We start from the raw sequence: 141,786 nt of genomic DNA on the forward strand, positions 1-141,786 counted from the left end.
GAACCACTCTTCATCGCGGTGCACAGGCCTCTCACTATCGCGGCCTCTCTTTTTGCGGAGCACAGGCTCCAGACGCACAGGCTCAGTAGTTGTGGCTCACAGGCCCAGTTGCTCCATGGCATGTGGGATCTTCCCAGATCAGGGCTCAAGCCCATGTCCCCTGCATTGGCAGGCAGATTCTCAACCGCTGAGCCACCAGGGAAGCCCCAGATTTGCATTTTAAAACAAGCACCTCTGCAGCTCTCTCCTAATTCTTCTCCCTTCACACTATATCACTTCCCTCCAAAGAACAGTGCAAAGTTCCCAGGAATCTGGAGGGATGGAATTCTGTGCACAAAAGGAGTCCTTGGATAGGAGGGAAGGAAGGGAGGAGAAGGCAGCTGTGTGATAGCTTCTATTTTCTCTGTCAAGTAGAACATTAGGTCATCTGCTGAGCATGAGCAGGGTAGAAGGGAAGACAGAAGTCTGAGAACAGTGTATCTAAACAACAAAACATAATAGAAGTGTTTAGCAGCCTTGAGGCTGGTGACAATGAATTTACAGTGTCACTTATATGGCCAGTTGTTTGTGTTCTTCAGCAGTGCTGAGCAGCCTGGATGCAGGCACAAAGGAGATGGGCAGTTAGGTTCATCTAGAGTTTGGAGTTTTGTTAGGTAAGTGCTGAGGGCAATTGTGCTCAGGATGTTTGCAGGAAGTGATTAAAACAATAGAACGTGATTCCAAAAAAAACAATGGAACGTGAAACTTAAGTTGGGTAAAGAGCAAAATAAAAGGCAGATAAGAGTTGATGGATAGGGAGAAATTGGAAGGTTCAGTGGACTGGATATCTTTTTTTTTTTTAATTTTTTGGGGGTTGCTTTTTTGTTTAAAGTTTGTTTATTTATTTATTTATTTTTGGCTGGGTTGGGTCTTCATTGCTGCACACAGGCTTTCTCTAGTTGCGGCGACCGGGAGCTACTTTTCGTTGCGGTGCGCAGGCTTCTCATCACTGTGGCTTCTCTTGTTGCGAAGCACGGGCTAGGTGCACAGGCTTCAGTAGTTGTGGTACATGGGCTTCAGTAGTTGTGGCACACGGCCTCAGTAGTTGTGGCTTGTGGGCTCTAGAGCACAGGCTCAGTAGTTGTGGTGCACGGGTTTAGTTGTTCTGCGGCATATGGGATCTTCCTGGACCAGGGCTCGAACCTGTATCCCCTGCATTGGTAGACAGATTCCCAACCACTGTGCCACCAAGGAAGTCCCAAAAGATACCATTTAAACCATTTTTAGGTGTACGGTTCAGTGGCATTAAGTGTATTCATAATGTTTTCCAACCATCACTGCCAACCATCTCCAGAACTTTTTCAGCATCCCACAGTGAAACTCCATACCCATTAAAAAAATAACTCCTGGGACTTCCCTGGTGGCACAGTGGTTAAGAATCCGCCTGCCAATGCAGGGGACACGGGTTCGAGCCCTGGCCCAGGAAGACCCCACATGCCGCGGAGAAACTAAACCCATGTACCACAACGACTGAGCCTGTGCTCTAGAGCCCACGAGCCACAACTACTGAGCCTGCGAGCCACAACTACTGAAGCCCACGCACCTAGAGCCCGTGCTCAGCAACAAGAGAAGCCACCGTGATGAGAAGCCCACACACTGCAACAAAGAGTAGCCCCTGCTCGCTGCAACTAGAGAAAGACTGTGTGCAGCAACAAAGACCCAAGGCAGCCAAAAATAAATAAATAAATAAATAAATTAGTTAATTAACTTAAAAAAAAACAGAAAAACTCCCCTCTCCCCCACCTCCTGGAAACCACTATTTTACTTTCTGTCTCTATGAGTTTGACTACTCTAGATATCTCATATAAGTGGAATCATAATATCTGTCCTTTTGTGCCTAGCTTTAATTAAGCATAAGGTCTTCAAGGTTTGTCCATGTTGTAGCATGTGTCAGAATTTCCTTCCCACACAAGAGGGAAGAGATATGGGAATGTATGTATATGTATAACTGATTCACTTTGTTATAAAGCAGAAACTAACACACCATTGTAAAGCAATTATAATCCAATAAAGATGTAAAAAAAATAATGTAAACATTACTATTAAAAATAATAATGTTTACATTATCGTTATTATAATGTAATATAATACATTACACTATAATAATACTGTCTCTGTCTCAACAGAGACACCCTGACAAGATTCAAAGTTTTCAAACATCATACAACTTAAACACGTGTATCTCATTGACAGACCACACCATCTATAGTATACTGTCAGTTAATGTATTTATCTTACTATATTTTCACTTTTTCCTTTTATAATTTTGAGACTAAACTATAGAAATGCTATAAACTGACCATTAAATTATTTTTGTTATACTTAAAAAAAAAAAGAATTTCCTTCCCTTTAAAGGCTGAATAATAGTCTATTGTATGTATACTCCACAGTTTGTCTATTCATCTGTTGATGGGCATTTGAATTGTTTCCACATTTTGGTTACTGTGAATAACGTGAACATTGGTGTACAAATATTTATTCAACTCACGACTTTCGAGTTTTGGGATATATATCCAGTAGTGAAACTCCTGGATCATATGGTATTTCTATGTTTAGTTTTTTGAGAAACTTCCTTACTGTCTTCTGCATTGGCTGCACCATTTAACATTCTTGCTGGCGATACACAAGGGTTCCAATTTCTCCACATCCTCACCAACAGTTGTTATTTTCTGTTTTTTTGATAATAGCCATTCTAATGGATGTAAAGTGGTATCTCATTGTGGTTTTGATTTTCATTTCCCTAATGATTAGTAATGTTGAACATCTTCTCATGTGCTTATTGGCCATCTATACATCTTCTTTGGAAAAATGTCTATTTAAGTCCCTTGCCCATTTCTAAATTGGTTGTTTGTTTTATTGTTGCTGAGTTTTAGGAGTTCTTTATTATTCTGGATATTAATTCCTTGTCAGATATATGATTTGCAAATATTTTTTTACATTCTGTGGGTTGCCTTTTATCCCTTTACTCTATTGATAGTGTCCTTTGATGCACAAAAGTTTTAAATTTTGTTAATGTCCAAAAGTCCAATTGATCTATTTTTTCTTTTGTTGTCTGTGGGTTTGTTGTCATCTTGATAACTTGCTGCACAGCTTGCGGGATCTTAGTTCCCCAAGCAGGGATGGAACCCGGGCCACTGCAGTGAAAGCTCCGAGTCCTATCCACTGGACCGCCAGGGAATTCCCATCATCTTGATAACTTTTAACTGCATTTCTAACCATTCTAACCTCCAATATGGAGGTCCCTCTCTATATAGGATTCAATCAATATTCCCCTTCAGTTGGGCTATTCATAAAAAAGAGATCCCCTGAATTGGGAAGGTTTGTGTGCTTTTCTCAGGCAGCCCAAGTTGATGGAGGTCCTGCTGTTTTCAGGCCAGTTTATGGACACTTTGCTGGCCGTGGTCAACTGGTTGTACAAGGTGGAGCCGAAGCTGGCTTGAGGACCAGCCTGTGCACGGGGATCTCAACCTCATCATGAACCTCACAGATGCCCATAAGGTGAGGGATGAGATCTGGGCTGCGTGGAGGGCAAAGCTGTTGGGTCCTCCCCCTGTATGTGCCTTCGGCTCAGGGTACCCTCCTAGGGGAGAAAGGAAGTCTCAAAATATCTGTATCTCTGCTTGTCAGAGAGGCAGCTCCCTGCTCTGTGTGTTTAAACAAACTGTTGCCAGGGTTCTGCATCAGCCACAAAGAATTTACCGAAATTGGTTTGATTCAGATTTGGCGATATGTAAACATCACTTCGAGAGGTTTCCCCCACCTCCACCCCCATCCCCAATCCAATCATCCATTGGTGTCATTTGGGTCACAAAATGGATTTAATTTCAGGTGGAAAGACACCCATTTCCACTGACTCCCAAAATAAACGTGAGGACTTTTTAACCACTTTGGAACCACACTCATCAATATTTAGTGTAGCCTGAGCCTGTCATGTTCAGGTGCATAATACCCTCCTGTTTCATTAGGATGGATTCTGATAAAGTGACACTTTTATCATTATTTCTGCTAACATTCTTTATCTTGAAGTCTAGTGTCTACTTGATATTAACACAGTCCCTCTAGCCTTCTTACTTTTTTATTTGCATGATATATTTCTTCCATCCACTTACTTCCAACCCGTGTTTTGTATTTACAGTGCATCTTTCATAGACAGCTTATCATCTGTTCTTGCTTTTTTTTTCTCCCTTAACTCATCTGACAATCTCTGACTTTTAATTGGAGCATTTAGTCCATTAACGGGAGGTGACCTTACCCACTGGCTGGAGATTCCCCATGAAGACAAGACTGTCTCGTTATGTCTATATGTTTATTCTTGCCATGTAATCACACCTTCGGAGCATGATGGACTGGATTTTCCCAGCATCCTGGATGCAGTCAGGAAGGTGAGTGACACACCTCTGAAGCCTCTCATTGGCCATTTAATGAGGCATTATAGTGCGCCTACACCAAGGCAGCCTGTGGGTCTGACATGATCACGAGATAGGAGCTCAGGACAGGATCCTGTGATCGTATTCGTATCTGTGATAGGTCCTCAGATCACAAAGTGCAAAGATTACATGTATTGGTGGTAACATCGGATAATCTCCACTCCTGTAGTATCTCTTATGGGAAACTTGTCCCTGCTCTTTTATTATTTATTTATTTAGGTTGCCTGGTGCAGCTTGCGGGATCTCAGTTCTCTGACCAGGGATTGAACCCAGGCCATGGCAGTGAAAGCCAGGAATCCTAATCACTAGGCCACCAAGCTACTCCCTGTGCTTTTTTTTTTTTTTAATTTAATTAATTAATTTATTTTTGGCTCCGTCGGGTCTTCGTTGCTGTGCGCCGGCTTTCTCTAGTTGCGGCGAGCAGGGGCTACTCTTCATTGGGCTGCGTGGGCTTCTCATCGCGGTGGTTTCTCTTGTTGCGAGTGCGGGCTCTAGGTGCACGGGCTTCTGTAGTTGTGACACATGGGCTCAGTAGTTGTGGCTCACGGGCTCTAGAGCACAGGCTCAGTAGTTGCGGCGCCCGGGCTTAGTTGCTCCGTGGCATGTGGGATCTTCTTGGGCCAGGGCTCGAACCCGTGTCCCCTGCATTGGCAGGTGATTCTTAACCACTGCGCCACCAGGAAAGCCCCTCCGTCTGCTCTTTTAAATTGCTGTCTCTTTTTCATATTCTATATAGAGTAGGTCTTGGCGATCATGAATTTAACCTTGTGGTTTCAGTAATGAAAGTTCATGGATTTGCATTTGTGGTTGGCGTGCAAGAAAGCCAGGCACACAGCAAGAGAGGAAGGCTTACTGGACACCGACACCCACATTCCAACAGAGCTTTGTTCTGTTCATTGCTCCCACGCAATAGTGAGCAAGTCTTAGTGGAAGGATTCATGAAGGTTGGAGGCTACTCTTTTGTCAGAGACTAGTAAATTCACAGATATTTATTGAAATCTTAAATATGAGCCTGGGACTTCCCTGGTGGCGCAGTGGTTAAGAATCCGCCTGCCAGTGCAGGAGACACTGGTTCGAGCCCTGGTCCCGGAGGATCCCACATGCCACGGAGCAACTAATCACGTGCGCCACAACTACTGAACCTGCGCTCTAGAGCCCACGAGCCACAACTACTGAGCCCGTGTGCCACATCTACTCAGCCTGCACTCTAGAGCCCACAAGCCACAGCTACTGAGCCCACGTGCCACAACCACTGAAGCCCGCACACCCAGAGCCCGTGCTCTGCAACAAGAGAAGCCACTGCAATGAGAAGCCCGCGCACCGCAATGAACAGTAGACCCCGCTCACCACAACTAGAGAAAGCCCACGCGCAGCAACGAAGACCCAATGCAGCCAAAAATAAAATAAATAAATAAGTTTGAAAAAAAGAAGAAGTAGGTAGGACGGAGTAGTCGGGAGAAAGGGGAGAGGCAGGAGAGCGGGGGTCCTGGAAGCCGAGGGAGGAGAGTGTTTCAAGAAGAAAACAGTCAGTAATTCCCCTACGTGCAAATGACAGCGGTAGAGAGGTGTTTTTACCTGCCAAATTGGCAGAGACTTATTTATTTACATATTTAACAATAACACCTAGTGTCGCCAAGGGTGAAAGAAAATGGGCACCCTCGTACTATTTGGGCAGCAGATAATACGTAGCAAAAACCTTAAAAACTGTGTATGCTCTTTGACCCAAATATTCCATTTCTAGAAATTTATCCTAAAGAAATCACCATGGGTGAGCACAGATTATTTAAGATTGTAACAGCAATGTGCATAATATTAAAAAAACATATTATTCAATCATGTATACTTGGTTAAATGTTATGAGTCATATGATGAAAAAATACCATGAAGCCAAAAAAAAAAAACACATGAGAAATAATCAACGGCATGGTGAAATATTGCAATATATTGTAAGTCAGTAGAGCAAGTGTGATCCTGTTTTTTTTTTTTGCATAAAAATGTACAGATGGGGCTTCCCTGGTGGCGCAGTGGTTGAGAGTCCGCCTGCCGATGCAGGGGACACGGGTTCGTGCCCCGGTCCGGGAAGATCCCACATGCCGCGGAGCGGCTGGGCCCGTGAGCCATGGCCGCTGAGCCTGCATGTCCGGAGCCTGTGCTCTGCCACGGGAGAGGTCACAACGGTGAGAGGCCCGCGTACCGCAAAACAAACAAACAAACAAACAAACAAAATGTACAGATGTGTTTAAGAAAAATACACCAAATATTACCAGTGATTATCTCTTGAACATGGGTTTGGTGATTTTTGTTATTTTTTTAATCTTTCTGTATTTTCAAAAGTTTCTGCAATAAGCAACCTGTTTTCGTAATCAGGAAAAAAAGTTTTTTTAGTGCTTTGAATAGTGTAATAATAATACGTTAATAATAGTGGCAATAACAATAGCTAACATGTATTGAGTGCTTCCCGTGTGCCAGTCACTGTGCTAAGTGCTCTGTGTACATTCTCATGTAATTCCCATCACAGTCCTACAATCATGAGCCTCGCTGGTAGGTGAGAGACAACCTGAGAGAGGTTCAGTAACTTGCCCAAGGTCACAGAGTTGCCAGGTGGCCCTTGTTTGACACTACTTTCTCCAAGAAACCTTCCTCATTTCAGTTCCCCTCCAGTTCAGGAGTTCCAGGATCACCTGTCCCCACTTCCTCTGTCTTTCCAGGCACTTTGCCGGCCCCTCTGTCAGAGCGCATTCTGCTTTTGGAAGATTGTATGTTCACCTGATGGCCACCCCTGTTAGAGTGGGGGCCTCTTGGGGGCGGGGAGCTGATCCGCTTCATCTCTGGCTTGGAGCACAGCACAGAGCGCCCCTGTGGTTGTTGCTAAACTGAATTGTGGGGTGATGCCCTTTGGACTGGCTATAACCTGCTGTTTAGGTTTATGGGAATGTGAGCCTGTTGTTTAAAGATCACAGTTATTTCCACTCATCTGAAATTGAGATAAATGATCTCAGCTATTACAAGAATACTGGTACTGGGCTGCTTGCAGTCTTGCTGGGAGGCCAGCATTGTACAGTACACAACCAGAGAATTACAGGCTCGATCTGAGACCCCCCAGTGATGTGGTGTGGACTCAAAGGGGAATGCAGAGGGATGCCCAGGGACATAGACAGGGACAGTGAAAGGGGCAGGAGATTCAGAGACCCTGACAAAGTGTGACAAGGGGACACCCCTTTGACTTGGCCCCCTGCCTCTGCATGCAGTCACCAAGCCCTGTGGATTCAGCCTCCTAAACAGCCTTCTCCTCTGCCTTCCACCCATTGCTACTGTCTTCCTTCCTGCCCTCCTATTACTGTACCTGCCCTGGGTCCTGACTCCAGTCTCCCTCCTTCCTACCTGGAGTCCCTTCTGCATCCAGGCTCTGGTCTTGTCTTGGGCACTTTCTATTTTTTTTTTTTGCGTTACGCGGGCCTCTCACTGTTGTGGCCTCTCCCGTTGCAGAGCACAGGCTCCGGACGCGCAGGCTCAGGGGCCATGGCTCACGGGCCCAGCCGCTCCGCGGCACATGGGATCTTCCAGGACCGGGGCACGAACCCGCGTCCCCTGCATTGGCAAGCGGACTCTCAACCATTGCGCCACCAGGGAAGCCCTTGGGCACTTTCAATGGCTTATCTCCATTATCCTTATGATAAAGTTAAGCATTCTTATCTCGCCTTACACGTGGTGTGGAAATCTATCTGTTGGGTAAGACAGACTAGGCGTTGTTGCTAAGGCAACAGCAGATGATTATTTAAGGATTTATTTGATACTTAAATTTTTAAGTGATCTTGGAAAAACGTGAATTTTATTGGACATAATTTTAAAGTTTAATCTTGAATTTACATTAGGGCACCATCATGGTCAGGGGCCAAGAGCCCGCTTCTAGCCTTCCAAGGCCCTTTGTAGTCTGTCCCTTGTCAGTGCCTCCAGCCTCACCCTCACCTGGCCATTTGCCCCCCAGGCTCTCCAGCCTCCACTGAACAGCTCACCTGCATGTGCCCACCTGCTGCAGCCCAGCTCCAGTGTTGTGTGACCTGAGGGAAGTCCCTTAACCCTTGTGTGCCTCAGTCACCTCGTCTGTTAAATGAGGTGGGGGAGGGGCGGTTAGGTATCCACCCTATGACAACGTGTGAGCACGAAGAAATGGTACAGAACACGGCTGGCACATGGACAGTTCTCACTGTCACCTGCCACTGTTACGCTCCTTGGAGTCTCGGCCTTCGCACAAGCTATTTCCTCTGCCTGGAACATTCTCCTCCCACTGACCTTTCCTTCAACCCAACCAATTCCTTCCGGCCTTCAGAGCTCAGTCCAAGTGTCTCTTCCTCTCAGCGCGGCGCCTTAACCATAAACGAATAAATGCGGTGAGAAGGCGCCTAGGGAAGAGCAGGGTGTGCAGAACGGGGCTAGTCAATGGAGGAGTTTCCGTGAGGAGCCTTCTCTCGCAAGCCGCTGAGGGCCGTGACAATTCAGATGCGCAAAGGCTCAGGAAGGGCACCAGAGCTCCTTGACCGGCGGGAGGCGGGAAGCGGGTGCGCGTATCCCGCGCGCACCGGGGTCCGAAGGGCGCCCAGCCAGACCTAGTGGTGGCAGTGCGGCTGCTGGAGCTGCCGGGGCGGCCCGCCGGGAGCGCGCGGAAACCAGGCGGGTGGGCGCGCCAGGAGCAGTGACGGAGCCGGCGTCAGGTGTCCGGGAAAGAGCTCCCAAAGGCGCACGCAAGGGGACTGCGGAGAAGGCACCAAGAGCCCGGCGAGGAGCTGCGGTAGCTGGGAACCCGGGCCCGGCTGCTGGCAGAGGGATGCGCCCCACTCTCGGGCCTGCCTGTCACCCACCTGAGGCGTTTCGGGTCCTGGGGCGACACTCCGCGCACCAGGTGAGGCTGCAATGTCACTCTGCGGGCGGGACGGAGAGTTGGGATCCAGCTCTGGAAGGGCGATCAAGGACACGCCCCGCTGGAGCGCAGGGTCTGGTCTCCCCGAACCGCACCGCTACCCTGGGTCCCCCGGCCGAGTCCCCGCGGCCGCCCGACAGCGTGGCCAGCGGCGGGAAGGGAGCCCAGGACGACCGCGAGGCCCCCGACGGCGGGGCTGCGGACTCCTCGCCAGTCCCGCCCGCCACCCACAAGTGGGTAGTATCTCGGGGGCATCAGCGCCCGCCCCCCAGCGCCCCTTCCTGGGGCTTATGTTCCCCGGGCTTGGCCCCGCCCCTGTACCCCATTGGTCGGGTCCGGAGGGGGCGGGACCCGACGGCTGCAAGTTGGACTGAGAGAGGCCACATCGGCCCGAGACTCGCTGCACAGACGAAGGGTCCGCGCCTCCCAGAGCCCGGCGGGAGCTCGCCCTCCGCCTCCGAGCTGAGCTGCCTCGGCAGCAGCCGGACTGTCTGGCGCGGCGGCACAGACAGACTAGCCGACGGTCCCCGGTCCCCGGAGGAGCCCTTGCCTGAGGAGGTGCTGCCGCATCCGACTACTCGGAGCCGCGACAGGCGCCGCGGGCCGGGCGCTCTAGGGACCGCGTTGCGTTCGCGGGCGACGCCCGCCCCGTCCCGCCGGCCCCAAGCCCGCCCGCCGCTCGCCGTCGGGGCGGCCCCAGCCCCGAGCCCGGCCGGGAGCGGATGCGCGCGCGGTGAGGCCGCCCGGGTCCCGCCATGGCCGCGCGCCCCGGGCCGCTCTGGCTGCTGGGCCTGGCGCTGTGCGCGCTGAGCGGCGGCGGCGCCTCTGGCCCGCGCCCCTCGCCCGGCTGCCTGCAACGGCGCCTGGGCCCGCGCGAGCGCCGCTACCTGCAGCGCGAGATCCTGGCGGTGCTCGGGCTGCCCGGGCGGCCCCGGCACCGCGCGCCGCCCGCCGCCGCCCGGCTGCCCGCGTCCGCGCCGCTCTTCATGCTGGACATGTATCGCGCCATGGCCAGTGACGACGACGAGGACGGCGGGACCCCCGAGCGGCGCCTGGGCCGCGCCGACCTGGTCATGAGCTTCGTCAACATGGGTGAGAGCGGGCCCGGGGTGGGCGGCGGCGACCCCGCGAGAAGGCACGTGGGGGACGGCGGGCCGAGGGGCCCCTCGGGGGCTGAGCGCGGGCTGCAGGGGCGTGTGCGCCACCTCGGGCAGGGCGAGCGCCCTGCTGGGAGCGGGGAATCCCCTTGTCGTGGACAAGGAAAGGCGGGAGGGAAAACCGCCCGAGTCAGGGCAGCGAAGTCTCAGGGGGTTGGGGGTCGGTGAGCTGCCGATCCGTCAGGGACAGATGAGGGATGTGAGTCCCAGAGGCGTACATTCACCCGCAGCCAAACACATCTGATGGTAAGATTCATGTAGTGTCGAGTGGACGCGGGCAGTGCCAGGAAGACAGTCTGGTCCTGGGAAGGGAGGCAGATGAGTAAACAGAGGCTGTGATGCTGTCACGTTGATAAGGGCGGTACTGAAGAGAGGGACAAAGTTCAGCGTGGAAAAGCCTGGTCACATCATCAAAGCACCAGAGTAGAGGTGAGGACCCAGATGTTCTGAGTCCACAGCAGCCTCTTCCCTGGGCCACGTGGGGGTGGGGTGCTGCTGCGGGGTGGGACGGTGGAGAAGGAGTAGACTCTGAGCTCAGCGGGGCAGGGACTGTGGTCTTGTCACCCTGGGCTCACACCCGGGACTTGGCTTGTCATGGAATGAGTGTCCAGGCCATTGAATGACCTGATGGGCAGCTTGGACCCTCTTTGTTCTCCCACGTAAAGCCCAGCTTTTCCTCTCTGCAGAAATTATACTCCAAATCGTGGAGCCATTTACCCTTAAAGTTCTCAAAGATAAGTTTTCCATTACTAAACTCTCTTTAATCTACATTCATGAACATATGTCCCCCACCTGCTTTGCCTCCTGTCTGTGGCCAGTGAGGGGCAGGAGTCTGAGCTGAGGCAGACACTAGGCTGGACCTGGGGACCCAAGGACTACAGCTCAGCCCCAGGTGGGGAGAGCTGTGGGACCCAGAGCAGGGAGAGGACCCTTGCCATGGTCACCAGCCTCCCTTCACCTACAGCACCGCTCTTAACCCTCCCAACAACCCTGTTAGCGACATGATATTCATCCCCATCTCCCAGATGAGGACAGTGAGGTTCAGAGAGGCAGTGTCTTGCTCAGGACAATGTGGCCTCTATGTGGCCAAGCCAGGACAGGCCCAGGTTGTTTGGCCCTCCATCCAGTGCTCAAGGAGGTGACGTTTCTGTGTCAGGAGGGCAGGCTTTCAAGGTGGAGAGAGCTTTCAGAGGGATTTCGGCAGAGGAACCCAGGGGTCAGAGTAACAGTAAGTTTTGTGGGTCTTCAGCCATTTGCCTCAAGGAGGCCCGTCCCCCCCAAACCAGAGCTCGTGATGGGCTCAGGTGGGGGAGCGAGCAGCAGGAGGCAGCCGTTAACCTCTGCGGAGAGCCCAGTGCCAGGCACAGGACTTGGGCTGGCGGGTTCTAGATGCCACCTTCCTGGTTAGAGGGCAGGGGTGGGGACTTGGGACAGAGGCGACCACATGTGGAATTGAGGCTGGAGCTCCGTGCTGGGGGCAAGCTGACCCCGGGCTCAGGACCAAGAAGAGCTGTGGATGCAGTCACCCTGAGAATGCCTCCAGGGGAGCAGTCCATCTGATTGAGTCACCGCCTAGCCCATGTCCCTCTTCCCCCAGCATCCCCTGGGGCAAGGGGTGCACAGCCCTGGTGGGAGCTGCTGCTGTGAGTCGTGCAGCACCCCGAGCTCAGGAGGAGCTGGTTGCCCTCCTGCTTCTGCTCTGTGATCTTAGGGAAGTCCCTTGCCCTCTCTGAGCCTCAGATCTCTGCTTGTAAAATGGAGCTCCTAGTGATCCATCCTCAGAGTTGTTGTGTGATAGGTTGATAGAGGGGGAGGGGCAGAAAGTCAGCCCCCTTTTTAGGGTGAACCTGGCCCTGGTCAGTGCTGATACCAGACCCTCCCAGCTGCCGCTCAGCCTTGGTGTGGATGTGATGGAAATGTCCCCACATGTCTTATAGACATGTGAAACCCAGAAACAGATTTTTAAAGTCAGCCAAAGGTGTTTCTATCTGTTTTTGAATAAAAACTAGCATTTGAAGTTCCATAGTCCTATAAATACTCATTTCACCCATGCAGCAACTTGGGAAGCTGTTTTACCAGCTTCATTTCATGGGCTCAGAGAGGTTAAATAACCAACCCAGGGTCACACAGCACGTCCATGGCATCATCCAGGCTGTGGATTCCAAATCCCAGTTTCTTCCCACACCACCTCTGGGTGTTTCATGAAGATCTAAGGCCTCTGACGCTGTGGATTAACAAGCAGATCTTTGTTCAGTGGAAGCCTGGCCTGTGGGCAGTCCAGCCAGCTGTCTGAGGGCCTTCTTTATTCTCATGTACTAATCGCACTAGTAAAACTTCAGTTTGAGTAGTTTTAACTGGTAATTACCTAGGCTGATGTGGGGGATTAGAACCTACCAGGATTGTTTCCTCCTTTGGAGGCCCCGGCTCCAGGCCCCTGAAGGTCAGCGGCCCCTGAACCACTGTGGAGTCTAACAGCAGTTGCTGTGGCATCAGCGCCCACGCCGAGGCTCCCACACCTGTTGGCTCCAGCTCCACCTCTGCATTGGCCTCATCAACTCCTGAGAAGCCAGCCGGGCCTGGTGCTTGCCGGGCCCCTGACCATCAGTGGCACCTGTAGGACCCAGAGGCCTGGGCCTGCCGTCCAGGGGTCAGGCCTCTGCTTTTGAGCAGTTGCTTTAGGAGCCGTGTCGTGACTGACAGGGCCTGTGTTGGGGGCCAGGGCTGCGGTCAGAGCTGGGCCCTGCCTGTCGAGCTCCGCCTGTGGACTCTTGGCTCCCCTTGGCCAGGACACAGTGACGGGGCCAGTGCCCTCGAGGAGCAGACGGAACCTGTCCCTGGTGCCGCCTGAGCTCAGGGGAGGAGGCCCTGATCTGGGAGGCAGCGCCCAGGTTCTTGTCCCTCCTGGGCCTGCCATGGACTCCTGCACGTCCCGAGCCACATCCCTTCCCTTCTCTGGGCCTCTGCTTTCCTGTCCAGTCCACAGCGATGGTGTCAGAAAAACGAGGTGCCTCCCAGCTCCGGCCCTGTGGCTCCTCGGAGGCAGCTTCTCACACCACCACCCATCCCTCCGCCCAGCTTGGTGTGACTGGCTGGACCCCCGAGGGCCTCAGCCGGCCCAGCCAGCCCTGAGGGAGGAATGAGGCAGCAGAGACCACCTCTGCATGTTCCTGCTGAGCCCTTCTCCGCCTCCTCTCCTTGGAGCTCCAGGTGCCCATACTCTAGAGTGAGAAACTGAGGCACAAAGAGCACTGCAGGCAGAAGTGTAGGCAGAACTGGATGGGCCGTCTTCACTTTGGTCCTGACCCTTCCCTGGACTGGACTGATTCACTCTCGTGATCCTGGGTGGCTGAGGACAAGGGTGGGGATGAGCTGAGGCTGTTGGATTCGGGAGACGCAGGGCTCAGTGCGAGCGAGGGACCTGGCCCGGGTCCTGCTCAGCCCCCTGACCTTCCCCTCCGTGAGCCCCAGGGTCGCTTTCTTTGGTTCTTTAGTAGGCAATTCTTGCATATTTTCCTGAATTCACTCCACAAATTGTCATGTAGTACCTGCTCTGTGCCAGGCTCCCTTCTAGTTCCTGGAATATAACAGGGAATGAAACTAAGTCCCCCCTTGTGGAGCTGACCTTCCAGTGGGAGAGAGAGACAGATAACAGTACATCAGCCACAAGGTGATTGTCACGTGGTCTAGACAGTGACGCCTCTCTCTGGAAACCGGGAGCGGATGGACAGTGGGAGGGCAGGCAGGACTGGGCTGGGGGTTCTGGGCTGGGGGTTCTGGCCTGGGACTCAACAGAATTTGCATCTTGACTCCACCCACTACTCTCAGTGTGATCTGGATTTTCAGTCCACCTCTAGGAACCTCAGTCTTCTCCTCTGTAAAATGGAGATACTCATGGTACCCACCCTAGGGGCTGTTCAGGGATTGTGTGAGATGACACCCAGTGATGACCACATGCCCAGAACCTCCATGTCTGTCCTTTCATTTCATCTCACATTTACTGTCACATCTTTCTTTAAAAAGAGGACAGTGAGGGGACTTCCCTGGTGGCGCAGTGGTTGAGAGTCCGCCTGCCAATGCAGGGGACGCAGGTTCATGCCCCGGTCCGGGAAGATCCCACATGCCGCAGAGCTGCTGGGTCCGTGAGCCATGGCCGCTGGGCCTGCGCGTCCGGAGCCTGTGCTCTGCAACGGGAGAGGCCACAGCAGTGAGAGGCCCGCGTACCGCAAAAAAAAATAAAAATAAAAATAAAAAGAGGACAGTGAGGTTCAGGGTAGTTTGGTGGTTTTCCCAAGGTACACAGCAGGTTGTCTCCCTGCCTGCACATCCTTTCCTCTTGTCCTACACAGAAGCTGCCTCTCCCCCTGGCCCAGGGCCCATCATTAGGTGCAGTACGTGCTGCTGAATTGGACTGTATTAAATGTGAGCATGTGTTGTAAACTAGGAACGTGATTATCTTTGTTTTGGGATTTATAGAACTGATGCATATTCATTGTAGAAAATTCATACCGTATAGATTCATTATAGAATTTCATGATAGAAAATTCAGACCATATGTCTAGAAACATATAATATGGAAGCTCCTAGTAATCCTCTGTCTACCTCAGGGAGAACCAATGTTTAGTCCTTTAGCTTAGCCTTTCCCCAGCAACCAGCCCTGATATTTTATCAATTTGTGTTATTCTTTTTTACAAAGTGGAATCTAAATGCCCACTGTTTTGCCATTTTGTCTTTCACTTAACAATAAATCCTTTATCCGTCTTGAAAGTGACTATTAAGTGACCACATTATTTTTCTTTTTATCTATCTACCTTTTATTCATTTATTTTTATTTCAACTTTATTGAAGTATAATTGACATATAAAATTGTAAGTTATTTAAAGTGTACATCAGGATGATTTACTATACATATACATATAACATTCCCCCCATCTAGTTAATTAACACATTCATCACTTCACATATGTATTCTTTTTTGTGTGTGAAAACATTTAATTTCTACTCTTTTAGCAAATTTCAAAATGATATAATAGTGTTATCAACTATAGTCGCCACGTTTTACATTAGCTCCTCAGACCTTATTCAACTTACGGCTGAAAGTTTGTACCCTGTTACCAACCTCTCCCTATTTCCCCTACCCCCAGCTCCTGGCAACCACTTTTCTACTCTTCTGACTTTTTAACTTTTTAAAATCCACATATAAGTGATATCATGAAGTATTTGTCTTTCTCTGGCTTACTTCACTTAGCGTAATACCTGCAAGTTTCATCCACGTTGTCGTAAATGGAAGGATTTCCTTCTTTCTCATAGTTGAATAGCATTCCCTTGTGTGTGTGTGTGTGTGTATGTGTGTGCGCGCGTGCGCACGCGCCTTATCTTCTTTATCTATTCATCTGTAGATGGACACTGAGGTTATTTCCACGTCTCAGCTGTTGTGAACAACGCTGCAATGAACATGGGAGTGCAGATATCTTTTTTTAAATTAACATATAATTGACATATAATATTATATCAGTTTCAGGTGTGCAACATAATGATTCAATACTTGTACATATTGCAAAGTGACCACTACCATACCTACACTTTTTTCTCTTTGATATCCTGTTTTTATTTCCTTTGGATATATATCCAGAAGTGGGATTGCCGGATCATATGGTGGTTCTATTTTTAATTTTTTGAGGAACCTCCATATTATTTTCCATAGTGGCTGCACCAATTTACATTTCCACTAACAGTGCACAAGAGTTCCCGTTTTCCCACATTCTCACAAATACTTGTTATCACTTGTCTTTTTTTTTTTTTTTTTTTGCAGTACGCGGGCCTCTCACTGTTGTGGCCTCTCCCGTTGCGGAGCACAGGCTCCGGATGCGCAGGCCCAGCGGCCATGGTTCACAGGCCCAGCCGCTCCGCGGCATGTGGGATCTTCCCGGACCGGGGCACGAACCCGCGTCCCCCACATCGGCAGGCGGACTCTCAACCACTGCACCACCAGGGAAGCCCCGCTTGTCTTTTTGATAATAGCCATTCTAACAAGTGTGAGGTGATAGCTCATTGTGGTTTTGGTTTGCATTTCCCTGATGATTAGTGATGTTGAGCACCTTTTCACGTACCTGTTGGACATTTGTATGTCTTCTTTGGAAAAATGTCTATTCAGTTCCTCTGCTCATTTAAAAAATTGGATTGTTTGTTTTTTTGCTATTGAGTTGTGTGTGTTCTTTATATATTTTGGATATTAACCCCTTATCAGAAATGTGGTTTGCAAATATTTTCTCCCATTCAGTAGGTTGCCTTTTCATTTTGTTGATGGTTTCCAAAGGTATTTCTCTGTCCAAGAGTTGAAGGTGGGTCTCTTTTCTCCAAAACTCTGTTTGGCCACCAGAATGGTGTGCCCTGTGAATCCCTGATGCCTGGCTACTCCTCCCCGCCCCCATCTTCTCAGTCTTTTCTCACCCTTCTGAGATAAATGACTACTATTGCCCCTAGGTGACAGAGGAGAAGTCTAGTCTCAAAGAGTATAAGTGACTGGCCCAAGGTCCTAGGTGCCCAGATCCAAAGGAGCAGATATGAAAACTGGGTCACAGCAGTGAGGAAGGTTGGCCTTGGAGGTGGGAGAGCACAGTGGGGAAGACCAGGTTTTAATTCAGGGTCTGCTACTTGAGATCTGTGAGATTTTGTACAGGTTACTTGAAGTCTCAGCATCTCAGTTTCCTCATCTTTAAAATCAGGATAATAATACCTGTACCATAGTGCAATGGTTATACAGGTTAAGGCATTGAAAAACTTAGCAAGTGCCTGGCACCGCTCAGCAAACAGTAGCCAGAATTATGCGGAAGAGCCTGCTGTGTTTGTCTACCCTCCCGCCCCCATCATTTACTTGGGGACCTGGAGCCGAGTGGTAAGAACACGGTTCCAGGATCAGATCCCCATTCTGCCACTCGTTTTTAGTGGATGCTGCGGTGCTCCCCAGATATTCTCTTTGGAACTGCGTCACTTGTTGCACCAGCTGCTTGGAGGGTGGGCTGCTGACGGCTGGGTCCTTCTCTCGACATCAGTCCACCAGCTTCTTGCTCAAGGTTGGGCACCCTCCTTGAGGGCACCCCACATCCTGGCTTATTGGGGTATAAATGCCCAGCCCCCTTGCCTCAAGGAGGGACAACTGTGAAGGGCCATCAGCCCAGAGCTCCCCGTGCAGATGGGCTGGGCTGGCCCTTTTGTGATCGCGTCAGCTGTTCAACTGTGCCCACTCCTGCTTGTTCCCTGCAAGAACACTCTCCACTAAACCTACCCACTCAGCCTGTTGCCCAGGAAGTCTGACCTAAGATATATTTATATGACTTTTGTGTAAGTTATTTACTGCTGTGTGCCTCAGGTTCCTCATCTGTAAAATGGGAGCGATAATAGTTCCTGCCTCCTAGGATGGCTATGAGCATTAAATGACTTACTCTATGTAAAGGGCTCAAACAGTGCCTGGTAAATGCTCAGTAAATGTTAGCCTGGTTTGATTGATTGTTTGTTTTTAGCCCAAGTCCAGCTGGTCAGTGACAAGACCAGAAGTAAAACCCAGTTATTTCCTTTAACTGCTGGCTCTGCCCCCTGAGCCGCGGCCGTTCCTTCAGAACAGTCTAGGGCTCTGAATACAGGAAGGGTTCTGGGGAAGCCAAAGGCTGCAAGACCCAGGTATGGAGAAGGTTGGATCCTTCAGTCTGAGGTCATTGCTTCACAAACACTCCTGGGAACCTACTGTGTGCTGTTGCCCTCCCTGGTTATCTTGGTGCCCACTCCAAAGCACGAGCCCCAGCCCAAGATCCGCTCATTACAGTGGGAAAGATAGGCCCACAGACAACTCAATGTAAATGATTGCAAAGTGGGAGAAATGGCCATTCCCCCACTCAGATACGAGCATGAAGGTTCAGTGCTGCAGAAGACAGACCAGGTCCCGCTCTCATTTGTGGGGGATGGACAAGGCCAGAAGAGGGGGAGGAATGAACGGCCTCCTAGCTGGGGGACAGAGAAGGCTTTGAAGGAGGTGGCATTGTGCTGGACCTTGAAAGAAGGGTAGAACTTAGTCAGAAGCGGGTGAAAGGAGAAGGTGTCCAGGCAGAGGGGAGGCATGGAGGTGAAAAAGCTCTCAGCCTGTTCTTGGAACTCCAGTTCCTCAAGTGAAAATCCACTCATGGCTTCTCCTGCTTGGGCTCCTTCTGCGTGTTCCTTCTTGCCAGCCTGGCACTCGGCGTTTGACATTCTAGTCCAGCAGGACCCTGCGGTGTTCCCTTGACATGTCCCCAACCTGATGAGGCTGTGGATGGGGAGAAAGAATGTAGACTTTGGAGACAGACACACCTAGACTCTCATCCCACCTTGGGGGCTTCTGGGTGTGGTCTTGTGCAAATCAGTTAACTTCCTTGGTCTTCGGTGTTCTCAGCTATAAAATGGGGTGAAGAATGCCTCTTTCACAGGGTTGCTGTGGTTGCCAGCCTCCAGTATGGTTCTCAATGATCCCTGCCTCCTGGTTTTCACACCCTTATGTCCTCCCACACTGGGCCAGCGCTGGTCTCTGTGACCAATAGGATGTGACAATAGGGATGCTGTGTCACTTCCAAGATTAGGTTATAAAAACACTGCAGCTTCCGTCTTGGGCTCTACCTGCCACCCCCAAGATGACTCGTTCTGAGGAAAGGTCATGTCGTGAGAGGTCCACATGAGGAGTCACCTACCCTCAGCCACAAGTGTGAGCTTAGAAGTGGGTCTGTTCATCCCAGTCAAGTCTCCAGAGACCACAGCCCCACCTGACAGCTTGACTGTCACCTCATGAGAGACCCTGAGGCAGAGCCACCCAGCTAAGCACCTGGATTCCTGACCCTCAGAAACCATGTGAAATAGTAAGTGTTGGTTGTTTTCAGCTGCTATATTTGGGGTAATTTGTTACCCAGCAATAGATAACTAACACAGTTAGGTAAACATTAACAAAAATGGCCTGTGTGACGTGCCCAGGGTGGTGCCTGGCATACAGTTCAGTGCTCAGAAAATGGGAGCTGACACATCATTTCCCACCTCCGTGCTTTGCCTCGGTTACTTTACTCCATTTCTGCTTGTCAGAATTCTTCCACCACTCTCAACTATGTTTCCTAGAAAAGTGTTCTCTGACCACTCCTCCCCAAGGCACCTCCACGAGCGCCCTCCACCTCGATCATCTGTATTTCTCTTAGGAATGGAGTTGCTTTCTGCCTGTCTGATTCGGGGGCACGTCTAGTCCCTTTTTCTCCTACCCACCCCCCGGCCCTACTAAGAAACTATGAACAACCTCAGAACGGCGACCAAATCTGACTCTGGGCCTGGACGGGTGGCACATAAGCAGGGCCAGCCTCCCATCTTTTTTTTTTATTATTGCTTTTTTTTTTATAATTTGGCCATGCCACACGGCATGTGGGATCTTAGTTCCCTGACCAGGGATGGAACCGACGCCCTCTGCATTGGAAGCACAGAGTCTTAACCACTGGGCCGCCAGGGAGGTCCCTCCAGCCTCCCCGTCTTTGCAGATCACCCTGTCCCTCCCCTGGGACCCGAGTCCCTGCAGGGCCCTGCCTGGAGAACAGTGGCCTCAGCAGGCCACCTCTCAGGCACCTGTTGATGGAAGAATCTTGTGGAGAGGTGATTCCCCCATACCAGTATCGCCACCCAGAAAGTCCAGGGCCACTCATTTTATATGGGCTCCAAGTCTGCAAGTCCACGTGAAGGGCCCCTAACCTGACACGTGACCCCAGCAAGTCTCTGCCCCTCTGGGCCTCAGTTTCCCATCTATGCAGGGTTGCCACGAAGGCCTTTCCAGCTCCCACAAAAGAATGTGTCCCCCACCCTCCCTGCCCACTGATGGGGCTCCTCCAGGGCTGAGGCACAGGGCGGGAGGACACCCGCCACTCCTCACGGGCACCCATTCCCCACGGGAGAGAGGGGATGTGTCACCGTGACCACGTCTTTCTGGAAAGCCCCACAGTTCAGGTCTCTCCTGGGTTTGAACTGGAGGAACCGCATTCTTCTTGCTCACATCTCCTTGGATCTATGTTTGGCCTTGGCAGGCTTGATGTGGTTCAGTGGGCAGGTTGTTCCCTTTTAATTTGGGCTCTGAAGCCAGCCGAGGCCTGGACCAGTAATTATAAGCACAGAGCCATTTATGGAAACAGCTCTTGAAAAAGTCAGTAATGAGAACTGACTAAAAATACCCCCAGAAGTGAAGCGGGGGGCCTGCTCTGGGCAGCGCTGAGATTCCTGGGCGGGAGGAAGCCCTGAAGGGGCAGAACCGGGGGGTGATGGATTCTGCAGCTCACTCGGGACCCGCACGGGCCGCGGAGACCCGGGTGTTTCCTTAGGTCTGAGGGGCCCCTCGGCCTTGTTACCGGCAGGACCAGCCCGACGGGCCCAGCCCATCCGCCTTCGGGGCCCCGAGGGAGCCTGTCCTCCACCTCGGGGGCCGGGCCGTGAATGGAGGCGAGTCCCACAGTAAAGTGAGAACATGGGTGGCTTGGGTTGGAAACCCTCGGTGACGTGGAAGCCACTCCCAGACCAGCAGGACGCCCCAGCCCAGGGCTGCGCTGCTGGACGCTGAGCCGCTGTCCTGGGGACCAGGAGCCCTTGGGATGAGGGGCCAGGCGTCCCCTCTCTGGGCCCCCGGGACACGAGGGGCTGGACGAGCAGACTGCTGAGGCCTCCTGTTTCCACCCCACGTTGTTCAGTCTGTGTCCTCAAAGTGGTCACCGTCCAGAGGGCAGATGAACCAGGGACGGGGACCCCCGGGACGGGGACAGGGAGAGCCCGGCAGGCTGATGTGTGTGGTCTCAGAGGCGGGCAAGGGGGCTTTCACAGCTGGACCGAGAAGAAAATAGCCTTTATACTTGGCGGGATGGGGCAACCCCGGAGAGAGCGGCTTCGGGGAGGGACTCCAGGGGGAGGGTGTTTGCACCAGAAGGCCCAGGAGGCCGTGAGGATGGGCAGGGCCAGCCTGTGTGGGTGAGGGGCGGAGGCTGGACAGCAGAGCCCAGCGTAAGACCCTCCCATGGGCCCTGAGGGGCTGGGGAAGGGTTTGAGGGCAGGAAGGACTGTCAGGTCAGAAGATGCCATTCTCTTAATAGCCACACTGGACTGGAGGAAGGGGGTGTCTTTTGAAGTCTTACTTTCTGGTCAGGAACAAGACAGATTTAGGTTGTCCGGGTGACTCTGCATTTTGTCGAGGCACAAAAATAGCCAAAGCCGTTGAGGGTGTTGGGCGGGTGGCATCTGGAGCCTGAGCTGTGGGTGCAGGGCCTCAGACATGGTGGTGGAGGCCGCCTCCTCCTGTGGGCCCTCCCCTCATCCGCGGGGTCTGGAGCTGGTTTATCGGGCTGGAGGCGAAGGCCGAGGGTCCAGTGAGCACTCACTGGTGAATCGTGACTGTTTATTGTTCTGGGGGCTGCATTAAGGCGATCCAGAAAGTAAATTAATTTGCTGCTGCTTCTCCAGACAGAAAAGCTGGTTCAGTGATTGAACACTTTGGGCAGCTTTTTATAATTTTGTGGAAAATAAACATGGCAAGGTGCCTATGGAGCCAGACATACCTTTGTCTGCTCCCTGTGCCCAATGAAGTGCATTGTGCCTGTCTTTTCATATCTTTGCCAGTGTGTCTTTGGGAATCTTGGGTCAAAGGATAAATTCATAGGTAATTTTGCCAGGGTATTGCAAAAGGATGTTGCCAAATTCCTCTCCATGGTATCCCTACCAGCACCATGTGAGAATACGCACATCTGCGCTTACCTAGTTCCTTCTCGCAGGCCATACTGAGCACCCAAGGACAAGCCCCCTACCCCTTCCAATTCTCTTGAAACCATAATGCTCTGTATTTTACTTACAATAGAAATGGCATCCCCTATTTTATTTGTCTTGTTTGTTTCTCTTCTGTCTCCCCCGTTAGACTGTAAACACTGTGAATGCGCTGTCTTGTTCTGTCTGTTCACTGCTGTGCTCCCAGTCAGAACAGACGCTTACATACCGTAAGAACCTGATAAATTCGTTTATAAATTGAACTTGATAAATTAATGAATGAATAAATGAATGATGAGTACACTCATTTAGAAAACAATCACTCAAAATCTCCCCTTCCCCTCCACCCCATGGCCTTGCAGTTGCTGACATGGCCTTCGAGGGTATCTCATCTTGGCTCAAAGTTGGGAGATTGCAAGTCAGGCTCATCCCAAACTCCTGTTGAACAGCCATCCCTCCCAGTCCATTGCCTGACTATTTACAAAGTCCTTTCATGGACTTGTGAGGAAAGCTGGGTGTCTCCTCATTCCCAGTTCACACAGGAGAAGACCAGGCCCAGAGGGGATTTCCGTACCTGGTTAGTTCAGGGACAGGCCTGCAGTGAGGCCCTGACCACTGGCCAGAACCCTCCAGGATGCCCTAAGCTGCCTCTCTGGCTAAAACAGGCTCGGTCTGCACAGTTAACAAGGGGGAAATAGAGGTGCCAGAAAATGCTTTCCCAGAACACCAGCTTTTGGGAACTCTCTCTCCTAACTCAAAGCCACAGGCACTGAAAAACCTGCAACTCCACAGGGGGCCTCGCCCTCCCCTCCCCACTGACTGTCAGATAAAGGAGTCACTCTCTTTACTCAGTTCCACACTCAGCAATTTCACCAATTTCTGATGAAAATCATTTTCCTAAAACTGTCCCGCCTCTAGTGCTTGCCTGGACCTGCTGGGGTGGGCAGTTTCCTGTGCTGGATCTGTTGCGGGGGTGAGGGGGTGGTGGGCTTCGATTTCACAAACCCACCGGATGGAAGTTTGGAACTGGGGTCAACCCAGGTGAACAGGGCTCTCTTGACCCAGCACACGCGGGCCCCCAGCTCAGCAAGGGAGGGAGGCTACAGAGTCTGGTGCCCGCGGGAGCTGGCAGGTTTGTGGTTGTTCCCTCAGTCCTGGATACAACATGAATGAGTCAGTGTCAGGCCTGCAGACAGAGGTTCCCAGTGACCCACCAAGGGTCACCCACTGTGCCTTAGGGGCAGATATATAAGAATGCTTTGAGAGGGGTCAGGTTCAGGGCATGGCTGAGTGACCCCTCCTTATTCTCAGGGCCAACAGCCTGGACCTATTTCATCCTGCAGATCAGGGATGCTTACACAGTCACGTAACCGAGGTGGTCTCTGCAGTTACCGAATCCACAGAAATTGTCCCCAAAGCTCTGTGTGGGAGTGTGTAGGGAGGAGGGGACTCGTGTGGTGATATTCATGGCGAGCATCACTCGGCAAAGGTCCAGAACACTGCCCTCCGTGCCCTGCCTGTATGGGAGGACCCGGATCCTCCTATGACACGCTGCCCCTGGAACAGCCTGGCTCGTGGCTGGGCATTTACTGTGGGCCCAGCACCCTGTCAGACAATGGAGGTTCTATTTCCTCTCCTCCCTGGTCAGGGGATGAAACGCCCATCTCCTGCCCAAACATGTGTCCACTGGCCCCGCCCAGCACAGCTGTTTGGCCATCCATCACCGGACCAGGTCTCCACCGCAAGGGCAGGAAGTGCTCCCACATCCGCCTCTGCCACCAGCCTGGTGACTTGTGGTCTCTGAGTCCAGTAGCCAGAGAGAGAATTTTTAAAAAGACTCACAGACATGTAATTAAAATCTCAGTGTTGGTTTTGGGGGAAGGCTCTGGGAGGCTCCCGCCCCTGCTTTGCGGAAACACAGATTTTTAGTGTTTGAAAGTGACAGGAGGCTAAAGTGAGACGCTCTAAATATACTGTCCTGGGCATTTCCGGGCAGCTGGGGAAATATGGGGTTTATTCTGCTCCTGCGGTCTCTTGCCCAGACTGTTAGAGCAGCCCTGCCGCTGGCCTGCCTCGGGTCCCCTCCAGCCTGGGCTTTACCCTCGCCTCCACACATAGCTTCCACTCTACCCTTAAACCACACTCCCTTGCTGCCCAGAGCCCTGAGGCCCCATTGGCCAGAGCACAGCCCACGCTCCGAGGCCAGAATTCCAGCTCTCCGCAGTCAGGCCACAGCCAGACTTATGCCCTGAGCCGCACATTGCGGGATGGTGGGCGGCCCCAGCACCTCACACCTGTGCAGGACCTCTGCCTGGAATGTCTTCTCCCCCACCTTATCCACCTACCAAGAGTCAGTCCCATCCTTCAAGGCCAGTTCAGGTGTCACCTCCTCCGGGAAGCCTGCTCAGATCATGCCATGGGACCCTCCAGCTTCCCCAGCACTTGACCCAGCATCTCCAGGAGCTGTCATCCTACCTCGCCTCTTCCTGGTTCTTTCCGTGTCTCCCTCCGGCCCCACTTTCTGCTTCCCCTTGATCCAAAGAGGGTCCTGCCGTCCTTCCACCCTTTGCTGGGCTTTATGGCTGTTGTTTTCCCTGCCGGTGCTGTCGTTCCGCGGCTCTAGGCCTTTGCTCAGGCTGGACCCTGCCTCTGCAGCGTCCTTCTCCCTTGACATCGTGGCAAATTCACTCTCACCCCTCAAGGCCCAGCTCCAAAGCCCTCTCTCCCCTCAACTCCCATCCACATACCGGCTGACTCCGGGAGCTCCGTCCTGCCCAAGTGCACTCAGCTATGTCCCTGCTGCCACCGTGGCCCTTTTCTGCCTTGGGTCTGATGTCCATCTCCCCAGAGGAGGGACCTGCCCTGTGCCCATCTGTGGGTCCCAGAGCCAGCAGGGTGCTGAGCGGGGCAGGCTGGGTTTGGGGCTTGCGGACCAGACATGGACACTGCCCTTGTGGCACCGCCGTGTGCCAGGTGCCGTGCCAGGCGCCTCACGACACAGCTCCCCGAGCCCTCTCGGCACCCAGGAGGCAGAGCTGGGACAAGCCTGTTCTCGAGCAGGGAGCGGTCCCACCCAGACTGCCCAGGCCCCCAGATCCCACCCGGCCCTGCCCACCCCGGAGCCCAAGCTGGAACCACAAGTGACCGCCAGTCCCACTTTGTCTTGCAGTGGAACGGGACCACACCCTGGGCCACCAGGAGCCCCAGTGGAAGGAGTTCCGCTTTGACCTGACCCAGATCCCGGCGGGGGAGGCCGTCACGGCCGCGGAGTTCCGGATTTACAAGCTGCCCAGTACCCACCTGCTCAATTGGACTCTCCACGTCAGCATGTTCGAGGTGGTCCTGGAGCAGTCCAACAGGTGCCTGCCCTGCGCCCCGCGGGCCCGCTCAAGCCTCTGTCGGAGGGTCCAGCCCAACCCTGGGTGCCGGGGGGAACATTTCCCAGAGGACAGAAGGGGAGCTTCCTGGGCAGCCCACCCTCAAAGGACAAAGATGGTTGGCCCGAGGCCTCGTGTCACCGTGGGGAGAGGCCCAGCATCAGTCCTGGATTCAAGTCCCCATCCTACTGTCCTAGCTGTGGGACATGGGCAGGTCACTGAGCACCTGAGCCTCAGTTTCCGCATCTGTTCCTGGGCACAGTAACACCTTTGTACGGTAGACGCAGTGAGAAAAGGCATGTAAGGCACCCAGGTCAGAGCCAGGCGGGGTAGATGCCCCACTAACGGTCCCCCAGGAGGGCACTGGAAACACAAAGGCAGCTGTGCCGGCCCTCGGTTAATTGTTCTTTCGTGTCCACAGGGAGTCTGACTTGTTCTTTTTGGATCTTCAGACGCTCCGATCTGGGGACGAGGGCTGGCTGGTGTTGGACGTGACAGCAGCCAGTGACCGCTGGCTCTTGAACCGTAACAAGGACCTGGGACTCCGCCTCTATGTGGAAACAGATGATGGTAAGACTCAGGTCAGCAGCGAACCTTCCCCTGGGGGCTCCTCCGAGGAAGCTGCTGGCGGCAGGCGCAGCTGGAGCCCCTCATGTGGCCCTGGAGGCCTGGAGAGGTATCCACCCCTCCGCGGGGGCTCAGTGGGTAGAGAGTGAGGTTCCCGCAGTGCAGGACAGCAGGAGACCCCCTACCCGCCGAGAGTCCCTCCTCTCCTTCTGCAGGACCAACAGCTGTGTTGCTCAGAGTGAGTCCACGTTTTCCCTCCCCAAGAAATGGGAGATTCTTTCTACTCTACGGAGCTGCCTTCTGCACCAGGAGTTTCCGTCCTGGGCTGGGCGAGGGGAAGCGCTCACACCCTCAGGCTCCGAGGCAGAGGCCTGGGTGTGAATCTCGGCTCTGCAGCCTTCTAACTCGGTGACCTTGGCAGGTTACTTACCTTCCTAAGCCTCGGTTTCCTCATCTGTAGAATGAGGATTCACACCTTCATTCATTTCGCAGGTGTTTGGGGGAGAGCCTTCTGGTGGGCCCAGGGTTGGTGTGTCTGTGGTACAGCGGGGGCCACAGGGGGCTGGGCAACGGCTGTGAGGAGGCTGAGAGAAGTGGGCAAAACAGTAACTCTGAAATAAATGTCATCTTATTTAATAGCAGTGGAGGGGGACAGGATCTGATTCAGCGTTCTATAAAACAACCCTCTGAGACACTCCCCCTCAAGGGGGTGTAGCATCTCTCCCCCTCCTTCAGTGTGGGCTGCACTTACACACTTGCTTCCCAAAGTATGCCGGGGGCTGGGGCAGTACCTTTGCAGGGGCAACCTGAGCTGCACCCCTCAGCCGGGTGCTCAGGCTCCCATGAACACGTCATGTAGCTCCCAGACACCCTTGATCTGACAGAGTGGGAACAGCACTTCACCTCCATGGTCTTCGTCCCCAAAACCCAGAACCCCAGTCTCACCATGAGAAAAACATCAGACAACCTGAAACTGAAGGACGTTCTACAGAACACCTGCCTGACCAGTACTTCTCAAAACTGTCAAGGTCATCAGAAAACACGGGAGGTCTGAGAAATTGTAACAGCCCAGAGGTGCCTAAGGAGTTGTGATGACTATGCCAATGTGAGACCCTGGGTGGGATCCTGGAAAAAAGACACTGGAAAACTAATGAAATCTGAGTAGATCGTGATGTTTAGTAAATAATAAGATACCAGTATTGGTTGATTAGTTGTGACAAATGTGGTTCCAGGACAGTACGTGCTGGGGACACAGGTGTGGGAACCGCTGACGTGCAGGTGGATCTGGGGGCGGGGGAACGGGAGTAGCGCGCTGGGGAGGAAGGGTGACGATGGAGAGGAAGGAGACGGCGCCCAGGCTTCCCCGGAGGGACGTCGCCTCGGGGCCTGCGTGCGCCAGTCCCCGGATCCCTCCAGTCCCGCCTGACGGTCCGGACCGGTCCCACCTCCCGCCTTCGCGGCCCGGGAATCTCGGCGCCTCGGGCCCTCGGAGCGCGGAGACGGAGCGGGGCGGCGGGGAGCCAGCCGGGCGGCCGCATCACCGCCGGGGGCCCCCTGCCCTGTGACGCGCGGGCGGGGCGCGCACGGCCGCCGCCTGTCCCCGCTGGGCCCGGGGCCGGAGCCCCAGCCGGAGCGGAGCGGACGATGGCAGCCCTGCGGCTCCTGGAGTCTGCGCTCGGGCGCCGGGTCCCCGCCGGCCGCTCGGTGCCCGCGCTGGCGACGGGCGGTGTGTGCGGCTTCGCCAGCAGCGCCCGCGCGCGTGCCAAGTCCTACGCGGACCCCGTGGAGGCCGTGAGAGACATCCCGGACGGCGCGAGGATCATGGTCCGGGTCTTCGGCCTCTGCGCGATCCCGGAGAACCTGATAGGGGCGCTGCTCAAGACCCGCGTGAAGGACTTGACCGTGGTCAGCAGCAATGTGGGGGAGGAGAACTTCGGGCTCGGCCTTTTCCTGGGGACCAAGCAGATCACCCACATCGTCTGCTCGTACTTGGTGGAGAACTCGCTCTGCGAGCACCGGTACCTGGCGGGCGAGCTGGAGCTGGAGATCACACCCCAGGGCACCCTGGCCGAGCGCATCCGCGCGGGGGGCGCCGGCGTGCCCGCCTTCCACACCCCCACGGCCTGCGGGACCCTGGCCCAGGAGGGAGGCGCACCCAGCAAGTGCTTAGAGGACGGCCACATCGCCATCCTGAGTCAGCCCAAGGAGGTGAGGGAGTTCCACGGACAGCACTACCTTCTGGAGCACGACGTCACGGCCGATTTTGCTTTGGTGAAAGGGTGGAAGGCCGACCGGGCAGGAAACGTCATCTTCAGGGCCAGCGCCAGGAACTTCAACGTGCCCATGTGCAAAGCTGCGAGAACCTCAGTGGTGGAGATTGAAGAAATTGTGGACCTGGGGCCGTTTGCCCCAGAGGACATCCATGTTCCTAACATTTACTTAGGGGACATCCATGTTCCTAACATTTACTTAGATCGAGGAATACAGGGGGGAAAATATGAGAAAAGAAATGAGCGTTTAACGATGCGGAAAGAGGATGATGAAATATGCAAGTCTGCAGATAGTATAAGGACACGGATCCTCAAGCAGGCAGCTCTTGACTTTGAGGACGGCCTGTGTGCCAGTTTGGGCATAGGAATCCCTCTTCTGGCCACCAGCTACATCAGCCCCAGTATAACCGTTCATCTTCACAGTGAAAATGGAATCTTGGGCTTGGGTCCGTTCCCACTGAAAGAGGAGGTGGACGCAGATCTCAACAACGCGGGCAAGCACACAGTGATCCTTCTTCCTGGGGGCTGTTTTTTCTCCAACGATGACTCATTTGCCATGATTTGAGGGGGACACATCGACCTAACCTTGCTGGGAGCCATGCAGGTTTCCAAATATGGTGACCTGGCTAACTGGATGATACCTGGCAAGAAGGTGAAAGGAATGGGGGGTGCGATGTCTGGTGTCCAGTACCAAGACCAGAGTGATGGTCACCACGGAGCACTCCACCAAGGCCAGTGAACCCAAAATTTTGGAGAAATGTACCATGCCGCTGAATGGAAAGCGGTGTGTGGACTGAATCATCACCGAGAAGGCCGTGTTTGACATGCCTGGAGGACTGGGCTTCCCTGGTGGCGCAGTGGTTGAGAATGCACCTGCCAATGCAGGGGACACGGGTTTGAGCCCTGGTCCGGGAAGGTCCCACTCGCAACAGAGCAACGCAGCACGTCTAAACCTAGCTGGAAAGTGAACCTTGGTCCCAGAGCGTGTGCTTCTCCCTTTAACCTCCTGGATTGCATCCTGAGAAAGCCTCAGTCACATTTCTGCATTTCACCAGCATCTGGCCGGCTTTCTCCTGCCATCCCAGACCGGCTGCCACTGGATAGGCTTTGTTCTCTCAAGAGGGACATGCCTTTAATTAAAAACAAAAGGAAAACAGAGGCACTGACCTTATATGTCCTGTGAGTTCTGAGAAAGCTCTGCTCCAATCACCCTGCTCCCTGTCTGTGATATTTACATTAAATTCTATACAGCTTGAGATGATCCCATGGGAAAGGTTTCACTGAAGTTCTTGCTCTTGTGAATGAATCATGAAACGTAGGGAAAAGTGATGGGGGAGGAACAACTCCACCCAGAGTCTGTGGAAGGCACCGTTTTAGTGTACTGGAACTATGAAAACATACACACATAAATGTGAATTCGTAACCAGGAGAAACGCTGTCTAAATGAAAGATTTTTTCCTCTGGCCCTATTGACTTTCCTTCTGGGGACTTTCATTTTGTCACTAAGTTTTGTTTCCTTGTAGCCTCACCTCCTCTGCCTCTCACATTTCTCCTCCTCGTAGCTAAATAGATGTCTCTAGAAGGGAAGCAAGACCGTCTAGGCGGCCAGTAAACTGGTAATAGGGGCAACTGAAGGGGGAGAGACTGTTTGGTGCCGACATTCCACCAGGAAGTCTCCTCTGTGAATAAACGGCTCGCCTGTGTGTGGCCAAAGGCTGCGGCTTAGGATGGGAGGAGTTCTACAAACCCGGGCGTGGACTTAGATGGGTTTTCTCTTCTTAAATCATAGTGTTCCTGTGTCGTCCAGATCAGACACTTAGACCCTTCCTCTCTGTTACGGAGCCTAAACCAGGCTCTTGTCCCTTGAAACCCATGAGGGGCAGTGACGTACTTCATCCTGAATCCACAGTCTCACACACTAGACAGAAAAAAATGAGTTTCCGTTTGCGTGCGTGTGTGCGTGCGTGTGTGGGGTTCAAACCCAGGCCTGCCATGGAGGCTGCGCTTTCTCAGTGCGGCTCTAGGGCTGCACAAAATGGATGGGAGCCCGTGGGTAAGAACAGGAAGCTCCAGCTGGTCAAGGAAGGCCTTTCAGAGAGGCTCCCTGCGGCCTCACCCTGACGGGAGGCCCGGATCCTGGAGTGGAGAGACAGTGCCCCTGAGGGGACAGCCACAGAGTGTCAGGGGACTGTGACCAGTTGGGCAGTGGATGGACGTCACTGAGTGGACTGTGCAGCACCTTCTGGGGAGGAGGATTGATCTGCCCTGCGTGGTGGGAGACGTCTTCCAGCATCAGCCTGGGACAGGCAGAGGTTCTAGGAGCAGACGAGTTACAGGTCTGTTAAACAGTAGCAAGAAGGAAAAGCATTGAGTTCCTAGTTCTCATGCGGTGAGGAAATAAATAACCTGTGGGACAAAAGCACACCTGGTCACAGCTGGATCCCCTCCAAGGGTTTCAGCCAGGCGTCCTGATTGTCCTTCAACGTGGCACTAGGGTCACATCCATGACCGCAGGCTGAGGCGGGGCAGGGGCTGCAGGGAAGGGGCAGGTGGCACCCAGAGGAGAAAGAGGCCTTGGGGAGAGATGGGAGCAATCTTGGCCTGGCCCAGGGGAGGGGGCATGAATCCCCAGGGCTGTGATAGGGCAGGGGAGCTGCCAAGACATCCGGGCCCTAACGGGGTAGACTCAGAAATGGGGGGAGGCTGGAGGTGTCAGGGGCCTTCCTGGCCCAGAGGAGCAGCATCTTCATCTGGGTCTGCGTGCTGGGGGAGGCCACAGTGTGGCCCCCATCTCGAGGTGTGGCCACACATCCCACATCTCTCACAAAGGGGACAGCATGCCTACCAGCACCCTCACAGTTCAGGTCTAGAGGCAGGGACCCTGGGCCTCAGAGGTTCCTGAAGTTCCTGCCTCTGCTTTCTGGAAAGGGTCCCGCCAGAGCCAGGCAGCCTGGGGGCCACCACCTGGACAGCCGGGGCCTGCCCTGTGACCCAATCTCTCTGCGCCCAGGAGACCCCAATACGATCCTTGACCAGACAGTCGCACAAGAAAAGCCTACAGTGAGCACAGCCTCGGGAGCACCGAAGGTCTCCCTGGCCTCTCAGTGGACAGGGCTCTCCAGGGACTCACAGGACAGGGCGGCTGCACACACAGGCCTGGAGGGCTGCCGGGCCAAGGCCGCCGCATGTGTCCACCAGGTGTGGAGCTCCGCTCCAGTGCCGCGTGGACGACAGCCGCCCGCCTGCCCCCGTCGCTCCACGGCCGCCTCCTGGTGCCCTCACGGGCCTTCCCTCTGTGGAAAGGCTGCTGTGTGTCTTGTGGCTCTGCATCCTCACGGGCCTGCTGTTCTTCCTCGTGACCCTAACCTGCCATGACCCAAACTCCCCGAATGGCTTCTCCCTGGGCCCCTTCCAGTGTCAGCTCCTGTCTCAGCAGGGTCATCCCTGAGTGGCACCTCTGATGGGCCCAGTGCATGTTTGTGGCAGGTGATGTCATAGGTCAAAGGTTAGTCTCTGGTCGATTAGTTGTTTAGTCAACTCTGGCCCATGGACTCAGGGCTAAAGCACAGCTGTGTAAGGGCCGGTGATGTCCCTGACCTGTAATGTGCAGTGGAGGATCATGAGACCCACTAAAAGAACACACATGTTTATGTATGTGCACATGTGTACACTAGCTGTATAAATGCACATGTGTGTGTACACATACATATATGGGCATGTGTGTCTATGCCTGTGCATCACTGCTGCAACACTGGGGTGAAATGTACCTGGAAGTGGGATGTTCGGCCCTGGGTTTTAAGAAACATTAACAGTGAGCTTGTAGTCATGCCCTGTTGTTTAGTGTGAGAAAATTCCACAGGGAAAGGACATGAAGAGGTTCTATCACATTCTCATCTTTATGATGAAAGCCAGGAAATAACTTAAATGTCTAAAGATGAACTAATATCTAAATATTCAAATGTATCTACTCAAAGGAATTTTATACATTTGAAATGTTCATAGTTGAGACTTAACAACCAAGAAAATGTTTACGTGGAAAAATTGGGAAAAATACAGACTTCTTTCTTACGCTCACAATTTAAATTAACATATGAAAATATCCCAGAAAAATGAAAATGATGCGTTGTAGCAGGGGAGGGGTTTATGGGAGATATTTTTTCTAAGGTTCTTTACAGCTGTTGTTATAATCACTTTGACAATTAAAACACAAGAGGCCATTGGAACTGCAAAGAGGTACAGGAAGATAGCTTTACTGGTGGAGGTGGCTTTGCCGGGGATGAGCAGTGTGTTTCTCCGGCCTCCTCAGGCTTTAGCAGCTGCGGGTAAAACCCCAGCTTTACCAGCATCACTGCTCCTAGGCTGAGGCCCCATCATGTCTCTGCCCACAGCCTTTTCTCTCTTTCTTCCTTTTCAAAGCACAAACCCGCTGGTTGAGAACTTAAATGGATAAAAAGGGCTCTGGAATTAGATGCACGTGTCTGAACGTGGACTTGGGGTAAATGTCTCTGCCCGCGGAGCCTGGGGTCTCGTTTGGGGGCGTCGGTGAGTGGCCTGCTCTTGGGCGGTGCTCAGCAGAGCAAGCACTGAGTCCTGGCAGCCGCTCCCGCCAGCCGGGTGTTGTGAATCCTACACTGATCCCCAGAAAGGATGGGGTGGAAGGTAGAACTCGGGCCTCGGGGCCCCGAGATGGATGGGAACCCTGGTTCTGAGAGTCCCCGGTAGTGGTGCTCTGAGCCGTCACCGAGGGGCTCTGATGCTTCTCAGGGAAATGATGGGTCTGGCGTCACCATGAAGACTGGCTGAGATCATCACGTGAACTGACTGAAAGCTGTAAAGCGCTGTCACAACGGGCGGTGCCCTGGACCATCACTAATCCCGAACCTGTGCTCCCGAGGACCCTCCCCCGCTCCTGCAGACCTGCCCGCTGGGGGCTGGGGCTGGACTTGGGACTCGGGTCTTCAGAGGAGGAAACCGAGGCCCAGTGGGTCCCCTGCAGCCTCAGGCTCCATGCTCCTGGCCGCCCACAGAGAGGTCCCTGCTGTGTCCCCGTGCAGGGCCCCACCCTCGAGTGACCGCCCTCTCTGCTCTTTCCGTCTCAGGGCGCAGTGTGGATCCTGGCCTGGCCGGTCTGCTGGGGCAACAGGCACCGCGCTCCCAACAGCCTTTCGTGGTCACCTTTTTCAGGGCGAGCCCCGGCCCCGTCCGAGCCCCTCGGGCGGTGAGGCCCCTGAGGAGGAGGCTGCCGAAAAGAACCAACGAGCTGCCGCCCCCAAACAAACTGCCGGGGATCTTCGGTGAGGTTGGGGACCAGGTGGTGGGGACAGAACCCTCCTGGCTTCAGTGGGGTCAGGCTCATGGTCAGTCACCCAGCCACCTTTCCTGACACCACTTTGCCCCTGCACCCTGGGGACCAGCCACTGCACGGTCTCCAGGGCTCTGAGCATCTGCCCTCACCGCCCCTGCTGCCCTGAAGTCCCTTCCTGCCCTCCCTGGCTCACCAGGCCCCCCCCACCCCCCCGTCAAAATCAGGTGCCCCTGGTGGCCCTCGGTGCTGCCCCGGGCGCCCTGCAGGATCCAAGCGTTTCTGTGAAGGTGTCCCTACCGGGCCAAGCCCCTTGGGATCAGAGCCCCCTGGTGCCCTCCTTTCCTTCACGGGGAGCCAGGCTTTGCTTGGCCTCAGTGGGAACCACTTGTCCTGTGGAATGGGCGTGGCTGGAGAGGCGGATGAGGTCAGGGGTGTCTCCGGAGGAAAGGAGGAGGGGCTGCTGGGCGGCAGAGGGTCCCCGGGCTGCTGAGTGGACCATGGGGAGTCACAGGCTGAAAGTCAGGGGAGGCTGGGCTGAGCGTGGGGTGACTGTAACCACGGGGAATCATCTGGAGCCGTCGAAGGTTCTTGACCAGGGTCACGGCGCCAGCAGAGCTGCAGAGATGGGCTTTATGAGACCAAATGGGTTAGTTTCCCATCATTCATTTACTCAACAAATGAGCCCATCAGGGCATCCCCCACCTCAGGAGCTCCCCGTGGTAGGTGCACAAAGCAGGAACCTCAGCAAAGACCTCGCCCCTTCTGTCCCCCGCAGACGACGTCCATGGCTCCCACGGCCGACAGGTGTGCCGTCGGCATGAGCTCTATGTCAGCTTCCAGGACCTTGGCTGGCTGGTAATTCCTGACTCTCCTTCTTTCCTAAATGACAGTCCCCACCTTGAAGATGGCAAGTGTATGTCCAAGAGGAGGTAGAAACATGGGGGATTTGCATTTTCTTATTTTCCTCTGTGTTTTTCCAAGTTCTCTAAAGGGAGAATGTGTTGCTTCTGTAGTGAAAAGTGCTTTTTTTGTGAAAACCATGAAAATGGAGACTGTCTGAATCCTTAGCCATAAAATGTCAGAGCTGCAGCAGGAAAACTGAGGCCAGGGTGGGCAGTGCCACTGGCCTTTGCTGTGACTGGGGGTGGGCTGGGAGGACGAAGCTGAGCGCTGATGGCGCATGAAGGGGACGGAGATCGTGCCCAGCCCTGTCTGCTGAGGGTCTTCTGGTGGATGTCAGACCTCTGGGGGAAACTGCCCTGGGAGGGGCCCGAGGGTGGGCTGGTGGGCCCTGAGGCTGAGGGAGGGTAAGGGGCAGCCCTGAGTTGTGCTGTGACAGGTGCTGGACTGGGGGGCTCGGGAGGGGCACATGGATGGGACTCACCTTCTCCCATTACCTGCCCCCAGGACTGGGTCATCGCCCCCCAAGGCTACTCAGCCTATTACTGTGAAGGGGAGTGCTCCTTCCCACTGGACTCCTGCATGAATGCCACCAACCACGCCATCCTGCAGTCCCTGGTCAGTACCGTGTCCCTCTGCCTGGACGCCCAGGGGAGGGGTTTGCGGAGGAGAGGGGCGCGTGCAGCCAGCAGGTGATGGCAGCACTGCTGTGTCAGGGAGCTTTCTCTACATGGAAACCTTTCTGCGTGCACGTGCAGTGAAATCCCACAGCCGTGCAGAAACTGGTCCCCGTGTGGGCCACCCCCAACCCATGCACCTGAAGACACGTGCACGTGGGGGACTTGCACGTCCATGCGGTGGGTACCAGACTTACAAAGGCCCGCCTGCTGGTGGTCAGAGGCACAGCCCGTGCATGATAGGCGGGCATCCCACACGGCTACTTGTGCCGTCGGAACACACACGTGCACCATGTTCACTGGCACGTTCGGCCTCCTGTGTGTCACACACTCCCTCAGGGTCGGGGTGGGTGACACACGTGTGGGTTCTGCCCCCTCTTCCTGTGCAGGAGTCCCCAGGTACCCCGTGCCCTTCTGGTTTCCCCTCCTGTTCCTTTCCCGTTGGCTTTTTTTTCTGGGTCCCTCTGGGCTCTTTGTGTCTCTACAGGCTTTTGATGCCCCGGTGTCTGGGGAAACTAAATGCTGAAAAAGTTTCTAATAGGAACACTGTTGCTGCTGCTTATTGCTAAGTGTTTTAAATGCTTTTTAGTGCTGAGGCTTCTTTCTAGAACATTGACCTGGACACTGCAGTTACAGGTTGTTCAAGGTGATGCCCTAGAGCAAATGAGTTAAGGCAGCATGGACCCCAGGATAATGCCTCCTTTCCCAATGGTCACATGGGATTTGCTGGACCCCTGGGGAGCTGCCTTCCTTGAAGAAGGTCAGGGGTGATGGAGCCTGTCCTGGCAGCAGGCTGCTCAGAGCTGGGGCTTCTGGGGTAAGGCTGGGCTCTGGGGACCGGGGTCCAGGCTGCCAGACAGGGCCCCCCATGAGACGGCTTCGCCCAGGCCCTGCTCAGCGGCCTCCGTGAGGCCTGGGAGTTCCCGGTGGATGGAAGCAGGCTCCCTTTTCTCTCCAGCCCCTGACAGGCTGGACAGGCCCTTCCATGTGGGGCCCCGATGAAGAGTCCAGGGTGAACGGCAGCTCATCCTGCCGAGTCTCCAGATAAATATTTTTGTGGAGGCTGCAAGAGCTCACTCAGTCGGGCTGTCTTTAGGGGTAGAGCTGTTTGGAGGAGGGTAACGGAATCCCCGTGCCAGGTTCCAGTCGTGCCACGGCCTTGGCTTCAGCCATGGAACTGGGCAGGTGACTCGGTCCCTGTGCCCTCAGTGGTCATCTGCCCAGAACAATCCCTGCCTAGAAATTGTTAGGAGGGGTGGAGGTGCTTTGAGAAACAACAGTGTCGGACACCCCAAGGGTGAGCCTAGAAGTCTGGCCGCTAGCACGTGTAACACGGACCTTCACCGGCTCCCAGTCTGGAGGGGGAGACGGACCAGAAACAGCTCATGCGGACAAGACACGATCAGGGACGTTGCAGAAGCGCAGGGAGAAGAGAGGAGCAGAGGGGACCCCGGGGGCGGCGCTGCAGGGGCGCAGGCAGGACCTGGGACACGTGCGGGGGGCCAGCAGGGTCAGGGTCGTCCTGTCTGACGGGAGGGGCTGTGACAGAAGCCACAGGTGCCTTGGCTGGGTCTGAGGGCAGCGGCGGGGCGGGGGGAGGGGTGGGGGTGGCCAGGGGGGCGGGGCCGGGGCAGAGTTCGCGCCAGCACCTGCCGGGCTGCGGGGCGAGATGGCGCCGGGGAGGGGCGAGCGGCTGCAGCCGAGCGGCAGGAGCTGGGGCCTGGGACGGGGTCCCCGCGGTTCTCACGCCTCTGCCTGCCGCCCCCTCCCCGCCAGGTGCACCTGATGAAGCCTGACGCGGTGCCCAAGGCGTGCTGCGCGCCCACCAAGCTGAGCGCCACCTCCGTGCTCTACTACGACAGCAGCAACAACGTCATCCTGCGCAAGCACCGCAACATGGTGGTCCGCGCCTGCGGCTGCCACTGAGGCCCCACCCCGCCTGCTGCGCCGCCCCTACCGGGTCAGGTCAGCCCACTGCAGGGGGCACCCCCTAATGCCTTCACAGCTCAGGCAGGGCGGCAGCGAGGGCGCCCCTCCGCTGCCCACATCCTGCCAGGGTCTGGTCCTTCCCTGGCCCCTCTGCCCCGCCCCCGCCCGGCGCCTGAGGCGGTGGTGGAACTCCGGCCTGGTGGTCTGCGTCCGCAGCAGGGTCCTACCCCAGCCCCCTCCCCAGAGGCACGGGCTGACCGTTCTTTGGGGTTGGCAGAGAGTCCTGTCTGAGGACCTGCCCTTGTCCACTGCTGGCCTAGCTGTGGGCGGATGTGGGACGAACTCAGAGGCACCTGCAGCCCAGGATGGCCACCTCAGGCCCTTCACCGTCCACGACAGGGTCTGGGGATGTGTAGACAGGTCCTGGTCCATCTCCAGTTGCCTGCCCTTCCCAGGTGCAAAACTGGGCATTTCTGGGCACTTCTGTTAGAGTGTGGAGTTGCCCTCGGTGGGCTATATTTGTGGATCTGAATTACCAAACCACTGGCCACAAGGAGGCATGTGGGTCGCCTCCAGAAAGAGCTAAATGGACAGCATGATTTAGGGCCAAGGCCGATGGCATTCATCTTCCCTGTCTTCCTCCCTTGACCTGCCTCTGCTGTCTGGGGAAGACGTGCAGGGCATGGACACTTCAGGGAAACAAAAAATCCTGGGGGCTTTATTGACCCCGTCTGTCTGTCACCATGTTGAACCATCAGGAGTTCAGGTCTGTGGAAGTTATCTTTTTGCTGAGCCAAGTATGGTGGATACATCGGGTGGCCCAGGGTGACAATGCCCAGCACGGGTGACATAGTTTCCCTTAACCTTCTGCACGGCAGTCATCGATAATCAACCTTGATATTTTTTCTTTCAAATCTGGATAGAATTTCAAAATGACCAGCACAGAACTCCAGGTGGCCACCACCAACAGGTTAGAGTTGGCATGTGGAGTGAAAACTCTCTGCCATCTCCTGCCTCCAGTGCTCTGGGACACGGGGCAGCCTGGGGCCAGGCGTGGAGCGAGGGCAAGGCTTGTTAGCACCTGCCCGTGTCCAGAAGCTGTCAGAACAGACTGTTCAACCAAGTCTGCGTCACCCTGTGTGCCCAGGAGCCCTGTCCTGTCTCTCGGGGCCTGTGAGCCAGAGAAAAGGCCCCGGTCCCAGGGGAGTGACAGGTGGCAATTAAGCTGAGCTGGGTGGGGCGGTTCCCGGAAACCTCTGCTCTCCTTGGAGCGGCCGCCGGCAGCTGGAGTGTTTATTTGATTTCTGACTTGGTAAGCCTGTAATTTACCTGGTGGAGCGGACTGCGTCCAGCTGCCCGAACCCTGAAATACTGTGTCATTAAAAGCACAGCCTGGGCCCGCCCCAACCCACGGGCACAGCCCAGGACGTGCAGTCCTGGAATTCACTCTGCGCCCCAAGGAAGGGCTCCGGGAGCGCAGGTCTGGCAGCAGGGGTGAAGGCTGGGGCCTTGCTGCAGGACAGCAGCCCCTCCGCCTGGACCTGGGAGGGCCTCTGGGAGCCAGTGCACAGGAAGAGACCCTCCCCATGGACACAGGAGACTGGAAAATGGTGAGCTCCCCATCAGTGTAGGGATCTAAGCTCTGGCCTACATGTTAGGTAACATGACTTGGTGGCTTCCTCCTCTGGGCCTATTTCCCATCTGTAACATGAAACATGGACTTTTTGATCTGAAAAGGGCCTTCAGCCAGGGAATCTGTCTGCCAACCCTGTCTCACACTGAGCCCAGAGGCAGCCTGGTAACCCTGAACACGGAGCTCAGGTGGCCATCACGAATCAGAGCTGGCACGTAACATGGAACCTGTTTGTTATTCTAGTACTTACCTAACAGTTCTCTCTTCCCAACATGGAGGATTGTCTCTTAGGTAAATATAAATCTTAAATTAGCAGATTATTTTGAGAACTAACTTTCTTCACTTGAAAATTTTTACTTGTAATTTTCTGAATTTCAAATTGTTTTTTATTGCGGAAGTGGGAAAATCAAAACATGTTAGCTCACCAGCTACAAATTACTGAAAAAAATGGTAGTCTTAATGGTAGTTTCATCAATGACTACCATTAAAATGGAATTGACAACTAATTTTTTATTTTTTTTGACAATTTTTTTTTTTTTTTTTTGGCGGTACGCGGGCCTCTCACTGTTGTGGCCTCTCCCGTTGCGGAGCACAGGCTCCAGACACGCAGGCTCAGCGGCCATGGCTCACGGGCCCAGCCGCTCCGCGGCATGTAGGATCTTCCCGGACCGGGGCGCGAACCCGCGTCCCCTGCATCGGCAGGCGGACTCTCAACCACTGCGCCACCAGGGAAGCCCCGACAATCTTTTAATTTGGTATTTTTAGGCCCAGCCAGTGATTAGCTTGGTCGGGTACACCAAGAATGTCTGTCATATTATCCAAAGGTTGGTAGATGTGGAGTACACCTCATCTACCAATCAAGCTGTGCACAGCAGGAGTGGAGTTACAACCCTTTTTCAAGCAGAACAACTGAAAAACAGTAAGTTATTGCTTATGTACCTGGCCGTCAGACTTTCAGCAACTTTTGCCATCCAGTTACCAAATGAAACCAAATAGGAAAAGCCCCGAGGAGTGGAACAGTTGTGAATGGACACGAAGCCCATGTATGTTATCCCAAGAGTTACCTGTTTGCTTAGCCAAGCATTGCAGCTGCAGTACCCTTGCTCAGGGCCTGGCTTGTTTACCTGGCCAGACTAGAATAAATAAGGGTGGTCAATTCAGACCCACTGACAACAGTAAGAAATCAGTGACAGTTGATAGGCAGGGAGGACACGTAGGAAAAAAGCCTAAGGTGAAATGCACAACAGTTTTGGTGTTTGCAGTGCAATCCCGGCCTCAAGACCAAGTCGTCATAATGTGAGGTTCACTGTCTTCAAACTAAGATAGGTAGTAACATGTTCTGGAAAAATCCCTAAGAAATAGGAAAAGAGGCAGCACAGCAAGAGTACAGATTTTTGGAGCAAATGGATTTGAATCCTCGTTCTTCTTCCTCTGTAGAGCAGGATACTGGCTTTCCTTCCAAGCTATTTAAAAAAAGATCATATGTGGACACAAACATTTAGGACAACATCTGGCATGTAAATGCTTAACAACTGGTACCTGTTGATATTATTACAAATGAATTTGCTAGTTTTGAGCCCCTTCCGTGCTTGTCCACTAAACCTCTCCTCCTCCCGGAATGTATCCTGTGGTGTTTTATTTCAGAGCTGTGCTTTTCCCACCGCAATCCTTTGAGGGCAGGACTTGTGTTCTCACCTGCTTTAAAGGCCTGGGACAAGTGCCCAGTTATGCAGGCCAGGGCTGTGACACTGTGCTCTGTGTTCCCAGAGACAAGGGGATCCCAGTGGCCTGCTGAGGGCACTCAGCACCACCAGGTGCCCTTTTGGCAGTTTAAACAGGGGTTGTCCATCCCAAGTGTTATTCCTTATGAGGAGGCCTTTTGTGAGCATTTGACCCACTTTTTTAGAAAATGTGCTTTTCATTTATTACAAAAGTAATGCAGTTTTGGAGAAAAGTTTGGAAAAAACAAAAAATAAAACAATTCAAATCACTATAATCCTCTAAGTCAGATAAACATGCTAGAAAAATTTTGAATTTATTTCTAGGCTTTTTTCTTAGAATACATATAAAATATAGATGTTTACATATTACAGATAGGTATTTGTACAAAATTGGGATCATACTGTATTATATAAACTGCTTTAGATGTGCTTTTCCCGTTTTATTATATGGTGTAATTTTCCCTGTTAATAAATATATTTTGAAAATATGGCTGTCTAGTTTTCTATCACCTAACTCCATAAGACTCAGTTTTCACCACTAAAAAGTAGGTCCCACAACCTCTTTCTTGTGCTGGCAGCATCTGGAGCAGACACGCTGTGAGAAAGTCCAGCAGTCACAGGACTGGTCCCAGGGCTACACCCCCAGGTCTGTTCCTCCATGCAGCCGTCACAGGGCCTGCACAGATGGGGCCCGGCCCTGGAGGAGCTAGTGAGGAGATGCATGAGCAAAGCCAAGCCCCGTGTTCTCAGTCCTGGTGCTGGAGCAACAGGGCAATGGAAACGTGGACGGGGAGGCCAGGCAGTCCCAGGAAGGCAGCTTTGACCTTCAGCCTGCAGCAAAGGCCCACAGCGCCCCGGGTCCACTTCCCACAAGCCAGAGCCCTCCTGATCAACAGAGGGTCAGTGCTGTGCTGTGACTGGTTGAGCGAGGTGGCTGGGCCACTGCTCCCCAGACTCTGGGCTCCCTGTCCTGCCTGGCAGAGTAGGGCCCAGACCAACCATGGAGACCATGACTCTGTCTTCCCACAGGCCTGGGGTTGCCCTGCTGTAGACTGAGGCTAGAGCTCAGGAAACACCCCAGGACTCCATTATGACTGATGGGGAGATGGCCACGCTTCCGACCCCAGCTCTGCCATGTCATCCTGGGGGACCTGGACAGTCGTGTCACCTGAGCCTTGGTTGACCTCTGCACAGGGTTCTGGTGTGGAAACAGTGAGTTAACACCTGTGGACACCCAGAGGGGCACTGGGAAGGCCACTGTAGCTCCAAACCCACTGAGCTTCGCAACCTGCTGGCTGGTCTCAACCTCGCTAGGCTATCAGGATTCGGTCCTCTCTTGGGGGGCTGGCTGTACTAAGCTCTTCATACATACCCTTTCTTGGCTCTTATAAAAGCCCTGAAGTTGCTGCCATCACCCTGCTTCACTAAAGCCTGCCCTAACGCTATGGGCAGTCAGGTAGACTGACCTGTGACGGCCACAGTCTGCACTCAGAGGGGGCACCTGGGCCTTGAGGTGGGGGGTCTCTTTTGGCAGCTCCATAAGGATCAGGGGTAACTGTGGTACATCTGAGGCCCGAGGAGACCGAAACCTGGTCAGCTGCAGCCAAGGGGGCTCAGCCGAGGCCAGGAGTCCATTCGGCACACGGGAGCCACAGGTAGAGCCAGAGCGCCATCATCCCTCGACAGGAGCTCTCCTGGGGCCACCAGGGCCAGGGGACAACAGGCCCCACCCCTGCCTCGTCCAGATTTCTACTCAACATGTAAAAGCCCAGCCGGGTAGACTCTGAATGGTCTGAGTAACCCCACGCCACAGGGAGGTATCTAGTGGCTACAGGGCTGTCTCTGCTCAGTGCCTTCAGCAGGTCAGGGTTCCTTTAAAGCCACTTGGCTGACCAGTCCATGGAGGGGGAGCAGAGAGAAGCCAGCCTGACTTGAGCTCCAGGAAGTGGCTGCACACAGGGACCAGACTGTGAGCTCGGCATGGGTGAGACCACTTGCCTCATCAGTGGTCAGCAAACTTTCTGCAAAGGTTCAGATAGTAAATATTTTAGGCTTTGGGACGGCGTTGGTTAATTTTGTGTCTATAGCTAAGCCATGGTATCAACTTTTTAGCCAAACACCAGTCTGGATGTTTCTGTGAAGGTATTTTTCAGATGTGATTGACATTTACATCAGTAGACTTGGAGTAAAGCAGATGACCCCTCCATAACGGGGGTGGTCCTCATCCAATGAATTGAAGGCCTTAAGACAGAAAGACTGGAATCACCTGAGGAGGAATTCTGCCTCCAGACGGCCTTTGGACTCAAGCTTCAACATTAACTATTTCCTGGGGCTCCAGCCTGCTGGCCTGCCCTGCAGCTATCAGACTTCTCAGCCCACACGACTGCAGAGCCAATTCCGTGAAATAAATCTCTTTCTCTATGAACGTATACGCACACCCTACTGGTTCTGTTTCTCTGGGAACTCTAATACAGGGACCATACAGTATCTGTCACCAATTACTCAACTCTGCCACTGCAGTGAGCAAGCAGCCACAGACAATATGTAAACAAATGGGTGTGGCTGTGTTCCAATAAAACTTTATTCACAAAAACAGGCAGTGGGCTGGATTAGACCCAACGGGTTTGCTGACCTCTTGTCTCCTGACAAATAGGTACAGTACCTGGCATGGAGAAGGCATTTTGAGTAATAAAATATCATTTAAAAAGCCTGTAGAATGAAAGTGAGCAAATGAGCAAATGAATCACGGAGACTGAGCAGTACACCCACTGGCTACAAGACTGGCAGCATGATTGGGGAGTGGAGGCACTGTAGGTAGGAACTTTTTCACTGTCTTTGATTCCCATGGTCTTGACAATGGTCTGACAAGGGTATCTGGCTTGAAGATACAGCACCCGACATCTCAGGGAATTGCCCGAGGGAAGAAAGAAAAGCCGTGGGGAAGACGCTATTTCCTATTCCTTCACCAACCTGTCTCGGGGGGCAGTTTAGCTTTAGATGCAACCTCTGACAACTCCCAGGAACTAGCTGGAGGCAGCAGTACAAAAAATAGAATTTATTTTACCAGAAGAAAACGTCTAGGATCCACACAGGTGGGCCCAGGAGAGGCCCTGGCCTGGAAAGGGCACGCACAGCCGTCCATGGTGGGGAGGGCAGCACCCTGGCCCACGGCCCCACTTGGGGAAGAGCCAGAGGCGGCCCAGGCCGTGCCTGCAGAGGAGCTGCCCCACGCTGACCCCAAGGAAGGGCCAGGACACAAAGCCCTGCTTGCTGCAAATGGGACACCTTGGCTGCCGGTTCCCCGGGCTGACAGCTGCCCTCTCACACATACTCCCCACAGTCGGAGATGATGACCTTCTGCTTGGGTTTCCCGTCCTTGCTGCCCTGGGCCTTTGCAGGCAAAACAGAAGAGGAGGAATCAGAGGGAGGGAGGGAGGGTGGAGAGGAAAGGGCAGCTCAGGATACCTGCCCCACCCCGCCCCCTGCCCCCTGCCCCCACCCCCTCCAGCAGCAGCAGCCGTGGCCTCTCTCTCCAGGCCCCGGAGGCCCCGCTCCTGCCCTCCCACACGGCTGTGCACCGGGGGCCCGGGCGGCCGCCCACCTCAATCTGCCGCAAGACATCCAGGCCTTCCGTGATCTCCCCAAATACCACGTGCTTGCCGTCCAGCCAATCCGTCTTGTCACATGTCAGGAAGAACTGGGAACCGTTGGTGTTTGGGCCAGAGTTGGCCATGGAGAGCAGGCCTGGGGGAGAGAACGACCACATCGACCCCCTCCACCCTGCTCCCGGCCCTCAGGACGTCTGGTAGTAGAGGGAGGAGCGTAAATGCTGCTGGGAGGGGGAATGGAATGAAGACCAGGAACTGACTATTGGCAAGATGGAGGCTGCTAGCATCTTTGAGAAGAGTGGTTTCAGTGGACAGGTGGCACTAGAAGTCTGTCTAGAGGGTGACAGAGAGAATGGAAGGCAGGGAGTCTACATAACCTTTTCAAGAAGTTTTGCTTACAATGGGGACCAGAGGCATGGGTGATAGCTGAGGGGGTACATGAGTCAAAGATTTTTTTGAAAGATTGACGCGGCGCACTTTTGCTCTGATGGACTGATCTAGCAGAGCAGGGGAAATGCATTACACAAGGCTGCAGGGGCACATCCACAGAAGCCAGGTTCCGAAGTAGGGGAGAGGAGTAGGGGTCCAGGCCATGAGCAGAGGGAAGACAGCTCAGCCCCTGTACTTGGAGGGAAGTCAGAGTGGGCATGTGTGGACAGATGCAGGAGGCCAAGCATCAGCTGAGGCAGACGGTGACGTGGAGGCTTTGGGAATGAAGGAAGGGATGGAATTGTTCTCTCTGACCAGGACTGAGTGTTAACTAGGGAGCTCTATCTAGTACGGCTGCCCAGGGCCTCCTGCAGAGCTTCGGTCATAAATTTCAGTACAGTTCTGTGTTTTTTCTAGCTGCTGGGGGACCAAGCACTGAAATTTTTTACTGAATGAGTCTGACAGAGCGAGGTGGGTAGTGGGGGTGAGGGAAGACAAGGGCTTACACTGGCCGACCACAGAATGTAAGCTAGGCCGACAGGGAGTGCGGACGTGGTGGGGGGACGGGCAGTACATGAATGGAAACAAGCTCACTCTGCTTAGCCAGGCCCAATGCCTCTCCTCTGTTCACTGGGTGGGTCCCCTCCAGACCCCCAACCTGTCAGCCAGAACCACAGCCCATCACTCCCCCCACACAGTCATCCTGCCCCAGCCCAGCCCACCGATCACCAGCCACTGATCGGGTCCCACCTGTTCCCGTGTGTTTGAGAATAAAGTTTTCATCGTCAAACTTCTTCCCGTAGATGGACTTGCCCCCAGTGCCATTGTGGTTGGTGAAATCGCCGCCCTGGCACATGAACTGGGGGATGATGCGGTGGAAGCTGCTGCCCTTGAAGCCAAAACCCTTCTCATGGGTGCACAGGCAGCGGAAATTCTCTAGCGCCGAGAAAGGAAAAGGTACCCGGGTTAAAAAACAAGCCAATGAAACCTCTAACTAGGCTCTGAAAAACTGTTGTATTTGTTTAATGTTCATATTTTCATTTCAAAATATGACATGCTCATTATAAACCTTTGAGATACTGACATCTTGAAGGACTAGAGGGGATTCTAGTTAAAGAAGGAGTGAACACATACATTCTAGCTCTGTTCCACACTAAACTGGCAGTAAAGCAATTTTTTAAAAGAAAAACCAAACAGGATCTTAGGAAAAAAACACAGGGGCAACTGTTTGTGACTCTGGATTTGGCAATGGTTTCTTAATTGTGATACCGAAAGTGTAGGTAACAAAAGAAAAAATAGGCAGATTAGACTTCATCAAAATGAAAACCTCTGTGCAACAAAGGACACTCTCAACAAAGTAAAAAGGCAACTCAGGGAAAGGGAGAAAATATTTGCAAATCATTATCTCTTAAGCATTTAACATCCAGAATATATAATGAACTCCTACAACTCAACAACAAAAAGACAAACAACCCAGTAAATAAATAGGCAAAAGACTTGAATAGACATTCCTCCAAAGAAGATACACAAACGGCTCCTTCCCCTAAGCACATGAAAAGATGCTCCACATCATTAGTCATTAAGGAAATGCAAATCAAAATCACAATGAGATCCTACTTCACATCTAGTAGGATGGCTATAATAAACAGAAAACAAGTTTTGGTGAGGATGTGGAGAAATGAGAACCCTAATACGTTGCTGGTGGGAATGTAAAATGGTGCAGCCACTGTAGAAAACAGTTTGGCAGTGCCTCAAAAAGTCAAACTAGAATTACCATATGACACAGCATTTCCACTCTTAGGTAGGCACCCAAAACAATTGAAAACAGGGATTTAAACACATATTTGGGGACTTCCCTGGTGGCGCAGTGGTTAAGAATGCACCTGCCAATGCAGGGCACACGGGTTCGAGCCTTGGTCCGGGAAGATCCCACATGCCGCGGAACAACTAAACCCGTGCGCCACAACTACTGAGCCTGTGCTCTAGAGCCCACGAGCCACAACTACTGAGCCCACGTGCCACAACTACTGAGCCCACATGCCACAACTACTGAAGCCCACAGCCTAGAGCCCATGCTCTGCAACAGGAGAAGCTACTGCAATGAGAAGCCCACGCGCCGCAATGAAGAGCAGCCCCCACTCGCTGCAACTAGAAAAAGCCCGCGCGCAGCAATGAGGACCCAATGCAGCCAAAATAAATAAATTTATATTTAGAAAACACACACACGTATTTGTACACAAACGTTCACAGCAGCATTATTCACAATAACCAGAAAGTGGAAACAACACTCAAGTGTCCATCAACACATGAATGGATAAACAAAATGTGGACTATCCAGACAATGGAATATTATTCAGTCACAAAAATGAACAAAACATGGATACACAGATGACCCTTGAAAACACGATGCTAAGTGAAATAAGCCAGACACAAAAGGACAACTACTGTAGGATTCCATTTATATGAAATGTCTAGAATAGCAAATTCTGAGAGACAGAAAATAGAATAAATGTTCCAGGGCGGAGGGGAGAGGAGAATGGGGAGTTGCTGTTTAATGGGTACTGACTGAGTTTCTCTTTGGAGTGGTGAAAAAGTTTTGAAAATAGATAGTGGTGATAGTTGTACAACATTGTGAATGCAATTAATGCCAGTAAATTGTACACTTAAAAAATGGATAAAATGACCAAAAAAAAAAAAAATAGGAGCAAGAGAAAAGACAACAGCAACAAAAATCTTTGAAACCTAGAAGACAAACAGATGAGCCATAACTGATATAGCAGACCTAACAAACCTGAAGCTTAAGCTGGTAAAGCCGAGAGCAATTCGATTTATGCTGCAGAAATGCCAAAAGCTCAGAGCCAAGAATGAAGATGGCTCTAAAAACACTAAGTGTGGTTGAAAGCCTGTTTAAAAAAGTAGCTAGCCCCCAGATCCTCTCCCTTCCCTGGCCCTGGCTGCCGGCTGGAGGTCTACCCTCTGGTATGTCAGCGCAGAGGGTCTATGCTCTGGGATGCACTACACATAGCTGAGGGTTGAGGTACCATAATGATAAACGGAGATCAAGTGAAGTTTATATACTGTTCCCAGCCCCCCCAACCATGATGGCAAAGAGCTGTAAACAGGACCACTAGCAAGAGACTAGAGTCTTCTCTGTGGACTCTGCTTTGTCCAAGAGACTACAACTCAGGAATACTGACCATCCAGGGTCCAAGAGAGAGAGAGAACCACCTTGCAGTGCAGGTCTCAGTCAGCAAGCCTTACCAATATCCAGGGAATTTCCAAGCAGATTTTTAGGGCCCTAGTCTTAAAGGCATCTAATGTGAAAAGCAAAGACCAAAACAAGCAAACAGACCAATAACAAACAAAGCAAAACAAAATTTAAAAACTCAGAAAAAAGTAACCTGAAACATAAGCTGCATAGGAAAAAGAAGCTTTAGTAATCTCCCAAGATGAAATGGCAGTACATGCATGAAATAAGCACAGGATGCTATGAAAAAGGACATTTAGGAAGGTTCCAGAATGAGAGAAGAGAGATATCAGAAGGGACAAATGCAAAGAAATAATCCAAGGAAATTTTCCCAAACCAAAAGATAGGACTGTCCTGATTGATCAGTGTGGTATGCGGAATAATGGCTCCCCAAAGATATCTATGTCCCAATCCCTGGAACATGAGACTATGTTATGCTGTACACAGCAAAAGTTACTTTGCAGATGTGATTAAGATTATGGATGTTGAGATGGGGAGAGTAGCCTAGATTATCCAGGTGGGCCTAATACAATCACAACCTTTCCCATCTATAGTCAGAAAGAGAGTTAGAAGTGGATGGAAGAGGAGGCAGGAGAGAATAGAAACATAAGAGGGACTGGATCTACCACTGTTGGCTGTGATGATAGAAGAAGGGGACCACAAGCCTCTAGAAGCTGGGAACAGCCCTCAGCTGGCAGCCCACACGGAAATGGGTACCTCAGTCTACAGATACAGGAAATTGAATTCTGCCAACAACCTCACTGTCTCTGGAAACAGATCCATCCACCCCTAGAGCTTCCGGTAAGGAACGCAGCAACCCAGCCATCATCTTCATTTTAGCCTGCTGAGACCTGTGTTGGCCTTCTGGCCTTCATAACAGTTAAGATAATAAATTTATGTTCTTGTAAGCTGCTAAGTCTGTGATAATTTGTTACAGCAGGAAGAGAAAACCAACATAATAGGGCCCACTGAATATCCAGCATGACGAATGGAAGGAGATCTACTCCAAAGGCACACTGTTTCAGAACACAGGACAAAGAGACACTCCAGGCCTCCAGACCAGTGTTATCTAACAGCTATTAAGCATTTGGATAGTGTAACTGAGGAAGTGAATTTTAATTTTATTTAACTTGAATTAATTTAAACTTAAATAGTCACATGTGGCTAGTGGCTACCATACTGAACAGCTGAGCTCTAGGCAGAAAATTTTAAAAAGGTTTTGTATAAAGGACCAAGAATCAGAATATTAGACTTCTCTACAATTTTACAACCAAACCATCAAGTGGGAAAGTAGATATTTTCACACATCAGTCTCAAAAAACTTACTCTCCAAGCTCTTTTCTCCAGAAGCTACAGAAGTATGTCTTCTACCAAAACAAGAGAATAGACCAAAAAAAGACAACAGAGGTTCCAACATAAGCAAAAATAGGAGATCCCATGACAATAGCTATGCAGTGGTGTCTGGAAAGCAACTGGTCCAGGCCAGAGGAGGTCAGAAGGCTCCAAGGAGGAACAGTGAAATTGACAGAATATCTGATGTATTTGAACATGATGAGGGATTTATAGAAGCAGGAGAATTTCGGAGAGACTCAGGAATATATGCACAGAAGACTAAGCAAATGTGAAAACAAAGACAATTATGAATTCCAGGGAAAACAAAGTGCTATGTATGAAAGGAAGTTATCACAGTATGATGCTTACATAGTTAGAATAACCTATGACCTAAACAAAATTATGGTAACAATGTAAGGAGGATGAAGGATCAGGGAAGGTGATTTAGAAAGCTAATTCCTTATCTTCTGAAGTGGGAAGCCAATAGATGTCTAAAATGAAAAAAAAACAGAAAGTAGCAACATAAATCTGTTATCTACCAACATGGAGGTAAAAACCAAAAGAATCAGCTAAGAGGGGAAATTGCCTGCCTCTGAGAAGCAGCAAAGTGGAGGATGGGGCAGGATGGGAGGACAACATGGGGGCACTGCTGTTTTTCAAAACAAGCTTTGTGGAATTAACATTCTAAACTCTATGTCTATATAATAAAATTTAGATTTAAAGAAGAATAAATAGAAGTCAATATTTAGCAAATGAAAAATACTCAAAAAAAACTGTTAGTTAACAGTAGTTACTTCTGGAGAGTAGGACTAGATGTGGAGAAGAAAGAAAGACTTAGGTTTTCAATTCATTGCCTTCAATATTGTTGGAATATACTTATGTGTGTATACTTTTTTTTTAAAACCATGAATATACATTTACTTGTATTAAATAAAAAACTATTATTAAAAAGTAGTAAACCAGGGACTTCCCTGGTGGCGCAGTGGTTAAGAATCCACCTGCCAACGCAGGGGACATGGTTTCGAGCCCTGGTCTGGGAAGATCTCACATGCTGTGCAGCAACTAAGCCCGTGAACCACAACTACCGAGCCCACGTGCCACAACTACTGAAGCCCACGTGCCTAGAGCCCGTGCTCCGCAACAAGAGAAGCCACCGCAATGAGAAGCCCAGGCACCGCAACGAAGAGTAGCCCCCGCTCGCCGCAACTAGAGAAAGCCCGTGTGCAGAAATGAAGACCCAATGCAGCCAAAAATAAATAAATTAATAAATTAAATAAATTTATATTAAAAAAAGTAGTAAACCAGCACTTCTAAAGCTTCAAAAATGCCTGCTCTGACCCATCTGTTAATAGATCCCAGGATCTGAGATGCCGCAAATCAACTCAGGTCAGAAACAACGTCAAGGACACAAGAACTAAGGCACTGAGAACCTTGGAAAGGCTCACTGCTCAGCTCCCAGCTTCCCGGCCATCCTGACCGGAGTCCTGCTCACCTGCTGTCATGGGAACGATGTCTGAACGTAGGAGCATCTGGATGCGGCCTGCTGGCTTGTTCCCAATCTTGATGTCCATGTACACCTGAGGGTTTGACCGGGCCTTTTTTACAGCGGGCTCTCCCTAGACGCAGGAGAAATGGCCAGGTTAGAGAGAACAGCCTGACTCCCCGACTAGGAGAGCGAGTGTTCTTCTGAAGACACCCCAGAACCCACTGCAGCAAGCGGGCTGAGCAAGGCACCGACAGGAAAGGCCTTGGGCCCTGATGGGGCTGCAGAAGGCGGAGGCCATGGCCATGGCCCCCAGCCGGACACCCAATGACAGGAGACCTCAGCACCGTCTACCCGGAGCCCCACCCCTCAGGCATTTTATCTCATCTCACTCCCTCAGACACGTCAGCTCGCTTCGCCTTCACTCTCCCCTGCAGTCACAGAACATTGCTTTTCTGGCTCAAAACACACAACTCTCAACAACTTCAACTTCCAGTTCAAGTCCACCCACCTTAGTCAGTTAAACAGACCCACTTCTGCAACACCACCCCCTTCCTCTATGCTTAGCCCTGCATATCCACAGGCTGGCTGCAGTGGAAGCAAGGAGGGCCTAAGTGCTCAGAATGGAGGTGGTTGGGACCTTGCTTTATACTCCAAGTAGACAAGGCTGGACAGAGGAGATATTTATTACAGCTGTCACATTTGCTCCAAAGAGAAAACTCAAGTGTTCTTGTTTGTGCTTCAGTTTAACAAACTCGCTGAGGCATCACGCTGGGCACTGAGGACACTGTGACTATTATTTGCTGTTAACAACAGCAGTAGCATAGTTGTAACAGCAAATACTCACATAGTACTTGCCATGTACAGGGTACTATTCTGAACGTTTTAGGTAATCAGCTCATTTAATCTTTACAACCACCTGTGAGATCAGTGCTACCATCATTCCCATTTCATAGATGGGGAAACTGAGGTACAATGAAGTTCAGTAACTTGCCCAAGGTCACAGAGGTGCTCAGTGGTGAGGTTGGAATTCACACCTAAGCCCCCCCACCCCCCAACCAAGTCCATGTTCTTAATCACATTACCCCACCTCACATTCCACATTTTTATTAACAAGGCCTTTATTAATACGAGGCCCCTATCCTCACAGAATTTACTGACTAGAAAGGGAAAGGCAATAAGCACTTGCGTAGTCTTTACAAAAGCAAAGACATACAGGGAAATACAAAGACTGGTTTTACCAAGAGTGTAAAGTGGGGACTACAAGGTGAGAAGTGGGCAGGGTCAAGGCTGGGAGAGTTCCCCCGTGACTTTATCTCACGGGACAGGTGATGGGCAGCCACTGAAAAGGTCTCAGCAGGAGAGTCAGATGATCCATGGTATGCTTTAAAAAGATCATTCTAGCTGCCTTTATAAAAGACGGGAGGAGAGCAAGACTGCAGCCAGAAGGCTAGGAAGCTATTGCAATTATCCAAATGAGACGAGAAGTTACATTGGGACAATGGAGTAATCAGGGGAGGATGGATTCAAGGAAGATTTAAGAGAAAAACTTGGCAGAGTACGATGTTCTGGCTCTATTTTAAAGAGGGGTCCAGAGTGACCTAGGGTTACTCCACTGACTGAGGGCCATTTATGTGCTCCGCTTTGCATCTGGATTTCTGGCTTGGGTCAATGTGGATGGATGGTGGCAAGGTGGTGAGTTTGAGAACACAGGAAGAACGGGATTAGAGAAGGGAGGGCGAGACTTGCAGCAGAAACCTCTGAAGCTCAGGTCTAGAAACAGAGGCCAGGAAAGTCAACAGCACAGGAGAGGCTGTGCAAAATCAGAGTGACTGCCACTGTTCTGGCAGAGAGGGGAGAGGGCTGCTGTGAGTCAAGAAATTCAGAAGAACAACATTTAGAAGAAGGGGAGAGGCAGCCTGAGAGGCAATGGTTAGAGAGGCACGCCGAGAATCAGGAGGAAGTGCCAAGGCGGGTTGTCTGGAAGGGAGAACCTCAAACCTGTGCCCAGGCTGCCGGGAAGGTACCCCCACCCAGCCCTGCCTCCCCTGCGTCAGGACAGGAAGCTCCAGTGACGGGGGGGACTGATGAGGAGGGCTGCAGTGGTGCGCTCACCACCCCTCCCCACCTCAGGCTTCCTCCTCGTCGGCGGCAATCACAGAACAGAACCCAGGCAGAGTGAGAAGCTCCTCACGCAAAGCACGAGGACAAGAGGCCTAAAGCTTCCCTTTAGTTCACTCATTAGCACCTCCACCAAAACACTAAAAGCTCATTTTTCATTCTCTCTGCTTTTGTATATATGTTTGCACATTTCCATAAAAACCTAAGAAATGAAGTCTCCTGTGGGAAGTGCCAGCCTTCAGTCTCACCTCCTGGGTCTCCACTTTGGGAGGCTCTGACCCTTCTTCCTCTTTATTTTCCTCAAGAGTCTTCCCAGAAAACTTCTTCAACCAGTCGTCATCGGACCAAACTGAAAAGAAACAGGCAGGCAAATGAGAACAAATTCAAGCTATCAGCCAGCCGCTAAGTAGCTGCTCTGGTCAGCAAAGCAGAACACGCTCTGTGGCCCTCTCGGCCAGAGGACTCTACTTTGGGAACTCCCACGGTAAGGCAAGTTCCCACCTTTCAGGGACTGCCAGCCCTGAAGCCCGGCTCTTAGCAGGACTAAGTGAAAAAGCTATGCCCCAGGGAAAGGTGCAGGCTTTGCCAGTCCCAGCCCTTGACGGAACCCGCCAGGAGTGTTCAGAAAACGGGGACAGGTAAGAGATCAGGCTGCGTTTCTCTCATAAAGCAAACAATTACCCTGGCTTGGCTGAGAAGCTCAAACTCTTTCTATTTCCCCACAAAGGTGGCGCATGTCCTTCGCCAATGTAAACCATGCTCTACTCCTGTCCACCAGAGTAGCATTCAGCTCCCACTTCCAAGAAAATCGGGACAGAAAGGCAACCAAGGCCAAACTGGAGGATGTGATGGGGAATCTGTATTGCTCCCACTCACCTGGTCTGGAAGAGCCTTCCTTAATCCTCATGGGTTTTGCCAAATTGACACGAATTGTCCGTCCAAAGAGCTCAGACTCATTCTGAAAAGAATGAAAATCCAGCTGCTTAAACTCTGTTAGGTTAAAACAAAGTCAGACAGCTTTCCATTTCCTTCTGAAAAATCTGAGACAAGCTCATGACTTGTTCTCCCTTAACCCCTGAGCCCCTAGCACCCAAGCTATGCACCTACTGCAAAGCAGCCTGTAGGTTGCAGGGAATTTCCTCCCTGGAGCCATCACATACCTCCTTTCTTTCTTTTCTTTCTTTTTTTTTTAAAGTTGAAGCATAGTTGATTTACAATGTTTCAGGTGTACAGCAAAGTGATTCAGTTATACTTTACATATATATGTGTGTGTATATATACACATATATATACACACACATACATATATATATACATGTATATATATTCTTTTTCTGGTTCCTTGTGTTATATAGTAGGTCCTTGTTGTACATCTATTTTATATATAGTAGCATGTATCTGACCTTTCTTTCAATACCACCAACGACCTGTGCTTCCAAAGGTGACTCTGGGTTCAGAACACTCTGAAATTACAAGGATAAATGCAGTTTCCAAGTACCCGAGTTCACCTTCAAAAGTCAAGATCAGCTTTAAGTGGTGAGAAATGATCTCTCTTTCTCTCTGAGAGCTGAGGAATATGTTTGGTGAATGGGAAACAGAGAACAGGAATAAAGGAAAACCTTATTATCCTAAGATAACTGGTACCAGGAAAGGTCACTTAATGTGAATTCACTTAAGGCAATGAAGAAAATTTCATGGTAAAAAGTGAAGGGAAAAAAGATTGATAGGGAATTTACTGTGATGAAACTAAAAATAATGAAAATAAATTTCTTATAGTTAAAATTCAGGTTTAATTTATGTGCTAATTTATAGGACAAAGATGAAATGGATGCTGATTAATCTGTAGTATTTTTCCAACAAAATACTATCAAAATATCAGTATGATATTTTTGCATTTCTTATCTGCTGTGAAAATCATAAGCATCTTGAAGAGGGAATACATACTCAAGAGCTACATCATTTTCCCCCAGGAGCTCTCCAGGCTATTCCAATCACTTGCATCAGTAGCATAATCTATCTTTATCCTTGTCGAATTTCTCTTCTCAATTGTTAACTGGTCTAACACTTCATGAAATCCTGCCTCTTTTGTAAAATATGCAATTTCATTGTGCAATCAATTTGCATTGTGTTTGCAATTTCCTATCCTAGACTCGGGCAGCCAGTGAGAGGCTGGTCAACAAGGATGGTTAGCATTTACATTATTATCAAATTGATCAAAAGCGATCAATTCACAGTGAATATTTTCATATGATGATAATCTGTACTTCCCCATGCAACCTTGTAACTTTGGAGGTTCAGCAAACTCATGTATGAATAAGTGCCCTCTGTACAACCAAAAAGCAATTTCTGTAAGAAGGAGGATTCCTAGCCATACCATGTTGTCGATAGCTGCTGCAGCATCCTGCCAAGGAAAGACAAGGGACAAGTTTAGGCTTGCAATATATGTGGAACCTAGAAAATGGTACAGATGAACCAGTTTGCAGGGCAGAAATTGAGACACAGAAGTAGAGAAAAAAATGTACGGACACCAAGGGGGGGAAAGCGGCGGGGTGGTGGTGGTGGTGGTGGGATGAATTGGGAGATTGGGATGGACATGTATACACTGATGTGTATAAAATGGATGACTAATAAGAACCTGCTGTATAGAAAATAATAATAATAATAATAATAATTTATTAAAAAAAAAAGTTTAGGCTTGCAGTCAAATGCTTCTTGTGGTGTCTAAACATACTTAGTAGCCAAAAAAAAAACCCAACCTCACAGGAAAAGGTCTATTTACACTCCTTGCCCAGGTTGTATGTGTCTAACAAAGTGCACTTCCTGGGTGACTTCAGCTATTGGCTATTTAGTGGAAGACAAAGAAATAATCACCAGTGCCACAAGAGCTCTGCAGAGCAAGAGGCGTAGGACCTGTCTGCGATGTTAACCACAGCCTACAGTTTGATTAAGTGAGGGAAACTTTCCTTCAAATAGCACTTCTTATCTCTCTGGGAGCATCAGCACCCCAAAATCCAACCAAATGGAGAACAGCTCCCTTTGTAATCAGTAACAATAATAACACAAGCCAAAGACTTAACATAGGTAACAGAATTTTCTCACCTCTGCCAACTCAAATTCAACAAAAGCAAATCCTCGGTGCTTTTCTGAAAAAAGGCAAACAAAGCCAAGCAATTATCATGTGGGGCAATGGGAGGAAGCAGGTGGTCACAAGGAAAGTGAAGTCACTTGCATGCCTTATCCATTCATTCGAAATTCTACACAATCACTATTTAGGAAGAAGGAATCTTATTCTTTGATTCTTTCTAGTTTAAATAACATTTCAAGCAATATTAAACTGTTCTGTAGTGAACATAGCTGAATAATCAACTATAGTTTTAATCTCTAAAAGCAGCATTCAATTCTTTTACCAAAGCCAAATTAAAACCTTAACCTTTGCATGCAGGAGCTAGAAAAATGAAGTCATTTAACCTATCAATTATTCATTCCAAGCATACATTTTGAGCATCAACTGTACATAAAGCATGAATCCTAAAACCTGGGTAAGGACACTGTCTTTATCCTCAGCAAAACACTAATCTAAGTAGAAAGGCCAAGTGCACAACAGCACTAGTTTAATTAACCAATTAACCTTAGAGAGTCAATATAACCTTATCATTTTTATAACATATAAAGATCCCAGGGAGGTTAAAATTATATGCAAGGTTGATGACAGAGCTGAAACACACAACTCGACTCGGGACTCAGTAGAGCATAGGTTGCTAAAACCTCAAAACACGTCTTAGGACTTAATGAAGCTCACGTTCTTTTGTCTTGGCCCAGAAAGAATTCAGTGAGAAGCAAAGTGACAGGCAAGAAGTGACTTATTAGTATAGGACACTTGTGAGAGATACAAGGGGGCAGGAAAGGAGAGTGCCCCACAGAGAACTCAGTGGGCTACATACAGTTTTATAATTAAAGGAAAAGTGGGGAGGGGGAGAAGACCACCTTCTTCCTCATTCTTCGAGTCTTCCATAATTAACTCCTCCTACAGGTTGGGCAAGGGAGTTTTTGACCCTATCTGGTCCAACCTGGACTGTCATGGCGCTATGGAAATGAGCAAAAAGGCGGTAATATACACTAAAATATGGTAAATCACCTCAGGTTTCAGCATAATGTCACCTTTCCCCTATGTTTTTGTTTTTAGTGTGTGCAGAGAAGCATGTCCTAGGGATCATTAACTTACTGACCTCAACCAGCAGGATGCAGGCATCACTGACTTGATGTATAATTTTGTTGTTAGGCAAGCCTGCTTGGTTTCACGAGTTAAGCAAGCCTGCTTTCTTGAGTGATCCTTAACTTACAGGAGTCTGCCAAAGTTCCCTCTCTATCTATGATCCCCTAGTGGGATTTCTAAACTAGCTGTGTACTCTATCCCTATCAGAGCTGGGCCTAAAACTCCAATCTTAAAAATGACAACAAAGGTTAAAATAGAAAGCTGAACTACAAATGTGATACTAATTGATGGAAAGGTTACCCCCAGGTACACAGAGGCTAAGGCCCCACTGTTGAAGCTGGGCTTTCCTGCTACCCTGTTTAATAGCACAGCCGCCAAGAAAGGAGCAGGTGCGCTAGAGTGCCTGGCAGGTAGTTCAAAACAACAGATCTCCACGTAGCTCAAAACCTATCTTCCTACTGGCTAACTGAAAAGTTTGTCTTTGCTCAAATGCAACAGATGGGACTCTCTGCAGAGCATGTTACAGCTCACAATCACAAGCCTCGGAACAGTCCTTCTGCACCAAGACCACTGTCATGCTGCCCAATGCATATTTAGAATGCACTGTGATGTGACTTAAAAAAATTTTTTTAAGTTCTTTTCCTTGCAGGAGGATTCTGAGCAGGCGAGACACTAAAAAGACTTACCTGTTTCATAATCCAGAGGAATCTGGATATCTGTGATGTCTCCAAAAGGGATAAAAGCAGCATGAAGAACTTTGTCATCCACCTCCTCTGCAAGTCCACCTGCAAAGAAGCCAAGGGCCTTCTGAGACACTGTCCTCTATTCTCTCAAGACCCCGCCCATCTTGAGAAGTCCCTGCTGTAAAGTTAGCATGCTACCACCAAGGAGAGGGGTCTTTCCATCCAGTCCTTTGGGTTCATAAACATCCCTCTCATATGCTCCCTCACACCTACTTATGATGCACACCCCTCCCTTCACCCTTCTTTCAGACCCTCATCTAGCCCCAGGATTACTGCAATAGCTTCATAACTGACCTTCCTCTCCTCCACAAAGCCAACTAGAAAGATCCCGGGAATGTGCAGATTTTAACCCATCACTTCCCTGGTTAAACTACTTCAAAGGTTTCCCACTGTCCTAAGGATAAAGTATAAACTTAGCAGTATACGCAAGGCTCTTCATAAGCCCCTGCCCACCTCTTCAGCCTCTTTCCCTTTGATTCCCCACAAAATGATACACTTGCCTCCAAGTGTCAGGCTATTTCACACCTTTGGGATTTTGCTCCCTTTCAGTAAACACACTTGCTTCTACTTCGGCTACCTGACTAACTCCGGCTCATCTGCGGCGTCACCGCATCCTCAAAGGTTGCTCTCACCTCTCCAGATGGAGGGGTCACTTCTCCCCGCACCCAGGCCCATATCACCAGTGTCCGTCCCCACCAAAGCGCTCATCAAACTGTGCTACTGAGGTTATTCCCATTTTTAGCCGGCTAGTCTGGGAACTCTTGCTTAGGGCAACAGCGGGGGCTGAGCCCTCACTGCTGTGAACATGAAGTGAATGGGCGCGAGGATTCAGAGGTCCCTAATATTCCTCCACCACTGACCCAGGCCCAGGAGGTGAAGAGATTCCTGTCAGAGCTTGGCGGACTTGGAAGAGCTGCAAAGACCGTTACGTCTCCGGCTCACACGCTGAGGCCACGCAAAACTGCCAAAGATACGGCCTAGACAGCTGCTCGCCGCCCTCCGCGCCCGGAGACCTGTCCAGCTCCACACCACGACCCACTAGCTGCCCGGTTCGCCCAGACTCCACCCAGAGCCCGCGCCTACTCACCCACGTAGAGCACTCGCTTGGTAGTAGCCATCTTGCTCCCGCACTCTTCCGCCGGAAGCCTACGCTCAGCCCGCCCCCTTTTCCAAGGCCCCGCCCCCGGGTACCGCTCTCGCAGACCCCGCCCACTCCCGCTTAGGCCCAGCCCGCCTCCGGCTCCCTTTGAGCGGCGGGCGCTGTACAGGTGTATCTCGGTGGGTGAACGGCGCTGCCCGCGTTCCGTGGTGCTGAAAACAATCCTGTGAGGAGTCAGCCGGTGTCCGCAAGTAATAAACTACCAACAAACTACGGTCCGCGGGCCATCCTGCCCGTCTGTTTTTGGACAACCCAGGAGCTACAAATGATTTTTACATTTTTAAAGAGCTGGAAAAAAAAAGATAAGAAAAAGAAACGAAACAAGAATAATATTTCGTGACATGTGAAAATTATATGTAATTCAATTTTCATTAAAAAAATTCCAAAAAAATTTTTTTGTAATCCAGTCTTGCTCATTCCTTTTAGTATTGATCTGTGGGTGCTTTCAGGATGCAAGGGCAAACCCAGGGCCTACAGAGCTTGAAATATTTACCATCTGGCTCTTTGGGAAAAGCGTTTGCTGACTCTTGGAATAAATCAGCTAATACATAAATCATTGATTGACTTAAGTGGTACAAAGTAATGGGGCCACTTATTTTAGATACAGCAGTTGGTTAAGACCTCCCTGAGGCCACATTTAAGCTGAAACCTGGAGGAAGAGGAGCCAGAGAGAGGATGAAGCAGGGAAAAGGGTTTCAGGGAGAGGAGACAACTTCTGCGGATTAAATGAACTGAAAGGCTAGGTGTGGGAGCTGGGGAGGGGAAGGGCATGAAACATCAGGCAGGAAAGGTGGGCAGGGGCTGCTTGATGCAGGGCCCTGTGAACCACGTGGAGGATTTGGGGGCTTTGAGAAGCTACTGAAGGTTGTGATAGGGAGTTACATTCTCACATTTATGTTTGAAAACAATGCTCTGGGGCACTTCCCTTGTTGTCCAGTGGTTAAGAATTCAACTTCCAATGCAGGGGACACAGCTTCGAACAAAGAGCCTGCGCCGCGACACAGAGCCTGTGTGCCACAACGAAAGATCCCACAAACCACAACTAAGACCCGACGCAGCCAAATAAATAATAAATAAAAAAATAAAACCGTGCTCTGACTACTATGCCCAGAATGATTTCGATGGAAACCTGGAGACCAGGAGGTTAATGCAGTCGAGACTAAGGAAGAGTTGATGGTGACTCTCTCCCTCCAGTCTGCCCTCTGACTTGTTCCCAGGATGATCTTTCATCAAAACAAACCTCAACTCTCTAGAGTTCCCTTCTTTTTTTTTTTTTTTTTGTTTTTTTACAGTACGCGGGCATCTCACTGTTGTGGCCTCTCCTGTTGCAGAGCACAGGCTCCAGATGCACAGGCTCAGTGGCCATGGCTCACGGGCCCAGCCGCTCCGTGGCATGTGGGATCTTCCCGGACCGGGGCACGAACCTCTGTCCCCTGCATCAGCAGGCGGACTCTCAACCACTGCACCACCAGGGAAGCCCTAGAGTTCCCTTCTTAATCAGTGCTACTGATGGCAAGGCTCCTAGAGCCCTTCACAAGGGGCCATGGCCACGTCAAGTCAAGCCCTACCAACACACAAGCCCTGGCCCTTACCATGTGCTTGATTCTCTTGACTCTGCCTCTGCCCATTTGGTTCTCTCCTTTCTCCATCTGGAGGCATCCACCTGTCCTTGTTGGAGGTCCTGCTTACCCCTCAGAGAGGTGCCATGGCCTCCAAGTCCAACAGTTGACTGAAACACACCCTGTGACTGTAGTCACGTGTGTGTCTGTCTCCCTCTTTGACAACAAGACCTGTGTCTGCTGTGTTCCCAGAGCTAAGCAGTGGATGCAAACACAGCCAACCTCAGCATCCTTAGGCCAAACCAGAGGGGTACTGCTCATAGAAATGAGGCTGTGAGATCTGATTACAAGATCCCCTTGTGAAACTGTCTCTACTCCAGACCAACAGGTCACTCTTGAGAGGAACCTGACCAGGTGTCCTTTATGTGGATATGGTATAATATATATATATATATTGGATATGGTACAATATATATATATATATTTGGTCTTTGTCCCCAGTACCTAGCACTGAGCCCCTAAAACCCCTGAAATTTCCTGAATGACAGGAGGGCCTTTTTGTTCTTGTTAATAAATTTATTTATTTATTTATTTATTTTTGGCTGTGTTGGGTCTTCATTTCTGCTCACGGACTTTCTCTAGTTGTGGCGAGCGGGGACTACTCTTTGTTGCGGTGCGCGGTCTTCTCATTGCAGTGGCTTCCCTTGCTGTGGAGCACGGGCTCTAGGCACGCGGGCTTCAGTAGTTGTGACACATAGGTTCAGTAGTTGTGGCTCACGGGCTCTGGAGCACAGGCTCAGTAGCTGTGTCGCACGGGTTTAGTTGCTCCGCAGCATGTGGGATCTTCCCGGACCAGGGCTCGAACCCATGTCCCCTGCCTTGGCAGACGGATTCTGAACCACTTCACCACCAGGGAAGCCCTAGGAGGACCTTTTAAAATTCATAATGAACCCTTTTGACCATACCTGAGTTTACCCTAAGGTGGTGACGCATAGTGGGGTCCTGTATTAGTTAGGGATCTTCAGAGAAATAGAACCAATAGGAGAAATATATATACATCATATAGATACATATGGAGAGATTTATTATGAGAACCAGGGGAGCCAATTGTATAAATCCCAGTTCAAGGGCAGGAAGAGATGAATTGAGATGTCCCAGCTCAGTCATTTAGGCAGATGAAAGGGCTAATTCTCCTCTCCCCCACCTTTGGTTCTGTTCAGGCCCTCCATGGACTGGATGAGACCCACCCACCTTACAGAGGGCAATAGCATTACTGGGTCCAGTTATTCAACTGTTAATCTCATCTAGAAACACCCTCCCAGACACACTCAGAAACAATGTTTAGCCAATATCTGGGCACCTTATGACATAGTCTAGTAGGTATATAAAATTATCCATCACAGGCCCCTAGATAGCTTCCAGATGGGGGCTGGTCAGCACAGGAACAAACCACATGATTAGAGGGTTGGAACTTTTCAGCTCCAACCCCTGACCTTCAGGGAGGGGAAAAGGGATGGAAATTGTGTTCAATCACCAATGGCCAATGATTTAATCAATCATGCCTAGATAGTGAAACCACATGTAAAAATTCTAAATGCGGTTTGTTTGGGGAGCTTCTGGGCTGGCAAACACATGGCTGTGCTGGGAGGGTGGTGTGCCTGGAGAGGGCAAAGAAGCTCCGCATCTCCTTCCTCTGACACCTGGCCCTATTCTTCTCTTCCATTTGACTCTTCCTGAGTTGTGTCCTTTATAATAATCTATAATCATAAGTATACCTCTTTCCTGAGTTCTGTGAGTTATTCTTGCAAATTTTCAAACCTGGGGGGCGTGCGGTTCATGGAAACCCAAATTTGTAGTTGGCTGAGCATAAGTGTGGGTAGCATAGGGACCCCATTTGTGGCTGGTGTCTGAAGTAGGGGCAGTCTTGTGGGACTGAGCCCTTAACCTGTGGGGTCCGTGGTATCAGAACTGAATTGAAATGGTGGGTCTCCGCTGTTGTCAGAGAATTGTAGAATTGATTGGTGTCAGAAGAAAACCACAGTGGAAACTGTTGTTTGCCCTTTATAATTCACAGCTTATCCCCTCCTTTCTCTAACTTCAGATGACAGATAAGGCACAAAGGTAACAGGATAAGTGGGCAGGATAAGCAGTAACAGAAGCAGGGCTCTCTCCGTTCCCTCCTCCTTCTGCCTTTTTAGGATGATGATTGTAAATCAAAACCATCGCAGGAAATGAAATAGCCAAACACACATTTGTCCTTATCTAAGAGGTAGCAGCAGCAACAGCGCCCACCTTCTGGGCAGCTTCTTTCTTGGCATGATGAGCCTGTAGGACCGCCACAGCTTCATCCACCTGTGAGAAGCTCCAGGTGGTCAGTGACACCTGAGGAGAGCCCCTCCGCCCCTCCCTGGCACCCAGGCCCAGCAGTGGCCTCTCCTGGTGCTGACCGCTTTCCCAGATACCCACGCGCCAGCAGCCCTCAGGTCACAGGCGAGGCACGAGGAGGTCACAGGCGCAGCAGACCCTTCTCTCTGCCGCCCCTGGGTGCCCAAGGCCACCCCGTGTCCTCCTGAGCCGAGTGAGCGGAAGCCGCGGGGGTCTGGGAACCTGCTCACCTTGGAGCGGAGAGACTCGGGGGACTCCAGCATGTGCAGCAGCTCCGAGTTGTCAATCTCCAGCAGCATCCCCGTGATCTTCCCAGCCAGGTTTGAGTGCATCGTCTGGATGAGCAGGAACAAACGTTCACCTGTGGGAAGGTATTCTGTGAAAAACCCAGTGGCATCCCAGTAGAGAAGGGAGCTGGTGTCCAGGTCAGTAGCAGCTCTGGCGCCCTCTTCTGCAAGCACGTGGGTCACTCACCCAGCATCTGTTTCTGTTCCTGCGGGGGTGCTGCGGCCAGCATGGAGGCGGCCAGCGGCTCCTGCCCCTGCACGTGGACCGCAGGCTGGGGTGCCTGGGAACCAGGAGAGGCGGCGGGCTAGCACCGGGGAAAGGACACTTGACAGTGGTCAAGGTTAGGACAGTCCAACCATTCAACACCTGAATGCTACCACTCAGCACGCCAGGAGAGGAGGACGAGAGGTCCCTGTGCAAATTCAGTCCACTGAGAGGGGAGTGGTGGGAATATAAAACCTATATAGATTCCTGTGTACCTATTCAGGTATGTAATACAATGCAGTACAGTCAGAAAGGGGAGGTGAAATGAACCCATAGAGAACACACCTCTTTGTCAGGCCTAGTGCTAGGCAGATATTTCCTCAGATATTTAGTCCTCATAAACTTTTTCAGGTAGAGATTATCACCCAATTTTACCCATGATGCCCAATGAGGTCAAGTCATTTCCTCACATTAGCAAAATAAAAACTGAGTATTGAATTTGTTTATTGAACATACAAAGTTATAGTAACTATCTTTAGCAGTACAACTTTTTTCTAAAGACCCCGTTATTTCCTTTGGAGGGACTCCCAGAAAGGACTGGGCCCAAGGGCATGCATTTCAGACCAGTTATAATTATTATATACCATACGCCCTCTCTCATAAAATGCTCTATAGAAACATGAGATGTTTCTAGACATCAATGTCTAGATGCTTCTGTGGGGTCAGTGATGATCTGGGGCATAGAAGCAGGACCTTGCAGGCTATAGAAAGGATTCATGCATTGCAACGTTTGAGCCCAATTAAAAGAATTCTAATAGTAATTGCTTCACTTGTGACGAAGAATAAATCCAAAAGAAAGGTGTAAAACAAAGAAAGGATTCGTATCTTTTCAACAGGGCATTACATTTTGGAACTCCCATATTTAGAGAGCGTTAGGTAGGTGGAGTGAATGAGACAGTGGGCCACATCCGTTTCTCTCCTGCATTTCTGAAGGGAGTAGTTAGACACTGTGCTCACATTTAGCACAAGTTGTATTTATTTTTTTTTTGTATCTACTTTTTAAAATCCCTTTTCTCCTACTACAGAAGGAGCATTTTGAGAGCAGAGTCTATGTCAGTTTGTTTACCACTGTGACGCCATCCCACTCACAATTCCTTGGCATTTAGTGGAGTTTTAATATCTGATGAAAGAAGCATGGGATGTGGGCTGCTGACACTGGGTGCATTTCCGTGGAGCAAAAGCCCAAGGAGGAGCACGGGCATGAGTGGTGGCTCAGGTGCAGTGGGAACCCCTAAGGAAAAGAAAAAGCCAACTTAGATCCCACCACTCTTGGCAACCACGCTCTCCAGGAGTCTTCCTTTGAGTCAGTGTTTATACCATGGAGACTGTTTGAAGGACTAGAAGTTAAAACATTCTCTCTGCTAGCCATGGACTTTTTTCTTCACTGGCAGCAGGAGGGACAGATGTCCAGGTATGCCAGAACCTAGAGCTTGTGGCTACTTTTCCTTCCTTTCAATATCATCTCATAACACTGGATTCAATGCTCATAGCAGCACTATTTACAATAGCCAAGACATGGAAATAACCTAAATGTTCATTGACAGATGTATGGATAAAGAAGATGCAGTATACAGATATATACAAGTATATATACAATGGAATACTACTCAGCTATAAAAAAGAATGAAATAATGCCATCTGCAGCAACATGGATGGACCTAGAGATTATCATACTAAGTGAGGTAAGTCAGACAAAGACAAATGCCATATGATATCACTTGTTATGTGGAACCTAAAATATGATACAAATGATCTTATTTATGAAACAGAAAGAGACTCACAGATATAGAAAACAAACTTATGGGCTTCCCTGGTGGTTCAGTGGTTGAAGTCCACCTGCCGATGCAGGGGATGAGGGTTCGTGCCCCGGTCCGGAAAGATCCCACATGCTGCGGAGCGGCTGGGCCCGTGAGCCATGGCCGCTGAGCCTGCGCGTCCGGAGCCTGTGCTCCGCAACGGGAGAGGCCACAACAGTGAGAGGCCCATGTACCGCAAAAAAAAGAAAACAAACTTATGGTTACCAAAGGGGAAAGTGGAGGGGATAAATTAAGAGTTTGGGATTAGCAGATACAAACTACTACATATAAAATAAACGACAAGGCCCTACTGTATAGTACAGGGAATGTTATACTGTATATTCAGTATCTGGTAATAACCTATAATGGAAAAGAATAAAATATATATATATATATATATACGAATCACTTTGCTATATACCAGAAACTAATACAACATTGTAAATCAACTATATTTCAATAAAAAATAAACAATTGATAATGTCCAAAAAAAATTGTCCCTTGGATTTGGCAATAGTTTCTTAGATAAGACACCAAAAGTATAAGAAACGGAAGAAAAATAGGTAAATTAGACTTCATCAAAATTAAAAATTATTGTGCATCAAAGGACAATATCAGGAGAGTGAAATGATAACCCACAGAATGGGAGAATATGCTTGCAAATGATATAGGTGATGACTCTCCTGTCCAGAATGTGAAAAGCACTCTTAAAACCCAACAACAAAAAGGCAAACGACCCTATTAACAAATGGGCAAAGGACTTTTCTCCAAAGAAGAGATACAAATGATCAAAAGTTCATGACAAGATCAATGTCATTATATCACTTTCATGTGGAACCTAAAAAAGCTGAACTCGTAGAAACAGAACGTAGATTGGTGGTTTTCAGGGGATGAGGGGGTGGAGGAAATGGGGAGATGTTGTTCAAAGGGTATAAACTTCCAGTTATAAGGTGAATACGTTCTGAGGATTCTTTATGAATAATACTGTATTATATACTTGAAGATTACTAAGAGAGTAGATTTTTAAAAAGATTTATTATTTATTTATTTATTTAATTTATTTTTGGCTGTGTCGGGTCTTAGTCGCAGCATCTTCATTGAGACATGTGGGATCCCTCATTGTGGCACCGGGCTCTTTGTTGTGGCGCACGGGCTTCTTTCTAGCTGTGGCGTGCCGATTTTCTCTCTCTAGTTGAGGCGCGCGAGCTCAGTAATTGTGCTGCGCGGGCTTAGTTGCCCCGCAGCATGTAGGATCCTAGTTCCCTGACCAGGGATCGAACCAGCGTCCCCTGGATTGTAAGGCAGATTCTTTACCACTGGACCACCAGGGAAGTCCCAAAAGTAGATCTTACATGTTTTCACAACAGAAAAGAAATGGTAATTATGTGACATGATGGAGGTACTAGTTAACTATGGTGGTAATAATTTTGCAATATATAAGTGTAGTAAATCAACACGTTGTAGACCTAGGACTTACACAATGTTATAGGTCAGTTATATTTCAATAAAGCTAAAAAAAAATCAATGTCATTATGTCATCAGTCATTAGGGAAATACAAATCAAAACCACAATGAGTTACCACTTCATACCCACTAGGATGGCTATGATTGAAAAAAGAAGTGAAAACAAGTGTCAGCAAATATGTGGAGAAACTGGACGCCTCATACATTCTTGGTGGAATGTAAAATGGCGCAGTCACTCTGGAAACAGTTTTGTGCTTCTTCAAAAAGTTAAACATAAAATTACCATATGACCCAGCAATTCAGAAAGAAAAAAAGAGAGAGAGAGGGAAAGAAAAAATATTTGAAGAAATAATGGCCAAAAAATGTCCTAATTTTAAGGAAAAACATTCATTTACAGATCCAAAGAACTCCAAGTAGGATAAACATAAAGAAATCCACATTTGGACACATTATCATCAAACTGTTGAAAGCCTAAAACACAGAAAATTTTGAAAGCAGCAAGAGAAAAACAGCACATCAGAACTCACAAGAAGAGTTCTCGGCCAAAATAAAAAGTAAAAAAGGGGAATTACCTGGTGGTCCAGTGGTTAGGACTTGGTGTTTTCACTGCTGAGGAGCTGGGTTCGATCCCTGGTCAGGGAATTAAGACCCCGCAAACAGTGCAGCCAAAAAATAAAAAAAGAACTCTTAAGTACAGTTCTGACAAGCCTTTTCTCAACAGAAACAACAGAGGCCAGAAGGCATTTGCATAACATAATCAAGATGCTGAAAGAAAAAAGAAAACAAAAAAAACTGTTCACAAAAGTTTCTATGTCCAAAAAAATTATCCTTCACAAATGGACTATTTTTTTAGTTTAAGTAAATTGAATTTAAAAAAATAAATGAAGATGAAATAAAAACTTTCCCAGATAAACAAAGACTGAGAGAATTCATTGCTAGCAGACCTGACTTACATGAAATATAAATAAAGTCCTTCACAGTGAAAGGAAATAAGACCAGTGGTAACTTGACTCTACAGAAGGAAATGGAGAGCACCAGAAAAGTGACATATGTGGGTAAATATAAAGAACCAGGGACTTCCCTGCTGGCACATTGGTTAAGAATCTGCCTGCCAATGCAGGGGACACGGATTCGAGCCCTGGTCCAGGAAGATCCCACATGCCACAGAGCAATTAAGCCCGTCTGCCACAACTACTGAGCCTGCGCTCTAGAGCCCGCGAGCCCAACTACTGAGCCCACATGCCACAACTACTGAAGCCCACGTACCTAGAGCCCGTGCTCCACAACAAGAGAAGCCACTGCAGTGAGAAACCCGTGCTTACCGCAACTAAAGAAAGCCCGCACGCAGCAACTAAGACCCAATGCAGCCAAAAATAAATAAATAAACAAATTTATTTTTTAGAAAAAGAACCGTACAGGGACTTCCCTGGTGGCGCGGTGATTAAGAATCCGCCTGCCAATGCAGAGGACGCAGGTTCCATCCCTGGTCTGGGAAGTTCCCACATGCTGCAGAGCAACTAAGACCATTTGCCACAACTACTGAGCCCTCACGTCACAACTACTGAAGCGCGCGCACCTAGAGCCCGTGCTCTGCAAAAAGAGAAGCCACCACAATGAGAAGCACGTGCACTGCAATGAAGAGTAGCCCCCCTTGTTGCAACTAGAGAAAGCCCACGTGCAGCGACGAAGACCCAATGCAGCCAAAAATAAATTAATTAATTTTTAAAACACTGTACAAATATATATTCTCTTTTCTCCTGTTAATTTCTTTAAAAGATATAAGATTTTATGAACCACTAATTATAACACTGTATGTTGGGTTTATAACATATATAGATGTAATACATGTAACAATAATAACACAAAGGAGGGGGTATGAAATGAAGCTATATTGGAGCAAAGTTGCTATATTTAACCATTTTTAAGCTAATATTAACCTAAAGAAGATTATGGTAAGTCAGGATGAATACTGCAGTCCCCAGAGCAACCACTCTACTTACAAATATAGTTTGAGTGAGTAAAATGGCTGAAGTTCTTGAGTGAATTTGGATGACTCAATAAAATACCATTTTAAAAAAATCAACAAATAAATTTAAATGGTACTCTAAAAAATATTTTAGCACAAAAGTAGGCAGTCAAAGAGGGAAGAGAAACAAAAGAAAACAGGATAAATATAGAAAATAAATAGCAAAATGACAGGCATAAAGCCAGCCATATGAATAATTACACTAAAAGTGAATAGACTAAACAATTCAATCAAAAAGTAGAGATTGTCAGATTGGATTTTTTTAAAAAAAAGCAAGATTCAATTATATGCTATCTATTAGAGACACAAATCAGATTCAAAGACACAGGCAGGTAGAAAGTAAAGGGATGGAAAGAGACCATGCAAATTGTAACTCTAACAGAGCTGAAGTGGCTGTGCTAATATCAGAAATGTTACTGGCAATGAGAGGAATATTTATAATGATAAAAGAGTCAAGACATCAGGGAGATGTAACGACTATAAATCTATACATACCTAACAAAGAAGTCCCAAAATACATGAAGCAAAAACTGATAGAATTGAAAAGAGAAATAACAATTATAGTTTTGGCATTTCAATACCTCACTCTCAATGATTGATAAAGGATATATATCCTGAATATACAATGTACTCCTACAACTCAATAATAAGAAAATATATTATCCAATTTAAAAATAGGCAAAAATTTGAGTAGACATTTAACCAAAGAAGATATGAAGGTACAAAGAGCTAACAAGCACATGAAAAGATGCCCAAGATCATTAATCATTTGGGATACACAAATTAAAACAAAAATAAGATACCACTACACAGTCACTAGAATGGCTATAAAAAAAGATAATAACAAATGTTGGTGAGGGTGTGAAGAAATTGGAGTCCTCATACATTTCTGATGGGAATGTAAAATGGTACAACCACTTTGAAGAGTTTGGCAACTACTAAAATTTAAACTCTATTTATGACCCAGCAATTCCCCTCCTAGGTATCTATCCAAGAGAAGTAAAAACATATGTCTACACAAAGATTTGCACATGAAGTGTTCATGGGACCCATTGTTCATAAATAGCTAAAAAGTGGAATTCATTGAATATCAACTGGTCAATGGATAAACAAACGATAGTATAGCCATACAATGGAATGCTATTCAGCTATATAAAAGGATAAAACTTACATGCTACAACATAGGTGAACTTCAAAAACACAATGTAAACACATCACAAAAGGCTATATATTGTATGAATTCATTTTTATAACATGTCCATAAAAAGCAAATTTATAGTCACTGAAAGTAGATCAGCTGTTTGCCTGGGCCTGGGGGTGGAAGAAGGGACTGACTGAAAATGGGTACAAGGGAACTTTTAGGGATGATGGAAATGTGCTAAAACTGGGTTGTGACTTACAGAGTTGTCAAACTGTAAATTTACTAAAAATCATCAAAGTACACACTTACAATGGGCATATTTCATGATATGTAAATTACACCTCAATAAAGTTGTTTTAACATTAATCACATTCAACAGGTACAGAAAAATCAGCTTTGTTTTCTTATCCATAATGGAGGAGTAATAATAATCATTTCTACCTCATACGGTTGTTGCAGCATTAAATAATTCATACAAAATGCTTAGCAAATGGCAACAAGTGAATCACAATCATTGTTAGCCGTTATTGGTCAAGAATAGGCTATGTTCTAAACTGGGAGGTAACAGGGTTAGATTTGTCTTTTAGAAAATCACTCAGGTTGCAGAGTGGTGAATGAATTGTTGAGAGGGAGGTGAGGGAATGATGTGTATACAGTTCTGCTCTCTGCCTCTTGCCTGTTTGCAGGCAAGAGACAATGCAACCTGAAGTAAACCAGAGGCTGCAGAGGTGGAGACGAATGAGCCAGGAGGTGGGACAGAAGGGGCTGGGAGGTCACTAGGACGACTCCCCGGCTTTTGCCTTGATGACTAGGTGGCTGGCAGTGCTGTTTCCTGTGGTAAAGGAACAGGTGTGCAGGAGTAGGGATGGATGCTGGTTAAGGGTGTTCTGAGTGTGAGATGGAGGCCGAGATTCGGGAGTCTGTGGAGCTGACATCATGGAAGTGGACAGGTGAGGGCGAGCAGAGGAAGAGGAGAATGAATAGGAGCCTGCGGAGGGCCAGCAGGGGAGGAGGAGGGCTTGGGCAGAGGTGGCAAATCAGATGCTTGGGCAGGATTTTCTGACAGACATCTGTAGTGAGTTTGGTCAATTCTGTTTTTTGTTTTTGTTTCGTTTTGCTTGAAAGGTGCTTAACATGTTCTTTATTGAGACATAATTCATGTACCATAAAATTCACCACTTTAAAGTGCTCAATCAGTGTTTTCTGGTACATTCACAAAGGTGTGCAATCATCATCACTATCTAATTCTAGAACATTTTCATCCCTCCCCCTAAGATGCCCCATACCAATCACTCCCTGTTACCCCTGCCCCCCAGCCCCTGGCAACCACTGATTGGCTTCCTGACTCTGTGGATTTGCCTATACTGGATATTTCATATAAGTGGAATCGCATAATATGTAGTCTTTTGTGATTGGCTTCTTTCACGTGCATAATTCTTTCAAGGGTCCTCCATGCTGTAGCATGTGTCTGTACTTCATTTCCTTTAACTGCATAATAATCTGTTATATGAATATACCACATTTTATTTATCCACTCATCAGTTGATGGATTGTGGGCTATTATGAATAATACTTTTATGAACATTCTTGTACACGTTTTGTGTGGACATATGTTTTCAATTCTTTGGGGCATATACCTAGGAATAGAATTGCTGGGTCATATGGTAACTCTGCATTCAGCTTTTTGAGGAACTCTAAGTCTGGTTGTTTCACTTACCAGCTGTGTGACCAAGGGCAGATTGTTTCACTGTTCTGTGGCTCAGGTTCCTCATCTATAAAAAAGAGACAATAAAGGACATTTTTGCCGTTTCCTAAGCAATTGAACCATTTTACATTCCCACCGTTAATGTATGAGGGGTCCAGTTTCTCACATCCTCGCCAACACTTGTCATTGTATGTCTGTTTTGTTATAGCCAACCTAGTTGGTGTGAAGTGGTATCTCAGTGTGGCTTTGATTTGTATTTATCTGAATATTAATGATGCTGAGGATGGCCATGGTGTTTTCCTATGTTGAGATTTGCTAGAACATATCATTAGGGTTTTTTTCCCCGTTAGGTTGTTTTCTTCCTGTTGATCTACAGAGATTTTCCAGATGGAAAGCTGATTTTTCCTATATTATAGTTCTTATGTTATTTATTAACATGGTCCAATGCCCCCATTCTATCATCCTGTAGGATTGATTGTGCCCTTTCTGTCATATATCGTCTCCAGTGTTTTTGGTCTGTATCTGGGCTCTCTACCCCTTTAGAATGATCCTGAATTAATTCTATCCTATTTAATATCTATAGTTTAATAATAAATTTTTATATCTTCTATCTTGTTCTTTTTTCAGAATTACCTTGTATATTCTTGGGTGTTTACTCTTTCGTATGAATTTTATTTTATTTTTTAAATTATTTAATTAATTTATTTTTATGTTTATTTTTGGCTGCGTTGGGTCTTTGCTGCACACACGGGTTTTCTCTAGTTGCGGCGAGGAGGGCTACTCTTCATTGCGGTGCGCAGGCTTCTCATTGCGGTGGCTTCTCTTATTGCAGACAACACACCTAGAGCACATGGGCTCTAGGTGCGTGGGCTTCAGTAGTTGCGGCACACGGGCTCAGTAGTTGTGGTTGCGGACTCTAGAGCACAGGCTCAGTAGTTGCGGCGCAGGGGCTTAGTTGCTTTGCAGCATGTGGAATCCTCCTGGGCCAGGGCTCGAACCCATGTCCCCTGCATTGGCAGGCGGATTCTTAACCACTGCGCCAGCAGGGAAGCCCTCATATGAATTTTAGAATCCACCTATCAAGTTACATGAAAAATCCTCATACATTTTTACTGGAATGAATTGAATTTGTAGATTTATTTTAAGGGAGAAGTGACATCTTTATGATAGTATTCCCATGCATAAGCATGTTATATCTCTCCATTTTTAAAATATTCATTTTATAACTCAGAAATACTTTGTATTTTCCTCTGTAAATGTCTAGCATGTTTTTTTTAAAGATATATCCCTAGATACATGATCGTTTTTACTGACATTGTGAATGGTATCTTTTTGCCTATCACATCTTCTAGTTTCTTATTCCTATTACAATCAGTATGGTAATCTGTTGATTTTTGTATGTTGATCTTATGTCTAGTAGCCCTGCCAAACTCTTTTATTAGTTCAAATAGTTTTTCTGTAGATTTCCTAAGTTGACAGTAATATAACCTGAAAATAGAAACAGTGTTGTCTCTTCCTAATTCTTATCCCTTGTATTTATTTCACTTATTACATTGGCTAGGAAGTCGGGATAGTGGTGATTAGTAAGGTGACAGTGAGCAATCTTCCTTTGTTCCTGACTCAATGGAAATGCTTCCAAACTTTCATCTTAAGTATAAAGGTTAGGTTTGGGGTAGATACCTTTTAAAAGTTCCCTTCTATTCTCAATTTGCTAAGCATTTTTATAAGGAATCTCTGTTTCATTTTGTTGAGAAGTATTTTTGAGTTTTTCAAAGGATCATCTGATTTTCTCCTTTATCAGTTAATTAGCAAATCACAGTGATTGATAGATTTCCTAATGTTAACTTATCTTTCTGTGAGTAAAGTGAAAATTAATATCGGACCTGGGCTGATGCAAGCCTGCCTGACACTGAACTTGGTCTTCCACAATAATGTTTCCTTAGAAACAGTAGAGTTAAGATAAAAGGGGGTTATAGTGTACACCTCCTTTGTTGTGTGCTTAAATTTTGGGGAGTTGTCAATGGGCTTACACATCCAAAATGGTGTAAATTATTGGTGGGAAATAGAGGCTGCAGCTTCTATAAGTCAAGGTGACCCTCACACACCTTGGCTTTCCTGTACATGACCTGTGGGTAAGTGACAAAAGAATCTGTGTACTTGGGTAGCTGCTGGGCCTCCCAGGAAGATGAAAATGGCATCTCATATATCCTGCTTTGTATTCTAGATTAAAATCTATTTGTGGGACTTCCCTGGTGGTCCAGTGGTTAAGACTCCATGCTCCCAATGCAGGGGGCCCGGGTTCCATCCCTGGTCAGGGAATTAGATCCCGCATGCCGCCAACTAAAAATTCCGCATGCTGCAATGAAGATCCCGCACGCGGCAACGAGGGTCCCATGTGCCACAACTAAGACCCAGTGTGGCCAAACAAATAAATAAATATTTTTTAAAAATCTATTTGTGTCTCATGGGTCTGATCACCAACTTGAACCCATAATCACAGTGGTGGTACTGCACCTTCCATTCCGGTGGTCGTGATATATGATTTTTTATAAGTTGCCAGATTCTATTTGTTAGCATTTTATCTTAGGATTTTTGCAAATATATTCATGAGTTTGGGCTAAATTTTCTTTTCTCATACTAGCATCCCAGATTGGTTTGGCATCAGTTATATAAGTCTACAATTCTTATCTGCAATTCCAAAATTCTAAAAGTTCTGAAAACTAGCAACAGGTTTTCTTTGGGGGGAGGGGGTACATTTTCAGCAAACTCACCTGGCCACTAAACTTGATCTGTGAGACTATTTACAGTTTTTATTTGTCCCACTTAGTATGTTTTATGGCAGAGATATGAACATATTTAATTGTAGGGGACTGGTCCCATCTGTGCTGAGGGTGTTTATACACAAGTTACACACTGCATCATCTTTCTAAACTTCCAAACCCCAAAAAGTTTAAGATGAGGATAGTGGACCATTTTACCGTAATAAACTGGTCAGATTTTCCAGGTTTTTTTGTGGGGTTTTTTTTGGCGGGGCGTTGGGAAGCAGTGTATTTGAAATAGTTGGCATAAGATAGGGATAATTTGTTTCTTTAAAGTGTGGAAAACTTGTTTGTGAAGCCAGCTGGCTTTCATGCTGTGTGTGTGTGTGTGTGTGTGTGTGTGTGTGTGTGTTATTGGTGGCGGGTAACTTATTTTTCATGGCAATTAATTCTTTGGTGTCATTCTGCCCTGCATTACGCAACTGGGCCAAGCCTTCCTGTTTCTCTTCAAGGAAGTCTGATATTTCAGTTCAAAAATATTGGAGTCACTAAAGACCAGTTGTTATTGGGCAATTTGATTTGCAGAAACTACTGCTTTTTGGCTGGACAATTTGGGAAGAAAGAGGCTTTCAGGGATCGTATTTAGCATGGTTATGGAGACAATGTTTTAATTTTACCTCTAGAGGGCAGTCATAGATCATAAATTGGTAGGGCTGTTCTAAAAACCATTACCTAAAAATAGATTAAACTGAGTGCCCCTTTTGGTATGTATTATTTCCCTCACTTTACAGATGAGGAAACTGAGCCTTAGAAAAACTAGGTAATTTGCTTATTTTACAGCAGTTTTAAGCAGCATAAAGCAGATCTGGGATTTTAACCTCGATCTATTTCCCACTAAAATCCATACTCTTAACCACACTATATTCTCATTCTCTCTCTTTCATTCTCTCTCTCTCTTTCTCTTTCCTTTCCTCCCTCCCTCCCTCCCTCCCTCTCTCTCTCTCTCCCTCTCCCTCCCTCCCTCTCTCTCTCTCTCTCTCTCTCTCTCTCTCTTCCCAATAGAAACAGTATATCAAACTGGTTAAATGTACCAAACTCTTAACAATTCTAAAATCAGTCTGCTTGACTAGGGAGGCTGGGCCTCAGTGAGTACCTGTGGGGCATAATGGCATCAGGAATTTGAGTCCCATGAAGAGTAAGGCACCTAGCAACCCTACCAACCTCTGGCTCTATTGCCAGCTGTGTGACCAAGGGAAAGTTACTTACTTGCTCTGTGGCTCAGGTTCCTTATCAGTAAAAATGAGGTGATAAAAGGAAATTTTTGCTGAGTCTTGAGCATATGAGGTATACTGCATGACTCGAGCCTGTATTGCTAATAAAATGCAAGAAAACAATCAGTCAGGGTCCCAAAAGAAGGAACCAAAGTGCATCCCTCTTGGAGAACTGATCAGAATCAGCAGAAAACAAATCAACAACAAACACAAAAGCCAGCCTGGGGCTTCCCTGGTGGCACAGTGGTTGAGAGTCCGCCTGCCGATGCAGGGGACACGGGTTCGTGCCCCGGTCCGGGAAGATCCCACATGCCGCGGAGCGGCTGGACCCGTGAGCCATGGCCGCTGAGCCTGCGCGTCCGGAGCCTGTGCTCTGCAATGGGAGAGGCCACAACAGTGAGAGGCCGGCATACCGCAAAAAAAAAAAAGCCAGCCTGATGATGAACTTGTTATGTTTGTGATCTGTGTCTCAGATGTACTACTTGGACTCAACCTACTGGACCTACTGGGTCAATAAAGTCCTTAAAAGCCACAAATGGAATTGGGGCTCTGCTTCATTACAAGCCAAACAGTCCTGTGCCGACAAGCTAAAGATTTATTTAACCAGCCAGTCACCTCTCCTTATATTGTACAGTGCCTTTTGCTCTTAGAAGCCCATCCTTGTCTTTGGACTGGGAGTCAGTCTTCATGCGCCCTGTTTTTCCTTGTAGATTCCCTACCTGAGAGTAAACCCTCTATGCTTTAGCTAATCATCCTGAGTTGTTTGCTAACATTTCATCTGAAGACCCAATCTTACATGGTCTAACTTCTGTACTAGATCAAGTTTCCCTGCCTTACCCAGCAGTACAGTCAGTTTAATCACCGACCACATATCAGTATTTATTTTTTTATTAGGAATTAGAGTCCCTATCTCATGAGATTATTTTGATGATGAAATGATACATGTAGGGCACTTCGAACAAAGCCCGAGGTGGTAAGAACTCACTAAGTGCTATTGCCTTTAGTTCAACAAATATTTTTTTGAGTGCCTACAATGTCAGGCACTATTCTCCATTTGAAAGACACTTTGAAACGTGTGTGTATATCAGGAAGAGTCTGATCAAGAGATAGAAATTACACTGGTTATTTGAGCAGAGATTTATTTATTTATTTATTTATTTTTTGCGTTACGCGGGCCTCTCACTGTTGTGGCCTCTCCTGTTGCGGAGCACAGGCTCCGGACGCGCAGGCTCAGCGGCCATGGCTCACGGGCCCAGCCGCTCCGCGGCATGTGGGATCTTCCCAGACCAGGGCACGAACCCGTGTCCCCTGCATCGGTAGGCGGACTCTCAACCACTGCGCCACCAGGGAAACCCTGAGCAGAGATTTTAATATAAAGAATTGTTACCTAGGTATAAAGTTATTAACTGGTTAACTGACAATTCAAGAAAGGAACAGTAAGGTATCTTGGAGGCAGCAATTAAGGAAGCATCTACTGCCCCTTAGGCTGGGAGAACAAATGGAAGATATTTAAATTATTAAAACTCAAGCTTAGCGGAGTGGCCCTGCTGAGCTGAAACTCAGATTTCTGAGGAGGGGGGACTGTTCAGCTGTTGCTGGATTTTCTGGGTGAAGCACAATAAGGTTGGTACGCAAGTGTTGGAAATACTGCAAACTAGATTCAGCATCCTGCCCAGGAAGGAAGTGTTGCGGCCAGGGCGAAGAAGCATTGCTGGAGGATGTTCACAAGCTCAGGAAGCCCAAGGGAAGAAACCAGCTCCTTCTTCCTCCTCCAATCTTGTAGCCCCCTCACGTACCGCCTATTCATAATGCCTAAGAGGAACCTGCTTTTGGCAAAGCAGAAATATGGTTACTCTGGTCCCTGCCCCAGCATCACAACGTAGAGTATAGAAGGTGGGTTGGAGCTAACAGAAAACAGATTCTTTAATGGCACAATCCGTCCCTTTGGCTATTCAGCATCCCTATGTACCTTCTTCACATATTTGAACTTCCTTAAGAAAATTAAAAACACTCTATTTTTCTTTCTAACAAGGTACAACTGTCCTTCATTCAAACGAAGACATCTAATTCTCTACCCTGAATGAGGAGATGCAAAGTTGCCATAATCATTGTATAATCAAATCATCTTTGAGTGACAGGCATACCATCCATTTCTAAAACATGTTAATTACTCCTCAAATTCAGCCTTAATCCCAACTGATTATTCATTTGAGCTTGTCATTCCCTCTCTGTAGGCACCCTAGGGCATTCAGAAGGATTCATCCCACACCATGGTCCTTGTAGTCCTTACTAGTGCCCTAAGACCAAGCGAAAGAGCCACTCTTCAAATAGCCCTTTCAATAGGCACTTCATCACAATCAACCACAGGTGAAAATTCGATCCATCATGAAGTCACTGCACACCATGGATTGCTAGGATTTCCCATCGTCAAGGAGGTCAGCACTGAGTTCAACTCCAAGAACACAACCAAAGCATTGTCCAAAAATTCCTCTTCTGGTACCAATTTCTCAATCAGCTAGGGTCCAATGGGGAGACAGAACCCCACCAGTTATTTGAACAGAGAGAACTGATTATAAATCATTGCAAACTAGATATACAGTTGTTAATGAGGTAAGTAAAAGAGCAATAAAAAATACACCAATTTATCATAGACATAGCAATTGGAGGAAGCAGCTACCACCCGCAGGGTCGAAGGAACTAAGAGAAGAAGTGTGAATAATCAAAACGCTTGAGCATAGAGGAGGGGCACTGCAGAGCTGAAACTCACATCCCTAAGGATGAGTCACTGCTTAGATGATGTTGGTGTCTCTGAACCTGGAAGAGGGTCCCACGGGGCTGAGAACCAGACGTCTCGGGGACAGGGCACTGGTCAGCTCATGCTGGTATCTCGGAGAAGAGCACCATGGAGCTGTCTCTGCAAGTGATGGAGATTGTGACTGGATGCAGCTGCTGCTACAGGAAGGAACTGCTGTTACCAGGGATTAGAAGCATCCCTGGGGTGATACTCAGAAAGTGTAAGCCATCAGAGAGCCCATAGGAAACCAAAAGCAAGTTTCTTCTGCTACCACCGTCCTTGCGTGTTCTCTCTCCCTGTGTATTAATCACGTCTTTTAATTTCCTGTTATTTGTTGCTTGGGCATTCTGGGGCCTTACTGACCTTGGAGGGATTGCTTCTTCCAAGGCTAGCTAACATCCCCTTTAGAGATGGCAAACAACTTGCCTTAGAGCGTTCTTTTCATATGCAAACCAACTGATCCAGAGCCCATGATCCCAACCATCTCCTCTGTTGAGCTCTCACACTCTGGGCCACTATCCATCCACCCTAATCACTCCAAGGCCAGGCACCAGACAACTAAGGACAGTCCCTATACCTCAGAGACCACTGAAATTATTCAAACTAGCCAACCCTAAGCCTGCTTACCCTGCCTTGCCTGTTCCTTCCAGTGAAAACCACAATAAAAACTCTTGCCCGTGTTTATTCCTCACCCCTTTTGCCCCCTGACCCACCCTGGTGCTTCGCCATGTGACCCTGAGTGGTGTGCCATGCCTCCTGTTTCTAGGGAACTGAGCAAACTTCTTCCTTCATGATGGTCAATTCCATATCTGTGTGTCACACAGATTAATCAAATCCCAGGTACGCTTAAAACACCCTGTAGCATCCCTTCATGACAGAGCCTAACAGGAAGCCAGTTCACAAAGGAGAAATGTGGGTGTCAAGAGTCCCAGCTCCAGCCTCACAAGGGAGAGTACAGAAAGGAGAGTTTGAAGCAGAGAGATAACAGCGGACGCTCTGGCCAGTGTACAAGTTAAATAAGGTCTGTTTACGAAGCAGCTTCTAGTCTATGACAAAATTGTTTATGACTGGACAGTAACAGTAGAAAATTGCACCTTTGAGACACGCCTCACCTGAGATCACCACATAGGGAAGGCCAGCAGAGAAGGCCTGCGAGAGCTAGGGCCGGAGGAGGGCTTGTAACTTAAGATGGGGCTATCAAAGAAGGCTTCCAGGAGTGACACTGAGCAAAATCCAAAGAAAGGGAGGGAATGGGCTATGGGGTTGTCTAGGAGCCATGTGGATATCTGGGAGCAGATCATTTGGGTAGTGAAAATAGTAAGGGCAAAGGCCCTGAGAAAGGATGACCCTGTCTTCAAGAAATGACAAAGAGGCCATGTGATGTTCTTTTTTTTTTTTTAATTTTAATTAATTTATTTATTTGGTTGCACTGGGTCTTAGTTGCGGCAGGCAGGCTCCTTAGTTGTGGACTCTTAGTTGCGGCATGCATGTGGGATCTAGTTCCCTGACCGGGGATCGAACACAGGCCTCCTGCATTGGGAGCACGGAGTCTTAACCACTGTGCCACCAGGGAAGTCCCGTGATGTTCATTTTATGTGTCAACTTGGCTAAGTCATGGTGCCCAGTTCTTTGGTCAAACGCCAGTCTAGCTGTTGCTATGAAGACATTTTTGGGGACGTGATGAACACTTAAATCAGTCAACTTTGAGTAGAGCAGATGACCCTCTGTAATGTGGGGGGACCTCATTCAACCAGCTGAAGCCCTTAAGAGCAAAAATTGAGTTGCCCCTGAGGAAGGGGGAATTCTGCCCCCAGACTACACAGAACTCCTGCTTGAGTTTTCAGCCCCCAGACTCAAGACTACAACATCAGCTCTTGCCTGAATTTCCAGTCTGCTGGCCTGCCCTGTAGATTATAGACTTGGCCAGCCCCTACAACAGTGTGAGCCAATTCCTTAAAATCCATCTCTCTCACCATAGTTATAATATGCATCCTATTGGTTCTGTTTCTCTGAAGTACTCTGACGAATACAGGCCAGGGTAGCAGAAGAGAGTGAACAGTGGGGTGAGTCCTATGAAATGGGGCCAGAGGTGAGGATAGGAGGGAGGACCCCATGGTGTAGGGCCTCGTAGCCAACAGGAGGGCTTTGGCCTTTACGTGGGCTGGGAAGTCACTGGAGGGTTCTGAGCAAAAGGGTGACATCATCTGACTTGTGTGTTCAAAGCTTCTCCTGGCTGCTGTGAGGAGAATGGACTGCAGGGCAAGGCCGGAGGCAGGGAGGTCACTGCAGGGATGGACACGTGGTGGGGACGTGGCGGGGTCAGGGGAGAAAGGGAGGTGGCAGTGCAGGTGGTGAGAAGTGGAGAGATGCCTCTGAGACATTTGGCTGTTGGGTTTTCGGATCTGGACTGCAGCGGTCTGGGCTGGAGGTGTAACTCTGGCAGCTTTGAGCCGGCCTCACCCATGACCACACAGGGAGGCCGCGGAGCTCTGCCCAGGACCAGGGCCTGAGTTCTCCGCTCTGCACCTCAAGCGTGGCCTGTGTCCTAGGGAGGCTGCTGCAGCGCCCCCAGCTCCCCACACGGGGGCTCCCAACAGAAGTACCGACCTCCATGCCCGAGGCGGGGTGGGTAACACCCAGGCCTCCTCCCCACTGTTCACAGGTCATTGCTCTGCAGGCCACGGTTACTCACAGAATATAGGAACAAGCCTGGAAAACCCCAAACCCAGTTTTCTATTAACCCAGTCCTGAGTGAGGACCAAGCAGGCAGGCCTGGTTTTCTCAGCAGAGCTGGTTTCTGTGAGTCCAGGGAAGGCAAACAGGTTTCATCTCATGTGCCAACCTTGATGAGTTAAGCTTCGCTCTGGATAGAGCTGTCTTAAGCAGAGGGAAGGTGTGTGGTCATCCGTCAGGAATCTCTCAGACGTGGGGGGGCGGCAGGAGAAAGGAAGAGCTGCTCTTCAAATACCTGTGACACGAGTGTGACATTTAACACTGTCTTTCCCTCAAAGCAGCCCAGGTGGGGTATCTGAGGATTGGCCTCGGGGTGGTAGAGACAGCTGAAGCAGTGGTGCAAGTAGGGAGAAGCTTGTGTGCAGCCCATTCATTTGTTCAGCAAATAATTTTTACCTGCCTACACGTAGCAGTTACTATGCTAAGTGTAGGGGATGAAAAAGTGGAAACAAGCCTACTCTGTAAGCCTGCTGTTTTAGTCAGCTCGGGCTGCCATGACAAAATAGCACAGACTGGGTGGTGTAAGCAGCAGAAATTTATTTATCACAGTTCTGGAGGGTGGAAGTCCAGTTCAGTTCCTGGGGAAGGCTCCCTTCCTGGCTTTTGGACAGCCACCTTCTCTGTGTTCTCTTCTTCTGTGTTCTTGCGTGGACTTTCTTCTGTGTGTACATTTTGTGGTGGAGGGGGGAGATAGAGAGAGATTCCTCTGTTCCTTTTCTTTTCTTTTCTTTTCTTTTCTTTGGCCGTGCAACTTGCGGGATATTAGTTCCCCGACCAGGGATTGAACCTGGGCCCTCAGCAGTGAAAGTGCGGAATCCTAACCGCTGGGTCGCCAGGGAATTCCCTCTCTCTTCCTTTTCTAAGGTCACGAGACCTATCAAAGGATTAGAGTCCCACCCTTATGACTTTATTTAATCTTAATTACTTTCTAAAGACCCTGTCTCCAAATACCGTCATATTGGGCATTAGGATTTCAACTTATCAATTTTGTGAGGATAAAATTCAGTCCACGGCACCTGCCCTCATAGAGATTACAGTCTCATGAAGATTGACAACTTAACAATATAAACAAGTAAACAAAAATATAATTACAAGTCCTATTAAAAAGTAAACAGGGTGTTGTGATAGAGAATAGTAGAGAGGGAGAACCTAATTTCTACAGGGCGATAAGTGCTCTCTGAGGATGTGACATTTAGATCTGGACCTGAAGGATTAGAAATAGTCAGCCGTTCAACAAGCAGGTGAAGGATGTTCCAGGAAAAGACACCCACACGTGCAAAGGCCCTGAGGCAGGAAAGAACTTGGTATGTTAGGGGAAGTGAAAGCACAATTTTGGCTTTTAAAAGATCACTCTCGGGCTTCCCTGGTGGCGCAGTGGTTGAGAGTCCGCCTGCCGATGCAGGGGACACGGGTTCGTGCCCCGGTCTGGGAAGATCCCACATGCCGCGTAGCGGCTGGGCCCGTGAACCATGGCCGCTGAGCCTGCGCGTCCGGAGCCTGTGCTCCGCAATGGGAGAGGCCGCAACGGTAAGAGGCCCGCGTACCGCAAAAACAAACAAAAACAAAAACAAAATAAAAGATCAGTCTCATTTCTGTATGGAGGATAGACAATATAGGAACAAGAGTACAGGAAAGCGAACCAATTCCAAGGCTATTGCCCTCATCCACGTAAAAGATGATGCCTGTTGGAACTAGAGCAATAAAAGCAGAGATGGAGAGAAATCAACTGCTTCTAATATACATCAGTTGAAGGTAGACTTGATAGGATTTGTTGACTGATTAGAGTTTGGAGGTATTAGAGGGAAGTGACGAGAATGATTCCTAGGTGGCTGGCCTGAGCCACGAGATAAATAGTGGTGTCATGTATTTATATGGGGATGTCTGGGAGGCGTGGACGTGGCAGGATTAATCAAGAGTTCTAATATGGATGTGTGTGATTTGAGATTCCTGTTAGATACCTAACTGAAGAGCCCGCAAACGGGGCCAAGGTGAGGCCAGTGAGTTACAGGAAAGGTGTGTTACAGAAGGCTATGAGGAAAGTTTTTCAAGGAGGAGTTTGTTCGACTACATTGAAAGTTGTTGAAGGGATTAAGAGGGACAAGAATATAAAATTGCTATTGGATTTGGTAGAGTGGAGGGCTTTTGTACCCTGGACTGCCTTTAGATAGGAGACGAACACTTTCCATTTTCATGGGGGCAGAAGAGATGGATCCAGACATGAGTGGTTTGTAAACTTGGTGATAGAAAGACAATGGAATTCCTCTTTTTTCCTAACAAAATGCCAATATAATGAGCTGTGACCATTAGTCAAAAAAGGCATATGTGATCATTAAAATGCCATCAAACACATTTTAAGTAATACAAGCTACAAGACCAACCTGTGACTATAAACAGGGCTTACGTAACAGTTGTGATGGTGAGAAAAACCACCATGGATGTTCCCAACACCAGATCTCACTGGCTGAACATCTCCAGTCATTCAGAACTTCAATAAATGATCGGAGATGGTTATTAGTTAAGGTGAGTAACGTTAGCTGCTGGAACAAACATCTCCAGATGTAAATGGCTGAACTTAATAGAAAGATATTTCTCATTCATGTCACCATCCGATGTAGGATGGTAAGGTCTTTGCTCTGTACGGTCATTCAGAGACACAGACTTCTCCCATCTTAGGGTTCTGCCTTCTTCTAGGTCCTTGAAATCCTCTCCATTCATCTGATAGATGGAGAGGAGAAAGGATCATGCCTGGGAGGTCTGTATGAGGAAGCGAGGCATATCACTTCCAGTTCTCAGTCACATGTCCACCCCCAGCAGCCCCAGCTGAGGTCCCCATCAACACCAGCATCAAGTACCCAACATGAGTGTGAAGATGTCTCCAGATGACTTTAGCCCTCGGCTGTCAAAATTTCCCAACTGAGGCCCCAGACACCGAGGAACAGAGATACACTTTCCCCCACTCCACCCTGAACAAATCCCAACAATTGAATAAATTCTAATTCCTTTTCCTATATTGGCCATCGTGTTTCCATTTGTCTGATCCAACCATGATCAATATCAACTCTGGATTTGAACTGAACATAATTGCCGTTTCTGAATGGTGCAAGTGCCACACTAGTTGGTTCTGGATCTTTCAAGAAAACAAAACCCTGCTGACTTACTACTTATACCAGTGTTAGAACACAGCCACAATAAAACCAAAGTAAAGGGTCAACTATGTAGAATCACTAACAAGTGAGTAATTTGAGGATAAAGATAAACGGATGATTCCTCTAAAGCACAGAGCAGAGTTCTTCCTAAAGAATGAGCAATGCGGCGTGTGCTGTGGACGGGGACGTGAGCGAAGCAGCAGAGTGCCATCGGTGTTCCTCAGAAGTGGCTATTTAAGAGGCCCGTTTATCAATGGTCATGATGGTATCCAATGAACGGATGAGCTTATATTATAACATATTTATAAATAATTAATTGTACTATTTATTGCAGTTGCTGCTTGCCATTTGCCAACTGGTATCTTAGTATTTCAATATTTCATCCACTGTCACAGGCTTCACAGTGCATACCTGTCCCGCAGCCCCATTAGTGCTCACCATCGTTGGGGGCAGATGGCAGGGCGAACTGGTGATTTAGTTGGAGGTCTTCCCACCTGCAAATTCTCCTTTCAGAATTCAAATTGTAGAAGCATTTCATTTGTTCTTTTTAAATGGGAAAAACACTTCCTGGACGCAGGCAAACCCTGTGTCCTCACCCCATGCACAGCTGGTTTATTCTGGGGCTCTTTCTTTCCCATCCAATGCTCCTCACCCAAAGGCACCAACCACCCTGCTTTTATTTCTCCTCGTTTGGCCTCCAGTTTCCCTGAACTGAAAATAACTAAGATGGACAAGTCAGCAATTCTCAAATTTTAGATACACAAATGCAGATTCCCAGGAGTCACCCCTGAGTTTCCAATTTTGAGACAGTAAGACTTTCTCCAGGTCACTTTGAGCCCTGCCCTTCTCTGGCCCTAGGCTACCGCTCTGCCTCCCAGATCTGGTGATTCTTTACCCCCAGTTGATAGGGTTGGATGGCCCGAAGTATCCAGGCTCTGTCTGCAAATAAGAGAGGGTAACTGAGGCTGCAGACCCATCTCGGATCACACAGCCCCAGATTGGTCATCCCCTAGTCTCAACCAGAAACTAGAACTTTCTTTAGGCACGGGGAAGCAACCTCCACCTGTGGAGCCCCTGTTATGTGCCTGATACCATGCTGTATTTTTTCATGTATCACCTCACTTAATCCTGACAACACATCTTATGAGCCTGGGATTTTTTTAAATTTTATTTTATTGAAGTATAGTTGATTTACAATGTTGTGTTAATTTCTACTGTGCAGCAAAGTGATTCAGTTATATATATATATATATATATATATATATATATATATATATATATACATTCTTTTTCATATTCTTTTCCATTATGGTTTATCACAGGATATTGAATATAGTTCCCTGTGCTATACAGTAGGATCTTGTTGTTTATCCATCCTATATATAATACTTTGCACCTGCTAATCCCAAACTCCCAATCCTTCCCTCCTCTCCCCTTGGCAACCACAAGTCTGTTCTCTATGTTTGTGAGTCTGGTTCTGCTTCATACATAAGCTCACTTGTGTCATATTTTAGATTCCACATATAGGTGATCTCATATGGTATTTGTCTTTCTCTTTCTGACTTACTTCACTTAGTATGACAATCTCTACTTCCATCCATGTTGCTGCAAATGGCATTATTTCATTCTTTTTTATGGCTGAGTATTATTCCATTGTGTGTGTGTGTGAGTGTGCATGTGTGTGTGTGTGCCACCTCTTCTTTATCCATTCCTCTGTTGATGGACATTTAGGTGGTTTCCATGTCTTGACTATTGCAAACAGTGCTTCTATGAACGTAGGGGTGCATAGATCTTTTCAAATTATAGTTTTGTGTGGGTATATGCCCAGGAGTGGGATTGCAGGACCATATGGCAACTTTATTTTTAGTTTTTTGAGGAACCTCCATAGCGTTTTCCATAGTGGCTACACCAATTTACATTTCCACCAACAGTGTAGGAGGGTCCTGGGACCATGATTAATCCTGCTTCTGAGAGGAGGACACCAGGCATCAGTGAAGCCCCAGTAGAGAGTATAGGGCAGAGTCGGGATTCCATTCAGACCTGTCCTGAAGCCTCCTGAAGCCTGCTCTTTCCCTTCCTACATGCTCACCCAAGAGCAGGAGCTGGAACTCAGATCCAGTAGTGCCCTTGAAACTCAGTCTAGCTACCTGTTGTCTACCAGGAAGAGAGGAATGAGCTTAGCACTTCACTCTCCATGGGTTGGCTCCCCTCAGGCTTCACCACTCACCCCCAGAACCCTAATGCACAGGCACCTTCCCTGCACCCATCACCCAGATGCCCCCAATATCTGGAATGATGGGCCAGGCTCCCGATCACCTCCCATGTTCTAGGTGTGGGAGGTCGTGGGAGCGGGTCTGCAGACTCTTCTCCCGACAGCTCTTATCTGCTTACCCGTCTCCATCGGGTGCCAACACTTCCGGTCCAGACCTCCATCCCCTCAGCCACTCCAGCTCTCAGGCCCCCAACCCACTCGACACCTAGAAGCCCAAGTAATCCCTAAAAGTGTGACTCAGGCTGTTCATGTTACTCACCCGCAGCCACAAAACAGTCTGATGGCACTTGGGATAAAATCCAAACTCCTGGCCGTGGTCTTCTCTCAGCAAAGACACTTCTCTCCAGCCATAAAGGTCTCCTCTGAGCTCATGTGAGAAGTCACTCTTCCTCACCTCAAAGTCTCTGCCCGTGCAGTCCCTCTGCCTGGCACACTCCTCCTCTTCTCTCATGCAGCTGGCCACTTCCAGTCCTCTAGATGCCGTCTTCGTGGAGGCGCCTCCCCACGCCTCCAGTCTGGCACCGAATTCCGCTCCCCCTTACTCGGTCAAGCATCCTGTCATTTCCCTCATGGCATATTGTGACAACAATGTGTAATTACATAATTATTGGTAACTTTATGTCTGTTTGGCTGTAAACTCCGTGAGAGGGGTTGCCATGTTGGTCTTCATGATGGTAAATTTCATGTGTCAACTGGACAGGGCCATATAGGGTGTGTCTGCAAGGGTGTTTCTGGATGAGGTTAGTATTTGACGTAATGGACTCAGTAAAGCAGATTGCCCTTCCCATAGTGGTGGGCCTCATCCAACCCACTAAGGTTTGAATAGAACAAAAAGCTGAGGGAGAATTTGCTCTCTCTCCTGACTATCTCTGAGCTGGGACATTGGTCTGCTTCCGCCTTCAGATTCAGACTAGGACTGGGACTTACACCATAGGCTCTTTTGGGTCCCCAGCTTGCTGGCTGCAGATCTTGGGATTTCTCAGCCTGCATAAAGGTAGGAGCCATTCCTTCTCCCTTTCTCTCTCCCTCTCTCTGTAGGTAGGTAGACAGATAGATAGGTAGATAAATTGCTTTTAGTTCTGTCTCTCTCAAGAACCCTGGCTAATACAGTCTGGTTCACATTTGTATACCCAGAGTTTAGTACTTAGTATTAGTACATTTAATCCAAAAATATGTATTAAATGAATGAATAAATGATGCAAGTTAAGAGAAGAATGACATAGGACTCATATGAAAAAGGAGGCCCAGGCTTGTGAATGTGGAGGAGCTGAACCTTCCTCATCCAGCCCCTCATTGAGCAGATGGGCTGCTTCACAAAGACTGGAGGCCTGTGTGAGGGGAGGAAGTCTCTTGACTTACACGCCTACCTGCAATTTTTCCAGTGTTTGTCCTAATTGCCCTTCCCATCACCTCAAAGGAGAACGTGTCCCCATTTCCCTTTTCCAGATTGTTCCACCAAACTTTGACCTCAGAATCTTCCACCTCTTCCCATCCTCCTCCTCTGCACCAAGCCTCCCACCCCCATAACATCTCTGTTCTCTAGAAGTGTCTGAAGTCAGTGACCACTGTCCAGTCACCCTCTTTTGTTGTTACTTGTTATTTTCTGGCTCTATCTCTGGCCTTTTCCTAAGCACTTAAGATGCATTGTTGCACACTCACAGACATAGAAAACAAACTTATGGTTACCAAAAGAGAAAGAGGGTGACGGGAGGGATAAATTAGGAGTATGGGATTAACAGATATATACCACTATATATAAAATAAACAATAAGGATTTACTGTATAGCACAGGGAATGGAATGGAAGAGAATTCCAATGGAAGAGAATCTGAAAAATATATATATAATGTATAACTGAATCACTTTGCTGTATAACTAAAACTAATACAATATTGTAAATCAATTATACTTAAATTTTTTTAAAAAAGATGCATTAAAATAAAAATAAATAAATAAATAAATAAAAGATGCATTGTTGCATTTAATCCTCACAACAACCTTGTAAGGTAGGTTTTGGTTTTATCTCAGCTTTACAAATGAGGAAACCAGAGAGGTTAGGTGACCCGCACAAGGTCACACAGCGAGTAAAGTGAATGATGTAGATATGATTGAAACAGAGGGCCCAACTTCCACTTCACCATCTCCTCATGCACCCTCCCTGTCCTTGCTAGAATAAATACATAAAGGAAGAGCCACCCGTCTTCCATTCAAAGGCCTCCAGAACCTTTGAGACCACTCAAAGGCCCCTTCAAAGTGAGCCCAGAGTGTGCTCTGCTGGCACTCCTTCTCATTGCATCTCCTGTCTCTCACCTTACATGGCCTTCATTAGTTGAGAGTGGTTTGGCTGCAAGCCATAGGAACTAGCTTCGGCTAACTTAAGGGGAAAAAGGCAGAAGGTAGGAGGGGCAAGCAGGGGATGAACATTAGAAGGGTCAAGGATAGATCATGGATTCCAAGACAGGGTTGAACAGCCAAGAAATTGCCACAAGGGCAGACTTAGAGACACTCCCTCCCCTGCCCCAGCAAGAGATCACAGGGCTTTCTTCCTAGAGCACCACCATCAAAGGGCTTCTGGTCCATTGACACTGAGATTTCTGTGCCTCTCCACTCAAAATTCCAAATTCCCAGAGATGGCATCTGATCAGCACAACTTGAGACAGGTATTTCCACAAGTAGAGACTGAGGCCATGGGGCCACATGGCAGCTCACCTCCTTTAATGGCCAGGCTGGCCCCTACATGCCTTGATCTGTTCTGGTATTCCCAAAGGTTCTTAGACGTCTTAAGAGGCAACCATGCATGCTAGGGTGTGTGTGTGTGTGTGTGTGTGTGTGTGTGTGTGTGTGTGTGTGGCCAAAGGACAGGGCCTGCCCTGGGCTCAGTGGCTGAGCATTCCAGGGCCAGGGAGAAGGAGATGTGCCAGAGATGGGCAATAGCAGACAGAAGGTCAGCGCCTGGATCAAGGGAGTAGATTCCTTTCACCTTCCCACCCATCCCTACCCCACTATTTCTATCACTTTTTTAAAAATAAATTTATTTATCTATCTATTTATTTATTTATGGCTGTGTTGAGCGCACGGGCTTTCTCTAGTTGCGGCGACCGGGGGCTACTCTTCATTGCAGTGCACTGGCTTCTCATTGCGGTGGCTTCTCTTGTTATGAAGCATGGACTCTAGGCACGGGCTTCAGTATCTGTGGCACGTGGGCTCAGTAGTTGTGGCGCACGGGCTTTGTTGCTCCGCAGCATGTGGGATCTTCCTGGACCAGGGCTCGAACCAGTATCCCCTGCATTGGCAGGCAGATTCTCAACCACTGCACCACCAAGGAAGCCCTCCGTCACCTTTAATGACTGAATTGACCTCAATTCGTTAAAGTTTCAGTTTCACATTTGACTCAAAACTCTTTCCCAGCCCCACTCCATGACTCCATGAAAGGCAGACTTAAAGCTCCAGCTGCTAGGGGCAGGGAGGGAGCTCTGACACACTCACCCCCTTCCTGTGATTGCTTCTCTGGTGTGAGTTTCAGGGAGGAGGGAGAAAGGAAAAAACAGGTTTCTCCTGTGACTGCCCATGGTGGGTTGGGGCAGGCCTCTTCCTGTGGATCATAACCGCTCTTCCCCTGCACAAGCAAACACATAGCAGTTGCTGTGCTTTCAGTGTCCAACACCAGGGGTGATGCTTCAAACATTTAACAACCACAATAGCACAGGCACCAACCCATCAGAACAGTTGCAGGCCAGTTGCCGGTCCTGAAATCTCCCTGATGTGTCAGGCCAGAGGCAGAGGAGCAGGGGTGGTTCCACTTGGTGGTTCAGGAATCCAGGGAGTCCTGGTGGTGGGAGCAGGGTGGTAGGTGGCACTTGGGGAAGTGGCTATTTACCAACTGATGTAGAAATGTTTCGATATTTTAATGATTGGTATGTTGTTCTGGCATCGAGAAATGGGATATTTCCTGCCATATCAGTAAACAAAGGATGTCACAGTCATCAGCGATTGCAGCCCTCCAACAGGAGCTGATGAGCCCTGAGGAAACTCAGGAAGGAAAGAATACCTGCCGTCTAGCAGCCATCAGACCCTGAGGAAACTCCGGATGTGAAAACACAGGATACTGGCCCCAGATAGCTGAGGTACATATCACAGGAATGATTTCAGTGAGCTCAGACTCTTGCATCTTCCCATACATAGAAAAGTGCTAAATTCCTTAACTTGGGATATCTGGTTCTCTTTAATTAACAATAATCTTTTTTTTTTTTTTTTTGCTTTTTTACTTAATATAGCCTGGTTATCTTTTTTTAATGTTTTTTTTTATTGTGGTAAAAGTCACATAATATAAAACATACTATTTTAACCATATTTAACTGTACAGTTCAGTGGCACTAAGTACATTCACACTGTTGTGCAACTCTCACCATCATCCACCTCCCGAATTTTTCACCTTCCTAAACTGAAACTCTGTCCCCATGAAACACTAACCCCCTTTCCCACTCCCCACCCCCCACCCCACCCCCGCCCCTGGCATCTCCCAATGTACTTTCTGACTCTATGAATTTGACTCTTCTAGTTACCTCATATAAGTGGAATCAAACAGTATTTGTCTGCTCCCAATGTATATTGAAATGCATTTTTAAGGTTAACTCAATATATGTCCTGAAAACAGATTGTACCTTCTTTTTTTTCTTCCCTGTGCTATACAGTAGGCCCTCACCAGCCATCTGCTTCATACATAGTAGTCTACATACGTCAATGTCAATCTCCCAGTCCATCCCACCCATCCCCTCCCCCTTGGTGTCCATACATTTGTTGTCTACATCTGTGTCTCTATTTCTGTTTTGCAAATAGGTTCATCTGTACCATTTTTCTAAGTTCCACATATGTGTTAATATATGATATTTGTTTTACTATTTATGACTTACTTCACTCTTTATGACAGTCTCTAGGCCCATCCACGTCTCTGCAAACGGCACAGTTTTGTTGCTTTTTATGGATGAGTAATATTCCATTGTATATATGTACCACATCTTCTTTATCCATTCCTCTGTTGATGGACATTTAGGTTGCTTCCATGTCCTGGCTATTGTAAATAGTGCTGCAATGAACATTGGGATGAATGTATCTTTTGGAATTATGGTTTTCTCTGGGTATATGCCCAGGAGTGGGATTGCTGGGTCATATGGTAGTACTATTTTTAGTTTTTTAAGGAACCTCCATACTGTTCTCCATAGTGGTTATATCAATTTACATACCCACCAATAGTATAAGAGGGTTCCCTTTTCTCCACACCCTCTCCAGCATTTATTGTTTGTAGATTTTTTGATGAAGGCCGTTCTGACCTGTATGAGGTGGTACCTCATTTTAGTTTTGGTTTGCATTTCTCTAATAATTAGTGATGTTGAGCATCTTTTCATGTGCCTCTTGGTCATCTGTATGTCTTCTTTAGAGAAAAGTCTATTTAGGTCTTCCACCCATTTTTTGACTGGGTTGTTTGTTTTTTGATATTGAGCTGCATGAGCTGTTTGTATATTTTGGAGATTAATCCCTTGTCAGTTGCTTCGTTTGCAAATATTTTCTCCCATTCTGAGGGTTGTCTTTTCATCTTGTTTATGGTTTCCTTTCCTGTGCAAAAGCTTTTAAGTTTCATTAGGTCCCATTTGTTTATTTTTGTTCTTATTTCCATTTCTCTAGGAGGTGGGTCAAAAAGGATATTGCTGTGATTTATGGCATAGAGTGTTCTGTCTATGTTTTCCTCTAAGAGTTTCATAGTGTCCAGCCTTTCATTTAGGTCTTTAATCCATTTTGAGTTTATTTTTGTGTATGGTGTTAGAGAGTGTTCTAATTTCATTCTTTTATATGTAGCTGTCCAGTTTTCCCAGCACCACTTATTGAAGAGACTGTCTTTTGTCCATTGTATATTTTTGCCTCCTTTGTCATAGATGAGGTGACCATAGGTGTGTGGGTTTATTTCTGGGCTTTCTATCCTGTTCCATTGATCTATATTTCTGCTTTTGTGCCAGTACCATACTGTCTTGATTACTGTAGCTTTGTAGTATAGTCTGAAGTCAGGGAGCCTGATTCCTCCAGCTCCATTTTTCTTTCTCAAGATTGCTTTGGCTATTCAGGGTCTTTCATGTTTCCATACAAATTGTAACATTTTTTGTTCTAATTCTGTGAAAAATGCCACTGGTAATTTGATAGGAGTTGCATTGAATCTTTTGATTGCTTTGGGAAGTATAGTCATTTTCAAATACTGATTCTTCAAATCCAAGAACAGGGCATATCGCTCCATCTGTTTGTGTTGTCTTTGATTTCTTTCATCAGTATCTTATAGTTTTCTGAGTAGAGGTCTTTTGTCTCCTTAGGTAGGTTTACTCCTAGGTATTTTATTCTTTTTATGACAATGGTAAATGAGATTGTTTCCTTAATTTCTCCTTCTGATCTTCTGTTGCTAGTGTATAGGAATGCAAGAGATTTCTGTGCATTAGTTTTGTATCCTGCAACTTTACCAAATTAATTGATTGGCACCAGTAGTTTTCTGGTGGCATCTTTAGGATTTTCTATGTATAGTGTCATGTCATCTGCAAACAGTGACAGTTTTACTTCTTCTTTTCCAATTTGGATTCCTTTTGTTTCTTTTTCTTCTCTGATTGCTACAGCTAGGACTTCCAAAACTATGTTGAATAACTGTGGTGAGAGTGGACATCCTTGTCTTGTTCCTGATCTTAGAAGAAATGCTTTCAATTTTTCACCACTGAGAATGATTTTGCTCTGGATTTGTCATATATGGCCTTTATTATGTTGAGGTAGGTTCACTCTATGCCCACTTTCTGGAGAGTTTTGTTTATCATAAATGGGTGTTGAATTTTGTAAAAAGCTTTTTCTGCATCTGTTGAGATGATCATACAGTTTTTATTCTTCAATTTGTTAATATGGTGTATCACATTGATTGATTTGCATATATTGAAGAATCCTTGCATCCCTGGGATAAATCTCACTTGACCATGGTATATGATCCTTTTAATGTGTTGCTGGACTCTATTTGCTAGTATTTTGTTGAAGATTTTTGCGTCTATGTTCATCAGTGATATTGGTCTGTAATTTTCTTTCTTTTGTGATATCTTTGTCTGGTTTTGGTATCAGGGTGATGATGGCCTCGTAGAATGAGCTTGGGAGTGTTCCTTCATCTGCAATGTTTGGCAAGAATCTGAGAAGGATGGGTGTTAGCTCTTCTCTAAATGTTTGATAGAATTCACCTGTGAAGCCATCTGGTCCTGGGCTTCTGTTTGTTGGAAGATTTTTTATTACAGTTTCAATTTCATTACTTGTGATTGGTCTGTTCATATTTTCTATTTCTTCCTGGTTCAGTCTTGGAAGGTTGTACCTTTCTAAGAATTTGTCCATTTCTTCCAGGTTATCCATTTCATTGGCATGTAGTTGCTTGTAGTAGTCTCTTATAATCCTTTGTATTTCTGTGGTGTCAGTTGTAATTTCTTCTTTTTTACTTCTAATTTTATTTGTTTGAGTTCTGTCCCTCTTTTTCTTGATCAGTCTGGCTAAAGGTTTATCAATTTCTTTTATCTTCTCAAAGAAACAGCTTTTAGTTTCATTGATCTTTGCTGTTGTTTTCTTTGTTTCTATTTCATTTATTTCTGTTCTGATTTTTATGATTTCTTTCCTTCTACTAACTTTGGGTTTTGTTTGTTCTTCTTTCTTTAGTTGCTTTAGGTGTAAGGTTAGGTTGTTTATTTGAGATTTTTCTTGTTTCTTGAGGTAGGATTGTGCTGCTATAAACTTCCCTCTTAGAGCCGCTTTTGCTGCATCCCATAGGTTTTGGGTTGTCGTGTTTTCGTTGTCATTCGTTTCTAGGTATTTTTTGATTTCCTCTTTGATTTCTTCAGTGACTTCTTGGTTATTTAGTAGTATACTGTTTAGCCTCCATGTGTTTGTGTTTTTTACGGTTTGTTTCCCTGTAATTGATTTCTAATCTCATAGCATTGTGGTCAGAAAAGGTGCTTGATATGATTTCAATTTTCTTAAATTTGCCGAGGCTTGATTTGTGACCCAAGATGTGATCTGTCCTGGAGAATGTTCCATGTGCACTTTAGAAGAAAGTGTTTTCTGCTGTTTTTGGATGGAATGTCCTATAAATATCAATTAAGCCTATCCGGTCTAATGTGTCATTTGAAGCTTGTGTTTCCTTATTAATTTTATGTCTGGATGGTCTGTCCATTGGTGTAAGTGGGGTGTTAAAGTCCCCCACTATTATTGTGTTACTGTCGATTTCCCCTTTTATGGCTGTTAGCATTTGCCTTATGTATTGAGGTGCTCCTATGTTGGGTGCATAAATATTTATAATTGTTATATCTTCTTCTTGGATTGATCCCTTGATGATTATGTAGTGTCCTTCCTTATCTGTTGTAAGAGTCTTTATTTAAAGTCTATTTCATCTGATGAGTATTGCTACTCCAGCTTTCTTTTGATTTCCATTTGCATGGAATATCTTTTTCCACCCCCTCACTTTCAGTCTGTATGTGTCCCTAGGTCTGAAGTGGATCACTTGTAGACAGCATATATACAGGTCTTTTTTTTGTATCCATTTGGCTCGTCTGTGTCTTTTGGTTGGAGCATTTAATCCATTTACATTTAAGGTAATTATCGATATGTATGTTCCTATTACCATTTTCTTAATGGTTTTGGGGGGTTTTTTTGTAGGTCTTTTTCTTCTCTTGTGTTTCCCACCTAAAGAAGTTCCTTTAGCATTTGTTTTAAAGGTGGTTTGGTGGTGCTGAATTCTCTTAGCGTTTGCTTGTCTGTAAAGCTTTAGATTTCTCCATCAAATCTGAATGATAGCCTTGCTGGGTAGAGTAAACTTGGTTGTAGGTTTTTCCCTTTCATCACTTTAAATATATCCTGCTGCTCTCTTCTGACCTGCTGAGTTTCTGCTGAAAAATCAGCTGATAACCTTATGGGGATTCCCTTGTATGTTATTTGTTACTTTCCCTTGCTGCTTTTAATATTTTTTCTTTGAATTTAATTTTTCTTAGTTTGATTAATATGTGTCTTGCCATGTTTCTCCTTGGGTTTTTCCTGTATGGGACTTTCTGTGCTTCCTGGACTTGGGTGGCTATTTCCTTTCCCATGTTAGGGAAGTTTTCGACTATAATCTCTTCAAATATTTTCTCAGACCCTTTATCTTTCTCTTCTTCTTCTGGGACCCCTATAATTTGAATGTTGATGTGTTTAATGTTGTCCCAGAGGTCTCTGAGACTGTCCTCATTTCTTTTCATTCTTTTTTCTTTATTCTGCTCTTCAGCAGTTATTTCTACCATTCTATCTTCCAGTTCACTTATTTGTTCTTCTGCCTCAGTAATTCTGGTATTGAGTCCTTCTAGTGTATTTTTCATTTCAGTTATTGTGTTGTTCATCACTGTTTGTTTGTTCTTTAGTTCTTCTAGGTCCTTGTTAAACATATTGTATTTTCTCCATCCGTGCCTCCATTCTATTTCCGAGATCTTGGATCATCTTTACTATCATTTCTCTGAATCTTTTTCAGGTAGATTGCCTATTTCCTCTCCATTTATTTGGTCTTGTAGGTTTTTACCTTTCTCCTTCGTCTGTAACATATTTCTCTGTCATCTCTTTTTTGTTGATGGGTGGGGCTGTGTTCTTGTCTTGCTGGTTGTTTGGTCTGAGATGTCCAGCCCTGGAGTTTGCAGGCAGTTGGGTGGAGCCAGGTCTTGGTGCCAAGATGAGGACCTCTGGGAGAGCTCCCACCTATTAATATTCCCTGGGGCCTGAAGTACTCTGTTTTTCCAGCAGCTTGGACTCAGCACTCCCACCACAGGGGCTCAGGCCCAACCCCTCGCCTGGGAACCAAGACCCCACAAGCCATGCAGCGGGGAGAAAAAAACCCCAAAAAACAACACAGACAACAACAAAAAAGAGCATAACAATAACAAAGCATAAAAAATAAAATAAAATTAGAAAAGTAAAATTGAAACAACAAAACACACAGCAAAAAAAAAATTGGAAAAAAATTGGAAAAATATTAAAATAAATTAAAAATTAAAATTCCCTGGTGTCTTTGCTATTAGTGTCCTTGCCGCCATGGTGAGCTACATCCAACCCCTGCCTTCCCAGGAGGGCCTCCAAGACCTCTAGGTAGGTCTCTGAACCTGCTGTGTCAGCACCACCTCTGCGTGTGTTCCTTTCAGCAGTGTATGCCCCTGAAGCTGACCTGGAGCGCATGTGCCTGCACAGGCTGGCTGGGCCGCTGGCTTCCATGGGTGTGTCTGCAGGGGCCGGCACAGCTGGAGGAGGCTTTGGAGGCGGGTGGTGCTCGGCCGGCCTGGACCCGCGTGGCCCATGGAGGCTATGCGGGGGTGGCAGTGCTCAGGTCCACTGGGACCCACACGGCCAGAGGAGGCCTTGGCAGGGGTGGGGCTCAGGCCTGGGACCCGTGCAGCCAGAGGAGGCTTTGGTGGGGGTGGGCAAAAATAATCTTTTGATGTTCCCTACTCCTGCCCTTTGTTGCAAAACTCCAATATATCCTAGCTCCCCCCTCACCTCCTCGGAGCAGTTCTATCATGGCTACTTGAGATGCTGCCTCCTGGGTTTAAAGTCCTAAAAATTCCCACTGAATTGTTAGCACAAGTTCATGTGCCCGATGCACAGTGAAGCCAAACAAACTGAAACATCAGAGTTTGGAGCAGAGAAAGGTTCATTGCAGGGCCATGCAAGGAGACAGGTGTCTCATTCCCTAAAAAGCCCCGAGCTCCCGGAAGGGTTTTGGCAAAGCACTTTTAAAAGGAGGTGAGGGGGCTTCCCTGGTGGCGCAGTGGTTGAGAGTCCGCCTGCCGATGCAGGGGACGCGGATTCGTCTGAGAGGATGCCAAGTGCCACGGAGCGGCTGGCCCCGTGAGCCATGGCCGCTAAGCCTACGCATCCGGAGCCTGTGCTCTGCAACAGGAGAGACCACAGAGGTGAGAGGCCCGTGTACCGCAAAAAAAAAAAAAAAAAAAGCAAGTGAGGGGGGCTTCCCTGGTGGCTCAGTGGTTAAGAATCCGCCTGCCAATGCAGGGAACATGGGTTCGATCCCTGGTCTGGGAAGATCCCACATGCCGCGGAGCAACTAAGCCCATGTGCTACAACTACCAAGCCTGCACTCTAGAGCCCAAGAGCCACAACTACTGAAGCCCGCGTGCCTAGAGCCTGTGCTCCACCACAAGAGAAGCCACCACAATGAGAAGTCCGCGCACCGCAACAAAGAGTAGCCCCCACTCGCCGCAACTAGCGAAAAGCCTGTGCGCAGCAACAAAGACCCAACGCAGCCAAAAAAAAAAAAAAAAAAAGCCAGGTGAGGGAGGTGGGTCAAAGGGTAAGTGATCAGCTCATGCACAGTTCTCTGATTGGCTGATGGTGAGATAACAGGGTGGTGTCACAGGGGTTAACATTATCAGTCCTTAGGCTCCAGGAGGCCTGGGCCCATGTGCTCATGGTCATCAAGTAGTTAACATCTTCCATTTGGTGGGGGGTTCTCACATCTGTAAAACAACTCAGGAAATGTGCATCAAATACTGTTATCTAGCTACTTCAGAGAGGAGCTAAAGCAGAGGATATGGGGGAAGGCTTGTCCCAGGAAGGCCCCATAGGGTCCTGCTCCTTTACAGAATAAAAGATAACTCTCAACTTTTAGACTGTGAATAATTTTTTAGTCGACAGCGTGTTCTGGTTGAATTTCAGCCTCGCCACCACTAATCCAATTCATGGTCTGTAGACTCAAGAGCCAGCAGTGAGCTCCCTACAGTCTCTGCTGGTGAGAGATTTGATCCTAAACCATTCTCTCAGATATGGATGGGCTCTTGAAACATAGTCACATTTGTCTGCTGACTCCCAGCTGGCAGCACGTGGGGTTCCTCTGCAATGGTCCCAGCAAGCCTGCAGCTCCCAATCTTATGTAATCTCTTTATCTCCAGCTTCAAGTTCAGCAGCTGGTGCTGTCCAATCTAATAAGCACAACCTATATGTGATTATTTAAATTAAAATTGATTAAAGTTAAATAAAAATTTTAAATTCTGTTTCTTCATTCACACTAGCCACACTTCAAGTGCTAGTCACGAGTGGCTAATAGCTACCATATCGGATAAGCGATAAGCATGGAGGTAGAACTTTCCCATTGTCACGAAAAGTTCAGTGGATCAGTGCTGGACTGTGAGATCTGTCTTCCGTAACTCTCAGGAACTGACCACTCCAGGGCACGCTCTTTTCTCTCTCCAATTGGCACTGTCACTACATCATCTCTCCCCGATACCTTTTCCGACATCGTCCTACCCTTGCCGTTGCAGCACTGAGGCAGATGATATTATGGGTCAACTGAGAGAGAACTGACAAATGAGTCAATTCCCCTTCCTGAGTGTGATATTGTAAATTATAATAAGAAATATATATTTGGTCTTCGTTGACAGCACAGTTTCTAAAACGCTTGGAATTTCCTAAATGGATAGAGAATGGTGTCTTTTGTCATGTTAATGAGGTGACTTCTGGCATGCCCTCGGGTCACCTAAGGTTGGAGCTGGTTGCCAGGGGAACCAACCCTTTGGTTGTAGGGTTGAAACATTCTTTCCCATCCCTTGACCTCCTGGGAGGGGAGAAGGGCTGTGAGGCAGGAGGTAGATGGGCCCCCCAAGGAAAGCAATTGGCTATTCGTTCCCTGTGGATGGATACTCCAAGAGGAGAATGGCAGGACAATTGAGAGAGGAGGTTGGGCCCTGCCCAGATAAAAGATAAGAGACCACATATTTCTCATTCCCGAAAATCCAAGGAGACCTCCCTGAATACACATGCGCAGAAAGGCTCCCTGGAGGTCAAAAGGGGAGGGGGTGCCACCTCATAGTAGATGATGTCAACTACCCATAGTCCTCTTCAGTGGAATCCATCTTGGCTGAGAGATGCACGCACACACATAGGAGGATCCTGAGATATACCAAATACAGACTCTGAACCAGGCAAATCAAAATGATTGGCCAAAGGAAACCTGGAAGAAATGCCCCATATAAGTGATTTAAACTACCACGAGGGTGCGACTTTCTCTCTCTCTGAGTCCACCTGTGTGTCCATCCACGTAACTGTACTCTTTTTCCTCCTAATAATTACTTGTTTCACTACTTTCCATCTTTGTGGGAATTCTTTTCTGCAAAGCTGAAGGGCCAGGGCCTTGTCACTGACCACTGGTCAGTGGCTAGGATCTGGTGCTCTGACTGACGAGACCCGACCTCAATCTCTGGCCAGGAACTGAAACCCTGCTTCAAGTCGCTGCAGGGCGAGGCCACCCGAGATCAGCTGGAGGTTGAATTGATCACCAATTACATAGTCAATCATGCCTATGTAAGGAAGCCTCCATAAAAACCCCAAAATGAGAGGGTTTGGAGAGCTTCCAGGTTGGTGAACACCTGGAGGTGCTGGGAGAGTGATGCTCCTGGAAAGGACACAGAAGTTCTGCGTCCTTCCCACATACCTTGCCCCATGCATCTCTTCATCTGGCTGTTCATCTGTATCCTTTATCATATCCTTTAATAAAGTGGTAAACGTAAGTATTTCCCTGAGTTCTGCATGTGGCTCTAGCAAATGAATCAACCCCAAGGAGGGGGTCATGGAAACCCATGATTTGTAGCCAAGTGGGATAGAAATTTTGAGTGACGTGGGGACCTACTACTTGTGATTGGCATCTGAATGGGAGGTTCATATGGGAGCAGTTTGCAAGACTGAGCCCTTAACCGTGGGATCTCACAGGCTCTATCTCCAGGTAGATAGCATCAGAATTGAGTTAAATTTTAAGCCACCCAGTTGTGTCCCAGAGAATTGTTTTGGTGTGGGGACCAGAAGGGTCAAAAGTGAAGTGTTCTGTGTGAGTGTGGTAGTGATGTGAGAGTAAAGGAGACACACAGGAAAGAAAGACACAGGAAGCAGAAAACAGGTTTTTCCTTTATATTGAGGATACCCTAAAACTTCATGAGCTGATTTCTGCGATCCCCCTCCAAGAGCTATCAGGAAGGGAACCAGATGAATACACTCACAAGGAATGAGGGGCGAGGACAGTCTGTCTCCCTTTACAATCATAATCTCCTCTGGTTTCCGTCCTCTTTGTAGAAATCTATTGGGAGGGTAGAGAGATTCTTGGGCTAGTTTTGAAGTTGAGCATCTCTCAGTAAACACTGGAAGAAGGTGGCTGAAACTACAGTCCTCAGTACTCTGAATTTATAATACCAGCCACTTATCTGCTTGCTCTAACTCTGTTCTCATCCTACTCTGCCCTCCTCTGTATAACCTGGAGCTGGAAGCCTGTAATCTACATTTCTTAGACTCCTTTTTCAGCTGGCTTCCCCTTAGGTTTTGCCAATCAGAGGAACTGGTGGGAGTTTGGAAGACAGAAGGGAGAAGCCTTTTTTTTCTTTCTCCAGCAGTTGTAAGAGCAGCAAAAACAATGAGTGGCTGCAGGCTCCTGGGTTCCTGCTCAAGCAGCACTCTTCCAGACGTGGTAGGTGGCTGGCACTCCAGCAGCCTCAGCAGCCTGGTGCCCTTGAACTCTAAGTCTGGCAGTGTCAACAGCAGCAGCAAGTGACTTCAGCAGCAAGTGAGCTCCTGGCTTCCTGCAGGGCAGTAGTGGTGGTGGTTCTAGTAGTGACAGCAGCAGGTGCACCAGCTGCCTTCGCAATGCAATGAACAGGGGCTCCGGAGAGCATCGTCTTCCTTGTTACCCCTCCAGCCCACTGGTGGTAATGGCGTCCCCTAATTAGACATCTCTGGGTAACCTCACTGTCTGTGTTTTGTTCCTAGAGCCCTTCTAACATTTTTGTGTCCAATCTCTTGTATTAAATACACTCTTGGAGGGCTTCCCTGGTGGTGCAGTGGTTGAGAGTCCGCCTGCCGATGCAGGGGACACGGGTTCGTGCCCCGGTCCGGGAAGATCCCACATGCCGCGGAGCGGCTGGGCCCGTGAGCCGTGGCCGCTGGGCCTGCGCGTCCGGAGCCTGTGCTCCGCAACGGGAGAGGCCACAACAGTGAGAGGCCCGCGTAACGCAAAAAAAATAAATAAATAAATAAATAAATACACTCTTGGAAATACTAGAATCATTTTTGTTTTCCCTGGTACATGAAGGAAGCGATATGAGCCATTTCCAGCTTCCTCCATTCTCTTTCCCTTTTCACTGGCTGGAGACCTTAGGAAATGGTAGAATCACAATGTAGAAGGAGCCTCAGTCCCAAATTCCTATAAGGAGAGCCACTCGCCAACCTGACACTGACCCTAGACTGTACATAAACAAGAAAACATTTCTATTGCGTCTGAGTTATGGTATGGTTGGATCTATTTGTTACAGCAGCTTAGCCTCTGCCCCAACAAATACAGCACCTTAACTGTGGTTTATATATTTATGTGAACATAGTGCTTACTTGTGCCAGGCACTCTGCTAAGCAATTTATCCTGCTTGAATGCCTCACATAACAAGTCTTTCTTCTTATTATGCCCAATCCACACGAGGAAAAAGAATTGCAGAGAAGTTAAGTAACTCGTCCGAGGGTTGCCTAACTTGAAAGTCAATGCACTTGAAAGTCTATATATAGAGAGCTACTTAGTATACATATATATGTGTGTGTATCCATATCTATATCATCTATTTATTTCCCCCATTAGGTTTGTTCTCTTCTTGCCTCCACTTTCTACCCTCTCTGTGCTGCCCCGGGAGACTGACTTGTGAACTTGCATCAACTGGGCTACTTTGCCCTCTGGCTTCTTGTTGTGTTTGGCCAATGGAAGACATGAGCATGAGAATGGCACATGGGAATAGAAGGGGTCAGTGTATTTATTCCACCCACCCTCAGTCTCTCTGTACCAGGCCAGGTGTTGGCAGTGACTCTGTTCCTTTACCAAAGGCCATGGATCCCGCTGGAAGACTCTCCTAAAGTAACAGCTCTGTTCCCTTTCTCGCCACGGGAGGCCTAGAAATGGTCATGACTCTCCACTGGCGCTAGCCCCAGGGTGCTTGACAATACCTTGCTGATTTCTCAACCCTGCCCATATCTGTGTCAATAGTTCCCCCATTGACCTGTCTTAGTTATCTCTTTGAGTACCATCTGTTTCCTGTCAGTACTCTGATAGTATAACTTGTACGTGTTTTTATAATTTAGGAACTTCTGTTGTCCTTGGTAGGAACACCCTCCTTCCCTACTCTGGATACACATCCTTTGGGAAGAGTTGACCTTACCTCCCAGTTCTAGGGGTAGACAAGTGACTCAGCCCTAGCCAATGAAAGCACTGCATCCCCCTGTTTTCAGCAATTGATTCTGAACTTAGCCTGTCCCAAATCAGGCCAATGAGAACCAGCCCAGGATGTTGACTAGATGCCCTGGGGAAGAGAAACTCTCTTCTTTTCTGTGGGACTCCACCTGAAAGGATGTTGGCTAGAGATGATGGCAGATATCTTGCCTTTATATGGAATCCAAGAACAAAATTGGCATCGACACAAGTGAGTAAAGCCAAGCCCTAGAAAGAGGTCAGATATTAATCACATTGTTTAAGCCCCTGAATCAAGCCACCCCTGAAGTCCAATCTACTCCTGGGGTTTTCCCTTACTGGAGCCACTACATCCTTTTTTTGCTTAGCCCATTGTGGGCTGGATTTTCTGTCATTTGCAACCAAGAGTCATCACCGATAGAGAAATATGACAAACTCATATGAACTTTCTGCAAGCAAACAGAAGTCACCTCTAGATAGCTTAAGTTTAAAAAAAAAGGAAGAAAATAAATTTGGGGGGAGGGATGTGAAATGGCTCACAGAGACAAAGGAAAAGCAGAAGTAGGTCTTGGAAGAGATGTGTACCAAAGTGATCCCTGGGGATTCAGATAGCAGGAATGAACGTACAGTGTCATCAGGGCACTGCTCTGGAATAAACCAGAGCTAATTATCTACCACCTTTGAGTCACCTTACTCAAGATTCAGATTAGCTTGGGAGAGAGAGAGAGAAAACTATTTAGCCTTACCTGAGTCTCATGCCCAACACTTGCCCATGGGAAGGCAGGACACCGGATTGATAGTCCCACCAAGACTGTATACAATGGGGGCTAATTCCCCAAAGCAAAATCGGTTCTAAGTGCTTTGCATATATTAACTCATTTTAATTCTTAGAGTAGCACTTTGAAATAGGTACTCTTATTACTATCCTTATTTTACAGATGAGGAAATTGAGACATAGAGAGATAAAGTAAACTGCCTGTGGTCATACAGCTGGAAAGCGATAGAGCTGGGATGCAAACGCAGGCAGCCTGGCCCCAGGGTCTATACATTTAACCCACTACACTATAGGGCTTCTCCAACAGAAAGTGAGTGAGGGCAGGGCCAGCCAAAACACAAGGTCCCCTGCAGGTAATGTTCAAGGGAGAGAGTATGGGGAACTTCCACCCTCTCTATTATTTTTTTAGCCACTATGCATTAACAGGAAAAAGAAAAAGATTTCTATTTTGGAAATTAAAAAAAAAAAAAATCCTGCTTAGCCAATAGAGAAAGGGAGAGAGCCCAAAGCTGGTGATCTTACTCTCTCCCAGCCACTAAGAAGACTAGGAAATATCTAGAACCAAGGTGAATTCCAGCTATCACCAGGCTGCACTTGCCAAGGCTGAGGAAACCCAGGGAGCCAGGAAGGCATTATCCATCATAAAGGCACAGTTTGGGACCAACAACGGGAGGAATGCTAGCATTTTTGTGAAGCAAATTGAAGTGGCCACAGCCTGCAAACTTCTGCCCTCACTGAAACCCTGATGGGCTCAGTGTCATCTGTGCCTCCTTTTTGAGGTCTCCCACACAGACACACCGTTCCTTCTTCCTTGCATCCTGCCCCACCCTCCTTATCCTGCAGAGCCCACTCCCTCAACATACGTAGTAGGTATTGCCAAGCCTGAGAAAAGAGAGGCCACAACGAAGTTTCAGAACTTAAACCTCATTCCTCTGGCTCAGCCTTTAGCCGCAGAACAGTGGAAACAACAACTCTTGTTCTGGACACTCTCCTTTCCCAGGAACACAGGACAGTTAGTGGTTAAGACTGTGTGCTCTGGAGTCAGACCTAGGTTGGAATCCCAGTTCTGTCACTAGTGGGCTGTGTTACAATGGGCAAGTTGTCTAACATCTCTGAGCTGCCATCCACTGTCATGAAATAAAGTAATGATACCAGCACTGAAATTCAGTCCCTACATAATGGTACAGCTGGTTGTTAAAACATCAAAATATCTGCACATTGATTGGTAAATAGCCATAGCCTTGGGTCCCTACGTCCCTAGCTTCTCTCCTGCCTGCTCCCCTTGATCCAGTAACTAAAGTGTTCACTCTTGGCAGAACAGAGTCCTTGATCTAGCACGAAGGCCAGCATCTGTTCTGATTGGTAATGCCTGTGCCTCAACAGAAATGACCCCTGGCAGAGGTCATTTCTGGGATGATGCAGATAAAGGACTGGGCAGAATTGTTGCGGGAAGGGGGACCCCTTCCTAGGCCCGAGAGTGGGCTCTTGTCTCACACTCGGAAATGAACTGTCCGAGGAGACACACGTGCTGACACAGCAAGAGACTTTATTGGGAAGGGGCGCCCGAGCGGAGAGCAGGAGGGTAAGGGAACCCAGGAGGACTGCTCTGCCACGTGGCTCACAGTCTCAGGTTTTAGGGTGATGGGATTAGTTTCCAGGTTGTCTCTGGCCAATCATTCTTACTCAGGGTCCTTTCTGGTGGCGAGTGGAACCACTCAGCCAAGATGGATTCCAGCGAGGAGTCTGGGAGGTTGGTAGGACATGTGGACTGGCCTCTCCTCTCTCCTTTTGACCTTTCCCATATTCTTCCGGTTGGTGGTGGCTTATTAGTTCCATGTTCCTTACCAGGATCTCCTGTCGTAAAATAAGTCATGCAAATTGTTACTGTCTTTGCCTGGCCAGGGCAGGCAGTTTCAGTCAGTGTTTCCCCTAACAAGAGTGTCTGGTACATAGCGAAGCAACTCAGTCAATGTCCGTTGCTCTTGCTTTAAACATCGAACCTAAAGGGCAGAGGCAGGATCAAGATCAGGGTCTCAAGTATTATAAGCTGGTGAAGATGGGTTATGACTGGCAGTTCAGGAACAGTCACAGGGCCAGGGATGAATCAAGGGCAAAGCTGTGTGGGTGGTCCTGCCTGAATTAAAGAGCCAGAGCAGGACCAATATATCCTGCTAGGCTTTGTCTTTTTAATGCCTTGGGGGATCAGGAAAGAATATTCCAATCCAAGGCCCCTCCCGTTGAGGACTTGAATGATCTTAAAGAGAGGCGGTATTGTGTACTGGCAACAAGTGTGGGCTCTGGAGCCAGACTGCTTGGGTTCAAATCCAAGCTCTGCAGCTTTACTAGCTATGTGAACTTGGGCTAGTCACTTAACCGTTCTGTGCCTCAATGTCCTCATCTGTTAAATGGGAGTGATAAAAGTACCTGCCTCGAAGAGTTCTTATGAGAAATAAATTAGGCAATACATATACAGTGTTAGAAGAGCATTTGGCACAAAGTAAGCTATCTGTATGTTACTTATTGTTAAGAAGCTCACAGGTGTAGTGGAGCAGTCAGATTCATGCCCACATAATTCTGTCCAGGGTGACAAACAATCTTTCTTCACTCTCCTAGTTGAAACTCTTCCCCTGCTCTCCTGGGCCTCCTGTACCAGCTCCCACATTTTACAGACTGGGAGGCACAGAGAGAGAAGGGTCTTGCCCATGGTCACATGTGGGGTCACTGGCAAAGATGGGATTTTATTTTAGAGTTCCAGAGACCACTTCCAGCATCTCATGCTGCCTCTCCCCACGTCCTCATGCCTTAGATTATGGTATCTGTGAGCAGGGATGAGCTTTTGCCTGTCTCTGGGTCCCCAGGGCCAGGTGCTCAGAAGGTGACAGAGTCAGGACTTTCAAACACCTGTCTCTCGTAAATCACCAAACAAAGGGGCCAGGAACGTGCCTGCTAATTGGTGCCCCAGGTATGCTCTCATCCTGCTAGGACCCCAGAGAGAAGACATAGCCTGAAGCTGGGAGGATGGACAGCAAAACAGTTTTCACGGGGAACAGGACGATTTCTAAAGAAAAAGAGAGAACTCCAGTGGCTCCTCCCCAGCGAGCCTGGCCCTGAAGTTTCTGGGATCAGCCAGAGAAACCTAGCCTCCCCTCTTAGCAAGCTGGTCCGCATCCCCTATTGCGCAGCCCACCTCAACACTCACTCAATTGGCAGAAGCCCCGCCTCCACCCCCCCCCCCAAGCTCTTCAACATCCGGGCTCAGATTCAACCAATCCCCAGATGCCCCGCCCTACTTTTGTCAGATGGCTAGAAGTGCCTCCCCCGCACGTGGCCCAACCCGAGGCTATCTGCTCCCCTTTCGCCCCCAGTTTGGAGTAAAACGATTCCTTCTCATTGCCTTCGGTCAGGAGCTCTCAGCTGCCACTGCAGCTTGGGCTGCCGGGCCCGGCTTTGGGGAGACCCCCAAGTGTGGGGAGGAGGTGTTCCCAGGGCCCTGAAACCTTCCAGACCCACTCAGTGTAAACCGCCTCTGGCTTGTGTCAACATCAGAGGCCGGAGACTGGCGGCTGGGGACAGGCTTCGTCTACGGGACGGGAAGACGGGAGGGTGGGGAATGGAGGGGTTCATGAGGTAGGCAGATCCTTCCGGGGGAGATTCCGGGAGGCCTCTGGGACTCCGTGAGAAATAAGGAAGGGACGGATCGGAATTAGAGGCTGTGAGGGGCCCACGGCTAGAATGGGGCTAGGTAGAGGCTGGGTACTTTGCCATCCTCGCCCACCCGCCGTGGCTTGAGGGGAGTGGATGTGTTGGGGGAGGGGATGATGCGAAGGCGTGGGCTGCTGACCACCTCATCTCTTCCCTCCCCAACTCAGCTCCTCGTTGCCCTCCTCCGATTTTGGGTGGGATATGGGGTGGGGGTGGGGGACACATCTTGTGACTCATCCTCTTTTCCATCCCCACCCCCGCTGGGGCCCAAGAAGGAAAGGCTTAGAGACTCAGCTTTGGCTCTTCCGTTTCCATAGCAACCATGCGGTTGTTTTTGCGAATCCAATTCAATCGTGGACACTTTTAACCTCAGACGATGGCTCGGGGTCTGAGCCTCAGGACGGGGTACAGATGGGGGTACAGCTCTCCGCTCTTTCCTCGCTACTCTGGGAAGCTCAGGGCGGGCGGGCGGAGCGCTCTCCTGCAGCCGGGCCTCACTGGGCACCAGGTCCCCACCTGAAACCCCGCCTGCCACTCCGCCTCAGCCGACCCAATCAACGCCCAATCTGCCCGGGATGAGGCGGGGCTTATGCAAATCGTGTCGCCTCTGAGAGACACATAGTGATACAAGAGCTGGGAGGCGACTCGGGCGCGGACCTTGGGGAACCTGGCCGTCGGCCCGCGAGCTAGTCTCAGTCTCCGCGGCCCGCCGAGGCTCAGAGTCATCCAGCGACCCGGCGAACGGCCTCAGGTAACGTGGGCAGGGCCGGGTGGAGGCCCTTGTCCCTTCCCCCTCCACTCTTCATTCCCATCCCCTCGTCTCCTGCCCCCTCTGATTCATCTCCCTGACCCCTGGTTCCAGCATAGGCGGCAGCATGTGGAGGGCTCGCCCCTGGCCAGGGGACCCCCCCACTCCAGTCCACGCCCCACAAGTCCCAGGGAAGGAGGCAGAGTTGCCTCCTTACCCCCCGAGCAACCACAGCTCTGGCCCCCAATACACAGTCACACGCACACATACACGGGGGTGTGGTGTTGCCGGTGCTAGAGAGGAACCCATCACCCTCCCTCCTTTGCAGGTGGGTAGTCCGCTCAGCCCCATGGCAACCTCCCACCTCCACAGGTAGCCCTTACCCACACCCTACCCGGCCCCACCGGCAGCTCACTGCACTTCACATCGTAATGTCCCTGCCCCAAAAGACAGCCTCCACCTCCAAAGAGAGCCCACTCCCACTTCACACTGTCCCCTCAGACTGTCCCCACCTCCACCCCTCAAGGTGACAGAGCTCACAGCATACCTGGGGGTGGGAAGAGGCTCACCACCCAGTTCTCCTCCTTGTGACCCTCTCTCAACAGGCCCCCCTGCCCATGGTCTCAGTGCAAGGCAGAGGCCCCATGTTTGGCCTCTTTCACCTGGCTTCAAGATAAATCAGGGACACCATTCCCCAGCAGACCATCCATACCTGTCAGTCACCACTGCCAAGGTCCCAACCTCCTCCGTTCCCCTGACTTCTCACGGCCAAAGCACCAAGTTTTCTCATTCCACCTCTCAAATATCTTTCTAATTCGTACCCTCTCTGGCCTTCTTGCTCCCAGCCACTCCCTCTCTCCTATCTTCCTGTGTCTCATCCGTGTGGACTGTATTGCTCCTTCCCTAAGGCAGCCTGAACCTGGAGGGCAGAAGAGCTGGGTTCAAATCTTGCCTTTGCCTCAGTTGCTGTTTGACTTTGGCCAAGTCACTTCCCTCTCTGATCCTTCGTGAGATGGGGAACAGGGGCAGGGTGGGCAGGACAGAGAGTGGACTTGATGAGATGATATTGGACAGCCTTCCAACACTGACGCACTCTGGTTCTGTGGTTGATTATGAGAGAACAGGACCCTTTCTCTCTTACCCTGAACCATTAGGACATTTCAGAGAGGAGGCTTTAGTCGTCACCAAAAGGACATTGCTTCTTACCCAGGCCTGGGTACGGGCCAACCCCTTCCCACATACTCTCCAGGCCCAGGCTCCTCCTCAGCAGTTCGGAGTCCCTCCTAGACCATCAGCCCACATGGCATGGGCAGCTCCAAGGTGGAGGTGCTCAACAGGGCCCACCTTTTGTTTATCATTCCCTGTGTCTCACTAATAAGGAGAGGGAGAAGACCTGGCTTTTGCTGCCATGGCCACTGCTTGGAGAAGAGCAAAGGGAGGAGAGGAAAGAGAAAAATCTCCTGACCAGGGAGCTGTTGTCACCATGGCAACAGTCTCAGCACCAGCTCCTCTGAAGCTGGGTGAGGGTGTGGGATTATTGCCTCCCTCAGCCCCTCCCACCCGCCCTGCCATCTCCGCATCTGGAGCCCACAACCCTGGGTCCTGCGCTCTGAAAGAAGCCTCTGAGCCCAGAAGGGCAGCGGCTTTGTGTATGGGGCAGTGCCAGCTCCTTCACAGCTGGAGGGCAGCTCTCAAGAGGAGCCCGCCCACATGCAGCCAGGCCACAGCTCCAACAGAACATGCCCCCAGTGGGTTCTGGCCTTCGCCTTTCTGCTGATGGGTTCTACTTGACTTTGGGTGAACTCTTCCTTTCCTAGGGTCTGGGTTCCATTGTCTCTAAGTGGGAGCAATGTCAGGAGAACACAGATAAACAAAACAGCCTGACGCCATTCCAAGGAGAAAGAAGGGGGTTCTGCCCTTTGCATATAATCCACAAAGGGACATTCACTGAACATCTCTGTGTTCCAGATGTGGCCTTTAGGTCTCTGCAGAGCAGTTCTGTGTTGCCACAGAGGGCAGAGTGGCAACCTGTGTGGGGCAGCTACAAGAGGGCAAGTAGGAACAAGGGGAGAAGTACTTTCCTCGCTGTCCAAGCTGCTCCCAAACAGACGGGGTTATATCGGGAGGGAATAAGCTCTTTGCCATGGAGCAAAAGTCCTGGAGAACTTTTTCTGGCTCAGACAAGAGTGTAACGCAAAAATCTCTCCCAAGTCAGGCTCCATTGTGGAATTCTAGAGCAGCAGGTGAGGGTCAGAGAGCTCTGAAGTCTACGCACCTGTGGGGCTCAACTCCATGGGCTCACAGGTTCTCCTCATGCCCAGAATGCCAAGTTCACGCTGCTGACTGTCAACTCTCCAGGCTGGGAGAGGCTGATCATAAGGAAGTGGGCTTCAGTCAGGCCTGAAGGCTGATTATAGCTGCATCCACCCCGAAGAGAAGAGAGGATATTAAGGAAGATGGAAACAGCTAAGCAATAGTTGAAGTGGGTTCTGGCTGTGAGAAGACTAACTTGAAAGTATGCAATTGTGAGGGGAGCAGTGGGAGGTGAGGCAAGACAGGTGGACACACCTTGACACCAGATTCTAGCGGATTCTGGAGTTTCAGGAGCCCCTGGGCATGGCCACCCCTAGTCTATATTGTACTTCTGGGCAAAACTAGAAAAGACATTCTCGTGGAACAGAGGAATGAGAAGGAAACGCACCCCCTCCGAGGCAGTTGAGCCCACAGGATGGCTTGGCAAGCAGTGCCCCAGCTGGGTTTCAGCCCCCTTGGCTGTGCCCCTGGCCCTGACTATGTGGGGAGAGAGGACATGGTGAAGGTTCCAGGAACATTTCAAAAGAAGTAACAATAGGACTTGGTAGCAAGTTGAACCTAGGGAAAAGGGAGAGGGGAAACTAAGGGTAACTATGATCACATTTCCCCACTGGGATGAGGGAGGGAAGGAAGGAAGGGCAATGGAGAGAGAAGGACCATCACGGGTTGAGGGTGAGTCTGGTTGTAGACGTGCTGAGTCAGAGGCGCTGGTGCGCCACCCCAAAGGGTCGGTATTTCTTGGGTATCAGACACTGTGGCCTGGAGCCAACCAAGATGGTCCCACTGAGGCCAAGGGGGAGATCAGAGCTATGGTTTTCCTGGAAGGCAGGTAGGAGTCTGTACTAGACAAGAGTAGCCATGATTTGGAGAGGGTGGTCCAGGCAGGTGGCATGGATTCAGCCTGGGTGTAACTCAGCCAGTTTTCTCCTCTCTCTGGGTTCCAGTTTTCACTAAAATGAGGGGATGATCTTAAAGGGCATCACCAGCTTTGGCCTGCTGACCTAAGAGCACTAGAAGGAATGAAGAGAGATGAAGGAGGAGTCATAGCCCTTGGAGGGCCTGGGATCAAATGGGCACTGAGAACAGGTATGGCCCCAGGAGACAGAAAATGGTAGGAAGGCAGCGCAGGGAAGGAGGAGAAAAGGGGCAGGAAGTGAGAGTCACACAGATGCCATCTCACACACACACACACACACGTGCACTCTGGCAGATTTGCAGTCTCAAACGCTGATGTGCTCCCACCCACTCCCAGCCCTTTACGCAGACACTCAGGCACATCCCACAGGAGCAGAGGGAGAGGCTCTGCCTTCCCCGTCAGGTGCTTCCACCCCTGGGTTCTTGAGCTTTCTTGACTATACCCCGAGCCCTCAGTGTGCTTTGGGCTGGAGGAGGGGGCAGCTGAAGATGGAGCCTGCCTCCTCCTGCCCATGCGTGTTCCACACGTACCCTTGACTCTGGCCCCAGGGCAGCCGTTTTGGACCCCACAGTTCTAGGTTCCTGAAGATGTCACACCTCCCCCTCCCCGCCTTCTTCTGGGAGCATATAGGAGTCCGCATTCTCTGGGGTTGGTAAGTGGGAGAGGATGTTGCTACCCCTACTGCTCCTTGATCTGCCTCATGGCCCAATAGAGGAATCTGAGGCCCAGAGCTATCCTGTAACTCACTGAGGTCACATAGCAAGGGAAGGGGCATGGACCTGACCCATCTCAGATCTAGTTACCTAGGGCACTCCCAGCAGTAAGGATTAGCAGCCACACTGGCAGGCACTGGGCTGTGGAAGTAGAATTCCTTCTGCCAGCCTGAGGGCTTCCTTTTCCGGAGTGTCTTCATGACAAGCTACCCTGCAGTTGGAGTCTGGCACCCCTCCAAAGAGACTCCAGGCAGGTCAAATTCACCTCCCAGGCCATGTCCTGGGAAACTGGGGCTCTAGTGGGACATTCCTGAATGTCCACTCAGCCTTCCGGGTCTGGTGGGGGCCTCACTCTAGCCAGGCTTCATGGGGGGGCCTGTACCTCCCTCTGCAAAACATTCCTTGGGCACAGGCTACTTGAGGGGCTCATGTTCGCACTGGGGACTGACTCTTCATTCTCCCCAAACCTGTTTCTCAGCAACACCACCTCTATCTATTCAGCCCCAAATCTGAGCATTGGCTGCAATTCCTCTGTCCCTCTCACCCCCGCATCCAGTCAGTCCCCAAGTCCTGCTAAGGCCCCCTCCTAACATCTCTCAGTCCATCCACATCCCTCCACCACCCCTACCCTAGTGTCATTGTCTCTCATCTGAACTCTGCAGCAGGACCTCTCTGCTCTCCCTCCTTCCCACACCCAGGTCATCTTGCACACTGTAGCCAAAGGAAAAATCCTAAAACACGTTCCTTCTCTCTGGGTCCCCAGCACCATGTCATAAGCAATCTATAAGTGTTTGTGGAACGAATGTGGTCCTCTTAACACTTGCTTTAAAACCCCAGGAGCTTCTGTCCTCCACGGGTAAAGGCCAAACTCCTTGGCATGGATTGAAGGCCCTTTACAGTCAGCTGTCTACCTCTTTGACCCAATTATGAGTTAGTGAAGGTTGGCTCATGTCGACTTTATCCCCATCACTGGCACAGGGCCTAGCACACAGTCAACCTCAATAAATGCTCAGGGAATTGGGCTTCCCTGATGGCGCAGTGGTTGAGAGTCTGCCTGCCAAGGCAGGGGACACGGATTCGTGCCCCGGTCCGGGAAGATCCCACATGCCGCCGAGCGGCTAGGCCCGTGAGCCATGGCCGCTGAGCCTGCGCGTCTGGAGCCTGTGCTCCGCAACGGGAGAGGCCACAACAGTGAGAGGCCCGCGTACCGCAAAAAAAAAATGCTCAGGGAATGAATGAACGAATGAAAAGGAGAAGGCAATCAGCGTCATCAGTGCTACCAGCTAGGACTTCTATTTGTACAGAGGAAGGAGGGAGAGAAGTTTCTTGCTGGAGTGGCCTGGAAGGCCTTGAGGAAGAACTTGGGAGACATGCAGGGGGAGCATGTGAGGAACCTGCCTGGCAGGAGAGGAGCCTGCAGAGGTGGGTAGGGGCTGAGTGCGGAAAGCTCTGAATAGCAAGGGGAGGATTAAGACTCTCTTCTACGGGTGTAGGGAGCTATGGAAGGTGTAAAGAGGAGAGGAGAGGATGAAGATTGTAGCATGCAGACTGGGCAGTGAGAAGGAAGAGTGCTGAGACCTGGAAGGCTAGAGATCCTGGTTTCCAGGGGAGGAACCCTGCTGTGAGGAGAGGGGCGGGGCCTGCAGTAGACAGAGGAGGCCCTGTAATGAGGGGAAGCCCCCAGCCCAGTTGTGTGTAGGGGAAGGGGTGGGGGGGGGAGGTAGGAGCTCCTATGGGAAGAGGTGTGGTGAAAGGACACAGCCCAGCTGTAGGAGATGGGGGTTGTCCAGAGTGGTGGTGAGAGGAGGGGGACCCACCCTGCTATGGAAGGAGGGGTCCTGGCTGTGGGGATGTGGAGTTTGTTATGGGAGGGCGCTGTGGTGGAGAAAGGGAGCCTTGTTCTACAGAGACCTGGGGGAAGGCTGCTGAGGTGAGGGCCAAACTGAGGGAGCTCCCTGTCCCCTCAGGCCCTGCCATGGGGAAGACCAACAGCAAGCTGGCCCCAGAGGTGCTGGACGACCTGGTTCAAAACACCGAGTTCAGTGAGCAGGAGCTGAAGCAGTGGTACAAGGGCTTCCTGAGGGACTGCCCCAGCGGCATCCTCAACCTGGAGGAGTTCCAGCAGCTCTACATCAAGGTAGGCGGAGCCAGGCACCCCGGGGGGCGGGCCGGAGGGCGGGGGCGGGGCCAGGCACTCTGCGAGGCTGTTGCAGTGCCGCAACTCCAGTGTCCCCGCCTCAGTTCTTCCCCTACGGCGACGCCTCCAAGTTTGCGCAGCACGCTTTCCGCACCTTCGACAAGAACGGCGACGGCACCATCGACTTCCGGGAGTTCATCTGCGCCCTTTCGGTCACCTCCCGCGGCACCTTCGAGCAGAAACTCAACTGGGCCTTTGAGATGTACGACCTGGACGGCGACGGGCGCATCACGCGCCTCGAGATGCTGGAGATCATCGAGGTGCGCTGGGGCGGATCCCAGAGACCAGGGTGTGCTGGGGTGACGCGCTACCTGTCTTCGCTGCAGGGGCCCTTCTCTGGCACCGCCCTCTCCAGCCACCCTCCACTCAGGCCTCGGGAGCCACCTCGGGACACCCCACCACTCCCCTCCTCCCTCCTCCCAGGATCCAGTGGGTAGCATTGGTTGGGCGCTCAGTGTGGGGCAGGTCTTGTGCTATAGTGCTTTACCCAACAACTCCAGGGGGTAGGTACTGTTAGAAATCCCATTTTACAGATGAGGAGATGAATCAAATGGCGGTTCATGGTTCCAGTCTAAGGAGTCTGACTCCAGAGTCTAAGTTCTTAACTCATTATTATTTCAACAAATGTATACTCAGCGCCTGCCACGTGCCAGGCACTGTTCAAAGTTCTTGGTTTCATGGGACATTCCTTCTAGTGAGAAAATTTAACGACAACAAAACTTGTGCTGTGTCAGGCAGTAAGTGTTATGAAGAAGGTAAGTAAAGCAAAGTGAGGGGAGAGAGCGATGGAGGAAAAGCAATTTTGTGTAAGGTGAAAGGTGAGCAGCGACCTGGATAAGGTGAGGGAGCTAACCATGTAGGTGTCTGGGGGAAGAGTGATCTGTGCATGGGGGAAGAGTGAACAATAAATGCAAAGACCCTGAGGTTAGACTGTGTTTTCAGTGTTCAAGGAGTGGCCAGGAGGCCAGGGTGGTGGGAGAGAAGTCAGCAAGGGGAGAGTGGTAGGAAGGGGGTCAGATAGGTAGCCAGGAGTCCATCTCTTAGCATCATAGTCTGGGGTAGAGACTTGACTTTCTTCTGAGTGAGATGGGAGGCCCTTAAGGGCTCTCTCCATTCTCTGTGTGGAATAGGGGGTGGGAGGGCAGCAGAAGTAGGGAGACCAGTTTGGAGACTTCCACTGCAGGCCGGTCAGGAGGGGATGGAGGCAACAACCATGGAGCAGTGGAGGTAGCAGGCAGTCGCTGGTCATTGGACCTATTACAAAATTAAGGCTGACAAGATTTGCTGAAACATTGGATATGGGTGTGAGAAAAGGAGAGTCGAGAATGGCATCAAGGTTTTTGGTCTGAACATCTAGAAGAATGAATTTGCTGTTCACTGAGACAGGGCATGCTGGGGCCCGAGCAGGTTGGAGGTGAAGAGTTGGGTAGTAGACATGTTTGGTGTGAGATGCTCATTAAACCTCCAGTCTCAATGACCATTTGTCACCTTCCAGTATCCTCACATCTCCCAGTGTTCTCCACGCCCACCCCCAGGCCCTTTCGTTCACCCCCAACCCTCCCTTCCCATTGTGAGTGTTCACACCTCCCTCCTTGCCCCACCAGGCTATCTACAAGATGGTGGGCACCGTGATCATGATGCGCATGAACCAGGATGGGCTCACGCCCCAGCAGCGTGTGGACAAGATCTTCAAGAAGATGGACCAGGATAAGGACGACCAGATTACACTGGAGGAGTTCAAGGAGGCGGCCAAGAGTGACCCGTCTATTGTGCTGCTGCTGCAGTGTGACATGCAGAAGTAGAGGCTGGTGAGGGGCAGGGCCCCTGGCCAGGAGGGGCGTGGCCACCTCCCAACCCAGTGACCTCTGGTTGGCCCTTCCCCAGGGGGAGGGGGACTCCAGCCTCACTCTCTGGCCCACCCACCCCTCTGCCCAAGTCCTTGCTCCCCTCAATCAAGATCCTTGAGGGACCACCTAACTCTGGAATAGAGACAGATCCTCAGGTATCCTGTGGTCTAGCCCCAGCCCCAGTCTTGGCCCAGAATCAACATCCACTGGGCATAGGGGAGTTGGTTTTTGCATCAAGGTGCAGGGTGAAGGAGGGGGGCTGGGTTCTGCTTTGAAATTCTGTTCTTCCTGGGATTGTGCTTTATAGGATGTGGTCCCACAGACCCCGGTTAAAGGGCCAAATTGGGTCTGTCCTTTGCTGAGGACCCAGATCCCTTAAAGGTGGTCTGTGTCCTGCCCCCACGACTCTACCTGGCCCCTCTGGCCCCAGCCTTTGGAGTGTTCATTCAGTCCTTTCTTCAGCTAACATTTATTGAGCACCTGTTCAGCGCCAGGCACCTCTAGGTGCTAAGGCTATGGTAGTTTACAAGACTCATTCTGTGCCCTCCGGCAGCTCGTAGGGTAGTTAGTGGTCAGGGTCTCAGACAGGCATGTTGAGCACAGGTGAGCAGAGGGTGCGGTGAGGCTGGTTAGTTTGAGAGGAACTATTAAATCTTTCTGCTCAGCTCCACACAGAGCTGCAGAAGGACGAAATGAAAAGTGTTTGGAAGTCTAGGAAACATGTCAGGGGGAATTTTAAGAAAAATTGAAATTTATGTAATACCTATATTTTTAGGACCCTTTAAAAGAGCTAAAATCACTTTATTAGTTGAGGATATTAAAACATACTTTATATTACTTGGTTTCTTGTAAAATGATTAAATGAATACAGAAAATGCTAATTTTCAGGGGGAAAAAAGAACTGAGAAAAAAGAGAGACAATATCACCCAACTTACCAGATGACAGTTTTTCTTATCAGGCTAAGTCCTGAGCTGTGACAGTCAGCAGTTTCTGCTGCTTCCTTTTTAATGATCTTTTTCAATTCAGTGAGCACGTCTCTGCTGTGCACTTATTCTGGTTAGGTGCTGACTTCAGAAACAGAGAACACAAGGTTTGCCAAGAGTGAGACAAGTGTAGTTCCCACATCTGGATTTGGTCTAGTTTAAGAATGGGCTTGTTCTTTCACCGCTACAGAAGCAGACGGAGCTAGAAGACGAGGACCAGCCGGCCGCTGTTTTGGCTGCCAGGCTGCATGTATGGACCAAATGCCTAAAAATGTGCTGGGCATGCTCCATTGAAAGGCTTTTTCTAACCCCAAATCCTAAGTCCACCAGGTAGTTCATCATCTTCCAAGTGCACTGGCTTTGCTTTCCAATGTCTGCTTTCCAATTTTGGATCCATGAGCTATACAGCTGCATGCTTTGAATGCCAGAAAATTAATCTTGCTTCTTCATCAAGTCTTTCACTTTACTTTCTCCTGTGCTTGTAATCAGAAATTAACTTCAATGTGCAGTGACAGTGGATTTTCTCTTGAACTGCTGGTGAAAATAGTCTAGTACACAGGTGCTGTCAGCCCAGGGTGGGAGCTGGGAATGATTGCTGGGTTGGGGGGCGTGGGGTTGTATCTTCAGGAAAGAGATGCAGCATACCTCTTACTTTTGAGTGCTCACCTGTCCTCCCTCTCTGCAGGTGGAAACTCTTGGGGATGCTGACCTGTGGTCTCAAATTCTATTAGACTTTCCTTCTTGCTGCCCTTAGGGGTGGCAAGTCCGCTGGGTTGCCACCCTCTTTTTATCCTGCCAATGACCAGCCACATGGTAAGACTGGGGAATTCACATCCTTGGGCAGTAAGCAGCAAGTTTTTATCCAGTAATGTCTCAAGGGATGTTTCATTGCTCTCAGGAGCTGGCCATTAAGTGTGTCTTGTGCTGTCAGTCAACACCAGAGGTACATAGGAACTCAACAGCCCAGCTCAGCTGAGACTTCCAATAGAAGGCTTTTACAAAGTGGGATTCCTGTCCCCCCAACGTTGACTCTAACCTAACTCACAATCACACAGAACTTCATGGCTTTCGAAGGCTTGCATGGACCCCTCTCATTCTATCCTCACAGCCTAGGGAAATAGGAATTTTCATTCCATTTCTCCAGACGTGGAAGCTGAGGCACAGAGTAGAGTTCCCTGTGCAAGATCACAGGAGGTGGCACAGTGCCAAGACTCGAACCCAGGGCTCTACAAGGGTTTCTTCCCTTCAGAGCGTCTTCCCTGCTCATTCCTCTGACTCTGAGTTGCACAGAGATTGACTGTAGGACAAGCTAAGTTGGTTTTGGTCTTTTACAAGCTTCCTGCTAAGAAGTTTCTGAGGCTGTGGTCTTCCATAAAGAAACAGGAGCTTGATCGAAGTCCCCACATTTTCAAGGGTCTTATTTTCTATTTCTGGGCAGCTCTGCTAACAGGTCAGTGCTGTCCTAGGAGACCTCTGACTCAACCCGGAAAGCATCTTTCACTGTCTTTATTATCTTCCTCCCTGAGAGAACTGTTTTGTTTTTTCCTAGATGGTGGGCAAGTCCTACCCATGACGGCATGTTTGATCACTCCAAGCTTCTGGACATATACCCATGGGTGATATTTGATGGTCAGGCCAAAGATTCTCAGACATCTCAGCAGTGTGAACACATAATGCCAGGCTGGGAGCTGGGACCACCATCTTGCTGATGGGAAGGGCCACAGGCGGGCCAGACCTTGCTCCCACTTGCTCCTGGGTGTCCCCAGGGACTGTGTGCTTAGGAATTTCTGTGGTAGAGCACCGGCCCTGCCTTGAGAAGAGAGGCAGGCCTCCGATCCCTGCCCCAGCTAAGAGGGACTTGCCACAGAGCACAGGGTTAGCAGAGACTGAAATATGACTCGCCTAGACACAAAAATATACAGACAGTTAAAATGCTGAAATATCCAAACTTTCTTTTGAAGTTCTGTATCTTCTTGCAGCAACTCTGTGAATTACAAGGTCCCCAAATCTGCCTTCTAACTGTATTCTGTCTTTATTCATCCTTTTGGGCTAATTGAAGGGGGACCCTTATTTCTTATCTCTAAAAGTCACCACCAAGGGCAACTTCAGATGGCCACTCTAGTCTTCTGAGCTGTACTCAAGATTATATGACTTACATTTAAATCAAAAGTTAAGAAACAGGAAGCCCATAAGCAAAGGCACTGAATCTTTTTCTGATAATGGCAGAGTCCCTAGAGGTAGAAATTCATCCTGCTGCAAAGAGAGAGAAGGAGGAGAGGGGAGAGAAGGGAAAGAGAGAGAAGAGAAGAAGCTGGGCAGGGTAGAAAGCTGACACTAAATATTTTTACACAAAAATTTACTAAAGCAACAAATATTTCCTGAAGATCCACCCTGGGTGAGGCTTTGTGCTGACTTTAGAGATCACTGTGGGGGCATGAATACATTTCTTACATATTTTATTCATCCGTTTTGAAAAAAAAAATAATTCAAATATGCAATTGAAAAGTCTCAGAAAAATATGGAATTTTTTTCCTGAACTTTTCAGCGTTTTCTTTTACCTTTGCCAGAGTGTTGGGGGCAGGACTGGACCTCCAGGGTGTATGGCCCTTCCTGCTTTGATGGAGGCTGCAGGAGGGTGGAGGCCTGGAGAAGCAAGGGAGGCTGGGTGGCAGAAGGGGGGCCTCCCAACTCCTTCTCCAGCGTGGCCCCCTGTCCCCTTCAGATGTGCTGCTCCAGGCTGTGCCTGCAGTGAATGTCCTCAGTGTTCAACCCTGTGCTGTGTGGTGTATTTTTTTTTTTCTTCTCACTGACAGTGAATAAAAGGTGTGACCGTACCGAGAGCTCCTTCTCTTCCCTAAGCTGAGATAGGGCTGGGGTGAGGGGAAACGGGGAGAAGAGGCCTGAGGGAGCTCACACAGTGGGGGAACCTCAGCATCCTCCTTGGGGCTGAGGTCCTTGTTCTAGGTTACATGGAACAGAGACCCACACGAGCTAGTTCAAAGAAAGGGGTGAGCATATTACAAGGGACCCTAGAGATGGAAATTCAAGAATGTCTGGGCCTCAGGAGAACTGGGACTGTCAATGGGGCCTCTGTCCTCTCGTCTCTGGGCCTGTGGAAAGACAGGAAATGAAGGCTCAGAGAATGGATGGTAAGGCTGCGACCTGAACTCAGGTCATCCCTTTGGCAGCATTCACATCTGTGCTCTCTTCTTTAATTTCTCTTCAGACATCCATGGTTTCCCAACACAAAGTGGCTACATCTCCAACTCTGTATCCAGACTCACCAGCAACTGACAATTCCCTTCTGTGTCTCTTAATACAGTTCTCAAGAGAAAGAATCTGATTAGCTTTTGGTAGGATCCCGTGGTCCATTCATCGATGGCCAGACCAGAACTGATCTGCGGGGTCTGTGGGCAGAGCAGTTCCCCCATAAGGGAGCTAGTGGCAGGAGACCTTGGACTCAGTTTCTCCTTGTGTCCAGTGGAAGGCATGGTGAGAGCCCAAAGGAGTGGATAGTGGGCAGCGGGGAGAGAGGCTGAGAGCCAGGATTACCAGTAGTCCATCTGGGGCTCTTTGCACGAATTAGGAAAAGGTGCCCTTTTGAGTGTAACAGTCCCATAAGCATTCAGCTCGGCCAGTGGATGATACCTTTGGGCTAATGAGAAAAATATACCCCTTTTCTTAACAAATACAGCCTTGTCATGCCACGATGCACAGCTTGGCAAGTGGCAGCCAGCCTGGATCTCAGCCTCTATCTGCCCTGGTCAAGGGTATTGTGTGCTGCAGACACTGTTCCACCACCCACAAGAGCCCAGAGCCCTGAGACACCCTACACTGACCCAAATGTGGTGCAGTGAGGATGGGAATTAGTGGTGAAGTGTTTTTCTCAGAGCGTCCCCCCTAAAGCCAGAGAAGAGCTGTTCTCTGCAGGGAGTCCGGGGCAGGGCAGGGCGTGAGGCGGGGTGGGGGTGGGGGGGTCGGGTGGGGGCGGGGGGGCCGGTGCAGTGGCAGCTGGAGGTGCCTGCTTCCTCCTGAAACGCTCAATTACTTTTGCAAGGGTTTTCTCAAGGACGCTTGGAGGGGGCCAGCTCCCTTGACAGGAAGCAATTAGGACAGAGGAATAAGGCTGACCTGGCCTCAGGGCAACCATGAACCTAAGAGGTGACTCAGAAGCCTGAGAACTGGTGCGGCTGGGGGTGGGGGGCTGGGGGGGGTGCCTGCTACTTGCAGCTGAAACTACACTGAGGGGAAAGGGAGTCTAGTTCCTGCCTGTCTGGAGGTCACAGGTCAGTCCAGCTTCCGCTTTCAAGTTTGCCCTCTGGACCGTCTGCCCTTAAGGAACCAGAGTGATCTTCCTAAAGCACCATCTGACTATGTCAACTGTCCAATGCCCCCCTTCTTCCCTCAGTATAATAAGCCCCTTCGAAGTCCCTCACAGCCCTGCATGATCTGTCCCCTGCTGACCTCTGCTCTAAGCCCCACCTCCCCCTCCTGCACTTGAGTCACCCTGAATTGCCCTCTGTTTCCCTAAGGGATCTCTTAGGCCTCTGTGCCTGTGCGCAAGCCAGTGCCCCTCCCTGGGCCACCCGTACCCCCGTCTCAATGATCTCCTCCTCTGTGAAGCCCTCCCAGACCTCAAACAATTGGCCCCTCATGTGTACACAGTCCATCATAGTAACCGAAGAGCTTCCCATGTGATTCCCTGTCAGCTGAGCTGAACACACATTTAAGTCTCTGTTAATAAAAAAGAAAAAAAAGACAGGAAATGAAGGCTCAGAGAATGGATGGTAAGGCTGCGACCTGAACTCAGGTCTCCTAACTTCAAGGCCACTGCTTATAGTGCTTCCTCATCCATGGGAGGGAATCCAAATCTAGATGTGAAAAGGGAGGTAACAAACCTTGAGCTCTGGGCATCAGAGGAGGGGAGGGTCTTGCCTGGGGGGGCCAGGAGGTAGGGGAGGAGAAGGGGAGGGGAACAAGTAAAGGATGAAGGGAGGCTTCATGGAGGAGGTGGCTTCCACCCCTGGTCTTGCTGAACACCAGCCCACAGGGGGAGCAGTTCAGGTGCGGGGATCCTGAGTCCTCTTCAGATGGGCTTCTCCTGCCACAGGGAAAGATGGGTATCAGCTCACATTGTCCCAGATTAATAACCCCAGAGAAGACAGAGCCCAAATCTCCCAGCATCCCTGTACAAGAGTCCGGTGCAGCTGAGGTCGCATCCCCGTTGTGGCTCAATCACTGTGTCCAGGGAAATAGAGTTATATGACTGGGCAGCATCGCATGCCTATTCCTGTGACCAGGGAGGCAGGGCCTGTTACTAGGAGGAGAGGGTGGGAAAAGTTGCTAGTCAAGCAAATCCAATAGCCACCACCTTTCTGAGGGGCATTTGTTGAAGCAGTGTGGAGAATCTCATGGAAATTTAGAGATGGGCATTATAGCCGGGCTTCAGCTAGGACTTGGGAAGCTATCAGGACCAGAAGCAGCTCCCTCTCAGGGCAGCACGGTTTCTCTTTCATGGGGTCTCTGCTGCCCTCTGCAGAAACCCTTTTCCATCTTTATGCTGATGGGCTCATTCTGCTCACAGAGTTTCTGCTCCCTCTTAGATTTATGTTGCACATAACTGCAGCTGGCTAAGGCCCATCCAGGCCTCTTGGAAGCCCACTGTATTTCGCAGCATCCTTGGCTTCTGTTCTTACAGTTGACTATCCAGCCCCTGTTTCCCAATTCTAAATTCCTGAGAAAGAGGAATCTTTGGCACAGATCATCTTTTCAACCCAGGCTACTACCCAGGTCAAAGGTCACTGGACAGCATGGGGATGGTTCACCTTTGGGTCAGGTGCTCACTGCCATCCAAATAACTCTATACATTCTCCCTGGTGACCTCCTCCTCCTCCTCCTCCATGAGGCACCTGAGAATAATTGACCCCTTCCTAGAGTTTCATTATTTACAGCTGTGTAACAAGCCACCCCAAAATGTAATGCTTAAAACGATAAAAACGTATCATTTTTCATAATTCTTTGGGTTGCCTGGGCTCAGCGGGGAGGTTTTGCTACTTTATGTGCTGTCTGTGGTCACTCCTCCTGCTGCACCGCACTAGGAGCTGGGCTGGGGCTGGAGCAGTAAGATGACCTCACTCATATGTCTGGCAAGTGATGCTGACAGTTGCCTGGGAAACCACCTTTCTCCACTGGCTTCTTATCCTCCAGGGCCTCTCTGCCTCTCCATGTGGCCTTTCCAGACTCCTTTACATAGTAGCTGGCTCTCAAGAGGGCAAAAATGGAAGCTGCAAAGTCTCTTAAGGCTTAAGCTTAGAAATCACACAGCATCACTTCTACAGCATTCTATTAGTCAAAGCAAGACGCTGGGTCAACTCAGATTCAGCTCCACCTCTGGATGGGAGAAGTGTCCAAGTCACATTGCCAAAGAGCAAGCAGGATGGGAGAGAGTTTGAGGCCATCTGTGGAAACAATCTACCAAGCCTGGAGAAGGACAAGTCTAAACATACTTCCCCCAATCCTAAAACTTTCTGTTATGATTATTTCTCCTTTTCTCCCATGCAAGGTTTGGTTGGTTCCTCCCAGGTCATGATGGAGGCTGGGCAGACCCCTCCATTCTGTACCCCATCCCAGTCAGACGTCCACCAGGCTAAGCCAGTATTTTCTCCTGCTGCTCCCAGCCACCTTTGCACACTTCTAGACACACACAGAGATGCCCCTTGTCTGCTTCCTAGCCTGTGCCTTGGAATGAGGGGCATTAATGTCTGCACCTCGGGGTCTGCACCAGGGAGGGCAATGCCCTAGAACTCCACGATGTTGGTCCAAGACTCTTGGGTTCCTAGGCTCCTTTTCTATCCTCTTTCAATCCAGCCACTTCATGGCGTATAACTAACCAAGCTCAGCAGGTGGTACCTGGGAGTGTGCGGCCCCTGCTGGCCATCAAGGGGCTAGCAGGAACCGGGGTCCCCGGGAGTCTCTCTGGTCTGGGTCCCCGGCCAGGCCAAGGGGAGCCTGGTCTCGCCACCGACTTCAAGGGCCCCTCCGCCTTGGTGGGGAAGAGCTTCCCAGTTGGGCCCTCCGCTGTGCCCCCAGCTAGGAGCAGGCTCCTGCTCGTGGATGGAGCTGTCCATCCACCACCTCCTCCCCCTCTGCGGAATGGACTAGGGTTTGAGGGACGAGGACGCCGCTCAGGGTCCCACTGTCCTGGCATCAGAGGGGAAAGACGGGGGCTAGCTTTGTTTTGTGGGGGCGGCTAGCTTTGCATTTTTTCCTTTGTGGATCACCACCCCGGGGGAAAAAGTCGGCAGGTCTCCCCTTCTCTCGGTGCCGAATAGCTCATCGAAGAACACTATCCCCGCAATCCCGAACCCGCAGCAGCCCGCAGGCCCGGCTTAGGCCCCCTCCTCCTGCGAGCCCGAGGGTCCAACCGCCCCCACCCCCCATTTCGGGCGTGGGGCGGTCGGGGAAGGAGAGCGCAGCTGTCCTGAAATACACATCCACCAGCAACAGCAGCAACGCACCGGCTGCCGACAGGGCGAGCTGAGCACCCCAGCGGCCCCCCCCACCCCATCCCGCCCTCCGGCCGGCCCGCACGCGCACTCTCCACCGCTGCCCGCCCCCTTCTCACGCCTGGGACGCGCCTCCCTCCCGCAGCCCAGCCCCGCCGGCTCCGCTCTCCGCAGCCGCCTGCTCCGGCTGGGCCAGATCAGAGCCGAGCATGGAGCCTGGGGAGCCCCGGGAGCCCCGCGAGCCCGCGCCGGGGGCAGGGACCGCCGCGGCCCCGCGCTGGGAGGAAGCCAAGACTTTCCACGACAACCTCGCGCCCAAGAAGAAACCCAAATCGGTAAAAGCAGGGCATGGGTATGAGGGAGGGCAGGGGGCGGGTCACCGGAGGGGGGGTCGTCAGCCCTCTGGAGAGGGACCCGTGGTGCCCCTCCGAGAAGGGACGCAGTTCCTCGGCACCAGAATGCGCCAGGCCGTTGGCACGGGCTCGGGTTTATTTTTGGAGCTCTGCTCTGGTGTTTTTCTTATCCCGGGTCTCGTGTTCCACGCCAGGATCCCCCTCCGTCATTCTGTCATCAGGGCCCAGCTCCAGGCCGCGGCCCAGCCCCTCCCCTTGCGGGCAGCCTGGGGCGAGCGGACAGCATTTGTTGGCAAAGCCGGTCAGCGGCGCCTGCGGAAGCGCCCCGGGCTCAGGTAACCCGACTCTGAAAACCCGGCTCCTTGCTGTGCGCTCCGGTTTCTGCCATCTGGGCACCGGGCTCCGGACCCGAACCTCTGCGTTTGGGGTCTGAGTCAAGGTCCTGCGCCTTGGGCTCGGGGTGCCGGGTTCCCCGCGTCTTAAGAGGAGGGAGCTGCCCTGGAATCTGCTCTCTGCGTTTAGGGGCTCTGCGTCCCTGCTTCTGGGATCCCGACGCTGGACTCTGCTCCCCAGCTCCGGGCTCTGCTCGCCTCACAGGGGAGCCTTCGCTGGCATCGACATCTCTGCGACCTCAGTGGTCGTCTCATCCCTTGGGGATTCACACAGAGGAGGGAGCTCGTCTCCCCATTGGACAGATTCATGATGCCCTGGTTGGTCCCTGGGCCTTGCTCACTCCAGCCTCCCAGATCTCAGAGCTTGGGAAGGGGATAGAGGATCGAAGCTGGCTCAGAGCATCCTCCAAAGAGCTCCAGCCTGAGACCCTTCCCATAAGGCCCACCCTGTCAACAGTCATTCCCCCAGAGCACCTCCAGGCCTGCCCAGCAGTGCGGATTGAGAGTAAATTAGACTGAGTCCCTGCCTCAGGAGCTCACAGAGACCCTGGACATGGTGAGTGCTCAGGTGAAAGACCCTAGCAGTGGGAGCATAGGGGCGGGAGTGACTGCCAACTCAGGAAGTCTTTTAGAGGTGGCATTTGAGCTGATTTTAAAGCCTGAGTAGGTGGACTTTCCCAGGCAGAGAGGGAAACAGGCTGGGCAAAAAGCATGACTGATGTCTTTGAAACTGAGAGGATGCAGGATCTGAAGGAGAAGAGTTGAAGTGATGCCAGAGACCCACAGAGGGCCTTGAATGCCACATTAAGGAGTCTGAACCTTATTCAGTGGGGTTAGGGGTCTTAAAACTAGGTTCCATGAAGCCCCATGTTTCAGGAGGTCTACCCACATGTGAAGCCAATTCATTTTCTTTCTTCCTCAAACTATGTTTTACACAAGTAAAAATAGGTGATAAAACTCAACTTACTCAAATGTGTTGTTGGACATCTTAGCACCTTGGAGACTGCCGACATATTAACTTATGCTACATACAGGTTGATTACCGTTTTAGCAAACCTCAGAATAAAGCATTTCCTGTGATCGGTTTTAATAGAAGAGTATCTTGAGATTGCTGACAATCGTTGCTGAGTCTCCTGAGGGTTGTAGTTTAAAACAGAACAAAACAAAAAAAGCCTTTTACCTGGGGCTTCCCTGGTGGCGCAGTGGTTAAGAATCCGCCTGCCAATGCAGTGCACATGGGTTCGAGCCCTGGCCCAGGAAGGTCCCACATGCCACGGAGCAACTAAGCCCGTGCGCAGCAACTACTGAGCCTGTGCTCTAGAGCCCGCATGCCACAGCTACTGAGCCCACATGCTGCAACTACTGAAGCCTGTGCACCTAGAGCCCATGCTCCACAACAAGAGAAGCCACTGCAATGAGAAGCCCGTGCACTGCAACTAAGAGTAACCCCTGCTCGCCGCCACTAGAGAAAGCCCGCGTGCAGCAATGAAGACCCAATGCAGCCAAAAATAAATAAATAAGATAAATTAAAAAAAAAAAAAAACAAACCTTAAAAAAAAAAGGCTTTTACCGTTTGCAACCACTTATTGGTGTGAATCAGGGCTTTCTCAATGCTGTGCAAAAACCGACAAACTGAAACAGAAACAAACTGACTAGATGATGAAGCTTAAATCCACACTGGTCTCCTGTATTCATTGGTTGACGTGATAATAAATATAGCGTGAATATGTAATACATTTGAATTTATGGTATAAATTTATACCAATAAAATATGGTACTATATGCTTTACATATTGGGGCTCCTTGCAAGAGTTCGTTTGCATAAAATGTCAACCTACTTTTAAAAAAAGTATGAAAACCATTATGCAGCTATGGCAGGACTTTTCAGCAAGGAATTAACTCGGTCCATTTTCATTTTAGAAAGGTCACTCTGAGGCTGTGTTGGTGGATGGATTGGAGAGGGTGTGTCTGGTAGCAGGCAGATCAGTGAGGAGGCTGGTCCCTGCCTGGGGAGGAAGCTGTGGGATGGAAAGGAGGGGATGGACATTGGGAACTAGGGTGGTGCGTGGAGCACACCAATCTGTTTCCTCCCCAATCACCAAGGAACCCGGGAGCTCAGGCCCAGTCGTCAGTTATGACCTCTCGGTCAGCCCCTGGCCCTCACTGTTCTCTGGGAGGCAAGGAGACTGGTGGCTTCTTGGTCCCTACTCCTTCCTGCAGAAACCCCTCCCCCCTACAAGCTATTCTGGGGGCTTTGGGCCTCCTGGGCCCCATCAGGGCCTGGCCTAGGCTTATTCTCATCCCCAGGAGCCTGAGTGAAATATTTAACCCGCAAAGGCCTGTAGGAGGCCCTCACCTCATGAGGTCAGAGGACTTCCTCAGTCCAAACCTGTTTTGTTCCTCTCTCCTCCGGCAGCCTTTCTCACTCTAAGTCCTTCTAGAAACAACAGCTTTTGGCTATGTTCCTATCTTGGGCCCAACAGGCAAAATCACTTTGGCCTCAGTGAGAGCTCCTCAGGCAGGCTGGGTGGGGCTGGACTGCCCTCCTTTATCCCTCCATTCCTGTCCCCCAAGCAGGAGTAATCAGCTGGACCCCCCAATCCCCCCCCACTCCAGTGAAAGACAGGGAGAGCTGGCAGCACCTTGGCTCCCTGGAGCCCAGTTCCCAGGCTGAGTTCCTGGTCTGGGGTAGGGGGTCTCTCTGACCCAAGCTTCAGTCTGGCATCTGGACTTCTTTCTGATTTCTGGAGGAACTGTCTCTAGATGCACCTGACATCACGGGACGGGGTGGCCTCCCTCTGCAGCGAGGTCCAAGGGGGTGTCTTAGTGCTTGGCTTCTCCCCAGCTCCAACCAGCCCCTTTCACTTGTTCCTTCAGCTCCGCCTGGAGCCCAGACAGGCTGCTTCTTTCTCCCAGCTGGCATTCCATATTTCCCACAGCAGCTCATGCCCACTAGGCCCTTAGACTTCTCCTCACTTGTACAGAGTCAGAGCAGGCTGAGCAGGGAAGCAGGGTCCTTGCCCTGGGGCCCTCCATTCTGGGAGTAAAGAGAGCCCTGCCCTGAGAAACCTCGCTCTGAGGGCATGGTGCCCCTCACCAATTCTCCCAGATCTGAAAAGGGAGGGCTGGGGTGTGAGGAGAGTCCCAGGGAAGTGCCTGAAGTAGCAGGGGTTGGGGTCTTCTGCGAGTGATTGAGGAGGGGCATACGGGGGTAGGGTGCTGCTGTGTGGACAGAGGCCAGGCTGGAGGCCAGAGACTTGGGATCTTATCCTGGCTCTTCCTTGACTTTGCTGGGTGACCAAGAGTAATACTCTGCCCCTCTCTGGGCCTATTTCCCCATCTGTAAAAGAAGAAAGTGGAGACTCCTGGGACCAAGGCAGCTGGGATATTTTTTTTGCAGTGGCCAGAGGTGGGATGGGATGGGGTCTGGGCCGGTCAGCCGGAGGAGACCCAGAACATAGCAGTTTGGCAGGGACTGTGGGACAGAAAGTGACGAGCGAGACCTTGGCTGGCTGCCTGAGCTGGAGCCTCCGGCTTGGGAACCTGCCTGAACAAGCTGGAGGGTAGCTGGCTCCCTGTCCTTGAAGGGGTGTTGGGCCTGGCCCTGGGGCAGTAAGCCCAGGGGGCGAGGCAGTCTCTGCCCTTGCCCTGAAGGCCAACAGGCTTCCTGGGTTTATGAGAGCGGGCCTCCCCACGCCCCCAACCATACCCTTCCCATCCCTGGCCATCCGTCTATCACCCCTTTTCTTTCATTTTTACTTTCCTTCCCTGAAGGCTCACGGTGGCTGAGGGGTTTGGGAGGTACCCAGCCCAAGAACACACAGACACTTGGGGGTGGTTGGCAGCTGGGAGAGTTACTGGGCTGAGCCCCAGAGGACAGGCACCTGTCCTGCCAATGCCTTATACTCACCCTGCTGGGCCCACACACTGTCTTGGTTGGGATAAAAGTCAAATGCAAACTGAGGTCCACCTCCTGAGTTTGGGGACTCTGGTCTTCTCTTCCTACCTTGAGGTTCTAAAGCTTCATTAGCCACTAGCCATTCATGGCCACTTAAATTTAAATTGATTAAACTTAAAATTCAATACAATTAAAGGTTCAGTTCCTCTGTCTCACTGACCATATTTCAAGTGGCTCCCTAGCCACATGCAGCCACACGGAGAGCACTGGACGTTTCCATTATCACAGAAAGGTCGATTGGACAGTGCTCTTCTAAAGCATGCACAGATCTCTGCCTTGGGGATAGATCATAAGCTCCACGTGGGCAGGGATCACAACTGTGTGATCCCCGCCATGTCCCCAGCACAGTGCCTGTCACATGGTCATCACTCAGTGTTGTCAGCTGATTGGGACCCAGGCTTGACTCCAGAGAGGAGAAATGGGGTTGAGTGCGTGACCTGCGGGCTGTAAGGAACAGGCCAGCATGCAAGGTCCATTTATGAGTCTTGCCCCCAACTTGAGTCCCTGTTTCCTCATCTGTAAAGTGGGAATCATAGTCCCAGGATCGCTCAAGTCACAGAGATGTGGTGGGACTCTCTGGGTGTCTGTGAGTCCCTTGGGGACCCCAGAGATTATGAAGGGTCCAGCTGCTGCCTGTGGTGGCATTCCTCTCTCCCCATTCTGCTGGAGGTGCCAAAGGAGTTCTGAGGCCCTCCCGGGCCCCTGAAAGAAGGCCTTCTGCAATCTAGCACCTGTCTACTCTTCTGGGCTCAACTACACTCTGCTCCCATGCACAGAGCTCTGTTCACCTTTGTGAAGGCACGGCGTGTGTGCACACCTCCTCATGCCTTCCTTCGCCCCACTCCTCCTTCAAGGCTTTGCTGAAACGCCTCCTGTCCTATGACAACTTGCTCTGAACGCTTGTCATCGAGACTTTGCTTTCACCTGGTTCGAGCACTCATTTCAGTCCCCTTTGCTTCTCTGTTTACCTGTCTTTCTCCCCTACCAGCCTGTGACTCTGAGGGCAGGAGCCAAATCCCTACCAGTATCATTCTCAGGCAGAGCCCAGGTGCTTGGCACAAAGAACTAGTAAATGTTTGTCAAATTTGCATCAACCGAAACAATATTCTCTGAGCATTTACTATATTTCAAGCAATTTGAACAGAGAAGGGCACTGCACTGGAGTTTCTAGTTCATGTTAAATTTGTCATGGCAAATACTGTCTCCCATTAAACTATATTGCTTAAAAGTTCAGAGACATTAAATATTTACTGAGCACCTACTCTGTGCTAAGCACAGTTCTGAGCACTACAGATACAATATATGAGCAGGATAGTTCTGGTTCCTGTTCCCTGAGAACTTAAGCATGGTTCCTGCTTCTAGAGCTCTGTCTAGAAATAGAAATAGTTAAATAAGTAATTATAATTTAGTGTTTAATTTTACCACAAAGGAAATCCTTAGGAGAGGTAGCAAGCGCATGACTAGGGGTAAGGGAAGGCTTCCTAGAGGTGACTTGTAGTTTGAGACCTGAAGGCTGGATGGAAGTTAGCTGGAAGGGCAGTCAGGGGAAGAGCACATGAGGCAGAGGAAACATCATGTACGAAGGCTCAGAGAAGGTAGGGGGGAGGCGTGCTTAGACCTGAGAAAGTCAGATTGAGCAAAACGGGGTAATGGGAAGGTGACAGTGGAGACAGAGGTAGGGTCTGTCATGAAGGGCTTCCTACTCCATACTCAAGGCTGCCGATCCAAGTGTGAGAAGAGTGGGTAACTGAAGGGGGAGGCGGGGCATGATCAGATCTGAATTTGGGAACAATCCCCTGACAACACTATGGACCACGTATTGGAGGGAATGAGAGATGGTGATGGGCCGGACCATGGTAGGGAAGACAGAAAGAAGTGGATGGATTCTGGTAGAGTTGGCAGGTTTTGGTGACTGATTGATGGAGGGAAGGGGGTGAAGGAAGAGGGAAGACTTGCGGTTGACTTCCGGGCTTCTGGTCTAGGTGATGAGTAGTTGGTGGTGCCAAGTGTTGAGATGAGGAAAGCGGGGAGGGGACCAGGTTTGGGGGTGGAGAGAATGCTGGGAATTCAGCCTTGGGCATGATGAGTTTGAGTGTCTATTAGTCAACTGGGGCAGTTAGATATATGAGTCTGGAGCTCAGGAGAAAGATTTGGGCTGGAGATAGAAGTTCTTATATAATTGTCATGTTTCTGGGCACCGCTTCTTTCTAAGGGCATGTAGCTCCCATTTTATAATGGAAACCATCTGGAGACCATCTTGAGCATCTGTCATACTTTGACTACATACACTGTATTCATTTTTCTGTCGAGTCCAGATGGCTGGCTAGATCGCAAACTCCCTGAGGGCATGTGCCTCCCATCTGATCGTCCTCCTCCGTGGGGAGCCATCAACTCCCTCAGCCCCCAGTTGGGTCCTGCACAGAGGGGGTCCTGATCTAGGTCTGCCCCTGCCCAAGGCTGAGCTCCTTAGGGCAGAGCTGGACCTGTGTCTTCTCCCTGTCCCTGAGACCTGCCTCAAGAGAATCTGAGAGTCAGCCCCTTCTCCTGCGCCCCTGCAGCCCAAGCCTCAGAATGCAGTCACCATTGCTGTGTCTTCCCGAGCCCTGTTCCGCATGGACGAGGAGCAACGGATCTACACGGAGCAGGGTGTGGAGGAGTACGTGCGTTACCAGCTGGAACACGAGAACGAGCCCTTCAGCCCTGGGCCGGCCTTCCCCTTCGTGAAGGTGAGGGGCAGTTCCACCACTGGCCATACGGTGCCTTCGTGGGCGTTAGAGAAAAGCACTCCCATGGGTGTATGAGTAAGGAAAAGGGGTCCCCTCTGGGCAGATGCCACCGCACAGGAGCATAGCTTGGCAAGTGGACAGCCATTGTGGGAAGAAGAGGCCACCCCATCCTCTGGACTAATGCAACCCCACTCCAGGTAACCAGCTTAGTGCATGGAACCTGAGCTGGATTTCGACCCCCACTCACCCTTTTAGTGAGGCACCCCTGGGCAATAATCAACGCGCACAGTGGCAGAGACTAGGAGGAGATAGCCCGCGTCCACTGGCCTCACCCCGAGCCTGGCCCCGGACCTCCCCTCTCCTCCCCGTGTTGGATCCCAACTCACCCCCCCTCTCCAACCCTGGCTACCAACTCCAGGCATCAGTCCCTGGGGGTCTGAGCCCGAGGGTCCACTCTCCCATCCAGGCTCTGGAGGCTGTGAACAGGCGGCTGCGGGAGCTGTACCCTGAGAGCGAGGACGTCTTCGACATCGTCCTCGTGACCAACAACCACGCTCAAGTGGGCGTCCGTCTCATCAACAGCATCAACCACTATGGTGAGCATGAGGGCTTTGGCCATGACACGACCCCTACCGGACACCCGGGGTTGGGGTCACACCTCTGCAGGGTGCAGGTAAACCCACTGGAACCTCGAGCTCAGAGGGGTGTTGGTAAACAGGCCCTTTTGTGTAGCCTGCTTGTGTAGCATTGCCGTATTCAGGGTGTAAATAGTCCCACCGTGGCTGATGTCAAGCTACCAACAGTTGAACAATCTAACTGGCTCCAAAAGTCCCTGGATGCTTAACGTTCGGCTCTTGCAAGCTGGTACAGGCTGGCTCCAGCACATCGCTGCACAGGCCCCACTCCCTATGTGATTGGGCAGGGCACTTGCTGCCCCTGTGCCTCAGCTTCTCTCTCTGCAAGGGGGCTGACAGGCCTTAAAGTCTGCTGGCAGAGGCAGGTGCAGTCATCAGAGTGAAGGGACTTTGTGTCTTAGTCCAAACTCTTGTTTGAAAGTAATAGACCCTCCAGAGCCAGACCTTTCAGCTGAAGAAAATGGTGTGTTTTTTTTTGGCTGTGCCGCATGGCATGCGGGATCTTAGTTCCCTGACCAGGGATTGAACCTGTGCCCCCTATGTGGAAGCGTGGAGTCTTAACCACTAGACTGCCAGGGAATTCCCGAAAATGATTTCTTATTAGGTTACAGGTGTGCCTCTTGGAACCACAGGGAAGGAAGTGAAATTGGGCCCACAAAGGCCTGAATCCCAGTACTGGCAATCTCTCCAGGGCTTTTTTTTCTCTCTGGACCACATGAGCCCTTATTTCTGCTTCTCTCAGCAAATCTGTTCCTTTTTTTTTTTCTTCTTTTTTTTCTGTCTCTTTTTCTCTTTCTGCAAACTAGGTTTCTCTGCTTTTCATGAATATGGCCCAAACCGACAAGTTTACAAGTCCTTGTTCCTTGTTTTCAGCAACCAAGAGAGGCCAGCTGGCATTTTTAAATCCTAATTTCAAATTGTTAGGAGCAGGGGTGATGTTCAAAATATTTAACCACCTTGTGACATAAGTACCGAGGAATCAGGACAGACACCACCTATGGTACTGGGGCAGAGTCCTGAAGGACCCCTGCTGTGCCCTTCCACTGTGGACACTCCTGTGTGAGGGGCTGGGGTAGTGATGGGGTAACTCAGTGGGCTCAGAGCAGCAGCCATTTATCAGCAAGCAAAGTTTTACAACCTGCACAGACATAGGTACTAGGTGACTCTCAGCCCAGGCTGGGAGGGAATCTAACTGGCCCAGCTTGAGTCAGGTGCCTACCCCTATCCAGTCAGCTATGACCAGGTGGGACCACGAGCCACGAGGCTGGGACCTACTTTTGTAGTACTGTGATCCCCTGAAAGGGGATATTACTGTGAGCCAGGCAGCTCCTCCAGAGATGTGATCATCCCCATTTCATGGTCGAAGAATGGAGGATCTCAGAGAGGGGGAACGCTGGCCTAAAATCACTCAGAGAATCACTCTGCTGCCCCACCACCACTCAGAGCCAAGGTGGCGTCCATTGAACACGGAGGGACCACTCTGAGGCCCTGAGGGTTGACCCAGGCATCACCTGGGTACTCTCTACCTCCTCTCCAGACCTGACCATTGAGAGGTTCTGCATGACAGGCGGGAACAGCCCCATCTGCTACCTCAAGGCCTATCACACCAATCTCTATTTGTCGGCTGATGCAGAAAAAGTGCAGGAAGCCATCGATGAAGGTGAGTCAAACTGGGGAAGGAGAGTGTGGGGAGTCTGCCTAAGGGGTCTCAGAGATGGGAAGCCTTGTCCTAAAGCTCTGAGCAGGCTCTAAGGGTTGCCATGGTAACTGGAAGGGGAGGACCGTCCTTAATTCCTATGACCAGTCCTGTAAACTCTGAGAACAAGGCCTCACCTATTTCACTTATTGCCCATCTATTCCACTGTCCCACCTCCTGCCCTACCATGTTAAGGATGCCTTTACTCATCAGCATCACCCAGCTTTCCGTTTCCATGGAAACCCTCTTTACAGCCCAGAAAGCTACTCCCTTCCAAGAATCTTCCAGGTCAGTAGGAGTTCTAATTCCTGTGTGACCATGGGCAGCCTCTGTCCTTCTCTGGGCCAGTGAGGAGGGAAATCAGTACCTAGTCCAGCCTGAGCAGTAGAGTCTGGGAAATGGCCAGCATCCCAGCAGCCGGGCCGGCCAGTGCTGAGGTGAGGTTAGAGACACAGCTGCAAGCGCGTGTGTCTTTCAAGGGGCAGTTTTGGGGATGGTATCCATAGTCTCCTGACAAGGTGTGTTTCCCTATTGTTCACGGAAGAAGACAGGCTCGCAGGGGAGGAAGAACTGCCCCACTGCCCGAGAGGGCTCCTCAGGCTGAAAGCTACTGTTACTTATTTATTTTGACATTTCATTGGAGTATAGTTGATTTACAATGTTGTGTTAGTTTCAAGTGTACAGGAAAGTGATGCAGTTATACATATATATATTCATTCTTTTTCAGATTCTTTTCTCATATAGGTTATCACAGAATCTTGAGTAGAGTTCCCTGTGCTATACAGTAGGTCCTTGTTGGTTATCTATCTTATATATAGTAGCGTGTGTATATTATCCCAAGCTCCGGATTTATCCTTCCCCCCAGTGTTTCCCCTTTGGCAACCATAAGTTTGTTTATCAACCAACGATATGTTTACTTTCCTCTTCCTCTTTCATGCTGTCTCCTGCCTGGAAGCCTGGCCTCTCTCCCGCTGATGCCTCACTCCCCTGAGATGCTTGGGGTTCCAAGAGACTTTCTTTAACCAGGAAGCGGAAGCCATTTCCCTAGACAGATGTCACTCCCTCTGGTTGGGGTCTTGGCATTGGTCCGTATGTGTGCCTCTATATGTCTATAATTTAAGCCCAGGCTAGGGAGCAGGGGATGGTCAGGAGGCAGGCCTTCCCCAGGTCCAGTGGTTCTGGTTCATCTTGGTTCCAGCACTGGCAAAGCTGAGAAGGTTCCTGGCCTGATGTCCAGGGCCTGGGCCTACTTATACATCCTCAGGCTAGTGAAGTTGTGGTGAGGCTGGCATTGCTCTTTCCTCCCAAAGCTCTGCCTCTGTCCAGGCCTGCGACCCTAGATTCCCAAAGAGCAGGGCTGACATGGCCTTTGGAGAGGTGAAGAATCGGGGATGGGCTGAGCCCACTGCCTGGGTCTCCAGCCTCCTGGTACCGCTCTTTGCTGTCCAGTGAGTTCTAGTTGGAGCCAGGGTTCCCAACAGGCATACTGGGCCGTCTGGAGAAGCCGAGTCTGTGTCACTGTGGTGGCAGACTGAGGGGGTGCCCACACCCACCTCACCACAGACTGCAGCCTAGAATCTCAGCCCCAGACAGAGCTGAGCACCCTTAATTTTATCTTGGTCCAGAGAGGGTGAGGGACTTGCCAGAATCAACAGCAAGAGAGTAACTGAGGCCCAGCCAGGGTCGGGGCTCCTTCCCAGCCCCCCTGTAGACCTACATCAGGGGCCTGTGAGGAGCTCCAGGAAGGACAGTGGTGGCCTGGGGGACTCGCCCTTCCATCCAGGACTGATGTTTGTCTGGTGCATACCAGCATGAACTTACTAGATATTAAAGTATTGAAATTCCCCCATGCCGATTGATAAATAGCTCCTGCCCTGAGTCCTCTGAGTGTCCCCTGTTCCCTGGGACACCTCCCGGACCTTCCCTCAAAGCAGCAACTAAAAGGGAAACCCTGGCATGGTCTGGGGCCTTCAGAGTCCTGCTCAGAGCAAAAGCCACTATCCATTCTTACTGGCCCCTTTGGAAATATTCCGAATATTAGCCCTCGTTAGCCGGCCCCTGAGTCCTAGGTGAGGCTAGCAGGGCAAGGATAGCCTGAGATAGCCCTCTCCTGGCCCCCAGGCAGCTGAGGCAGGTGTCAGGGCCCTATTACCTAGACGAAGGCAGACAATGCTTCCCTTTCTCTGCCCAGGGATCGCAGCCGCCACCATCTTCAGCCCCAGCAGGGATGTGGCTGTCTCCCAGAGTCAGCTGCGGGTGGCCTTCGATGGGGATGCTGTGCTCTTCTCAGATGAGTCGGAACGCATCGTGAAGGCCCACGGGCTGGACAGGTTCTTCGAGCATGAGAAGGTCCACGAGAACAAACCTTTGGCCCAGGTGCTCCACACACTCCCCAGAACCCTTGGGTGGAGCAAGGAAGCTCCCCAGAACCTGTCCTTGGCTGGAACCTCCAGCCCAGAACCAAACCCCAAGCTCAGCCCAGAATCCAGCCAGGTCCCCTCCCTAGGCCTCCGGCCTGCCTCCCTCTCACCTGACCCCTGGGTCCCCTCAGCGAGCTTCTACCTCTTCTTTGAGCTCCCATCTCTCTCACTGCATTCCCATCCCCGCTTTGAAGCCCACATTCTCTCTCTAAGCCCCTCTCTGAAGCCCCTACGTCTTCTTTGCAGCTCCGTTATGAGGTCTCCATCCCCATCGCTTCTCGGCCTTTTGGCTAAAATCAAGTGTAGGTCTCTATCCCCTTCCTGAAACCCCCATCCTCCCTCTAAGCTCCCAGCTCCTCTCTGAAGACTCCATCCTCTTTCTGAGGTCTCCATCCCACCTCTAAAGTCCCCATCCCGCTCTGAAGGCCTCATGCTCTCTCTCTGAAGCTGCCATCCTCTCTCTGGAACGCCTGTCCCTCTGAGAGATTCCCCCACTCCTCTGAGAGGGATCCCATCCTCCCAAGAAGTCCCTGCTTCCCTCACTGAAGGAAAGGAAGAGTTGGGCTGGTGCCCTTCATTGGGGCAAGGAGATCCAGCTAGTGTGGGGTCTGGGCAGCCCATCTGCTTTGGGCCACACCAGCCCTTCACACCTCCTGCCAGCCATCCCTTGGCCAGGGGCTCAGAGACCCTTACTCACCCTTAAACTGCTCAGAGTGTCACTGAGAGCAGAATACGCCCTAGAGCTGGTGGAATTCCTTGGGGTTGGAGCTACTGGCATTCTCCAGCCCTCCAGGGAGCTCCTATCTGTGCTTTTAACAAAAATCTGGGTGCTCAAAAACCCCAAATCCTCTCTCTCCAAGAGCTCAGCAGGCTTCAGCTCTGACTCCAGAGTAATCGTTTCGTTTTCTCTCTTGTTGGTTCCCTCTGAAATCCTTGGCAATCCAGAGTGGGACGGTTTTTCCACTAAGTGGTAGGCAGAGCCCCAGGAGACCACTGCTTGCCCCAGGTCACCCAGCAAGTGAGGGGTCTCCAAGATTAGAAACCCACCTTTCCCGATTTCCAGCGGCGTTACAGTTTTCTTCTTCATCATCCTCTGGTTCTTTATTCACACCTCCTCATGAAGCTTCATTGCTCCAGGCACTGTAAAGAGTAAATCCTTTCTCTGACCCTACAGAGCTGGAGCACGACACCCTGAGCCACTCACCTGCCCCAGGGGCAGGGTTGATATCGGGCAGTGACACATGGGTCTGTCTGTCGCAGCTAAAGTCCATTCTGATTGAGGGGTGCCCATGCCATAGTTACTAAATACTCTTAATATCCTCCCTGCTGCTGAGCACGAAGGCCACGCTTAACGGAGTTGCTGGACAGACACCCATGTACCTGGTGGGTTGCTATAGAAACAACCCTGGTATGGTTTTTCTGACGCAGACATCCCCAGTCACAGCAGTATGGACACCTAGACTGCCATAGGGACCCACAGTCCAATTGATGCATGCAGTGGCCCGAGCAGGCATAGCGGAACTGAGAGATTTAGAGATCCTGAGAAGCTTTCCCACCCCGAACAGCAAGATCCTAGTGTTATAGGTAGGAGCCCAGCAGTGGAAGGGGCAAATGTTTGGGAGATGGGTGAGCTCACAGTGTTCCTTTGCCTTCTCATAGGGCCCCTTAAAGGGTTTTCTGGAGGCTCTGGGTAGGCTGCAGAAGAAGTTCTACTCCAAGGGCCTGCGGCTGGAGTGTCCAATCCGCACCTACTTGGTGACGGCACGCAGTGCAGCCAGTTCTGGAGCCCGGGCTCTCAAGACCCTGCGCAGCTGGGGCCTGGAGACAGATGAGGCCCTGTTCCTTGCGGGAGCGCCCAAGGGCCCCCTCCTGGAGAAGATCCGCCCACATATCTTCTTTGATGACCAGATGTTCCACGTGGCTGGGGCTCAGGAGATGGGCACAGTGGCCGCTCACGTGCCTTACGGTGTGGCGCAGACACCCCGGCGGACCACACCCACGAAGCAAACCACATCTGCACCGTAGCTGAACCACCAGCTTTGCTGACCCACGTTGCTCCAGGCATGGCTCCATGTCGTACACGTCGCCCAATGGACACTTCTAGTTCCTCACCTCTCTGCCCTTCTGCATGTCCGCCCTCATCCCTGTGAGTGAGGTACTTGTAGGAAATTAGGCAGACTGGTCCGGCATTCTCACCAGCTCCCCTTTTGGGCAAACACTGTGCCATGATCCTGGCTCAGAAAGTAAGACTGTGCAGAAAAGCTGGGTTTCAGGGGGAAGTTGATGGGACTAAAGGTGAGAGGGTCAGAGCAGCAGGATGCCTCAAGAGGAGCTTATAAAACTAGCTCAGTGTAGTACAAAGAACACTGCTTTGAGAGAGATGGGATCTGGCTTCTCAACTTTGTCCTGGCATTGTGCACGACTTTAAGTTTGAGGTGACTTTAAGGATGAGGTGACTTCCCCCTGCGGTGCACTGGTGAACTCTCCGTCCTTGCAGGAGCCCCTGCAGCCCCTTTGTCACCACTGCCAGGGGAGAACTCTCACTGCGTGTTGAGTCAGCTTCCCCACCTTTTAGGGGGTTTTCAAACTCTCCTTTAGCTAAAGAAGCTTGGTTTTATAAGATTGCCCTCTTTGAAGGAAGGATTCTGAGCCAGGGCTTCTCCTGATACATATGGTACCTTTGTACAAATTATAGAAGGAGGCTGTCTCTAGAATGAATTGTGAAAAGACAGCCCTTCCTCTGGGCTGACCTAGACCACGCTGGGGCACACAGCTTGGTTAGCAGGATATAGGCTGGATTTTGGCCCCTACCGGCTCCTCAGCCCAGAGGCCGTTGTCAAATGGGCAAGGCACACAGTCATCCACAGCAACCTTCCCTATAATTTTACACGTTTGGAAACCACTGGATGAGATGACCTGTCTACTTCCTGTGATGCCTTAATCTGAGTCATCAAGGGTCAGCTGCCAGGTGCAGGGTGTGTGGAAGGAGGGAGGGAGTGAATTTAACCTGCATGCAGACCCTCATCCGTCCAACAGGGGGCACTGCAGGCCCTCCCTGGGAAGGCGCTTTACTAGGCCTGCTCAGTGCTTCCTTCGCTTTTGCTTTTTAGCCAAAGTTAATTTGTTGCTGCCTATCAACCCCCTCACCTCAACCCTTACTCCCTCAATGACTGTGTCCTACTCTGCTTGCCAAGCAGCCCTGCTGGGGGGGAGCGGTGGAGAATTGGTGTTTAGTGTTGTGAGCTCAAATGCAAGGGGAGAAACCTTAGGGGCTGAAGTGGGAGGTGGTCCAGGCTGAGCCCAAGCGAAGGCCTGCCTGGAGTGATATAGGAAATGTGGGGAGGTCAGGTCTGATGCAGTGACTGGTTAGAGAGGAAGGAGTTGCAGTGTGCATTAGCAAGATTCTCCAGCTGTGGGATTGTGATTGGAGGTAACGAGCTCTTCGTCACTAGGATGCTGTCAAAGGGACTTCAGGATGAGGTGACCTCCCCCTGCGGTGCACTGGTGAACTCTCCATCCTTGCAGGAGCCCCTGCAGCCTCTTTGTCACCACTGCCAGGGAAGAACTCTCACTGCTTGATGAGTCAGCCTCCTCCTTTGCTGACCAGCTTGGCTTTCTCCGGAGAGAGGGTGGGACCTCCAAAGGCTGGTCCCTCAGGAAGACCCAGAAGGGGTGAGGAGACGTCAGTGGTGGGGACTGATTGCCCAGCTTCCCGGGCGAATCCCAGCTGTGAGCAAGCACTTTATGAAGAAAGCCAAAGGTGTCATTGGAGGTGTGTGCAGGGGAGCTGGAACACTTCTGGGGGCAGGAAAAGGGGTGACAGGCCACATGAGGCCTGACCTTTATCCTTTTGAGGACTCAGCCCAGGGTCTGAATGGGCACAGGTTCTGGGCAGTGGAGGGCAGGATCGTAACGTCAGAAAGATAACGCAGGAGGGAGAACAAAGTCAGAAGACTGAGGTGGTTCTGGAAATGAGCAACAGTTTGGGTGAGAAGAGAGTCCTGGGCTGGGCTTGTCCTGTCAGTGCTGGAGCGGCTGAGAGGCTGGCCATGGGGAGGAAGGGCAAGGCTGTGCTGGGTGTCTGGGCACCGCCAGGGGACGGGCAGGTGACGAGGATGTCCTTGCACAGGGTCATGCCATCCACAGCCAGGATCCTTCTGGCCAACAGAGGAGGCCTCAGGGCAGAGGGTCTGGTTTGGAGCTCTTTCCTCTGCCGAAGCTCCCAGCCCAGCCAGAGATACTGTGAGACCTAAGGACAGCCTCCAGCAAACCGAAAGGAAGTGAGAGAAGGAACTCAATCCCAGTCAGTCTTGACCTTGGCCGAACCACACAAAGGCCTGCTTCTCCTTCCTCTGGGGTCAGAATCACCCCTTGGGAGAGCCTCCAGGGCTCACAGAGCCAGCTGGTAGCCATGAGAAGCCTGCAAGGCTGGGCACAGCCGAGGCTCACTTCATGACACTAGGCTGTGTGACCAGGGTGGACACACGCGCTGCGAGGGCAGCACCGATGTCACCTAATTAAGATGCACCGAGGGATGCTGAGACCAAGAGGTCCTGCCCCCAGGGCCTCACCATAAACACACCTGATTCTTCCAGGTCTCTCAGGAAGCAGGAAAACGTGATGTGGGAAGCAGCAAGATAAGGCACCGTAAAAGCTGTGTATTTCACTGGAGCACTGTTAATAGACTTGGACAGCCCTCAGCGATGAGAGACACTAGGGTCCAAATTCTATTATTGAAACCATAAAAGAGCATTTCAGGCCTGGAAGAAAGCTTTCAGTGTCTGGAATAAAAGGCCAGAAGTCCTGGGGGCAGGCTTAGACAGCTGCCAGACACACCTGCTGATTGTTTCAAGGGATGAGGAGATGTCCTGGGGAGAACATCGCTTATTGTATCAGCAAGCAAATTAAAAAGCCGCGCGGGCACCAAAGCCCCAGGCCCAGCCATGGACTGCAGCACTGGGCCCGGGGAGCCACAGCTCCTGACATGCA

At 49.6% G+C, this 141,786-nt stretch overlaps 5 protein-coding genes and 1 pseudogene across 8 annotated transcripts in view; 4 read left to right on the forward strand and 2 right to left on the reverse strand.

Annotated features, from left to right (window-relative positions):
- Positions 1-10,136: 10,136 nt before the first annotated feature.
- On the forward strand, positions 10,137-37,344 carry LOC309829780 (bone morphogenetic protein 8B-like; the record flags this gene model as incomplete). 2 transcript variants are annotated; one of them, XM_082665992.1, is made up of 7 exons in its annotated part: positions 10,137-10,473; positions 25,492-25,681; positions 26,121-26,269; positions 33,636-33,830; positions 34,617-34,696; positions 35,249-35,416; positions 37,195-37,344. In XM_082665992.1, the coding sequence occupies 7 exons, from the start codon at positions 10,137-10,139 to the stop codon at positions 37,342-37,344; spliced, it is 1,269 nt and encodes a 422-aa protein (XP_082522118.1). The 2 variants fall into 2 exon arrangements, with proteins under 2 accessions (XP_082522118.1, XP_082522119.1); XM_082665993.1 differs by having other exon boundaries at positions 35,249-35,359.
- LOC309829660 (succinyl-CoA:3-ketoacid coenzyme A transferase 2, mitochondrial-like) lies at positions 27,911-31,526 on the forward strand (annotated as a pseudogene). The gene is made up of 2 exons: positions 27,911-29,385; positions 31,465-31,526. The product of its transcript is annotated as a succinyl-CoA:3-ketoacid coenzyme A transferase 2, mitochondrial-like (transcript).
- A 5,964-nt stretch (positions 37,345-43,308) lies between the features above and the next one.
- PPIE (peptidylprolyl isomerase E) lies at positions 43,309-58,996 on the reverse strand. Its single transcript, XM_082666014.1, has 10 exons — positions 58,965-58,996; positions 57,821-57,919; positions 56,021-56,064; positions 55,296-55,322; positions 53,798-53,879; positions 53,170-53,270; positions 50,810-50,933; positions 45,489-45,674; positions 44,303-44,445; positions 43,309-44,091 (listed from the first exon to the last, which is right to left on the reverse strand). The coding sequence occupies exons 1-10, from the start codon at positions 58,993-58,995 to the stop codon at positions 44,023-44,025; spliced, it is 906 nt and encodes a 301-aa protein (XP_082522140.1). The 5' UTR covers position 58,996; the 3' UTR covers positions 43,309-44,022.
- Positions 58,997-62,851: 3,855 nt separating this feature from the next.
- Positions 62,852-98,951, reverse strand: LOC309832445 (polyadenylate-binding protein 4; the record flags this gene model as incomplete). The annotated part of the gene is made up of 4 exons (XM_082670251.1): positions 62,852-62,947; positions 63,211-63,341; positions 63,455-63,548; positions 98,940-98,951. 4 exons carry the CDS (start codon positions 98,949-98,951, stop codon positions 62,858-62,860), a joined length of 327 nt encoding a protein of 108 aa, XP_082526377.1. The 3' UTR covers positions 62,852-62,857.
- Positions 98,952-114,059: 15,108 nt separating this feature from the next.
- HPCAL4 (hippocalcin like 4) lies at positions 114,060-116,083 on the forward strand (the record flags this gene model as incomplete). Of its 2 annotated transcripts, XM_082659213.1 has the most annotated exons (3): positions 114,060-114,221; positions 114,326-114,541; positions 115,886-116,083. In XM_082659213.1, the coding sequence occupies 3 exons, from the start codon at positions 114,060-114,062 to the stop codon at positions 116,081-116,083; spliced, it is 576 nt and encodes a 191-aa protein (XP_082515339.1). The 2 variants fall into 2 exon arrangements, with proteins under 2 accessions (XP_082515339.1, XP_082515340.1); XM_082659214.1 differs by lacking the exon at positions 114,326-114,541.
- An 8,669-nt stretch (positions 116,084-124,752) lies between these two features.
- Positions 124,753-141,786, forward strand: part of NT5C1A (5'-nucleotidase, cytosolic IA) — a 21,788-nt gene continuing 4,754 nt past the window's right edge. Inside the window, exons 1-6 of the mRNA XM_082654733.1 lie at positions 124,753-124,952; positions 131,879-132,046; positions 132,513-132,642; positions 134,219-134,341; positions 136,569-136,753; positions 138,457-141,786. The exon at positions 138,457-141,786 is cut by the window's right edge and continues 4,754 nt beyond it. Coding sequence (XP_082510859.1) covers positions 124,827-124,952; positions 131,879-132,046; positions 132,513-132,642; positions 134,219-134,341; positions 136,569-136,753; positions 138,457-138,822 — 1,098 coding nt within the window. The 5' untranslated portion in view covers positions 124,753-124,826 and the 3' untranslated portion in view covers positions 138,823-141,786. The remainder of the gene's footprint in view (positions 124,953-131,878; positions 132,047-132,512; positions 132,643-134,218; positions 134,342-136,568; positions 136,754-138,456) is intronic.

Source organism: Grampus griseus (assembly GCF_964374135.1).
Source record: "Grampus griseus genome assembly, chromosome: 1".
NCBI classification, from domain to species: Eukaryota; Metazoa; Chordata; class Mammalia; order Artiodactyla; family Delphinidae; genus Grampus; species Grampus griseus.

Coding starts and splice junctions, on each gene's coding strand:
- PPIE (XM_082666014.1), bottom strand. CDS start 58,995: ATGGCTACTACCAAGCGAGTGCTCTACGTGG. Junction 53,880..55,295: donor CAGCAGCTATCGACAACATG/GTATGGCTAGGA, acceptor CATTCTTTTCAG/AATGAGTCTGAGCTCTTTGG. Junction 44,446..45,488: donor TCTCAAACACACGGGAACAG/GTGGGACCCGAT, acceptor TCTCTCCCCCAG/GCCTGCTCTCCATGGCCAAC.